The sequence below is a fragment of the Gymnoscopelus microlampas genome (genome assembly GCF_963454915.1).
Source record: "Gymnoscopelus microlampas genome assembly, chromosome: 3".
Taxonomy (NCBI): domain Eukaryota; kingdom Metazoa; phylum Chordata; class Actinopteri; order Myctophiformes; family Myctophidae; genus Gymnoscopelus; species Gymnoscopelus microlampas.
In genome coordinates, this window is record NC_139940.1 from 46,412,485 (window position 1) to 46,556,663 (window position 144,179).

The following is a 144,179-nucleotide window of genomic DNA, read 5'->3' on the forward strand; positions in this document are numbered from 1 at the left end:
CACATTGCCGCTGCAGAGTTTCTAATGATCTAATACTTTAATTAGGCTATTGTATCAGACAGAGTGCTGACAACGTCGTCAGATGGGGGAATGGTAGTTTCGGTAAACTGTATTGTTTGGGCCATTCATCAATCAAATAGATGCCTTATCAGACAACGTCACACTGATAAGAAGCAGTATGCGCACGCAGGCCGGCACCAAAAGAACCCGCGACCGCTCATAGATGTAATTGAAAAGTGGTCACAGCACTCACAGCCTGAGAGGACATTCGGTGAACGTGTTGAGATGACTGATTCAGTCACAACTAGAAAAAGTGCTCCTCGAAGCACAGGTCTCCGCCAGGTCAGATAGGTTATTGTGGCCACCTGGTGGCGTTACAATAGGCCAATGTGAATAGGGTGGCATTTCTTCTTAGGCCTTTCACGGCAATCGGTTACTGCATTCATCATTTGAGGCATTTTGTTCCAAAAATGTGTTTTGCTAAATTAGTCCTGCTGGTGGCGCTATAACAGGCCAATGTGAAAAGGGTGGAATTTCTTCCTCAGCCTAGTGGGAATATGCATGCAAAATGTCACTGAAATTGCATGCTGCGTTCATGATTTGAGGCATTTTGTCCAGAACAAACCAATCCTGCGAACTTTGGAAGCCAATCTTAGGCAATCAGGATGGAATATGGGAAATCGGACAGATCCGTGTTGATCACATGACTATAGAGATACTGTGTATTGTTGTGTGATGTTTGGACAAAATCTGTAGGAGTAGTATAAAAACATTTTTTGTTGCACAAATCGGCCTCCTTGTGGCGCTATAACAGGCCAATCTGAAAAATTCGGGTCAGAGGTTCTGAATTGGCATCCAGGGAGTGTGTGTGCACAGTTTCGCAGTGACCGGGCCAACGGTGCTGGAGATTAGCTGCTCACAGACAGAAGGACACACACACGGACACACGGACAGGGTGCAAAACATACTCTCTCGACATGCCTTTCGGCCTGGTGGAGACAATAACGCAATAACGCTGTTCAGAGTATGGGAAGACGACTCCCTATTGGCTTAAAGGACAGCCAATGAGGAAAGCCTTAGAAAGTAAGAAAGAGACGACTAGTTGTAGCGACTGAATATAGACCAGCTTTGCGAGCTGGTAAAAACATATGCAGCCAGCAGGCCAGTGGCGGTCATAGTAGCAGTTGTAATAATAATACAAACATAATTCTGGAGGATGTAAATAATAAAGGTGACCAGTTATAGTATTGTGGTTGCTTAATGGTAGCCACACTAATAATACTGACAACAAATGTGTACTTACTGTTTGTAGAAGGCCATCTCTTAACAGCTTTTACAACCCCCTCTTTGGAAGCTGAGCAAGTAATTGTGTCTCTTAAAAACTGCAGATTTGGGAGGAATAACTTGGAGATGAGTGTGTTTTTGTCATTAATTAAAATACTCTGCTAGCCATGCTGGCTGCTGTCAGTCCAGGTTAAAGTGAATTCTTCTTCACATTTTGTAAGAGCACAGGTAAGTGAACAGATCAAGGTGACGTTTTTGCCCCCTGGCCCGTACTCTGCAGCAACTGTGAAAACAGAAATGTAAAAAAGACAAATTCAAAGTGGTGACATACAGTAACTATAAATACACCTAGTCCCTGATCATTTTTTAAACTGTTGAAAGAGTCAACACTCACTGTCTAGTGTGTGCAGTCTCACTCGATTAGTCACCTTCCCATCTTCCAAACATTGATAGTCCCCAGAATGCAATGAAGCCACTTCTCTTATGACCAGTGAAGAGTCATCTTTTACCTGTGATTCATTACCAAGATTGACTGGCTTGTCACCTCGGTACCACTGCAGTTTGTCCCCCACGTTGAGAGAGGAAGTGTGGCCACAAGAAAGTGACACTGACTCACCCACTACAGCAAACACTTCCTCCACACCATCTAGTGAACAAGAAGCACCGGAAACAGTTACTTTTTAACATATTTTCATGCACTATGATTTGATTGATTGATTGATTGATTGATTGATTTATTGACAATTTGCACATAACAAAACAATGTACACATGGAATAGTCAAAAGGATAGACATAAGAAAGCCAGAAGCTTATTTCCATCGTGGTCCTGTTGATCTTGGTGTGGGTGCGGGCGTGCGTGTGAGTATCTGTATGTGTATGCGTGCATGCGTGTGTGCTTATACAATCCTGCATGACTGTGCTCAGTTTAGTACCTTTTACTGACGTGGTATAACTGACGGTAGCTTTCACACTTTCTCCCTGAGTCACCTGGCATCTCAATTTCATGTGGTGGTCTGTTAATTTTTGCATAATTGAAAGTTTAGAGAGACAGTTATTATCTGGAGGAATAATGTCAAATCTGCTTCCCTTCAATGGCATATTGTCCTCATTCAGCCATTTAATTAGTATTCCACTGTGGTACTGCATACAAGTTGTGAGTCCTCTAAACATGTCCAGGGAACAGTGAAGCTCTATCCTGTTCTTCAATGTAGCTTCGTTCTGAGTAACTGGTGAAATGGAAAGAAGGAACAAATTAGTTACTATAGACAGTGTTCAGAATCAACAATCTATTGAGTTTTTTTGATAGATTAAAAACTTTACTAGTCAAAAAATGCAAACAGCACGTGGTATAGTTAGACAATAAGGCTAAAAGGATAACACAAAAAAGTGCTGGGGACTTGTTTCCATTGTGGTCCTGTAAGTAAGACATGTCAGCTTACTTTGCGGAATTTCAAGGGAAACAGTTGAACTCAGAGCCCCATCATCACAAGTGTAATGTCGTGCATGATTCATTTCCACATGATTTATCAGTAGATTGCAGTGTTGATCCAGTGTGACACTCGGGTCATTGACTGTCACTTTGCCTGCTGTGACCACCTGCTCCGCCAATCTAAATAATCCAGTCATATTCCAGTTGATGCTGGAACAGGGTTTGATAGAATGTATACCACATGGTAAAGTTATACTATCTCCAGGGGATGCAAAGAAGGGCAAATGATCTGTTGGGAGAATTATTAAAACACATATTTAGAGATATATATTTAAAAATATGAATAACATTTGAACAAAAAAAAACTAAGTACATTTACTCAAGTACTGTACTTTTTTAAGTATTTTTGCTTTACTGGAGTATTTCCAAATTTCTGTACTTTTCCTTCTACTGCACTACATCTCACAGGCAAATGTACTTTTACTCCTACACACTACAATTATTATCAAACTTTAGTTAGTAGTTACTTTGTAGATTTTGATTATTATTACAAAACATACATTAACCACTTCAGCCCTGTATACATTTCGGCCATTTGAATATAGATGATCTACAAGCTCACCATTGTGAGCTTGTAGATCTGCTATTTTCAAAAGATTTTTATCTGATGATTATCTGTGATTTGCAGAAATGTACATTGTCAATGTTTTTTCTGGTGACCAGACTGGAAATGGTCAAAACAGGATGCAAAATGCTGAAGTTATACATTCAACTGAATTATTGAGGGAATCAAAGAGATGCTGATGAAATCTAATCAATGACTGAATGTTAATAACATACTGTAAACAGTCATTGTAGTCTATCAATGTTTTTCAATACATTGTCAGGCCATGATTGCTATTTTATTCACTTGTAAATCTGTCACAGCCTACATCTGGAGCTAATTTATTCCTAATGCAGATGTAGCTTTATTTGACATGTCCATTGCTGTCCGATACACAAACTGTCTGAAGTGTCTGTACATCTTATAAGCTCTTTGTAGAGAGATGTGGGAATGATCAAATCATTGACCATGAAAACCAAAACACCTGATCAGAATACTTAACTCTAAACTATAGTTTACACAGAATGAAAAATGTATTTTGTTCAGAGACTATGAGACATGAATATTATCTTGATAATGTTCATATGTCTCAATACAAGATATAATTGACATACACTTTTTTTTACACCTTTTGTAGAAAATCATACACTGTTCCCATAAATACATATGACCAACTATCACATGATATTCATCATTTCATTGTATTATTCATTGTTTTTCATAATTACCAGATGGCTGAAGTCCAAGTACCGCCTGTACAAGACAGAAGAAACAGAGTCTTAAGACGGTAAAATAATCCATCTTCATTTACTGAAGGTTGTCTTGTTTATTGCAACATGATGTGAGTTTTCAACACTTATAGTATTTTCAGGAAATGACATGCAGGCAACTCCCACACACTTCTACATCTTGTCATAAATATCTCCAGAGGCCTCTCAGCTCTTCATGACATATCTATTTTGATCCATCCCTCCTAGTATAGCTCTGTAAAACTGTACTCTTTCATTGCACTTCTGGTCTACAAACAAATTGTTTCTTTCTCATTCAAGTGTCACAGCAGCTGGTCAACTGGAATGGTAGGGGGAAATAGTAACACAAAGTGGTAAAATGTATACAACTAAATGACAGTTTGAGATAGTATTATAATGTCTCAATTTCAAACCCAAATCTATAGCCTTTGTAATCAGCTGTTGCTGCCCAGGCGCCCCCTGGTGGCTTCAGGAGCCCTATGCATCCACGTATAGCCAGTAATGGCCCCGTATCAGTGTTCTGAGAAAGTCTAAAACAGTGATTTGAGGAGGAGGATGTATGTGTCTCTATAAGGACCTGTCCATTGGGCCTGTATGTGTCTCCTTGGACTTGAGTCATCTCTGTGGACTCTCACCCACAACCAGCTCTGGTCCTAGCGTTAGTTCTCCAACTCTATACTTATACTTTTATTGCTTCTAGTATTGATGATTTATTGTATAGTATCGTATGTCTTTATATGTCTTGATTAATTTAATACATACCGTAGAACCACAATGGAAAAAATCCCTCAGGGCCCTTTGTGTCATCCTTTTAGCATTATTAACTGTACCTCTGTGCTTTTTTGTAAACTGTATTAATCAATCAATCAAAATGGACCAGAGCTAACCCACAACCATGTGATGTGGTGAAAATTATAATAAAGTTGTTATTCTGAGCTGAATCTGTTTTACCTGAGAGGTGAACGGTGTAACACTTGTACCCAGACACAAAAATATACTTGAAGTCTACTCAATGTTTGCAACACATTATGACAAAGATGATGATATTTTACTGAGATTAACTTGAGATGTTGCATCTCTTTCCATTAATGAATCCTAATGTCAAAACAAATATGTTATTTCATATAGAGCAGTTGGAAGGCTGAATGAAGGGACATTTACCCTAAAAAGAGGCATCTTCTCCTGTCTCTTTACTGCTCAAAAACACATACACATTATTTAATAGAAATCATTATCAAAGCCAGAATGGAGGGTTTAGGTTATATTCACTGAAGGATGAATACAGCACATTGGAAACAGCGGCAGTGAAATTCAGTTCATTGCCACAATTAAAAAGCTACAAAGCGCTTTTAAAACAGAGTAGATTTGTTGTATTGTGTTGGAATAAGTTTCTCCACAAAACATACACACACAATAACTAAAAAGCACTCAGTAGAGCACAGTCTGCAAGGTATAGCACACATAACTTCTTAAAACTGTGTATGATCTCCATACATTTACAAAGACAAACAGGCACAAATACAGATATATTTCTGGAGGAAATATTATTGGATTGACAAAAGTAAATAGTATAATTCATGTATTGCCTTTAATCATGTGATTCATGCAAATACTGTATATATTATGATATGATAATCAAAATTAAATGCAGATATTGTATCAGTAATTCAAATGATTGTGAAACAAAAATCTATTTACTATATAACACATATCACACTATATTACAGTAAGCACAGTTTGGTAGAGGTTTGGGTTGTGTAGTTATTTTGCAACATTGCAACCGGAAACAGCTGTCAAAGTCATTATTTTAGCACATAGACATATGGGAACAAAGCTGATTCTGACAATAGAACATCACACAACTTGTGTGATTTACTATTTTGAAGATCCACATCCGTGGATCCAGTCCAACTTTTCTTCCTGATAAAAATAGCTAAAACAACAGGGAGTTGACATTTTTATAATGAAAAAAATAAATGCTGGGTTTTGTGATATTATATATTGGCAGAATCAGTTGGACGTTTGTTTACGTGCTAAAAGAGTGACAGTGACACTGAAAGCTGTTTCATTGTTCAATGGAGGAGCATATTTTGAACTATAAGTTTCTAATCAACGGAGCAACTATTTTTTAAATCTCTCCCTCCTTTGGCGTTACATCATGACAAGGTAACTCGCACACAACTCAAACCTCTACCAAAGTGTCCTATTGTTTTGAAGCAATACTGAGTTAATAGTGCATTTAGCTCGCTGTACCATGGAGCTGTGTTATCTAAGCATGGAAAGGAAACTCTGACTTAGAAACAAGTTGTCCACACCTGAAGAAATGAGGTCAGGTCTGTTAAAGATAAAAACAAATAAGTGGCGTAGAAAGGCTATAAAAATACAAATGATGAAGATGAACTTCAGTGTTGTTTGACATCAATGGAGACTCTATGACAGCAACATAGTGTGGGCCTACTGTATACGTGTGTTGGTATGACTGTAGAGTACAGTGTGTTGTACATAGTGTACACTATGTGTGTTTTGGTGTGACTGTAGAGTACAGTGTGTTGTTCTCTATAGTGGCTTAATCGAGAGTTTGGTAGGAGTTTAACGCTGAGCTGGAGGCTGGAGGACTGTTCTCATTGGTGATGGTGGCCATCTGAGGAGGTAAACAATAGTATCATGTGTTTACAAACATAGACTTAAAAGGTAGGGTACTGTGATTATCTTGACTTATAATAAGTGTTAAATAGCTCTATTTTCTGATTAGTACTCATCGCTATAGAGTGTTTGTTCAGAAACAGGAGTCTCCGTGTTTCTCCAGATCTGCATTAAACATTTTCAGGTCAGGATACCAATTTTATCCAATCACGATTGATAAAAATTAATCTGATGAATTGGTACTCTCTCCTGATTGGCTGACAAAAAAAAAATTTCTGATGGTGAGACGGGGAGACTCCTGTGACTGAACAAACACTTAGTTGTATGAGAGTATACAGACAACAATCAAGACACAAATTGTTTTTAACCTGTAGATGATTTCTGGTGTCTCTCCTGGTGTTGGAACCTGTGGAACACACACATAAACAGAGTTAAACAGTGTAACGATATCGCATGAAGAGTTAGCAGACCGCTTCTTATCACCTGACGGGGAAGTTTCCCCGGTAGGACATATCGCGTGGAAGGATCACGTTATTCCAATCAGGCGGCCTGGCTGACCAGGGGGAGGCAGTATAGAAACCAGGATTACTGCATGTTGTTTTGTGAGGGTACCGACCCTAGGGGACATGGGAAGAACATGCAAACTCCACACAGAAATTAAGCGGAGGAGAGAACACGCCCCCAGCGCCCACAGCATCCCCGGCGGGAATGGAACCCAGGAACTTCTAGCTGTGAGGAGACAGCGCTACCGACTACGTGACCCTTGAGCAAAGTGAGCCACTGTGAGTGATCAGAGTGAGCCATCAGAGTGAGCCACTCTGATACATGAGGATGTCACCTTCACCAGTCCAACCACCAACACCAACCACTATGATGACAGTGGTACAGAACACATGGACTTAAACAACACAGACTGTACATGGGTATGAAGTTAACTCACCTCCAGACTGTCTCTTTGTCTTCCATCTGTACATGATGAGCAGTACAACCATGAACACAACTACACACACACTCACACACACAACCACAACCACAACGACAGAGCACTTCTGGACTTCTGTGAATGAGAGAGACGGGGGGGGGGGGGGTGTTCAGAGTACAGTTAGCCTCGGTGCCTAGGCTTTTGTTTTTAGGGTACAGTGAAACCTTTCCTAGCGGGGATGGTTCAAGAGACTGTTGTTTTCTTTCACTAGGCAAGAGGGACACAGTGGTTCATATTAAAGTATGTTTACCTTCATCACAGACAACACCAGCATCTTCACTGTGGCCACATTTGGGGGTTGCCAACCCTCTATGTGAGCACCGTGCAAGCTCTGATTCACTGCCTGTGCAGCCGACCTCATCCAACCAGATGTGCCCACTGCCTGGTCCAAAACGTGCACTGGCTGGAGCTGACCGGGCCCCACCGCATCCTAACTGTCTACACACCACCTGGGCATCATTCAGGTCCCAGGCATCATCACACACTGTCCCCCACTGTCCACGGAAGTAGATCTCCACTCTGCCAGAGCAGGTGGTGTTCCCTCCGTTTACCAGTCGAATGTCTCCCTCTGCTGTTAGCTTGTCAGAGACCAGTGGAACGATGGCAGAGGTATGTGCTCCTGGAAGAGATGTGGTCGGAGGTGTTGTAGATGTTGTGGAGTTTACTGTAGAAAGTGGAAAAACAACCAACAGCATTCAGACTTTCAACCAGAACAAACTTCATGATAATACAATGTTATAGGATGGAAGTGAACATGGCGAACAACTGACGCGTCTGAAGCGCATACGTACATACGACTGGGCCTTAACACTGAGAATTTTATTATGCAACCTACACTGGACTATGAGAGGCAAAATTCCTGTAACAGTCCACTGGACTAGTAGACAGACGACCCCCTCCCCTCTTTTGGTGTATATTTTTTTTCATGTTGCTTTTTTTGTACATAGTGGTATTTTTTCTCTGTATTTTATGTTGATTTTAACTGTTTGGTTGCTACTATATATGTCTATAAAATTAATTCAAGGACCCCAAAGGAAACAAGTCCGCTAGGACTTTTTTGGTCGGACCTTTTAGACAAAAGTATTATAAATGTAACTGTGCTGTTTTACATTCTTTTGCCTAATAAAAATTTCAATCAATCAATCAATGAATGGACTGTCCATCTGTGCACGACACATGTCTGTTCCCTGTTTTTAACACGACATAAACATCTGAATAAAAGTCAACTTTAACGTCGGTCCACCCCAACATAATTATTCTTACTGAACTGGTCACATATAACACTTGGTCAGGACCTTCTTTCCTCACCGGTCAAAGCACTGCATCCCTTTAGCATCGCCTTTCAGCGTTCAAGGTATAGACCGAATCACGTAATGCATAATGTGGGTCATGCAGACTTAAAGTAATATTATTTGGTTTAAAACATTTTTTTTTTGTTAAAGGTCAAATAACTATATTCTGATAGTAATCATTGCTATAGAGTGTTTGTTCAGTAACAGGAGTCTCCTTATCTCTCCAGCTCTAATAAACAGAATATGAATTTTCAGGTAGGTGACACAATTTCAGCCAATCAGTAGAGAGTACCCATTTGTCAGCTTTATTTTTATAGTGTTCGAATTTTGTCTGCTCATTTATTTGTGTCATCACTTCCAATTTCACTTGTTTAATCTGTATCCTGTCTGAGTTCTCTATACTGATTGGATAAAATTGATATCCTGACCTGATTGCATTTTCTGTTTAATAAAGAGCTGGAGAGACTCCATACTGAACACTCTATACAAATGAGTACTATCAGAATATAGAGCTATTTAACATACATTTTAACCAAAGAAGATCACTTACTGTACCCTACCTTTAACATCAGGAAAAAAAACATTAAATACATTAAAAACTCTTTGAATATCGTCTCTGTCGGGTGGAAACCTCATATGTACAAAACTGTTACTTTCTCGTAAATGAATGCCCGCCAGCGTCACACAAAAGTATCAAAACCAGCAGATCTACAATATGACACGATTCAATATACTTTTTGTATTCATGTTTACCTTCATCACAGAAAACACCAGCATCTTCACCGTGACCACAGTCGTGGATTCCCAACCCTCCGTGTGTGCACTGTGCAAAATCTGATTCACTGCCTGTGCAGTGGACATCATCCAACCAGATGGGCCCACTGCCTGGTCCAAAACGTGCTCTGGATGGAGCTGACAGCGCCCCACCACACCCTAACTGTCTGCACACCACCTGGGCATCTCGCAAGTCCCAGGCGTCATCACACACTGTCCCCCACTGTCCACGGAAGTAGATCTCCACTCTGCCAGAGCAGGTGTTGTTCCCTCCGTTGACAAGTCGAATAATGTCTCCCTCTGAAAGTGAACAAACAGAAAGTGGACAAACAGCATTCAGACCTTAAACATAAAACTATCTTTATCATAATATAATGTTATAGGATGGAAGTGAACACTGCGAACATCTCACACGTCTAAGGCGCATACGTGACTGGGCCTTAACACATTGCCTGTCAAGAACGTTTTAAAACGTCCTTTCAAAACATTTTTTTTTTAAACTTCCACAAGAGAGCGCTCTAACATAACTTAAAAATGATCCCCTGACTCTGAGAAAAGGAATGGACCGATGTGACATCATCCCAAAAAAATAAACTTCCTTTGTTATCAGTTGTAGGAAAACACTAGCTCGGATTTCTTTTTTTTTGAGTGAAAACAAGCCTTATTCAACGCCCCGTAGCAACAAAATGGCCGATCGCGGTTTCAAAATGTTTGTTACGGTGGATAGAGGAGACCCGCCCCCAGACACCCATTGTTTACATCTGTGTACACACCGCCGGTACTGTGGATCTCCATGGATCGTCAATATAAGGTAAAAAACGCTGGCATGGGGATGAAAAACAATGTTTTAATGCTGGCATTCAATGTGCTATCACTGAAGATTTTACTATGCAGCCTACACTGGACTATGAAAGGCAAAAGTCCTCTAACAGTGCGCTGGACTGTCCATCTGTGCACGACACGTGTCTGTCAAAAACCTGTGAAAGCTTGCCTAGGGCGCAAATTGGGCCTGGCCTTTAGCATCGGCTTTCAGCGTTCAAGGTTTAGACCGAATCCTGTGATGCATAATGTGGCCCATGGAGACTTACCACTGAAAAAAGGTCAAAATGCGTCATCGCTGCATTTCAAGCTGGCAGATATGCTATTTTAGCTTTTGTGACGCTGTAGTATGATCAAGTAGTTTAGTGAAAAAAATGAAAAAGATAATTTGGAGATGAGAACTTTATTCTACAGTACATGTCCATTGCTAGCATTCTCACGTATCTTATAAGCGCATTAGTAGAGAGATGTGGAAATGATCAAATTATTAAAACTAGAACATCTAATGAAATACAGAGACACTCGCACCCACAACAACTACAGTACAAGGACATAGGACTTCTAGACTTCTTCTGTGAGAGAGAGAGAGAGGGAGAAAGGAAGGTTCAAGATTGCATTCATGTTTACCTTCATCACAGACAACACCAGCATCTTCATCGTGACCACAGTTGTGGGATCCCAACCCTCCATGTGAGCACTGTGCAAGCTCTGATTCACTGCCTGTGCAGCCGACCTCATCCAACCAGATGTGCCCACTGCCTGGTCCAAAACGTGCTCTGGAGGGAGCTGACCGGGCCCCACCACACCCTAACTGTCTACACACCACCTGGGCATCATTCATGTCCCAGGCATCATCACACACTGTCCCCCACCGTCCACGGAAGTAGATCTCCACTCTGCCAGAGCAGATAGTGTTCCCTCCGTTTACCAGTCGAATGCCTCCCTCTGGTGTTGGCTTGTCAGAGACCAGTGGAACGATGGCAGTGGTCTGTGGTCCTGGAAGAGATGTAGATGCCATGGAGTTTACTGTAGAAAGTGGAAAAAACGCAAACAGCATTCAGAATTTCAACCAAAACAAACTTTATTATAATATTATAAGATGGAAGTGAACACGGTGAACAACTGACACGTCTGAAGCGCATACGTGACTGGGCCTTAGCAATGAGGATTTTACTGCAGCCTACACTGGACTTTGAAAGGCAAAGGTCCTGCTGGACGGTCAATCTGTGCACGACACGTGTCTGTTCCCTGTTTTTAACACAACATAAACATCTTAAAGGGACTACACCATGAATTTTAACTTTTTCTTCATTTTTTGTGTGTTTTTGGTCTCCCCTACCTCTCTTCTATCCCCCAAAATGCCCCAGTTTGACCACTCAGGCTTTCACAGCAAATCTGGGGTTTTCTGTACATTGGTCTCAAAACAGGCCAAACTGATTTGGTCCCTGACGTGACGTCGCGTCAGGGTACATAGTCCTGTAGCAAGCCCTCAAAAAAGGCCTTAGTTTTTGAGATACCCCTACCCGAGGTAGAACAAAACACAACCATGTTTTTTCTTATCTTTAGGGTCTCCCATTAATGAAATGGATTGTTGTGAAATTTTATTTTTGGGCAAAATTCGTTTTTTGGGCTATTCTTTAGAACTACCCCAATCTCTGAAAAAAGGCAAATCCGAATAGGGTAAAGGTGACCAAAAATGCTATAACTTGAGAATGCTCACTCCTATCTTCATTAAATTTGCTGAGGTATGAACCAGGTGTCTACCCTACATCACCAAAGTGTCAGAATGTAATTTACCTAAAGAAATACTGAAATATAGTCCTTTAAACATACTTTTAGTTTAGGCGGAAATGGTACTTTTGTAGTGTGGACTCCTCTACTTTCCCTCATTTAGAAAAAAAACATATATTTATGTCAAATAAGCTGTTACTGCATAGCCTAAGATGCTATTAAACAATTACCAGTGGTTGTGTGGAGAGATCTAGTACAGTGTTATTGCAAATTAGACTTCTTTAGATATATACGCCTTCTCTGGAAATAAAACATTATTAAAATGTTGGAATAACACTTTACTTTTTGTCCTTTATATATACCAAATAAAAGTCAAAATCAAATTAAAAGTCAAATTCCTTCTCAGTTGGCATTGTTTAACCCCCCCTGAATATCTATTGTTGTGATTTTGGGGCAACATTTGGGGCAATGTTGAGGCAATTATGTAAGTACAGCACCATATTCAATCACACACACACACACACACACACACACACACACACACACACACATGATTGCTGTGTGTGGCAGGGGCAACATGAAGCCATGTCATGTCATTAATGTCATGTCAGCTGTCATTAATTCATGGAAATATGAATTTATGATTTCAGTAGTAAGAACTTTTGTATATACACATCCAACCCAAAGGTGCATAGATTAATTCATTTTGTTGAGAATTGCAGGCCTCAATACAGAGAAGCATTACACAAATGCACAAATACTGTGACTGTTTCTTTAAGCAGTAAATTGAAGTCAATTAAGTTCAACCAATGAGAGCAGGGGAAGGACTGTGGCTTCACAATTCTATCCAAAAACTCTCACATGGCTTTCCAGGGGGAGAAATGTGCACTGTTCCATAAAGTAAAGAAACCACCAATCAAATGACCGATAACAGGTAACACAAATGTCTCCACACAAATGTAATACTATGGTATTGCTTAATTTGATACATTTAGATTGTAGAATTTGTTGTGTTGTATTACTTTTATATCACCAATCAGCTATCTGAAGCAATGATAGAAGTTAGCATTACATGCATAACAGTAACAGATCTTTTTGAAGAGCTTAAATTTGAGGCCTATTTCATGTTACCAAGAATAGTATCAAAATTAAATGTAAAAAAATAGCCAACTCTAATTAACTGTTCCATATTTACCAGAGTTCACTGTAAAAATGGAGCCAACAGAAACAGCAAGCAAGCCGCATTCACAGACACTGGATGAAACATTGTGCTTAATATGTGAAAAACCTCTACAAGGAGATAAAAATAATCCACATGTCAAGAACGCAACCTTGGAAGGACTCAAAACCATATTGAAGGTTGCCCAGGAACGGGGTGATGAAGTCCATAAGAGACTATCCCCCCACTCAGACGACATACTGTCCTTCATGTTTAAAGTTTCATATCACAGGTCATGTAGGGCCAATTATTCAAGTTCAAGCAACTATATGCCTACAGTCAGTGGCAGTGAGCAAGAACCAGCCAGGGATCAATGTCAAAGCAAAAGACTGACCAGAGAACCAGGATTTGACATCCGCAGCCAGTGTTTCATTTGCAGCCAGAAAGCCACAAAGAAAGAAGGCCTTACCCCTATAAGTACTGGTACAGGTGAAAGTACAAGGTCAAAGGTCCTCGATGCAGCCTCAGAGAGGTTTGATGACAAAATTCATCTTCGTATGCTGACGCATGAAGATTTATTTGCTTATGATGCAAAGTATCACAGAAGCTGCCTGGGACACTATATTTCTGAAAGAAATATCAGAGGAGCCAGAAACAAACATCTGTCAGAAAAGAAATTAAATGCACATGAAAAAGCTTTCATGTCATTGACTGAAGAATTAAGTATAACAGTGTTTTCTAAGAATATGACTGTCACAACACTAAGCGCTCTAACTCAGAGCTATGTAGGAAAAGTAAGTACTGCTGAAGAACCTGCAAATTATGCAGCTTGGAAACTCAAAACAAAGTTGATCCAACATTATGGGGAGAAGCTGGCTTTCATTGAACGTCCTGGAAAATCTGATTTGATCTGTTCTGGTGGCATTACTGTTGGTCAAGCAATGCAAGAAGCTGCTCTCCTCAGAGAACATATAACAGAAGATAGGGAGACAATGCCTCCACAGAGAAGAGAGTCTCTAACGGATACACAAATTCTACACCAGGCTGCAGGTATTTTAAGGAAAGCCATGGAAAAGGTTGAGCATGAGCCTCAATTCTACGTAAGCAGTGATAAGATGTCCCTTCTCCAGTGCAGTAAATATGTACCAGACATTTTATATGATTTTGTCAACTGGTGTGTTAGTTCACATGCATTTAAAAAAGTGCAGATGTGTAATAATGACCCAGCAACAAAGGATAACATAAGTGTAATAACCTTTTGCCATGATATAATTGCTAAGTGCTGCAGCAGCCGTACACCCATCACACTAGGACTGGGCATCATGATCCATCATGAGTTTGGCAGCAAGGCGCTTATCAACAGCCTACACACAATGGGTCATTGTGTCTCTTACACTGAAGTGCTCCAGTTTCTAACATCTGTAGCAGCAGATCAATTAGAGAGATACAAAGGTGTTTACATCCCAAATGGACTGACCAGAACCACAGAACATGGGATAATTGATGCTGCCATTGACAACTTTGACCAGAATGAGCAGACACTGGATGGAAAGAATACAACACATGCCATGGCAATTGTTGTGTACAGAAGAGGTGATGTTACTACAGTACACAACCCCATCCAGAGAGTTCCAGAACGATCTCTCACAGCTCTAAACACCTGTGATTTGGACATTGAAGAAGTTCATAGGTAAATATGTTGAAAATATTATCTATTTACTGACACATGAAAAAGATCATTATATTAAAGGAACATTTATTTTGATGAATGTAATTATTATTTTTAATTATCTTTGTTATTTCATTTCATATGAGTCATGGTGCGCTTTCCTTCTAATTTCAGGTACATCATGCCACGAAGGCGACCTGAACCTCCAGCAGTTCTACCACAAGTCCTCAAATCAGATCACACAAAAGCTCAAGCAGCAGAGGACCATGACTTACTTTGGAAGGTTAGCCGTATCATGAAAGAAAGAGAACAGAGAATCCCAGGATGGTCTGCTTTCAATGCCTACATATCCACGTCAGACATCCCATTAACCACAGTACAATATATGCCCTTCATAAGAGCTTCACCGTCAGACCTATCCACCATCTACACATCCCTCTTACAGCTCACAAAGCTTGCTGAAGAACTGGGACAGAGCCACATTCTTGTAACTGCTGATCTTGCTATCTATAGCAAAGCACAACAGATTATATGGAGTAAACCTGAGGCTTTAGATGGGAAGGTTACAATGAGAATGGGAGGCATGCACATCACCATGGCCTTTCTGGCAAGCATTGGAAAGGTTTTTGCTGACGGAGGTCTCTTTGACATTATAACCGAGTCTGGTGTGTATGCTGAGGCAACAGCTCGACAAATGCTTCAGGGGAAACAACTTGCAAGAGGTGTTAGGTGCATTAAGCTCGTATCTGAGGCTCTGTTTAGGCTCTACTGGATAGCGATGGCATCCTGGCTTGACAAGCAAGGCCAAAGTCTAATGACTGATGGACAAGAACACCTTCTGCGAGATGTACAGCATGCCTTTCATGGCAATGATCAGGCCTCTGCCATGCGGTTCTTAAAGGAATTGGAGACCGACCTTCCTGATCTGAGGAGAAAAATACAGCAGTTTTCAGAGAGTGGAGTTCAACAATCAGCAACTTTCAAGTACTGGCTACATTTCATTGAAGGGGCTGATCTCTTACTTAGAATGCTACGTTCAGAGCGTGAAGCTAACTTTGAACTTCATCTCAACTGCATGTCTGAAGCAATACCATGGTTCCGGGCTGCTGGCAGGACAAACTACTCCAAGTACATGCCAGTGTACATAGCTGAAATGAAAGGCCTTGAAAAAAGCCAACCAGATTCCTACAAATTCATGAAAGAAGGAGGGTTTGTTGTGCGACACACACAGGAGAGAAAGTTCAACTGCGTGGCCACAGATCAAGCACTTGAACAAACGATCAATAAAGAAGGAAAGAGTCAAGGAGGCATTATCGGCTTCACTCTAAGAAAGGGAGCTCTGACCAGATGGCTCATCACAAGGCATGTCACCAGTGAATACGTTGATGCCATGGATGGATTGTGCGATGCGGTGGCACATGTACCAAAATCCCACAAAGAGCACGGAGCAGCCCACATGGACAGGGATGAGAGGGAGATTATACAGATTATGGAGTATGTAAAAGACAGGCAGAACCCATTTGATTTGGATACAGTTCCTGATGAGCTAATCAACATTGCAAGTGGACAACTAGCATCACAAAAGGTGGCAAAAGATCTCTCAAGCTTTCTGGAAGATGGGGAAACACGAAATGCAGCTTTCATTGATGAGCGCCTAAAGAGTGAAACAGCAAAAAGTTTCTGGGACTCAGAGAAAAGACAGAAATCTGCAACATTCGCAGATATGAAAGCAAGCATTGGAAACAGTAAAACAAAAAAACTTCACATGGATTCAGATGTGCTCTTCAGGAGACTCCTGGCTGTTTCTAAACAAAGAGACGTGTCATTGGAGAATGTTATGTCTCATGAACTGGCTGCTGTCCCACCATCTCTCTTCTATGATGATGGAGGGATGAGAAAGACCACTAAAGCAGACCTTGCAAAGAAACTGGAGTCTGTGGTAGAAGTGGTGCAGGAGCTGCCTGACAGCACAGAGAAATCGGCATATATCATTGATGGCATGGCTATGCTTCAAAGTCTCCATGAATCTGCATTTCAGACATTCAGTGATCTAGCAGAATGCATCCTGAAGAAGATCTTGTACCTTTTGAATAGAGAAAAAGAAATGAAATGTGTGGTCATGGTATTTGACAGGTATGACAACCCACTGTCAATCAAAGATCTGGAGAGGAAAAGGAGAGGTGCAACTGATGGAAGACCTACACATGTCATCACTGGCAACACAAATGTTCCAAACTACAGGAAGTACCTGAGGAGTAGTGGAAACAAGACTGCACTGTGCTTATTTGTGAGCAACTACATCATCACTGCAGGTCCACATAGACTAAACTCTGATGACACCATCATCTTGGCAGGTGGATTTGACAAAGGCGAGGAGGTGAAGAGCATATGCAAAGCAAGAGTGAGCAGTTTGACATCTTTGTACAGTGATCAAGAGGAGGCAGACACAAGAATGGTGTTACATGCCATACATCTTGCGCAGTCTGAGTCATATCCTCGAATCATTGTGCGGTGTGATGATACAGATGTGGAAGTACTGCTCATTTATTATGCAAGCAAAGGAATGTTTGGCTCATCTACAGTTTTCATGCATGCAGGCCATGGGATGAAGGAGAGATATGTTCCCATCAATACCATATCCGAGAAAATTGGAAAAGACCTGTCCAGTTGTCTACCAGCCTGTCACGCACTCACTGGCTGTGACACCACCAGCAGTTTGTACAGGATAGGAAAAAGTACAGCCTACAACAAACTGAAGAGCCATCTCAGCGAGCTCAAAGATCTGGCCCATTTTGGATTTTCTGCATGCTTGGAAAAGTCCTTGCCAGTAGCAAGAGAGTATGCACTTCGACTTTACGGCAAAAAGAAAAATGAAAATGGTCGAATGTGCACCAACTTGGATGAACTGAGGTTCATAATTGCATCAACAACAGATGCAGCCTCTGCAAATCTTCCACCAACAGAGGATGCATTTGAACAACATGTACGGAGAGCAATGTACCAGACAGCGATATGGTGCCACAGTCACATCCCTAAACCCACGTTGTGGAGTCCTATCGACAAGGGATGGATTGTCAGAGATGGAGCCATTGAAGCAGTCCTGTTTAAGAAACCGTCCGCACCTAAAGAGGTGAGAGACATTACTCATTTGTACTGCAAAGATGAAAATTGTACAGTGAGTGGAAAGTGCCAGTGCCTCTCTGTTGGCCTTCCCTGTACGGAGTTCTGCACCTGCTGTGCAGAATGTCAAAATGTGTCACCAGATGTGTCTGAAGAGCCTGATATTTGACATTCTATTACACACACACACACACACACACACACACACACACACACACACACACACACACACACACACACACACACACACACACACACACACACACACACACACAGTTTTCCATTTCATATTTCATTCTCCTGTTTGTTGTTTTCTGAAATGACATAAGGAATGTTGAGATTTGTCTGATAAATGTTATTATTATTATTATTACATTATTTTGCCATGTCAAGACAACATCAAACTGTGATTTAGGTAGGAGATACTGATTTTCATGTTTCAATAAAACTCTTCAATTCTATTTATGCCTTGTATCTCTCTGTTTCATACACCTTGAATGTAGATACACTTTATTAGGACACCTTATTAGGTTACTCACATCCTGAGTGTACATCCACCTGGACTGTCTTTACCAAAATATGACGACCATCATCAACTTAGGCTTACAGTCACCTATGTTCCATTCAGAGTGACTTAATTTGACTGTTTCAGAGAAGGGGTATGTCTAAAGAAGTCTCATTTGCAATAAAACTGTACTAGATCTCTCCACACAACCACTGGTTATTGTTTAATAGCATCTTAGGCTATGCAGTAACAGCTTATTTGACATAAATATATGTTTTTTTCTAAATGAGGGAAAGTAGAGGAGTGCACACTACAAAAGTACCATTTCCGCCTAAACTAAAAGTATGTTTAAAGGACTATATTTCAGTATTTCTTTAGGTAAATTACATTCTGACACTTTGGTGATGTAGGGTAGACACCTGGTTCATACCTCAGCAAATTTAATGAAGATGAGAGTGAGCATTCTCAAGTTATAGCATTTTTGGTCACCTTTACCCTATTCGGATTAGCCTTTTTCAGAGATTGGGGTAGTTTTAAAGAATAGCCCAAAAAACTAATTTTGCCCAAAAATAAAATTTCACAACAATCCATTTCACTAATGGGAGACCCTAAAGATAAGAAAAAACATGGTTGTGTTTTGTTCTACCTCGGGTAGGGGTATCTCAAAATCTGAGGGCCTCTGCTACAGGACTAACAATCCCTCCCGTTTTTCAGTTCCAAAAAAATGAAACAAATAAAACAATATATTTTTTTCTTTTTCTTTTTTTCTTTTTTTTTTCTTATTTTTTTGTTTTACTTTTTCCGCACAGTACCAGCAGATAACATGCATACAAACTGGCTCAATAGCGCCCTGTGCCAAACAGGACAATGTGTTATTGCAGGTGAAAGTGCTTTATAAGCCAGAGAGAAGTTAGTTGGAATGACTATATCTGAGGCTTGATTTAGGCTCAAACCTTTTGAAAAACGTTTGAGGGACATAAACAATATGATATTAAATATTATTATTATTTTTTAAATTCATGGTGTAGTCCCTTTTAATGAAAAGTATGTATAAAAATGTACGTGGGGCCATCCTAACATAATTATTCTCACTGAACTGGTCACATGGTAATACTTGGTCAGGACCTCCTTTCCTCACCGGTCAAAGCACTGCATCCCTTTAGCATCGCCTTTCAACATTCTAGGTATAGACCGAATCACGTGATGCATAATGTGGGTCATGCAGACTTAAAGTGATATTTTTGGGTTAAAACAAACAGTTTTTTGTTAAAAGGTCAAAGCACTGTATTCTGATAGTAATCGGTCTTTGGACAGTGTGGCTCCCATGAAAACCATCAGGGTCAAAACCCGCTCGGTACCATGGATGAATTCGGACATCCTTACTGCCATGAAAGTCAGAGACAAAAAGTGTTCTGAGCTTCATAAAAGTAGGATCAAACTAGCCAAATGTTTTAACAAAGGTCTCGAATCCCACGTAGCTAAACTTGAAAAGGAAAAAAACAAGCTAAGAAACAAGGTAAATAGCATGCTCCTGTTAGCAGAAAAAAGCTACCTCGATGACAAGATTGAGGAAAATAAAAAAAAACCACGAGAGCTTTGGAGGCTACTCAAGAACCTCCTAGGCTGCAGCAAAAAATTGAAAACCAGGCTTTCAAACTTAAGCCTCAAGGTGAATGACACTCTCATTTCATCCAAACACGAAGTGAGTAAAATCCTCAACATATTCTTCACGACCGTAGCCTCAGATTTGGTTGAAAAACTTCCTCCACACTCTGGGAGATATGGTGAGGAGTATGTTGTCTCATTTTACGAAAAACAGGGTGTTTGCAAAGATGACTTTAAACTCTCCCCTGTGAAAACAGAAGAGGTGTTTAAAAAATTGAGTGCTCTTCATCAACACAGAGCCACAGGCCTCGACAATATCCCCCCCAAATTTCTAAAAGACTCAGCCGCCTCCATTGCTCCAATCATTACCCACATATTCAACCTCTCCACCACACAGGGACAGGTCCCCAACGACTTCAAAAAAGCAAGGGTGACCCCTCTGTTCAAAAAAGGAAACCAATTAGACCCTGGCAACTACCGCCCTATTTCTATTCTAAGCTCCATCTCGAAAGTCATGGAAAAAATAGTCTATGAACAGGTCGACAAGTATCTTGCCGAGAAAAATCTAATCTACAAATTCCAATCTGGCTTCAGAACAAACCACTCCACTGACACATGCCTTCTCTATTTGAACGACTCTATCAAACAAGAGATTGAAAAGGGCAAATATTGCGGCATGGTCATGCTGGACCTCCAGAAGGCTTTTGACACCGTTAATCACCCGATTATGATCAATAAGCTCAGAGCAATAGGTTTTGATGACACGTCAGTGTACTGGATGAGATCCTACCTGGAAGGGAGGGAGCAAGTGGTGGAAGTAAACGGCACCCAGTCCCCCCCCCTCCCAGTGACTTGTGGTGTTCCCCAAGGAAGTATACTAGGACCCTTACTGTTCCTGATATATGTGAATGACATGTCGTCAGCCTGCGACTGCAACCTGTTCCTGTTCGCAGATGACTCGGCCCTGCTAGTCTCGGACAGGGACAGGCTGCAGGTTGAGAAAACTCTCAGCTCTGAACTCAACAAGATCTGCATCTGGCTCTCCGACAACAAGCTCTCATTACACCTGGGCAAAACGGAATGCATCCTCTTTGGGTCCACTCCTAACCTCAGAAAGGCAGAGAGCTTCACGATCAAAGCGGGTGATGATATCATCAAAAGAAAAAACGAAATTACCTACCTGGGCTCTATCTTGGAGGCTGACCTCTCTGGTGACAAAAATGCTGAAAAAACGATCAAAACGGTCCACAAAAAAACACGCTATTTGCGGAGTATTGATCGTAAAGTCAGTAAGAAGACTCTGAAGACTCTTGCAGTGGCCCTCATACAAGGTCATTACGATTATGCATGTACTTCATGGTATCACAACACCACCAAGGCCTTAAAAACAAGGCTCCAAACATCCCAAAACAAACTTGTAAGGCTACTTCTTGGCCTCAACTACAAAATCCATCTAACCCCTGATCATTTTGATAGGATTGGATGGCTTAGGGTTGCGGACAGAGTACAGCAACTTGCTATGGGCCTGGTCTTCAAGATATATCACAACATTGGGATCCCCCTGTATTTGTCAAAATACTTCCAAAATGTTAATGATGTCCACGATCACAATACCAGAGGCAGCTCCACAAACCTTGTCCAACCCTTTTTTGGCTCAACAAAGGGAAGTAACTCGTTCTCATGCTATTCATCAAAAATGTGGAACGCCCTACCAAAAGGAGTAAAGGAGTGTAAAACCCTACTCTCTTTCAAAACAGCCCTAAAGATACACCTTCAGGAGGCCGCAATTGGAAAATGGCCCCTGTCTAAGTCCTAACCTAACCTACCCCCCTACCCCCCCCCCCCCTCTCTCCTTCTCCTTTTGTACATATTTCTCACTCTTCATACCAGTAACCTGTAAACTGATTGTATGACATTCTATAGTAGTTGTGTATATCTGTCTGTCTCTTATATGTCATCATGATTTGTGTGCATGGGGAACTCATTTGAAACAAGCTCTGTGCTTTTATGAGTCTTCCAGTTTAGTAGACCTTGTATTGTGAATTTGTACTTCCATGTACTGTTGTTCTCATGTCTTACTAAATAAAGTACATCAATCAATCAATCAATCGTTGCTACACAGTGTTTGTTCAGTAACAGGAGTCTCCATGTCTCTCCAGCTCTAATAAACAGAAAATAAATGTTCAGGTAGGTCACAAAATGTCAGCCAATCAGGAGAGAGTACCCATTTATCAGCTTTATTTGTATAGTGTTCGCCGTTCCAATTTTGTCTGCTCATTTATTTGTGTCATCACTTTCAATTTCACTTGTTTAATCTTTATCCTGCCTGACTTCTCTATTCTGATTGGATAAAATTGGTATCCTGACCTGAATGCATTTTCTGTTAAATAAAGAGCTGGAGAGACAAGGAGACTCCTGATACTGAACAAACACTCTATAGCAATGAGTACTATCAGAATATAAAGCTAATTAACATACATTTTAACCAAAGAAAATCACTTACCCTACCTTAAACATCGGGTAAAAAAAAAACATTAAATAGATTAAAAACAAATTGAATGTTGTCTCTGTCGGGTGGAAACATCATATGTCCAAAACCGTTACTTTCTCGTAAATTAATGCCCGCCTACTTGATCAAACTACAGCGTCACACAAAAGTATAAAAAAAAAACAGATCTACATTATGACGCGATTCAAGATACTTTTATGTATTCATGTTTACCTTCATCACAGAAAACACCAGCATCTTCATCGTGACCACAGTCGTGGGTTCCCAACCCTCCATGTCTGCACCGTGAAAGCTCTGATTCACTGCCTGTGCAGCGGACTTCATCCAACCAGATGGGCCCACTGCCTGGTCCAAAACGTGCTCTGGATGGAGCTGACAGCGCCCCACCACATCCTAACTGTCTACACACCACCTGGGCATCATTCCGGTCCCAGTTATCATCACACACTGTCCCCCACTGTCCACGGAAGTAGATCTCCACTCTGCCAGAGCAGGTGTTCCTTCCGTTGACAAGTCGAATAATGTCTCCTTCTGAAAGTGGACAAACAGAAAGTGGACAAACAGCATTCAGACTTTAAACATTAAACTAACTTTATCACAATATAATGTTATAGGATGGAAGTGAACACGGCGAACATCTCACACGTCTGAAGCGCATACGTGACTGGGCCTTAACACTGAGGATTTTACTATGCAGCCTACACTGGACTATGAAAGGCAAAAGTCCTCTAACAGTCCGCTGGACTGTCTATCTGTGCACAACATGTGTCTGTTCCGTGTTTTGCCAGAAGCTCCTTTCCTCACCGATCAAAGTATTGCACCCATTTACCCTTGTCCTTAGATCATGACTATCATACAGTAGATGTATTTTATCGAGTTTGACTTTTGCTTTTGTATCTGGCTCGATAAAATACATCTATGATAGTCTTGATCCTAGGCTAGCACCCTTTAGCAGGGCCGGCGTGCCCTATAGCGCCTAGGGCGCCATTCGGGGGCGCCACATTGGTAAGAATAAAAACCTGTGAAAGCTTGCCTAGGGCGCAAATTGGGCTACATCCGGGCCTGGCCTTTAGCATCGGCTTTCAGCGTTCAAGGTATAGACCGAATCCTGTGATGCATAATGTGGCCCATGGAGACTTAACATTGGGGAAAAAAGGTCAAAATGCGTCACTTCGAACTACGTTTCGAGCTTGCAGATATGCTAGTTTTGCTTTTGTGACGCTGTAGTATGATCAAGTAGTGCGTTCATTTACTGAAAAAACTGAAAAAGTTCAAATATGGAGATGAGAACGTTATTTTACAGTACCCATTACTGTCATTCTCACATATCATATAAGCATATTAGTAGAGAGATGTGGGAATGATCAAATTATTAAAAGTAGAACCCAGAACAACTACAGTACAAGGACAGAGGACTTCTTCTCTCTCTGTGTGTGTGTGTGTGTGTGTGTGTGTGTGTGTGTGTGTGTGTGTGTGTGTGTGTGTGTGTGTGTGTGTGTGTGTGTGTGTGTGTGTGTGTGTGTGTGAGTGAGTGAGTGAGTGAGTGAGTGAGGCAATGTAAATTAGACTTCACAGCTATCTGGGGCCCTTGATTAGCCGACGCCAGTGTGTCTGAGTCAACACACACTTTGAGTCTTACTTCAGCTTTTAGTATATTTGTTATAATAATAATAATCTGCTTTTACTTGCATACTGTTGTATAAAATATAAGCCATACAGGCTAATATACGACTTATTCCCCCCACAAAAGACTTTAACGTCTTTCGCAACAAGTATATTAAATAAAACAGTATGAAAGGAAAAACATCAAAAAATAACATCCTCACTTACGACCCCCCAAGACCATGGCTGAAACTCAAGCGGAACACAAAAAGACATTCAGTAAGATTCTACACAAGCAACACATCAAACAGAACAACTTAGATACAAGCATCAAAATTGTGAGTGAGTGAGTGAGTGAGAGAGGAAGAAAGAAAGGGAGAAAGAAAGAAAGGATGGTTCAAGATTATATTCATGTTTACCTTCATCACAGACAACACCGGCATCTTCACTGTGACCACAGTCGTTGAATCCCAATCCTATGAATCCCAATCCCAACACTCCATGTGAGCACCGTGCAAGCTCTGATTCACTGCCTGTGCAGCCGACATCATCCAACCAGATGGGCCCACTGCCTGGTCCAAAATGTGCACTGGGTGGAACTGACTGGGCCCCACCACACCCTAACTGTCTACACACCACCTGGGCATCATTCATGTCCCAGAGATCATCACACACTGTCCCCCACTGTCCACGGAAGTAGATCTCCACTCTGCCAGAGCAGGCGGTGTTTCCTCCGTTTACCAGTCGAATGTCTCCGTTCTGTGTTGGCTTGTCAGAGACCAGTGGAACGATGGCAGTGGTCTGTGGTCCTGGAAGAGATGTAGATGCCATGGAGTTTACTGTAGAAAGTGGAAAAAAACGCAAACAGCATTCAGAATTTCAACCAAAACACACTTTATTACAATATTATAAGATGGAAGTGAACACGGCGAACAACTGACAGGTCTGACGCGCATACGTGACTGGGCCTTAACACTGAGGATTTTACTGCAGCCTACACTGGACTATGAAAGGCAAAGGTCCTCTAACAGTCCGCTGTACATCTGTGCACGACATGTGTCTGTTCCCTGTTTTTAACACAACATAAATATCTTAATGAAAGGTATGTATAAAAATGTACGTGCATGGGGCCATCCCAACATAATTATTCTCACTGAACTAGTCACATGGTAACACTTAGTCAGGACCTCCTTTCCTCACCGGTCAAAGCACTGCATCCCTTTAGCATCGCCTTTCAGCATTCTAGGTATAGACCGAATCACGTGATGCATAATGTGGGTCATGCAGACTTAAAGTGATATTTTTTTGGGTTAAAACAAACAGTTTTTTGTTTAAAGGTCAAAGCACTGTATTCTGATAGTAATCGTTGCTACACAGTGTTTGTTCAGTAACAGAGGTCTCCATGTCTCTCCAGCTCTAATAAACAGAAAATAAATGTTCAGGTAGGTCACAAAATTTCAGCCAATCAGGAGAGAGTACCCATTAATCAGCTTTATTGTCTCCGCCAGGCCGAAAGGCATGGCGAGAGAGTATGTTTTACCCCCTGTCCATCCGTCCGTGTGTCCGTCCGTCCGTCCATCTGTCTGCGAGCAGCTAATCTCCGGCACCGTTGGCCCGGTCGCTGCGAAACTGTGCACACACACTCCCTGGATGCCAATTCAGAACCTCTGGCCCAAAGTTTTCACATGGGCCTGTTATAGCGCCACCAAGAGGCCAATTTGTGCAAAACCCATTTTTGGATATTATTCCGACAGATTTTCTCCAAACATCACGCAAATCGGTACACAGTATCTCTATAGTCATGTGATCAAGACGGATCGCTCCGATATTTCATATTCCATCCTGATTGGCTAAGGTTCGCTTCCAAAGTTTGCAGTATTGGTCCGTTTTGAATAAAATGTCTCAAATCATGAACGCAGTGTGCAATTTCCGTGAACATTTGCACGCACTTTCCCACTATGCCGAGGAAGAAATGCCACCCTTTTCACATTGCCCTGTTACAGCGCCACCAGCAGGTCTAATTTAGCAAAACATATTTTTGCAACAAAATGCCTCAAATCATGAATGCACACACATTCCCACCAGGCCGAGGAAGAAATGGCACCCACATTGGCCTATTATAGCGCCACCAGGAGGCCAAAATAACCTACCTGACCTGGCGGAGACCTGTGCTCCGAGGAGCACTTTTTCTAGTGTTTATAGTGTTCGCCGTTCCAATTTTGTCTGCTCATTTATTTGTGTCATCACTTCCAATTTCACTTGGGTAATCTTATCCTGCCTGACATTTTCTGTTAAATAAAGAGCTGGAGAGACAAGGAGACTCCTGATACTGAGCAAACACTCTATAGAAATGAGTACTATCAGAATATAAAGCTAATTAACATACATTTTAACCAAAGAAAATCACTTACCCTACCTTTAACATCGGGTAAAAAAACATTGAATACATTAAAAACAAATTGAAGGTCGTCTCTGTCGGGTGGAAACGTCATATGTCCAAAACTGTTACTTTCTCGTAAATGAATGCCCGCCTACTTGATCATACTACAGCGTCACACAAAAGTATAAAAAAAAAACAGATCTGCAATATGACGCGATTCAAGATACTTTTTGTATTCATGTTTACCCTCATCACAGAAAACACCAGCATCTTCATCGTGACTACAGTCGTGGATTCCCAACCCTCCATGTGAGCACCGTGCAAGCTCTGATTCACTGCCTGTGCAGCGGACTTCATCCAGCCAGATGCGCCCACTGCCTGGTCCAAAACGTGCACTGGATCGAGTTGACAGAGCCCCACCACATCCTAACTGTCTACACACCACCTGGGCATCATTCCGGTTCCAGTTATCATCACACACTGTCCCCCACTGTCCACGGATGTAGATCTCCACTCTGCCAGAGCAGGTGTTCCCTCCGTTGACAAGTCGAATAATAACTCCCTCTGAAAGTGGACAAACAGAGAGTGGACAAACAGCATTCAGACCTTAAACATAAAACTAACTTTATCATAATATAATGTTATAGGATGGAAGTGAACATGGCGAACATCTCACAAGTCTAAGGCGCATACGTGACTGGGCCTTAACACTAAGGATTTTAATATGCAGCCTACACTGAACTATGAAAGGCAAAAGTCCTCTAACAGCTGGACTGTCTATGTTCACGACATGTGTCTGTTCCCTGTTTTGCCAGGACCTCCTTTCCTCACCGGTCAAAGCATTGCACCTCTTTACCCTTGTCCTTGCATCATGACTATCATAGATGTATTTTATCGAGTTTGACTTTTGCTTTTGTATCTGGCTCGATAAAATACATCTACGATAGTCTTGATCCAAGGCTAGCACCCTTTAGCAGGGCCGGCGCGCCCTATAGCGCCTAGGGCGCCATTCGGGGGGCGCCAAATTGGTAAGAATAAAAACCTGAGGCCTGGGCCGCAGCGTGGGGTCCAGGCACCCTAGGCTGCAATGCCAGCCTGACAGCGTGTCGCGGGTTCGACTCCCGATCCCGACGACCTTTGCTGCGTGTCACCCCCCCATCGCTCTCCCCATTTCCTGTCAGTCTACTGTCATCTATCAATAAAAATAAAAAAAAGGCAAAAAGCCTAAAAAAATATATATTTAAAAAGAATAAAAACCTGTGAAAGCTTAAGTAGGGCGCAAATTGGGCTAGATCCAGGCCTGGCCTTTAGCATCGGCTTTCAGCGTTCAAAGTGTAGACCGAATCCTGTGATGCATAATGTGGTCCATGGAGACTTAACATTGAAAAAAAAGTCAAAATGCGTCACTTCACACTGCGTTTCGAGCTTGCAGATATGCTAGTATTGCTTTATGATATAGTATTGCGTTCATTTACTGGAAAAAAATGAAAAGTTAAAATATGGAGATGAGAACTTTATTCTACATGTCCATTACTGTCATTCTCACGTATCTTATAAGCACATTAGTATACAGAGATGTGCTAGAACATCTTATGAAATACAGAGACACTCGCACCCAAAACAACTAAGTACAAGGACAGAGGACTTCTTCTTCTTCGTGTGTGTGTGTGTGTGTGTGTGTGTGTGTGTGTGTGTGTGTGTGTGTGTGTGTGTGTGTGTGTGTGTGTGTGTGTGTGTGTGTGTGTGTGTGTGTGTGAGAGTGAGAGTGAGAGAGAGAGAGAGAAAAAGGATGGTTTATGATTTTATTCATGTTTACCTTCATCACAGACAACACCGGCATCTTCACCGTGACCACAGTTGTGGGATCCCAACCCTCCATGTGAGCACCGTGCAAGCTCTGATTCACTGCCTGTGCAGCCGACCTCATCCAACCAGATGTTCCCACTGCCTGGTCCAAAATGTGCACTGGCTGGAGCTGACCGGGCCCCACCACATCCTAACTGTCTACACACCACCTGGGCATCATTCATGTCCCATGCATCATCACACACTGTCCCCCACTGTCCACGGAAGTAGATCTCCACTCTGCCAGAGCAGATAGTGTTCCCTCCGTTTACCAGTCGAATGCCTCCCTCTGGTGTTGGCTTGTCAGAGACCAGTGGAACGATGGCAGTGGTCTCTGTTCCTCGAAGAGATGTGGTCGTAGGTGTTGTAGATGCCATGGAGTTTACTGTAGAAAGTGGAAAACAGCAAACAGCATTCAGAATTTCAACCAAAACAACAAACTTTATTATAATATAATGTTATAGGATGCAAGTAAACACGGCAAACAACTGACACGTCTGAAGCGCATACATGACTGGGACTGATTCATTTTCAGGTCGGAATACCAATTTGATCCAATCAGGAGAGAGAGACTTACAGTATAATAAAATGAATTTTTACCCTCTGTTGTTGGCTTGTCAGAGACCAGTGGATGGGTAGCAGTGGTCTGTGTTCCCAGAAGCTCTCGCGTAAAAACAGAAAGTGTTCCTGTGGTCGGACTCAGAGGTGTTGTAGAAGTCATAGAGTTTACTGTAGAAAGTAGAAAACTTTAATGCTACCTACCGAACAAGCTTTATAGTATTATTGATACATTTTTTATGAACACTTTTACAACACCACTTTACCTGCACAATAGCCTACTTGACAGACGGTCGGTGGTAGAAGCTTGTAGACATAGTAGTTCCAACAGTTCTTGACATGGATGGGAGGTGCGGTAAATGTACTAGAACAACAGTAGCTACTATAGTGACCACAGATGCTTCGCTGTACAATTCTATCTGACACTGCAGGATGAGGCTGTGACATCCATAGAGGAACATACGTTCCACACTGTCTATCTTCCACACATGTCTCTGGAATCTGTGCATTGCTTTGCCCCAGGAACAATCGATACCACCCTTGCCAGTTGACACTGGTGTCACAGCGCCAGTTACCATCTCTGTAATCTGTCGCTCTCCAGGTATCATTCAGTACTGTGTAGTGATCACAGGGATCTACACAGCGAGAGTTGATACAGTCCTCATCTAATGGACAAACCACGTTGCCACAGGAGAACTGCACAACAGATCTTTTGGCCCTGGAGGGAGGCACAAGGCACTCAAAGGAGCCAGGTGTGTTCACACAGACCTGAGACCCATGGGTGCAGGGTGCCTCAGGGAGGGAGCACTCATCAATATCCACACAGCCTTTCTCTGGTGACCATCTGTAACCTTGGTGACAACAGGAGGAATCACTGCAGAGCTTTACATCGTAACAGGTGAGGCCATCACCGACGAAGCCATCTTTACAGACGCAGGAGACTGATTGGCTGAAGAAGGCGTCGTCTCTCTCTGTTTTGACGGGTGACTCCAGGCATTTAGCCTGATCATGACATGATTCACAGCTGAGGACGGTTGTACCTGTGAAAGTAATTATTCATAAAGTCATTCTTTACATGTGGATATTCATTTTGGCAGTTGTGATTATGTTATTAGGATTAGTAACTTCATGAATACAGGTTATATAGAATATAATGACGTTCACTACACAAGGTTAATAATTTTGTTGAAACATTGTTTTTTCTTCAATGTTTTGACTATCTCAATATGATTGCTGATATGAAATTACGACCAAATAGTATGTAAATTCTTAACCTTTAAGCCTTCCTAAAATGTTTGAAATTATAATCTTGTTTTCTTTTACATTTTTATCAATTAGCAATTTGTTCTCCCCTAAATTGGATGAATCCTTTCTCTTTTTGACTTGCCTTTCCAGCATATGGGTGCAAACTATTGAAATCATATACTCAACCATGATATAGTCTAGGTAAAGTTATGAATATAAGCATTGTGATATTACAGTAAAACAAACAACAAGATATAGCACTAAGAAGAAGAACAACAGTATAGTGTCAACCCAAAATGTGGGGTATTTTTTTACAACAAATCCAAATTGCAACGTTCTAAATGTTTTAAGCCTGCAGTTTATTTTTTGGTATTTCATTGTTGTTAGTTTCTTGCCTAACTTTATCCAAATATTTCCTGTGAATTCTCCGGTGAAGTAGAGGAAGCTGACAGAGATGTTTGTCGCTCATGGTTGAGTGCCGGTCGAGTGAGTTATCAGTATGTAAAACACCTAATCAGAAACCTTAACTGTAGTTAAAAAAATGATTATAAAATCATTTAATGTCTCATTTATTCAAAGTTTGGCCTACTAAACAATAGATAATTATAAGCACATGATAAGGTATGACTGACATTGACATACAGTTCCTGCGATAGAAGGAAAGATACACTGTGACCACAAATAAATATCATATGACCAACTATCACATGTCATTTATCATTATTATTATTGTTATTATCATTATTATTATTCATTACATAATTACCAGATGGCTGAAGACCAAGTATTGTCTGTAAAAGACATAACAAACAGAGTCTTAAGATGAAAATGGAATCCATCTTAATTACTGAAGGTTTTCTTGCTTACTAAATCGTCATCTGCAAGTTTGTTAACACTTAAAATATATATATATAATCAGGAAATGGAAAGCTGTCAACTCAGCCCTTTCGGTTCCTTCTTTCCCAAGTTCAAGCTTACACCATAACTTTCAGTTAATAAAACATCAACTGATGCACAAACTTGGACACATCATCAGATTTGTTTCCTGGAGTCACTGGGTGTTTTGGGTCTTTCAACAGACACCCTCCTCCAGAAGACCCGACCGAGGCTGATCAGTCCCCGGCCTGTGTCCAAGTGGCATGCTACTGCCCCCACTGTCTCTTGGGGGTAGAGACAGTGCTAATTAGGGGGTTAGGGTTAGCCTGGCACTAGCCAGACCGATTATGCAGATCCATGCATGCAGTTACAGCCTGCTACAGCCTGTATCCATGCCATCAGTCCGGCCGATGCCAGGCCAGGTTAGCCTGGTACTAGCTAGACGGACAACGCGGATCCACCCAAACTTGCTATACTGTATGTGAGTGAATCCACGCCATCAGTCCGGCCCATGCCAGGCCAGGTTAGTTGAGATGTTGCAGCTGTTGGCGACACTAGGAGGCTCTGGCACTGTGGTTTGTCTCCAGGCCTGGCTCCTCCCTCGTCTGATCAGAAGTATGGTATTTTCTGTGCGTTGCGTCGTCGTTGCTGCTGGGCACAAACATCTCACTCTGCCTTGAGGGATTAAACCCTCCCTGCTGATTTCACCGCAGCCTGTAGCTTTTGGTTCTTCCTCACGGAAGAAGTGGTTTGGGCTGCCAACCCTCTCCACCACGGGTCGCCGTCTCTCTGGCCGTCCTCTATCTCTTCAGATGTCACCACACTCTTCGTGGTCATCACCCAGTCTGTTTCTGGTTGTCACTGGTACTCATAATCAGCTATAGCTGATGACAACAATCCAGATGAGTTTGATGTCTGATGATTTGAATATATGAAAACCTGCTGCTCTTTTGTTGGTAGGGCCTACTTGGGTAGGCGGCACTCATTGAAAATAGGAACTATTTTACTTTAGGATGATGAGAGGACATCACTCCAGTCTCCTTTAATTCATGGCTTTCATAGTAAAAGTCCAAAACACTCCAATAATCATGAATAAAGAAGGTTAATTTGTCACGATACAGGCAGTGGAATTTTTGTGTGACATTGTTCATCAGACTGTGCAATGCAGCACAAACCGTATACAACGATATAGTACAAATAATAAGTATGAGAATAATTAGAAAAGTTGGACAATTATGAAACATAAAATAAAATACAAATAGAAATGAATGTTAGAAAATACTTTATACAAATAACTTTAGACACTAGCTCTGACCCTATAGCCCAGTGTTTCCCAAACCCTTTAGCTCGAGACCCACAAGATGTCTCCCCGTTACCCAAATTTACAGAAATGCATTATGAATTAACCAATTAAGCCTTATTTAATAGTGAGGATAGACGATGCACAAACTCACCACATGTTGTGAGCTTGTAAATTATTTATTTATTTGTCTGCCATTGATACATTTTATCAATGGCTTTCGATTTTTTTCCAGACTTTTTTTTACACCATGTGTGTGTTGGTATGACTGTAGAGTACAGTGCATTGTACATAGTGTACACTATGTGTGTGTTGGTATGACTGTAGAGTACAGTGAGTTGTACATAGTCTACACTATGTGTGTGTTGGTGTGACTGTAGAGTACAGTGAGTTGTACATAGTCTACACTATGTGTGTGTTGGTGTGACTGTAGAGTGTACAGCTCCATGGTGGCTGGATTGAGGCTCTGGTAGGTGGAGTCTAACTCTGATGTGGAGACTGGAGGACAGTTCTTATAGGTGGCCATCTGAGGAGGCAATCAACAGTATTAATACTCTATACAGATATATATAATTAACATAACTTGTGTTAGATAAAGATCATTTAATGAACAATATTGAGATGTGGAAACGTTCTTATTTTCATGCTACCTTTCAACTGCGAAAGCTAATAATTCCCCAAAATCACCAGGTAAATATCTCATGTGAATTTCAGACTGCAAGATATCTGCCCGAACTATTAATAGAGTAGTTGCAGTGATCACTATTACTATCAGCACTACAGTAGTAACTGTAAAGAAGTGGAAGTGCTCCATATATCTATCAATACATATTAGTGCTGCATTAATCATAGTTGTACAGAGAGTAGTAGAGACAGGAATAAGTAAATACATATATACAATTTTGACCTGCAGAGAATGTCTGGTGTCTGCTCCTTGTCTGGCGTTGGACCCTGTGGAATGGATTGATTGATTGATGTTTTTATGGAAAATGTTGATGAAAATGCATGCAGTCATATGAACAAGCTTTCTTGTGCTGTATCCTTTTGACAAATGTCAAAAGTCAAAAGGATTTAGCACAAAAAAAAGCTTGAGAGCGTATTTCTATAGTTGTTCTTTGGATCACACACGTAAACCTAGTTACATTCATTGCCAAATTAAAGCTAAATTGTGGGAAATGTTTGTTGTATATACATAGTAAGTTTGTACTTGCCTTCCATCGTCTGTTGGGGTGTTTGAGAGAGCCGGCTTGTTTTGGTACAACTGCATAATTCAACTAAATTAATGCTGGCCTTTTACTTGAAGTTAAACTAAATAAAGCTGGTCTTACACTTGGTGAAGTTAAACTGAACTAGTGCTGGTCTAACACACAATGTCAGCCTTCCAAAGTTGGAGTACAATCACACTCAGTTGGTATCGCTCGATAAAAATAATAGAAGTTTGGACACATTTCATTTTAAAATATATTTTGATGACACTGTGGATGACACTTTGTTGCCAAAGAATAAACCAGGCATAGGTTTACACACATTAAGCGCAACAGGAGATTGCAAAATGTATTTAAAGGATTGTTGTCACTGAGGCACAATGGAAAAGACATTTAAGCCATTGGCGTACAGACACAGCCTTGCTGGAAGGTAGCCAGCTATCTCCTAGTTTCGATGAATTGAGTACAAAGGACCCCAACGGAAACAAGCCATAGTGCTTTCTTGGGTTTAAAATCCTCTTAACAACCTTGTATTGAACTGTACTTCCCTGTGCTTGATTTTGCAAACTGTTAATGAAGTATTAAATCAATCAATCAATCAATAGGTTTACATCAACCTGCAATGATATAGCCTTTTCTTGTGGCTTGAGCTTATTGTTAAGATCCCATGTCCCATCTGTACGGGCTATGGGATAACATTCTCAACGATACGAACCCTATGAATTCCATTCCCTAAAACTCGGTCACTCGCTCACTCTCCTCGCTTCCTCCACTCGCGCCTAAGCCCCGCCCCTGCGAGGAGCCGAGGATTATTTGCAAGGACGAGTGGTCGAGCGGTTGCCCTCAAAGGATCGGACTACACTCAGCGCGTCATTTTAAAGCGACGGCAAATTCCGCGATCACTTATGACGTCTCACACAGTTGGACCAGAGCAGCAGAGGCGTGGATGAAAATATACTATGCATAGAATAATATGCAGGTATAGAATAATACAGAATATAAGAATAGACAATTCATCAATGTGGATGGATGGCCACATCGTTCTCTTAGTTACATTATTGTGCAAAGCCATTTATTCCTGAAATAGTGAATGAAGCGCCAGGATGAGAAAACTATTTATTGATTTAATCCTGACCTGTCCCTCTTATTGCTCGTACAGTCCCCAGAACCCCAGTACAAAAATGTACTCCATGAAGTGTAGATGCGTGGCAAAAAGGAAACGTCGCAGCCAAGGGGCGCGCAGAACGGTGGATGCATATTTATAGCAGAAACTAGAAACCGGTTCACAATCACATTTAACTATAGTCGTACTCATTCAATTCTGAACCGATTCTTAAAATGTAAAATTCTCTATTTAGCTGTGAAGGGTCTTCTTTCATGTGTATCAGTCATGATTGTTTCACCAACAAACAATATTAAATATCGGCGGGTCCTTCTTCTCCATCGCGCTGTTCGCGCACCTCTCGTCCTCAAACACCTGGCCCCAGGTCTAATCCCGGTGGCCTCGGCCCGTGAAAAAAATGGGGTAGAGTGTTTTAGGACGAGCGTTCCGGTTTCCTCCCGTTTTCTTTTCTTTTTCTTCGTCCCAGAAGTTAAAAATGTTAACATAATCTTTGTCTCAGTCATTTATAGTAGTCCGTGTACTGCATTGAGGCATGCACGAATAGAAACAGCTTTTGAGACAGAAAGTGTGCACAATGTATTACAATGTATAATTGTATTATGCTTTATATCATTCAACAACGCAATAAATAAACGTCACGGGAGAAGGGGAAAAAAACAAAAAAAAGTGTACACGTGATGCGGAAGTCTGCCGCGGAGGAGCTGTTGAGAGTGGTCGAGGATACACTTGATGTACACTCGCTCAATGCGGAAGTGGAGAGCCTCCTCGCCGACTCCACTCGACTCCACTCGCCTCCTCCAAGAAGCACATGAACAATTGGACCGCGACTACTTCCGGTTCGAAGTCGGAGTGACCGAGTGGGAGTGAGCGAGTGGCCGAGATTTTCGGTATTGGAATTTGGCTTATATAGACTACAGAGTAGCTGTGGCGGCCATTTTGTGGTGCCACAGATATAAAACCCTTTCTCTTTTTCCCATAGATATTCTCAAGGTGAAGTAGAGGAAGCTGACAGAGAGATTATTATTCATTACATAATTACCAGATGGCTGAAGACCAAGTATTTTCTGTAAAAGACAGAACAGAACTTAAGATGAAAAAGGAATCCATCTTAATTACTGAAGGTTTTCTTGCTTACTAAATCGTCATCTGCAAGTTTGTTAACATTATGATATAATCAGGAAATGGAAAGCTGTCAACTCAGCCCTTTCAGTTCCTTCTTTCCCAAGTTCAAGCTTACACCATAACTTTCAGTTAATAAAACATCAACTGATGCACAAATTTGGACACATCATCAGTTTTGTTTCCTGGAGTCACTGGGTGTTTCGGGTCTTGCAACAGACACCCTGCTCCAGGCAACCCGACCGAGGCTGATCCGACCCCAAAGGACACCAATGGAAACAAGCCATAGTGCTTTCTTGGGTTTAAAATCCTCTTAACAATCAATGAATACGTTTACATCAACCTGCAATAGCCTTTTCTTGTGGCTTGAGCTTATTGTTAAGATCCCATGTCCCATCTGTACAGGCTATAGGATAACATTCTCAACGACACAAACCCTATAGACGCTATACGGAGTAGCATTGACGGCCATTTTGTGGGTGGTGCCACAGATATAAACCCCATTCTTTTTTTCCCATAGATATTTCCGAAAAGATATATATATAAATAAAAGAAGTATATAAATTATTTTAAGCCTGGAACCAGCGATCCAGGCTCCTGGTGAATCATGATCATAATTTGAGTATGTGTCCAAAGATATTATATACTATATTTAATAAAAGTCCTTTTGTTTTTGTTTTTTTGACACAGAATCAAGTGTTTTATAGTCATGATTCACCAGGTGATACCTACAGTGTGTTCAAGGCGTGACAATAAGATGGTGTGGTCCACCGTGTCGAACGCAGCCGTTAAGTCGAGTAAAACGGGTGCAGTACGTTAGTCCGACAGCGCATTCCTCCGACAGCGCAGCGCTCCGACGTTTCCAATACTAAACCCGAACCAAACCCGCACCCTAACCCTAACCGCACGCGGATGCCACATAGTCGGAGAAAAGGTCTGTCGGATTAACGCATGCCTCCCGAGTAAAACCAGGACCGCTGGGCTACAGTTAAAATGAGATCATTAAAAACTCTTAAAAGTGCCGTTTCGGTGCTGTGGCCTGATTTAAAACCGGATTGAAACTTTTTGTGGATGCCGTGGGTGGATAAAAACAATTGCAACTGTGCGTAGACTGACTTTTCCAGGACCTTAGACAGGAATGGGAGCTGGGAAATGGGCCTGAAATTCAATAAGACTGAGGGGTCGAGATTTTTCTTTTTAATCAGAGGCTGCACCACAGCGTGCTTGAAGGCAGATGGGACGCACCCTGTAATGAGACATTTATTGATGACTGCTAAAATAAATGCAAGGAGGGATACAGGATCAAACTTGTCCAGAGTTCCATGACGTAGGGAGGGAACAGGGGCTTGGACAGCGGGTGTATGGGCTGATCTCAGGGTTGTGATTTTATCAATAAAAAATGATAAAAAATTCTCACAGACGGTGGGTGAAGGCACAACGGGGGGTAAAGTGCGTGGGTTTATGAGGGAATTAAATACATTAAAAAGAACTTGTGGTTTATGGCAATTCTTGGAAACTAGGGTGGAGATGTAGTCCGTTTTGGCACGCTTAACAGCTCTCTGATAATCGGACAAGCGGCCTCTAAGGATCTCAAGAGAGACATGCAATTTATCATTTACCCATTTTGTCTCTGCTTGCCTACAAGCACGTCTGAGAGCGCGGGTTGAATCATTGAGCCATGGCTGAGAAAGAGCTATGGTGCGTGAGGTCCTGAGGGGAGCAACAAGGTTTAGGATATAGGTACATGTGAAATTAAACCTAGAAATGAGTGCCTCGGCACTGAGATCACCGCTATCAGCGAGGGCATGGAGTGGTGGGGCATTAAAAATGGCAGAAAATTTTGATGGAGTCGAGTGATTAATAGCACGTGAACGGCGTGTGGGGGTGGAAGAAATGAGCTCTGTGCAGGGAATAGAGACTGAGAATAAGATGGGAATATGGTCGGAGATGGATGTAGATAAAGGGCATAACACAATAGGGGAAACAGATAGTCCATAGGACAGAACAAGGTCCAGTGTGTGGCCTTTTTCGTGTGTCGGGACAGAGACGGACTGAGTGAAGTTAAAACAATCCAGGAGATTTAGAAAATCTTTCACTAAGGGTTTAGCCTTACAGCATACGTGCACATTAAAGTCACCTGACAAAAGTATATGGTCATATTTTACCATAATACTAGATAGGAAGTCACTAAAATCATTTATGAAGTCCTTATTATATTTGGGAGGACGGTGCAATCAATGCACAAAAAACAGGGGATGACAGAGCCAGTTCGAAGGACTGTAATTCAAAACTGGAGTAGCTGGCTTCAGGTTGAGTCAACTGACATTTGTGAGTGGTTTTAAAGACTGAGGCTAAGCCGCCACCTATGCCAGTAGTACGCGGGGAGCTAAAGAAAGAGCAGTCGGGGGGGAGCAATTCAGAGAAGGATACACAATCGCCAGGCTGACACCAGGTTTCTGTTAAAAACATAAAATCCAAGTGGTGTGAAGTGAAAAAGTTATTCAAAATAAAGGATTTATGAGTAATTGATCTAGTGTTGAACAAGGCCATATTAAATTTAACCTCAGGGTTAGGACGGGACAAGGCACGTCTCAAGGGGCGGAGGAAAGTATGTCCAATGCCACGGCTATGGCGTGGACCAGGCCTCATGAGATGTCTAGTACGAATTAAAGTTAGAATGGGGGAAATATGACAGGAGGTAGGTTTCATGAAACCACCAGGCTGCAAGGGGGCGCTAGCGTGGGCAGGCACTGGTAGTTGTTGTGAACCGGAAGTAAATCGCGGGTCACCGGATGTAGTTGTATCGGCGATGTAAACAAACTGATCATGTGGGATAGATACTGGTGGTAGTCAATAGAGGGATCGTGGCTGTGCGGCCACAGCGCGCTGCAGATTAAGTGCGAACATTTGAGTTCCATGTCTGCTTGGGTGTAAACCGTCTGGCATGAAATAAGAGGAACGGGCCCAAAAAAGAAAAAAGTGTGAAATGTATCTGATGTTATGGGAATAACTATGGCAAGCAGACTGTAGCCAATAATGCAGGGCTAATAGCCGACTGAAGCGCACATTTCCGTGCATAGTGGGGAGAGGACCAGAGATATAAATGGTCTTCCCACAATTACTGAGGAGATCAAAGAGACGATTAAAACACGCCCTTGATATCTCAGAGTGCTGATCATTTGCACCTGAGTGAAAAATAATTGTTGTGATGGATGACGGGAGGGAGGCCAGGATTTCGGGGACTTTATCGAGGAGTTTGGCCGTGGTGATACCAGGAAAGCAGTGGACTAATGCATTAATGAATCGGACATGTTTTATAATGGAATCGCCAATAATAGCCGTGGATGGAGGAAAGAGGGGCAATGGAGTGGTTGTGCCAGAAGGCGCTGGGGGGGCGATTTAGATGTAGTAATGCTGGACTGTGTGTATGTGGAGTGTAACTTCGGGGGCGATTTCGATAGAATAGTGCTGAGCTGCGTGGGAGGGGGGGTAGCTTTGCGGGTGGCCGATGAAGGAATAGGACCCTCCGATCGGCGTTGGACTGCCGCTATCAATAAATTATGGCGGTTATTTTTCTGGCCAGAGGAACTGGATTTACCAGGGAGTGGAACCGGGCCACTACACGCTGAGCCCGAGTCGGCTCGGGGGGTGCCGTGGACAGTGACTGGGGGGCAATCGTCTACCCGAGGGGGTGGGGGTGACGATGCACAGCCGGACAGCGGGCCATGGATCACTGGGGGGATACTAAGGGCATTAAGCGGGGGGTAATTAGAAATGTCCAGGACGGAGAATGTGTTGCTTGTAGTGACCGGGGGGGCTTGGGGTGAAGGGGAACCAGGACGGGTTCTGCAACGGGATCTTCTTCTGTGATTTGTCCGAGCAACTTTGGTCCAGGGGAACGGAGTGGACCTAGACGAGGGTTCGAGTCTAGGCCTAGCACCCTCGAGGTTCCACCGGGCAGAGGCATCCAACCGCTGGACGTGGGGTGCCGGTCCGTCTGCGGGCCGCTCTACCACGGCGGGGACAGTCAGGTCCAGCCCGCGGTTGACGACAGGGACATACGGGGACAGCCTCCCAGGCACTGCGGGGACCGTCGCGTCCAGCTCGCCCGTCGCAGCAGGGGTAGCTACGTGGGGAGCACCGGGGGTCGCGGCGTCGGGGGAATCGGGTCCGAGGATCGAGGCGGTGGCGTCGTGGCAGATGGTGGTGAACATGGAGTTTATGATCATCTCATCCTCCTTGATGTTATATAGCAGGGATATTCTTCCTTCCAGCTCGGATACTTTCTGAGAGAGACGATGACAACTGTCGCAGCCGGGTGGAGAGGTGAGTGTTGACGGTGTTCACTCTCCATTCCGACATCTCACCACTCCGACTAGTGGCTTCCGCGTGCGGTTAGGGTTAGGGTTAGGGTTAGGTATAGGGTTCGTCAACGTCGGAAAGGCGACATGTCGGAAAGGAGAAATGCACCCAGTGTTGACATGGTGGTGGTAGCTGAGGAAGTAAAAGAAAGACTATGGCCAGTAAAAGTGGTTTGTAACAGGGAGAGATGTAGCAGAGGTTGGTGCAGCAGTGTTGAGGCAGCTCTATGCCGGTAGCGACTCAGGTCAATACATACAGGCGAGGGCACCAACGGGTGCCCACAGCGTAGAGTAGGCCTAAAACGTCGGGACCAGAATAGGCCTTGGCCTCGAGACAGGATCACAGCATACACTGGGGGTCAGGCTAGAAACAAAACTTACCAACAAGGCCCAGAGACTGGGCCTGTTGCGTTGGAACAGCGTTCAGTATGGGCATTAAAGATGAGTCTTCCTGATGAGACGTTCCATAGCCTGCAGGCTAGGGCTGTTAAGTTGGCTCCATAAGGCTCTGATCATGGACTCCAAACAGTTTAAATGTATCCAAGTAGTCGCAGAATAAAATGTAGATAAAAAGTGATTAAAAAAGCAGGCTAATGGAGACCAGAGCAAGCATTTAAGGCTTTAGTATGGGCATCTATGTAGCTCTGCTACTGCTCTCATAACACCAGAGGCAGCTCCACTAATCATGTTCAACCCAGATTTGGCACCAACAAGGGAATGAACTTTTTCTCATGCTACACAACAAAAATGTGGTATGCCCTACCTTAAGCAGTAAAGGAGTGTAAAACCCCACTCACTTTCAAAACTGCCCTAAAGAAACACCTTCAGGAGCCTGCAATTCCAAACTGGCCCCTGTCAAAGTCTTAACCTACCCCCCCCCCCCCCCCCTCCTCCTCCTCCTCTTAAAACTGTCTATTGTACATATTTTTTGCTTTTCATACCAGAAACCTGTAAGCTGATTGTACACGACTTCCTGCATAGTAGTATATATTTGTCTGTCTTCTTGAACGTCATCATGATTTGAGTGCATGGGGATCTCATTTTAAAGCCACTGTGCTTTTATGAGCGATCCAGTTTAGAGGACCTTGTATTTTGAATTGTACTTCCATGTACTGTTTCCATGTCTTTCTAAATAAAGTATTCAATCTATCAATCAATGGTAGGGGGGGAAATAGTAACAAAAAGTGGTAAAATCTATACAACTAAATGACAGTTTGAGATAGTATTCAAATTTCTCAGTTCCATACCCAAATCTAGAGCTTTCGTAATCAGCTGTTGGTGCTCAGGCGCCCCCTGGTGGCTTCAGGAGCCCTATGCATCCACGTATAGCCAGTAATGGCCCCGTATCAGTGTTCTGAGAAAGTCTAAAACAGTGATTTGAGGATGAGGATGTAGGCCTATGTGTCTCTATAAGGACCTGTCCATTGGGCCTGTCTGGGTCTCCTTGGACTTGAGTCATCTCTGTGGACTCACACCCACAACCAGCTCTGGTCCATAGCGGTAGTTCTCCGACGCTATACTTATACTTTTATTGCTTCTAGTATTGATGATTTATTGTATAGTACTGTATGTCTTTATATGTCTTGATGAATTGAATACATACCGTAGAACCACAATGGAAAAAATCCCTCAGGGCCTTTTGTGTCATCCTTTTAGCATTATTAACTGTACCTCTGTACTGTTTGGTAAACTGTATTAATCAATCAATCAAAATGGACCAGAGCTAACCCACAACCATCTGATGTGGTGAAAATTATAATACAGTTGTTATTCTGAGCTGAACCTGTTTTACCTGAGAGGAGAACGATGTAACACTATTTACCCAGACACAAAAAAATACTCATTTACTTTTACTTTCTACTCAATGTTTGCAACACATTATGACAAAGATGATGATCTTTTACTGAGATTAACTTGAACGGTTGCATCTCTTACTATGAAATGAATCCTAATGTCAAAACAAATATGTTATTTCATATAGAGCAGTTGGAAGGCTGAATGAAGGGACATTTACCCTAAAAAGAGGCATCTTCTCCTGTCACTCTACTGCTCAAAAACCCATACACATTATTTAATAGAAATGATTATCAAAGCCAGAATGGAGGGTTTAGGTTATATTCACTGAAGGATGAATACAGCACATTGGAAACAGCGGCAGTGAAATTCAGTTTATTGCCACAATTAAAAAGCTACAAAGCGCTTTTAAAACAGAGTAGATTTGTTTTATTGTGTTGGAATAAGTTTCTCCACACAACATACACACACAATAACTAAAAAGCACTCAGTAGAGCACAGACGTCTGCAAGGTATAGCACACATAACTTCTTAAAACTGTGTATGATCTCCATACATTTACAAAGACAAACAGGCACAAATGCAGATATATTTCTGGAGGAAATATTATTGGATTGACCAAAATTAAATAGTATAATACATGTATTGCCTTTAATCATGTGATTCATGCAAATACTGTATATATTATGATAATCAAGATAATCAAAATGAAATGCAGATATTGTATCAGTAATTCAAATGATTGTGAAACAAAAATCTATTTACTATATAACACATATCACACTATATTACAGTAAGCACAGTTTGTTTTTTGCAACCGGAAACAGCTGTCAAAGTAATTATTTTAGCACATAGACAAATGGGAACAAAGCTGATTCTGACAAAATAACATCAGACAACTTAGTTCTGAAAAAAATCTACACCCTGTTGATTTGACTATTTTGAAGATCTACATCCGTGGATCCAGTCCAACTTTTCTTCATGATAAAAATAGCTAAAACAACAGGGAGTTGACATTTTTATAATAAAAAAAAGAAATGCTAGGTTTTGTGATATTATATATTGGCAGAATCAGTTTGACGTTTGTTTACGTGCTAAAAGAGTGACAGTGACACTGAGAGCATATTTTGAACTATCAGTTTCGAATCAATGGAGCAACTATCTTTTAAATCTCGCCCTCCTTTGGCGTTACATCATGACAAGGTATCTAGCACACAACTCAAACCTCTACCAAAGTGTCCTATTGTTTTGAAGCAATACTATATGCAATAGTGCATATAGCTCGCTGTACCATGGAGCTGTGTTATCTAAACATGAAAAGGAAACTCTGACTTAGAAACAAGTTGTCCACACCTGAAGAAATGAGGTCAGGTCTGTTAAAGACAAAAACAAATAAGTTGCGTAGAAAGGCTATAAAAATACAAATAATGAAGATGAACTTCTTCAATGTTGTTTGACATCAATGGAGACTCTATGACAGCAACATAGTGTGGGCCTACTGTACACGTGTGTTGGTATGACTGTAGAGTACAGTGTGTTGTACATGATAGTGTACACTATGTGTGTTTTGGTGTGACTGTAGAGTACAGTGTGTTGTACATAGTGTACACTATGTGTGTTTTGGTGTGACTGTAGAGTACAGTGTGTTGTTCTCTATAGTGGCTTAATCGAGAGTTTTGTAGGAGTATAACACTGATCTGGAGGCTGGCGGACTGTTCTCATTGGTGATGGTGGCCATCTGAGGAGGTAAACAAACATAGATAGACTTAAAGGTAGGGTACTGTGATTATCTTTACTTGAAATAAGTGTTAAATAGCTCTATTTTCTGATTCGTACTCATTGCTATAGTGTTTGTTCAGAAACAGGAGTCTCCGTGTTTCTCCAGCTCTTCATTAAATATTCAGGTCATAGTCAGGATACCAATTTTGTCCAATCACGATAGAGAAAAATTAACCTGATAAATGGGTACTCTCTCCTGATTGGCTGACAGAAATGTATTTTCTGTTGCTGCGACAGGGAGACTCCTAAACACTTAGTTGTATGAGAGTATACAGACAACAATAAAGACACAAATGTGTTTTTAACCTGTAGATGATTTCTGTTGTCTCTCCTGGCGTTGGAACCTGTGGAACACACACATAAACAGAGTTAGACAGTGTAACGATATCCTTCAACGCATGAGGAGTTAGCAGACCGCTTCTTATCACCTGACTGGGGGGAGTTTCCCCGGTAGGACATAACGCGTGGAAGGATCACATTATTCCAATCAGGGGCCCTGGCTGACCAGGGGGAGGCAGTATAGAGACCAGGATTAATGCATGTGTTTTGTGAGGGTACCGACTATAGGGGACACAAGAAGAACATGCAAACTCCACACAGAAAGGCCCTTTCGCCAACCCCACCTAGGGTATGGGCACTAATGAAGAGGAGGAGAGAACACACCCCCAGCGCCCACAGCATCCCCGACGGGAATGGAACCCGGGACCTTCTAGCTGTGAGGAGACAGCGCTACCAACTACGCCACCGTGACCCTTGATCAAAGTGAGCCACTGTGAGTGATCAGAGTGAGCCATCAGAGTGAGCCACTCTGATACATGAGGATGTCACCTTCACCAGTCCAAACACCAACCACTATGATGACAGTGGTACAGAACACATGGACTTAAACAACGCAGACTGTACATGTGTATGAAGTTAACTCACCTCCAGACTGTCTCTTTGTCTTCCATCTGTAAATGATGAGCAGTGCAAGCATGAACACAACTACACACACACTCACACACACAACCACAACCACAACGACAGAGCACTTCTGGACTTCTGTGAATGAGAGAGAGAGGGGGTGGGGGGGGGGGGGGGGGTGTTCACAGTACAGTTAGCCTCGGTACCCAGGCTTTTGTGTTTAGGGTACAGTGAAACCTTTCCTAGCAAGGATGGTTCAAGAGACTGTTGTTTTCTTTCACTATAGGCCAGAGGAACACAGTGGTTCATAATAAGGTATGCATTCATGTTTACCTTCATCACAGACAACACCAGCATCTTCACTGTGGCCACATTTGGGGGTTGCCAACCCCCTATGTGAGCACCACATAAGCTCTGATTCACTGCCTGTGCAGCCGACCTCATCCAACCAGATGTTCCCACTGCCTGGTCCAAAACGTGCTCTGGATGGAGCTGACCGGGCCCCACCGCATCCTAACTGTCTACACACCACCAGGGCATCATTCATGTCCCAGTTATCATCACACACTGTCCCCCACTGTCCACGGAAGTAGATCTCCACTCTGCCAGAGCAGGTGGTGTTCCCTCCGTTTACCAGTCGAATGTCTCCCTCTGCTGTTGGCTTGTCAGAGACCAGTGGAACGATGGCAGTGGTCTGTGGTCCTGGAAGAGATGTGGTCGGAGGTGTTGTAGATGTTGTGGAGTTTACTGTAGAAAGTGGAAAAACAACAAACAGCATTCAGAACTTCAACCAGAACAAACTTCATGATAATACAATGTTATAGGATGGAAGAGAAGAGGGCGAACAACTGACGCGTCTGAAGGGCATGCATACTGTACGTGACTGGGCCTTAACACTGAGGATTCTACTATGCAACCTACACTGGACTATGAAAGGCTAAATTCCTCTAACAGTCCACTGGACTGTCCATCTGTGTACGAAACGTGTCTGTTCCCTGTTTTTAACACGACATGAACATCTTAATAAAAGTAAACTTTAACGTCGGTCCACCCCAACACAATTATTCTTACTGAACTGGTCACATGGTAACACTTGGTCAGGACCTCCTTTCCTCACCGGTCAAAGCACTGCATCCCTTTAGCATCGCCTTTCAGCCTTCAAGGTATAGACCGAATCACGTAACGCATAATGTGGGTCATGCAGACTTAAAGTAATATTCTTTAGTTAAAACTTTTTTATTTTGTTAATAGGTCAAATAACTATATTCTGATAGTAATCATTGCTATAGAGTGTTTGTTCAGTAACAGGAGTCTCCTTGTCTCTCCAGCTCTAATAAACAGAAAATGAATTTTCAGGTAGGTGACACAATTTCAGCCAATCAGTAGAGAGTACCCATTTATCAGCTTTATTTTTATAGTGTTTGCCGTTCCAGTTTTGACTGCTCGTTTATTTGTCATCACTTCCAATTTCAATTGTTTAATCTGTAGCCTGTCTGAGTTCTCTATACTGATTGGATAAAATTGATATCCTGACCTGATTGCATTTTCTGTTTAATAAAGAGCTGGAGAGACATGGAGACTCCTGATACTGAACAAACACACTATACAAAGGAGTACTATCAGAATATAAACTATTTAACATACATTTTAACCAAAGAAGATCACTTAAGGCCTTTGCAGACAGGGTGCGATTTTCCGCACGGAAAAAACTGACAATATCATTTTTTAAATAAACACATGGTTCTCAATGACCTCATGCACACCCCGTGCAACGATGTGGCGATGCGATGCGCCAATGCGTTTTTTTTTTTCAATCGAACCCAGTTGGATTCATGCGTCTTTTCGCATGCGGTAAAAACTGATTGACTAATTGCACCCTGTGTGCAAAGGCCTTTACCCTACCTTTAACATCGGGAAAAAAACATTAAATACATTAAAAACTAATTGAATCACCTCTGTCGGGTGGAAACCTCATATGTCCAAAACTGTTTCTTTCTCGTAAATTCATGCCCGCCTACTTGATAATACTACAGCATCACACAAAAGTACCAAAAACAGCAGGTCTACAATATGACGCGATTCAAGATACTTTTTGTATTCATGTTTACCTTCATCACAGAAAACACCAGCATCTTCACCGTGACCACAGTCGTGGGTTCCAAACCCTCCATGTGTGCACCGTGAAAGCTCTGATTCACTGCCTGTGCAGTGGACATCATCCAACCAGATGGGCCCACTGCCTGGTCCAAAACGTGCTCTGGATGGAGCTGACAGCGCCCCACCACACCCTATCTGTCTACACACCACCTGGGCATCATTTAGGTCCCAGGCATCATCACACACTGTCCCCCACTGTCCACGGAAGTAGATCTCCACTCTGCCAGAGCAGGTGTTGTTCCCTCCGTTGACCAGCCGAATAATGTCTCCTTCTGAAAGTGAACAAACAGAGAGTGGACAAACAGCATTCAGACCTTAAACATAAAACTAACTTTATCATAATATAATGTTATAGGATGGAAGTGAACAAGGCAAACACTCCACTTTCCACTTCCACTAATCCACTTTAAATTCTCAAAATCGTCCATATTGACCAGCTAGTCATGCAAGTGTTAACACGTCTAAGGCGCAAACGTGACTGGGCCTTAACACTGAGGATTTTACTAGGCAGTCTAAACTGGACTATGAAAGGCAAAAGTCCTCTAACAGTCCGCTGGACTGTCTATCTGTGCACGACACGTGTCTGTTCCCTGTTTTGCCAGAACCTCCTTTCCTCAACGGTCAAAGCATTGCACCCCTTTACCTTATCTTATAAGCACATTAGTATACAGAGATGTGGGAATGATCAATTTAGTAAAACTAGAACGTCTAATGAACTACAGACACACTCGCACCCAAAACAACTACAGTACAAGGACAGAGGACTTCTAGACTTCTTCTGTGAGAGAGAGAGAGAGAGAGAGAGAGAGAGAGAGAGAGAGAGAGAGAGAGAGAGAGAGAGAGAGAGAGAGGATGGTTCAAGAATGTATTCATGTTTACCTTCAGAACAAACAACACTGGCATCTTCACCGTGACCACAGTCGTGGGATCCCAACCCTCCATGTGAGCACCGTGCAAGCTCTGATTCACTGCCTGTGCAGCTGACGTCGTCCAACCAGATGTTCCCACTGCCTGGTCCAAAATGTGCACTGGCTGGAGCTGACCGGGCCCCACCGCATCCTAACTGTCTACACACCACCTGGGCATCAGTCATGTCCCAGGCATCATCACACACTGTCCCCCACTGTCCACGGAAGTAGATCTCCACTCTGCCAGAGCAGATAGTGTTCCCTCCGTTTACCAGTCGAATGCCTCCCTCTGGTGTTGGCTTTTCAGAGACCAGTGGAACGATGGCAGTGGTCTGTGGTCCTGGAAGAGATGTAGATGCCATGCGATTTACTGTAGAAAGTGGAAAAACAGCAAACAGCATTCAGAATTTCAACCAATACAAACTTTATTATAATATAATGTTATAGGATGGAAGTGAACACGTCGAACAACTGACACTTCTGAAGCGCATACGTGACTGGGCCTTAACACTGAGGATTTTACTGCAGCCTACACTGGACTATGAAAGGCAAAAGTCCACTAACAGTCCGCTGGACTTTACATCTGTGCATGACACGTGTCTTTTCCCTGTTTTTAACACAACATAAACATCTTAATGAAAGGTATGTATACAATTTAACGTGGGGCCATCCAAACATAATTATTCTCACTGAACTGGTCACATGGTAACACTTAGTCAGGACCTCCTTTCCTCACCGGTCAAAGCACTGCATTCCTTTAGCATCGCCTTTCAGCATTCTAGGTATAGAGCGAATCACGTGATGCATAATGTGGGTGATGCTGACTTAAAGTGATATTTTTTGGTTAAAACAAACAGTTTTTTGTTAAAAGGTCAAAGCACTGTATTCTGATAGTAATCGTTGCTACACAGTGTTTGTTCAGTAACAGGAGTCTCCATGTCTCTCCAGCTCTAATAAACAGAAAATAAATGTTCAGGTAGGTCACACAATTTCAGCCAATCAGGAGAGAGTACCCATTTATCAGCTTTATTTTTATAGTGTTCGCCGTTCCAATTTTGTCTGCTCATTTATTTGTGTCATCACTTCCAATTTCACGTGTTTAATCTTTATCCTGCCTGACTTCTCTATTCTGATTGGATAAAGTTGGTATCCTGACCTGAATGCATTTTCTGTTAAATAAAGAGCTGGAGAGACAAGGAGACTCCTGATACTGAGCAAACACTCTATAGCAATGAGTACTATCAGAATATAAAGCTAATTAACATAAATTTTAACCAAAGAAAATCACTTACCCTACCTTTAACATCGGGGGAAAAAAATTAAATAGATGAAAAACTAATTGAATGTCGTCTCTGTCGGGTGGAAACATCATATGTCCAAAATTGTTACTTTCTCGTAAATGAATGCCCGCCTACTTGATCATACTACAGCGTCACACAAAAGTATTAAAAAAAAAATCACACCCTGTGTGAAGGAAGCGGTGCCTTTGGGGCGGGCCTTAACTCATTGGTGGTCTGAGTCCACTTACCAAATTTGTACTTGGTAGCATGCTGCAAACTGGAATGATGGCTGTTTAAAGCCCAGCCAATGGGCAGACAGAGGGGGCGGGGCTTAAGTAATGACAGTTAGTCCCTATTGCTGGCTTTAGTCCATGTACAAAATTTGTACTCCATAGCATGCTGCGAACTTGAGTTATGGCTGTTTGAAGGGCAGCCAATGGGAAGACAGAGGGGGCGGGGCTTCAGCAATTCATGCTGGTCCCTATTGGTGGTCTAAGTCCACATACCAAATGTGGACTTGGTGGAATGCTGCAAACTGGAGTTATAGCTGTTTAAAATCCCGTGCTCATCCCGTGCTCATACGGGCGCTGGGGGTCCCTGGACCCCTCTTTGATAACTTCATCAATTCATGCTCGTGCCTATTGGTGGTCTAAGTCCACATACCAAATGTGGACTTGGTGGCATGCTGCAAACTGGAGTTATAGCTGTTTAAAATCCCGTGCTCATCCCGTGCTTAAACGGACGGACGGCCATAACATACGCTGGGGGTCCCTGGACTCCTCTTTGATAACTTCAGCAATTCATGCTGGTCCCTATTGGTGGTCTAAGTCCACATAGCATATTTGAACTTGGTGGCATGCTGCAAATTTGAGTTATAGCTGTTTGAATTCCCGTGCTCATCCCGTGCTTAAACGGACGGACAAACATAACATACGCTGGGGGTCCCTGGAGCCCTCTTTGCTAACTTCAGCAATTCATGCTCGTTCCTATTGGTGGTCTAAGTCCACATACCAAATGTGGACTTGGTGGCATGCTGCAAACTGGATTTATAGCTGTTTAAAATCCTGTGCTCATCCCGTGCTCATACGGGCGCTGGGGGTCCCTGGACCCCTCTTTGATAACTTCATCAATTCATGCTCGTGCCTATTGGTGGTCTAAGTCCACATACCAAATGTGGACTTGGTGGCATGCTGCAAACTGGAGTTATAGCGCCGTGCTCATCCCGTGCTTACACGGACGGACGGACATAACATACGCTGGGGGTCCCTGGACTCCTCTTTGATAATTTCATCAATTCATGCTCGTCCCTATTGGTGGTCTAAGTCCACATAGGATATTTGAACTTGGTGGCATGCTGCAAACTGGAGTTATAGCTGGTTGAAGTCCCGTGCTCATCCCGTGCTTACACGGACAGTACATACGCTGGGGGTCCCTAACTTCCGGGGGGGGGGGTCCCTGGACCCCGCTTTGATAACGTCAGCAATTCATGCGCGTCCCTATTGGTGGTCTAAGTCCACATATCAAATTAGGTCTTGCTGGCATGCTGTAAACTGGAGTTATAGCTGTTTGGAATCCCATACTCTAAACGGGCGGACGGACATAACATACGCTGGGGGTCCCTGGAGCCCTCTTTGATAAGCAGTGGCACGTGTGGCCAATGAGAGGAGAGATGGCATAGGCAATGGCCAGGTCCTTGTGTGTGTGTGTGTGTGTGCGTGTGTTTGTATGTGTTTCTTGTTTGCCGTCAGGCTCATACGGACGGACATACGGACAAAGTCAAGTGTAGAGCGGTTGGCACCGCTAAAAACAGATCTACGATATGACGCGATTCAAGATACTCTTTGTATTCATGTTTACCTTCATCACAGAAAACACCAGCATCTTCATCGTGACCACAGTCGTGGTTTCCCAACCCTCCATGTCTGCACCGTGAAAGCTCTGATTCACTGCCTGTGCAACGGACTTCATCCAACCAGATGGGCCCACTGCCTGGTCCAAAACGTGCACTGGATGGAGTTGACAGCGCCCCACCACATCCTAACTGTCTACACACCACCTGGGCATCATTCCGGTCCCAGTTATCATCACACACTGTCCCCCACTGTCCACGGAAGTAGATCTCCACTCTGCCAGAGCAGGTGTTCCTTCCGTTGACAAGTCGAATAATGTCTCCCTCTGAAAGTGGAAAAACAGAAAGTGGACAAACAACATTCAGACCTTAAACATTAAACTAACTTTATCATAATATAATGTTATAGGATGGAAGTGAACACGGCGAACATCTCACACATCTAAGGTGCATACGTGACTGGGCCTTAACACTAAGGATTTTACTATGCACCCTACACTGGACTATGAAAGGCAAAAGTCCTCTAACAGTCCGCTGGACTGTCTATCTGTGCACGACACGTATCGGTTCCCTGTTTTGCCAGAACCTCCTTTCCTCACCGGTCAAAGCATTGCACCCCTTTACCCTTGTCCTTGGATCATGACTATCATTGATGTATTTATCGAGTTTGACTTTTGCTTTTGTATCTGGCTCAATAAAATACATCTACGATAGTCTTGATCCAAGGCTAGCACCCTTTAGCAGGGCCGGCGCGCCCTATAGTGCCTAGGGCGCCATTCGGTGGGCGCCGAATTGGTAAGAATAAAAACCTGTGAAAGCTTGACTAGGGCGCAAATTGGGCTACATCCAGTCCTGGCCTTTAGCATCGGCTTTCAGCGTTCAAGGTGTAGGCCGAATCCTGTGATGCATAATGTGGTCCATGGAGACTTAACATTGAAAAAAAGGTCAAAATGCATCACTTCGCACTGCGTTTCGAGCTTGCAGATAAGCTAGTTTTGCTTTTGTGACGCTGTAGTATGATCAAGTAGTGCGTTCATTTACTGAAACAACTGAAAAAGTTAAAATATGGAGATGAGAACTTTATTCTACAGTACATGTCCATTACTGTCATTCTCACGTATTTTATAAGCACATTAGTATACAGAGATGTGGGAATGATCAAATTATTAAAACTAGATCCTAATGAACTACAGAGACACTCGACCCCACAACAACTACAATAGAAGGACAGAGGACTTCTAGACTTCTTCTGTGAGAGAGAGAGAGAGAGAGAGAGAGAGAGAGAGAGAGAGAGAGAGAGAGAGAGAGAGAGGGAGGATGGTTCAAGATTTTACCTTCATGTTTATCTTCAGAACAGACAACACCGGCATCTTCATCGTGACCACAGTTGTGGGATCCCAACCCTCCATGTGAGCACCGTGCAAGCTCTGATTCACTGCCTGTGCAGCCGACATCGTCCAACCAGATGTTCCCACTGCCTGGTCCAAATTGTGCACTGGGTGGAACTGACCGGGCCCCACCACACCCTAACTGTCTACACACCACCTGGGCATCATTCATGTCCCAGGCATCATCACACACTGTCCCCCACCGTCCACGGAAGTAGATCTCCACTCTGCCAGAGCAGATAGTGTCTCCGTTTACCAGTCGAATGCCTCCCTCTGGTGTTGGCTTGTCAGAGACCAGTGGAACGATGGCAGTGGTCTGTGGTCCTGGAAGAGATGTAGATGCCATGGAGTTTACTGTAGAAAGTGGAAAGACAGCAAACAGCATTCAGAATTTCAACCAAAACAAACTTTATTATAATTTAATGTTATAGGATGGAAGTGAACACGGCGACCAACTGACGCGTCTGAAGTGCATATGTGACCGGGCCTTAACACTGAGGATTTTACTATGCAACCTACACTGGACTATGAAAGGCTAAAGTCCTCTAACAGTCCACTGGACTGTCCATATGTGCACGGCACGTGTCCGTTTCCTGTTTTAAACACAACATAAACATCTTAATAAAAGTAAACTTTAACGTCGGTCCATCCCAACATAATTATTCTCACTGAACTGGTCACATGGTAACACTTAGTCAGGACCTCCTTTCCTCACCGGTCAAACCACTGCATCCCTTTAGCATCGCCTTTCAGCGTTCAAGGTATAGACCGAATCACGTGATGCATAATGTGGGTCATGCAGACTTAAAGTAATATTCTTTAGTTAAAACTTTTTTTTTGTTATAAGGTCAAAGAACTATATTCTGATAGTAATTATTGCTATAGTGTTTGTTCAGTAACAGGAGTCTCCGTGTCTCTCCAGCTCTATTAAACAGAAAATGAATTTTCAGGTAGGTCACACAATTTCAGCCAATCAGTAGAGAGTACCCATTTATCAGCTTTATTTTTATTTTTTTGAGCACCGTGACCGACCCAAAACAAAGAAAAATCTTAACTAGGTACAGACTCAGTGAGCACAGTCTTGCGATCGAGAAAGGTCGTCACAGGCAGACCTGTATCCCGAGAGAAGACAGACTATGCACCCACTGCACACAAAAGGAAGTGGAAACCGAGCTACACTTCCTAACCGTCTGTCCATTGTACCATGACATCAGAGACACATACTTCCCACAGATTACAACCACACACAGAGATTTTGAAAACATGACCAATGACAAAAAACTCCCATATCTGCTGGGCGAAGTACAACAATGTGCAAACACAGCAGCAAGATTCGTGAGCTGCTGTGATAGGAGAAGGATATCGAACGGAACACAACCACCCTAAAGACGAATCATTGTGTATATTCCTGCACTATATTTGCACCCAGTGATCTTGGTACATAGAAATTGATCTATTGAAGATTCTGACTTTCAAATGTACATTTTTTGTCTTGATTGTATTGCTGTATTGTTGTATTGTGCTTTTTGCTTTGGCAATGTAAACGTATGTTTTCTCATGCCAATAAAGCCCTTTGAATTGAATTGAATTGAATTGAATTTTATAGTGTCTGATTGGATAAAATTGAAATCCTGACCTGATTGCATTTTCTGTTAAATAAAGAGCTGGAGAGACATGGAGACTCCTGATACTGAACACTCTATACAAATGAGTACTATAAAAATGAGTACTATCAGAATATAGAACTATTTAACATACATTTTAACCAAAGAAGATCACTTACTCTACCTTTAACATCGGGGAAAAAACATTAAATACATTAAAACGGAATTGAATATCGCATCTGTCAGTTGGAAACCTCATTATGTCGAAAACTGTTACTATCTCGTAAATGAATGCCCGCCTACTTGATCATACTACAGCGTCACACAAAAGTACAAAAAATAGCAAATCTACAATATGACACAATTCAAGATTCAAGTTTTTGTATTCATGTTTACCTTCATCACAGACAACACCAGCATCTTCCACCCAGTGCACATTTTTTATAGTGTTCGCCGTTCCAATTTTGTCTGCTCATTTCTTGTGTCATCACTTCCAATTTCACGTGTTTAATCTTTATCCTGCCTGACTTCTCTATTCTGATTGGATAAAATTGGTATCCTGACCTGAATGCATTTTCTGTTAAATAAAGAGCTGGAGAGCCAAGCAGACTCCTGATACTGAGCAAACACTCTATAGCAATGAGTACTATCAGAATATAAAGCTAATTAACATACATTTTAACCAAAGAAAATCACTTACCCTACCTTTAACATCGGGGGAAAAAAATTAAATAGATGACAAACTAATTGAATGTCGTCTCTGTCGGGTGGAAACATCATATGTCCAAAATTGTTACTTTCTCTTAAATTAATGCCCGCCTACTTGATCATACTACAGCGTCACACAAAAGTATAAAAAAAAAAACAGATCTACAATATGACGCGATTCAAGATACTTTTTGTATTCATGTTTACCTTCATCACAGAAAACACCAGCATCTTCATCGTGACCACAGTCGTGGGTTCCCAACCCTCCATGTGTGCACCGTGAAAGCTCTGATTCACTGCCTGTGCAACGGACTTCATCCAACCAGATGGGCCCAGTGCCTGGTCCAAAACGTGCACTGGATGGAGTTGACAGCGCCCCACCACATCCTAACTGTCTACACACCACCTGGGCATCATTCCGGTCCCAGTTATCATCACACACTGTCCCCCACTGTCCACGGAAGTAGATCTCCACTCTGCCAGAGCAGGTGTTCCTTCCGTTGACAAGTCGAATAATGTCTCCCTCTGAAAGTGGAAAAACAGAAAGTGGACAAACAACATTCAGACCTTAAACATTAAACTAACTTTATCATAATATAATGTTATAGGATGGAAGTGAACACGGCGAACATCTCACACATCTAAGGTGCATACGTGACTGGGCCTTAACACTGAGGATTTTACTATGCACCCTACACTGGACTATGAAAGGCAAAAGTCCTCTAACAGTCCGCTGGACTGTCTATCTGTGCGCGACATGTGTCTGTTCCCTGTTTTGCCAGAACCTTCTTTCCTCACCGGTCAAAGCATTGCACCCCTTTACCCTTGTCCTTGGATCATGACTATCATTGATGTATTTTATCGAGTTTGACTTTTGCTTTTGTATCTGGCTCGATAAAATACATCTACGATAGTCGATGTACTTTAGCAGGGCCGGCGTGCCCTATAGCGCCTAGGGCGCCATTCGGTGGGCGCCGAATTGGAAAGAATAAAATCCTGTGAAAGCTTAACTAGGGCGCAAATTGGGCTACATCCAGGCCTGGCCTTTAGCATCGGCTTTCAGCGTTCAAGGTGTAGGCCGAATCCTGTGATGCATAATGTCGTCCATGGAGACTTAACATTGAAAAAAAGGTCAAAATGCGTCACTTCGCACTGCGTTTCGAGCTTGCAGATATGCTAGTATTGCTTTTGTGACGCTGTAGTATGATCAAGTAGTGCGTTCATTTACTGAAACAACTGAAAAAGTTAAAATATGGAGATGAGAACTTTATTCTACAGTACATGTCCATTACTGTCATTCTCACATATTTTATAAGCACATTAGTATACAGAGATGTGGGAATGATCAAATTATTAAAACTAGATCCTAATGAACCACAGAAACACTCGCACCCACAACAACTACAATAGAAGGACAGAGGACTTCTAGACTTCTTCTTCTGTGAGAGAGAGAGAGAGAGAGAGAGAGAGAGAGAGAGAGAGAGAGAGAGAGAGAGAGAGAGAGAGAGAGAGAGAGAGAGAGAGAGAGAGAGAGAGAGAGAGAGAGAGAGAGAGAGGATGGTTTGATTCATGTTTACCTTCATCACAGACAACACCGGCATCTTCATCGTGACCACAGTTGTGGATTCTCAACCCTCTATGTGCGCAGCGTGCAAGCTCTGATTCACTGCCTGTGCAGCCGACATCGTCCAACCAGATGTTCCCACTGCCTGGTCCAAAACGTGCTCTGGATGTTGACAGCGCCCCACCACACCCTAACTGTCTACACACCACCTGGGCATCATTCCGGTCCCAGTTATCATCACACACTGTACCCCACTGTCCACGGAAGTAGATCTCCACTCTGCCAGAGCATATAGTGTTCCTTCCGTTTACCAGTCGAATGCCTCCCTCTGGTGTTGGCTTGTCAGAGACCAGTGGAACAATGGCAGTGGTCTGTGGTCCTGGAAGAGATGTAGATAACATTGAGTTTACTGTAGAAAGTGGAAAGACAGCAAACAGCATTCAGAATTTCAACCAAAACAAACTTTATTATAATATAATGTTATAGGATGGAAGTGAACACGGCGAACAACTGACACGTCTGAAGTGCATACTTGACTGGGCCTTACAGTAACACTGATGATTTTACTATGCAACCTACACTGGACTATGAAAGGCAAAAGTCCTCTAACAGTCCGCTGGACTGTCTATCTGTGCACGACATGTGTCTGTTCCCTGTTTTGCCAGGACTTCCTTTCCTCACCGGTCAAAGCATTGCACCCCTTTACCCTTGTCCTTGGATCATGACTATCATTGATGTATCTTATCGAGTTTGACTTTTGCTTTTGTATCTGGCTCGATAAAATACCTCTATGATAGTCTTGAACCAAGGCTAGCACCCTTTAGCAGGGCCGGCGTGCCCTATAGCGCCTAGGGCGCCATTCGGGGACGCCGAATTGGTAAGAATAAAAACCTGTGAAAGCTTGCCTAGGGCGCAAATTGGGCTAGATCTAGGCCTAGCCTTTAGCATCGGCTTTCAGCGTTCAAGGTGTAGACCGAATCTCGTGATGCATAATGTGGCCCATGGAGACTTAACATTGGAAAAAAAGGTCAAAATGCGTCATTTCGAACTGTGTTTCGAGCTTGCAGATATGCTAGTATTGCTTTTGTGACGCTGTAGTATGATCAAGTAGTGCGTTAATTTACTGAAAAAAACGGAAAAAGTTAAAATATGGAGATGAGAACTTTATTGTACAGTGCTTTACATGTCCATTACTGTCATTCTCACGTATCTTATGAGCACATTAGTATACAGAGATGTGGAAATGATCAAATTATTAAAACTAGAACATCGAATGAAATACAGAGACACTCGCACCCACAACAACTACAGTACAAGGACAGAGGATTTCTAGACTTCCTCCGTGTGAGAGAGAGAGAGAGAGAGAGAGAGAGAGAGAGAGAGAGAGAGAGAGAGAGAGAGAGAGAGAGAGAGAGAGAGAGAGAGTGAGTGAGTGAGTTAAAGGATGGTTGATGATTATATTCATGTTTACCTTCATCACAGACAACACCGGCATCTTCATCGTGAACACAGTTGTAGGATCCCATTCCCAACCCTCCATGTGAGCACCGTGCAAGCTCTGATTCACTGCCTGTGCAGCGGACTTCATGCAACCAGATGGGCCCACTGCCTGGTCCAAAACGTGCTCTGGATGGAGCTGACCGGGCCCCACCACACCCTAACTGTCTACACACCACCTGGGCATCATTTAGGTCCCAGCCATCATCACACACTGTCCCCCACTGTCCACGGAAGTAGATCTCCACTCTGCCAGAGCAGGTGTTGTTCCCTCCGTTTACCAGTCGAATGCCTCTCTCTGGTGTTGGCTTGTCAGAGACCAGTGGAATGATAACAGTGGTCTGTGTTCCTGGAGATGTGGTCGTAGGTGTTGTAGATGTTGTGGAGTTTACTGTAGAAAGTGTAAAGACAGCAAACAGCATTCAGAATTTAAACCAAAACAAGCTTTATTATAATATAATGTTATAGGATGGAAGTGAACACAGCGAACAACTGACACCTCTGAAGCGCATACGTGACTGGGCCTTAACACTGAGGATTTTACTATGCAGCCTACACTGGACTAAGAAAGGCAAAAGTCCTCTAACAGTTCGCTGGACTGTCTATCTGTGCACGACATGTGTCTGTTCCCTGTTTTGCCAGAACCTCCTTTCCTCACCGGTCAAAGCATTGCACCCCTTTACCCTTGCCCTTGGATCATGACTATCATAGATGTATTTTATCGAGTTTGACTTTTGCTTTTGTATCTGGCTCGATAAAATACCTCTATGATAGTCTTGAACCAAGGCTAGCACCCTTTAGCAGGGCCGGCGTGCCCTATAGCGCCTAGGGCGCCATTCGGGGACGCCGAATTGGTAAGAATAAAAACCTGTGAAAGCTTGCCTAGGGCGCAAATTGGGCTAGATCTAGGCCTAGCCTTTAGCATCGGCTTTCAGCGTTCAAGGTGTAGACCGAATCTCGTGATGCATAATGTGGCCCATGGAGACTTAACATTGGAAAAAAAGGTCAAAATGCGTCATTTCGAACTGTGTTTCGAGCTTGCAGATATGCTAGTATTGCTTTTGTGACGCTGTAGTATGATCAAGTAGTGCGTTAATTTACTGAAAAAAACGGAAAAAGTTAAAATATGGAGATGAGAACTTTATTGTACAGTGCTTTACATGTCCATTACTGTCATTCTCACGTATCTTATGAGCACATTAGTATACAGAGATGTGGAAATGATCAAATTATTAAAACTAGAACATCGAATGAAATACAGAGACACTCGCACCCACAACAACTACAGTACAAGGACAGAGGATTTCTAGACTTCCTCCGTGTGAGAGAGAGAGAGAGAGAGAGAGAGAGAGAGAGAGAGAGAGAGAGAGAGAGAGTGAGTGAGTTAAAGGATGGTTGATGATTATATTCATGTTTACCTTCATCACAGACAACACCGGCATCTTCATCGTGAACACAGTTGTAGGATCCCATTCCCAACCCTCCATGTGAGCACCGTGCAAGCTCTGATTCACTGCCTGTGCAGCGGACTTCATGCAACCAGATGGGCCCACTGCCTGGTCCAAAACGTGCTCTGGATGGAGCTGACCGGGCCCCACCACACCCTAACTGTCTACACACCACCTGGGCATCATTTAGGTCCCAGCCATCATCACACACTGTCCCCCACTGTCCACGGAAGTAGATCTCCACTCTGCCAGAGCAGGTGTTGTTCCCTCCGTTTACCAGTCGAATGCCTCTCTCTGGTGTTGGCTTGTCAGAGACCAGTGGAATGATAACAGTGGTCTGTGTTCCTGGAGATGTGGTCGTAGGTGTTGTAGATGTTGTGGAGTTTACTGTAGAAAGTGTAAAGACAGCAAACAGCATTCAGAATTTAAACCAAAACAAGCTTTATTATAATATAATGTTATAGGATGGAAGTGAACACAGCGAACAACTGACACCTCTGAAGCGCATACGTGACTGGGCCTTAACACTGAGGATTTTACTATGCAGCCTACACTGGACTAAGAAAGGCAAAAGTCCTCTAACAGTTCGCTGGACTGTCTATCTGTGCACGACATGTGTCTGTTCCCTGTTTTGCCAGAACCTCCTTTCCTCACCGGTCAAAGCATTGCACCCCTTTACCCTTGCCCTTGGATCATGACTATCATAGATGTATTTTATCGAGTCTGACTTTTGCTTTTGTATCTGGCTCGATAAAATACATCTATGATAGGCTTGATCCAAGTCCAGCACCCCTTTAGCAGGGTCGGCACCCTATAGGAGACCTAGGGCATCATTCGGGGTGCCGAATTGGTAAGAATAAAAACCCGTGAAAGCTTACCTAGGGCGCAAATTAAAAAAAATGTCTCTGCACGACGAACAGTGATCCCCGTTGTGTTTACCAACCGTCTGACAAGCGATCATAATATATACAAATGTTCTGTGGCCAATTGGGGAGGTGGGAAAGATGTGAATTTTTGACAAAAGATGCTTTTTTCAGTGTGCCTGCGACAAGGAAAGTTACCTCACAGGTGATTTTTTTCCCCTCCGGTGATCGGCCATGGACACTCTTTGTGTCTACACACATAAACATTTTCTGTGACCAGTTGAAAAGGTTATAAAACACGAAAATCGCTGGCAGTGGGTGAGTTTATTAATGTATATGCTCTGGCATTGAAATAGTTTATCTGGTTATGTTTATCCATGACTCGGTTTCATGACAGCAATGCCACATTTGTTACCATGGAAATGTTGCTGTGAAGTTAGCCTGGTCCACACCAGGCTAACAGCCAGGTTTAACTAATCCTATTGCCTTAACTATTCATTAAGCAGTCAATCTGATCACAAACCAATGAGTCTTTCCACACTTAATACATTCTTATGTGTTTATGTTGCCTTATTTTTATTAGTCTGCATTAAAACATCATATAGGTTGCCATTAAAGGACTACTTAAGCCCTATATACTTAATTATACATCAAAGTATATAGGCTCATCATTATTCCTCATCATGACAGCTTGTGAGCTTGTAGATTGGCTATTTTTGCTATAAAAATAATTTTGAAGAATTAAATTAAATGAAAACATGCTAGATATTATGACCATTACCATTTATTATACTAATTGAAATCTGATTATGATGGACCATATTTTATATCTATCTTGCTAGGCCTAGGCCTATTTGTGGAATATATAACTGCATGCCACAATCACTTGTGGATATGCACAGTAATATCTATCAATGAGTCATTGTACCAGTGAGATTTTTATTTTTGCTGCTGAGTTGTGGATTAACTCCTGTCAAATTATTTCTAGGACTATGGATTCTTTATTGATCTATCCTGAGGAGTTATTGGAATACTTTTGTTCGTTTGGATTGATTTATGAACATGTGGAGATGCAAATGGATGCGTGCACAGCAAGTAGAATACTGAGCGTCGCAGAGATGTCACTTGAATTTAATTACTGTGCACGAGTACAGTAATCTATTCAAAAAGATTTATACAAAACTAGGCTTGATCTTCAAAGCTTTATCGTTTGTCCTTTTATTTTTTTAATCTTGCAATTCAATATAATTTAGAAAACATAATAGTTTAATCTCAACCACTTATACCCTCAATTAGTCAAACACACCACTGTACTACCCTCTTTTTTCACTTTTAGGCCTATACACCTACAGCCAATCTAGCCGATCTACAAGCTCACAACGTGCCGCAACGAGACACATGTAAGCTTGTAGATCGGCTATTTTCACTCTGCAATGGCGGCTATAGTGTTAGAAATATTATTGTTCCAGTCGTTACACGGGACCCTCGACCATCACGCACGCACCCTTTGTTTACATCGGGGTCCTCGTGGAGGCGTCTACAACTCTAAAAACATCGGCATAAACGGTAAGAAACGCTGGCACTGGATGTTCCCTGTTTTAAAAAACCTCTGGCACTTGATGTGTTAAGAGCAGTGGTTAAATTTAGCCTATATTTTGGGGATTCTTAAACATCCACTGTTGCGAGTATTCTCTCTCTTTTATTACAGCAGAAGTATTTCTTTGCTTCTTCTCCATTTCAGGATCAGTAAATCTGACACAGGTCTTAAGGCCATTTACATTTAGGACACACGCACGCACGCACGCACGCACGCACGCGCACACACACACACACACACACACGCACGCACACACACACACACACACACACACACACACACACACACACACACACACACAGATATTTATGAATAGCAATACATTAGCTACCTTTAGAGCGTTTTGAACTTCTGATCAGTGAAATATTAAATAAAAGGTGCTTAATAATAACTAGTTGAAAACTCGACGTGTGTATTGCAGAGGACCAGAGGGAGTAATGCGCCAAGTGTCCGTTGAAACAGACTTCAAACTCGACACATGTGTCGCCAACGACCCGAGGGAGTGCTACTGTATGCCTGGGGTCAATATGCCCTTATATATAGGCATATATGGAGATCCGGTTGTCCAGAACCGATGATCCGACCACTATGCTCATATATGGTCATACCTATATATGGTAAAGACGACTTCAAACTCGACACATGTCTCTTAGAGGACTAGAGCACATGCGGTGCCCGGTGTCGAGTCGTACGGATATCTGACTGATATGCTCATACTGTGTATATGGGCATGTATGGAGATCCAGTTGTCCAGAACCACCGATCCCACCGATTTTCCAATATATGGGCCCACCCATATTTCGGCATACTGATGACATCAGACTGATACAGAGATCTCCATCAGGGTAGCCAGATCTGCTTATTATAATTTCCCCGAAAGGTTTTATTTGAAAATAGCCGATCTACAAGCTCACAATGCGTCGCATCGCGACGCATTGTGAGCTTGTAGATCTGCTATTTTTAAATAGCTGATGTATATGTTAAAGTGCTCATGTGGCCCATAGTCACTACTTTTGGGCTGTTTTTCCTAGACCTGATTGCTTGTTTCTCTCACAGAATCTGGCAACACTGATCTCCATATGGGCATAAAAAGGACACAGAACGACAGATGGGACTTACATTGTTTCTGAGTAGGAGGATGCCCACCAGTCTAGTATCATGAATTTGTGTTTGGGTATTCTATTTAAATTTAAACGCAGAAATAGCCAATTTGATATTTTTGTCGAATGTTCGCCTACTGTATGTGACATGGCCAGAATCTGGACGCTAGGGTTCATATGGTTAAAGTTGCTTTAAGTGATCTTGTTGTGTTTGTTCACTAACATGTGTCTCCGTGTCTCTTTAGTAAAAAGAAAATTCATTTTCAGGTCGGGATACCAATTTGATCCAATCAGGAGAGAGAACTTATACATGATACAGGATATATAAAATTATTTTTTTACCCTCTGGTGTTGGCTTGTCAGAGACCTGTGGATGGGTAGCAGTGATCTGTGTTCCTGTGGTCGGACTCAGAGGTGTTGTAGATATCATGGAGTTTACTGTAGAAAGTGGAAAACTTTAATGCTAACGAACAAGCTTTATAGTATCATAGATTCATATTTTATGAACAATTTTACAACACTACTTTACCTGCACAATAGGCTACATGACAGCCGGTTGGTGGTAGAAGCTTGTAGACATAGTAGTTCCAACAGTTCTTGACATGGATGGGAGGTGCGGTCCAACTTTTTTGGCAACAGTCACCATCCCACTTACCACAGGTGCTGCGCTGTACAATTCCATCTGACACTGCAGGATGAGGCTGTTTCATCCATAGAGGAACAGATGTTCCACACCGATTTTCTTCCACACATGTCTCTGGTATCTGGGCACTGCTTTTCCCCATGAACAGTCGATACCACCCTTGCCAGTTGACATTGTTGTCACAGCGCAGGTTACCAATACCATCATTGTAATCTGTCGCTCTCCAGGTGTCATTCAGTACTGTGTAGTGATCACAGGGATCTGCACAGCGAGAGTTGATACAGTCCTCACCTAATGGACAAACCACGTTGCCACAGGAGAACTGAACCACAGATCTTTTGGCCCTGGAGGGAGGCACGAGGCACTCAAAGGAGCCAGGTGTGTTCACACAGACCTGAGACCCATGGGTGCAGGGTGCCTCAGGGAGGGAGCACTCATCAATATCCACACAACCTTTCTCTGGTGACCATCTGTAACCTTGGTGACAACAGGAGGAATCACTGCAGAGCTTTACATCGTAACAGGTGAGGCCATCACCGACAAAGCCATCTTTACAGACACAGGAGACTGATTGGCTGAAGAAGGTGTCGTCTCTCTCTGTTTTGACGGGTAACTCCAGGCATTTAGCCTGATCATGACATGATTCACAGCTGAGGATGGTTGTACCTGTGAAAGCAATTATTCATAAAGTCATTCTTTACATGTGGATATTCATTTTGGCAGTTGTGATTATGATTAGTAACTTCATGAATACAGGTTATATAGAATATAATGACGTTCACTAGTACTACACAAGGTTAATCATTTTGTTGAAAAAAAAACTATTTCAATGTTACTATTTCATATCTCAATATGATTGCTGACATGAAATTACGACCAAATAGTATGTAAATTCTTACCAACCTTTAAGCCTTTCCTAAAAATGAAATCATATACTCAACCATGATATAGTCTAGGGAAAGTTATGAATATAAGCACTGTGATATTACAGTAAAACAAAAAAGAAATAGCAAATCCAAATTGCAACGTTCTAAATGTTTTAAGCCTGCAGTTTATTTTTTGGTATTTCATTGTTGTTAGTTTCTCAATTTGCCTAACTTTGTCCACACAAATATTTCCTGTGAATTCTCCGGTGAAGTAGAGGGAGCTGACAGATGTTTGTCGCTCATGGTTGAGTGCCGGTTGACTGAGTAATCAGTATGTAAAACACCTAATCATAAACCTTAACTGTACTTAAAAAAATTATTATAAAAATCATTTAATGCCTCATTTATTTAAAATGTGGCCTACTAAACAATAGATAATTATAAGCACATGATTAAGGTATGACTGACATTGACACACAGTTCCTACAGCTATAGAACGAAAGATACACTGTGACCACAAATAAATATCATATGACCAACTATCACATGTCATTTATCATTATTATTATTATTATTATTGTTATTATCATAATTATTATTATTCATTACATAATTACCAGATGGCTGAAGACCAAGTATTGTCTGTAAAAGACATAACAAACAGAGTCTTAAGATGAAAAAGGAATCCATCTTAATTACTGAAGGTTTTCTTGCTTACTAAATCATCATCTGCAAGTTTGTTAACGCTTATGATATATTCAGGAAATGGAAAGCTGTCAACTCAGCCCTTTCAGTTCCTTCTTTCCCAAGTTCAGTCTTAAGACGGTGAAGGAATCCATCTTAATTTACTGAAGGTTGTCTTGTTTATTACAACATAATGTGAGTTTTCAACACTTACAGTATGTTCAGGAAATGACAAGCAGGCAACTCCCACAGACCCACACACATATACGTCTTAGTGGCATACATATCTCCAGAGGCCTGTCAGCTCTTCATGACAGCTCCATTTTGATACACCCCATCCTAATATAGCTCTGTAAAACTGTACTCTTTCATTACATTCTGGTCTACATTGATTGATTGATTGATTGATTGAATATTCGATTAGACAGAAATGTAAAAACAGCACGAGTACAGTCAAACACTTTGTCTAAAAGGATAACACCAAAAAGGTCCTTGTGGTCTTGTTTCCTTTGGGGTCCTAGGTATTCAATTCATTCATAACACATTGTTTCTCACTGGAATGGTAGGGGGGGAAATAGTCACAAAAAGTGGTACATGTATAAAACAAAATGACAGTTTGAGCTCTATATTATTATAATTTATCAGTTCCAAATCCAAATCTTAGCTCCTCTCATAATCAGCTGTTGCTGCCCAGGCGCTCCCTGGTGGCTTCAGGAGCCCTATCCACGTAGCCAGAAATGGCCCTGACCTGTATCAGTGTTTTGAGAAAGTCTAAAACAGTGATTTGAGGATATGTGTGTATGTGTCTCTATTAAGGACTTGTCCAATGGGCCTGTCTGTGTCTCCTTAGACTTGAGTCATCTCTGTGGACTCTCACCCACAACTAGCTCTGGTCCATAGCGGTAGGAGTTAGTTAACACCCTGATGTGGTGAAAATGATCATTCAACCAGTGGTTTTACCTGAGAGGTGAACACTATACTGAGACGCAAAAAAAAAACAGACTTGAAGACTACTGAGTATTTGCAACACAATGACAAAGATGATGTACAGACTATAGTACCGTACTGAGATTAACTTGAAAGGTTGCATCTCTTAATGAATCCGAATGCCAAAACGAATATGTTATTTCAGAACTTTTTTACGACACCAAAGGTGTTCGATGTTGTTTATTTATGAAAAACCCTCAGGACCTGTCATTGGCTCATAAAGCGAGATTTACCCTAAAAAGTGGCATCTCCTGTCACACTATAAGGCTACTGCTCATTATTTAAGAGAAATCCTTATCAAAGCCAGCATTTTTTATTTTATTTTATTTTTATTTAACCTTTATTTAACCAGTAAAACACATTGAGTCTCTTTTACAAGTGGGAACTGGCCAAGGGGCAGATTAAAAAATTCACATCTCTGCAAAAACACACAATACAAATCAGCACAACAGTAATATTAATACATCCATGACTCCCAGGAACCTTAAAAACAAATCTCCTAGTGAAACTAATTATCTACTCAGCTCAAACAAACCAATTAACCTACCAGGAAGTTAATCCAAATTATTACATGTAGCAATTCATAGAATTTTACCCACATGTACAATGACGTAGTTTCTCTCTTTTTTTTTTTTGCATGGGGGGTTTAGGTTATATATTCAAACTGTGTTATGTCAAGGACCACCCAGAATTATATGTATTTGGCCACGGACCCCCATCTCAACATATGTTGTTCCAGGGACCCCCCAGAAGCAAAGATTTGAGTAAAAAATATTTGCTTAAAAAATATATATATATATATATATATATATATATATATATATATATATATACGCAGTAGAGCATAGACCCCTGCAAGGTAGAAACATAACTTCTTCAAACTGTGTATGATCTCCATACATTTACAGAGACAAACATGCACAAATACAGATATATTTCTGGAGAAAACATTACTGGATTGACAAAAGTAAATAGTATAATACATGTATTGGCTTTAATCATGTGATTCATGCAAATACTACATATGTTATGATATGATAATCAAATTACTATATACAGTAAGACATATCACACAAGCAAGCACAGGTTTGGGTTGTGTTGTGTAGTTATTTTGCCATGATGATTTACAGTAGGCCTAATACATTGCAACCGGAAACAGCTATCAAAGTGGGGTGTGTGTGCACAGTTTTGTATATGTGTGTGTGCCACACCCTTTTTCAACTATAGGCATCGATCAGGAACAACCCATTAATCCCTCGATGCCTATAATCACCTTAGTTACTATTGGCTATCCTACTAATCGCGTGCAAGTTATTGTGATTACTGGTTTGATTATTCTGAATGTATTAACAATGTCTAAATCCAGGGTGTTGTTTCTTGAATAATGATTAAACCCTTTTAATCAATACCCACGGTGGGGTAGAGGTAACCCATAAAATCATCAATCAATCTATTTTTGAGTGGTGCCAACCACTCCTATATCTGACTTTGTCCGTGTGTCCGTATGTATGTATGTCCAATAAACAAACATTGATGACAACATCAATACGGGGCTCGTCAAAGGCACCACTCTCTTCACACATTTTTACTCTTTGAAGGAGATAAACCAAATAAGGGGAATTATCCCCAAAGTGTGTAAAATAACTCTATGAAACTTCTCTTTTAAATGCAGGGAATGTAAAATTTATTATAGTATTGCTTAAAGCTTTAAGCAGAAAATTCAGGTAAAAGTAAGTAGAATTGAATACAATGTTCAATTAAGCTCACATACATGAGAATATTAAAGTTCTATCCAAATAGATCTCAAATACATAGGTACCCTTACCCTCCCATGCTATGATAAAACAAGACATAACTAAACTATCACCTTCTGGTAGTTCCTTCCAATAATCCAGATTCCTTCCTTCTACCTGTTGTCTATTTTAAAGCAGAGCGAGGTATAAGGCGTACAATCTTTGCCTCGCCTGACTACAACCTAATAATAGGCTATAAAGGGTGAGGCCCCTTATAAGACCCATCATAAAATTGGGAGATATTTTAGTTTAATACACGTTACACATGTTTTTGGCTGATTTTTATACCCCATCTATTGTTAAGCATCTAAATTCCATATTTGCACAAGTCAGAGGCTAATTCCCCAACTCGGGTGATATGGTGAGATTACTCTAACATACCCCAGGTCTCTAACGACAGCGCGCATAGTCTCTCAACAACTTGCTCTCTGAACACTGTTTATAAAGGGCATTTTGGCCCATCCTATTTTTCCTACCACCCACGCTCTCTTGACCATATCCCGTTTATTACCCCATGGTCAGCGTGACTGTGCTTGATGCGTCATGACCCTTTTAATCTACAGTCGTACACTAGTCGTGACCATTATTTTCCTATCTATACTATTTATCTCAGTTTACATATCGTCAGCTAACTAACCCAAATAAACTCTTACTGTATATAAGTATAAAGCATTTACTCTTCACCCCACTATAGCCTAATCAGTGTATTAAACTTATTACATCTCTTTAACCTCGATGTTTACCTTTATTAATTATTATTACTAGTCAGCGTATTCCTGTGCTACACCCAGTCTGTCTAGTAAGGCCTTTTCTCCCCCCTTGTAATACTACGTTACCTTCTATCTTTATACTTTCCTCCCTAACACTCCTTTCAGTGATTACTTCATCCTTACCACTTCTTCTAGTGATTAACACAATCTTTAAGCATATAGTAAGCATTACCACACTTTATTATTATTTTGTTACTCCATCTCTTCTTATTTCATTTACCTTTTACTGTCTTTAAGTATTTCTATTCTTATAGAGAGTAGACTAAAAATAGTAGAGTATTTCTACTCTTTCTTCTCAAAGTCACACTCTCTCTGCTTTTTGGCTCCTCGCCCAGCTTTCATGGTTTCCTGTCCTCCACTAGAAGTTCCTCTTTTCTAGCTGTTTCTTTTACTGCTAACCTATTTCGTCATTCTCACACACACTGTAGTGGCCCTGTCTTTTCTCACATCTCGATTTTAACCCCTTGCATTCAAGCTTGAAACAGAAAAAGATTTTAAGTACCCTCCTCAGTACTCAGTTCATCAAATTAACACAGTTTAGGCATAAGGCATCCATACAATGAATATATGAAACAATATGGTGGAGGATCGCTCTGATCTCCCTCATTGCCAACTGATTCTCTTATGGACTGTCCGGTGATGATGGAGGATGATGGAGGGGTAGGTGAATTCCCCCTTCCTGGAGTGGAAGGCTCGTAGACCAGGGAATGATGCAACCTGGTGATGATGCGGCCTGGTGATTGTGGTCGTTGCAACATCAACCTTATCAGCTGCTGCTGTTGGGGTGTCGCCTCTGGACCCTGTTCTATCTCCACCTCCCTGTGCTCCTCACTCCCCTGCTGCAACTCCTCTATGTCACTCTCCTCATCACTGATTAACACTATCACAGCATCTCTGTTTCTAGCGGTTGATTCCATCCTGTCTTCATCATCGCTGATTTCTATCACTACCCTATGACGCTCTCTCTCTCTCATTGTTTCTCCTAATTCCTCGATATTCCTCTCCACATTTTCTCTTTCTGCATTAAGAGTGGCGATTATTTCTCCTAGTTCCTCGATATTTCTCTCTACATTTGCTCTTTCCGCGTTAAGAGAGGTGATTGCTAGTCCACCATTTATGGTGGCCAACACATTCTCTAATATCTCCTCATCTCTTAGAGTCATTTCTGAACTGCAGAGCTGGGCCCTGCTCTGTTACGGGGCATAGCGTCATCTGAAGGCCCCTGAGCCGCTGAGCTGGGCCCTCCTTGACTGTTATGGGGCATAATGCCATCTGAAGGCCCCTGAGGTGTCGGTACCACATAAGCTACTTGTTTGGCTTTTGCCAGCCGCGGATCTCGATTCATGCAAACAACTGCCCTCTGGGCGATAAGGAGCATATTTGTCTCCGCCAGGTCGAAAGGCATGGCGAGAGAATTCATCTCCGACACCGTTGGCTTGATCGCAGCGAAACTGCGCACAAACACTCCATGGATGCCAATTCAGAACCTTTGGCCCAATTTTTTCACATGGGCCTGTTATAGCGCCACCAGGAGGCCGCTTTTTCTATAACACTTTTTTACAGTACTCCTACAGATTTTGTCCAAACATCACGCAAATCTCTATACTATTAGTCATTAAACAAAACCAGTATTTCAGATTTTTTATATTCCATCCTGATTGGCTAAAAATGGCTTCCAAAGTTTGCAGGAGTAGTCCGTTTTGAACAAAATGCCTCAAATCATGATCACAGCATGCAATTTCCCTGCAATTCTGCACACACATTCCCACCATGCCGAGGAAGAAATGCCACTTCGAATTTTTCAAATCAGCCTCATGGTGGCGCTATAACAGGTCGATTTGTGTTTTTACCTATTACCGCAACGATCTGTATAAAACTTTGTATGCGCACTGCCTAGAGGCCAAGGAAAAACCTTTGCCACTGCATTTTTCACATCTGCCTTTTATAGCGCCACCAAGAGGCCGACTTATGTAAAACATTTTTTTTAATATTACTCCTTCCCATTTTATCCAAATTTCACGCAAATCGGTACACTTGATCTCTATAGTCATGTGATCAAGACGGATCTGTTTGATTTTTCATATTACATTCTGATTGGCTAAGATTATCGTCTAAAGTTTGCAGTAGTGCCTTGTTTGGAACAAAATTCCGCAAATCATGAATGCAGCGTCTGATTGCGGTGAAACTTTCCATGCACATTCACACTATGTTGAGGAACAAATACCACCCTTTTAACATTGGCCTGTTGTAGCGCCACCAACAGGTCAAATTTAGCAAAACACATTTTTAGAACAAAATGCCTCAAATCATGAATGCAGTGTCCGATTGCCGTGCACGGCCTAGGAAGAAATGGCACCCTTTTCACAGTGGCCTATTATAGTGCCACCAGGAGGCCACAATAACCTACAGTACCTGACCTGGTGGAGACCTGTGCTCCAAGGAGCACCTTTTCTAGTTTGAACTATCAGTTTCTAATCAATGGAGTAACTATTTTTGATACCTCACCCTCCTTTGGCGTGGCTACATCATGGCAAGATAACTAGCACACAACTCAAACCTCTACCAAAGTGTCCTATTGTTTTACGCAATACTGAGTTAATAGTGCATATAGCTCGCTGTACCATGGAGCTGTGTTATCTAAGCATGGACAGGAAACTCTGACTTAGAAACAAGTTGTCCTTCCTAGAAGAAATGAAAGCAAGGATGGCGTAGAAAGGCTATAAAAATACAAATGATGAAAATGAACTTCTTCAGTGTTGTTGGAGATCAATGACTCTATGACAGCAACATAGTGTAGGCCTACTGTACACGTGTTTTGGTGTGACTGTAGAATACAGTTCGTTGTTCTCCATGTTGGCTGGATCGAGAGTTTCGTAGGAATCTAACGCTAATCTGGAGGCTGGAGGACTGTTCTCATTGGTGATGGTGACCATCTGAGGAGGTAAAAGCAATAGTATTATGTTTTTAAAAACATAGATAGACTTAATATAATGTTTTATCAGATACAGTGTAGATAATTGAATGGAAATATTGACATGGGTGAAGAAAATAATTCCCCCAAATCATCTCCTCGATCCCTCTTCTGTCACTCCTGTAATGTGAGGTTCAGCCTACAACTATATGTTTGAATTAGCAGTAATAGAGTAGTTGTAGTAATCACTACTAATATCAGCACTATACAGTTGTAACTGTTTGTTTGTTTGTTTATTTGGATCCCCATAGACCCCCTAACAGACGACGTCACACTGGTTACAAGCGTCATACTGCGCAAGCGTCAAACCCATTCTGTCAGGTCTCGCTAGACGCTAGGGCGAGCAGCACTAGCCAACACACAAGAGGGGGTTGGGGTGTACTGAAACTAGCACACCCCGAAACAACAGGCTGAGAATTGATTGCATGAAACAATCACCTGTGCATCGAGTCTCAATGTTGGTAAACAAATAATTGGTCTATTAGCTACAACCTTAGCAGCAGCTACTCTTCCTGGGGTCCACACATAAATAAATAATTACATTACATAACATGAAAATATTTTACATGACAGTATCAAGAACAAATGTTAAACACTTAAAATACAACCAAAATGGAAAATATTAATCAATCTTGTTCTTGATTATATGGTGTAGTAGCCTTAATATATTTATAAATGTAACATCTTAATGATACCTCAACAACCAAATTCAAACAAATTCAGGTTACAAATACAGTTATACTATGTAAACACATTAATGTTTAATGTCTTCTACTGTGGTAGAAGTGCATGCATCCATCTATCTATCGATATTAGCGCTACATTAATTCAAGTTGTAGTGTGAGAGTAGAGGAATAATTATGGAGATAAATACGTGTTTGACCTGCAGAGAATTGATGGTGTCTGCGTCTCTTCTGGTGTTGGATCCTGTACATGGAACACACACATACACATAGTTAAACTACTTTATGTCACTCTTAAGTTAAATCTGCATTTTTTTTTTTTTTTTTCACAGTGGCATGGCTTATATAGCTAAAGTTTGTCTTCGTCTTGCGTTGTTTCTTGGGTGTATTTGAGAGAGCAGGTGCAACAGCCCAAAATATACCCCCGCCGGCCAAAGTTGAAGTGGGCTAGCCTGTTTTATACCCCTTGTTATAAACTGGACTAGCCCAGTTTTGAGACGTTACATCGGCTTGTTTTGGCACTACTGCATTCATTTATTGCTAAAGGCCTTCACATAATGAGGCTTTAAGTTACACTCAATTAATGCTGGAATTACACCGGGTGAAGTTACACTAAACTAATGCTGGCCCTACTTGTGCACTGGGGCCATTGATGGCTCCCAACACTTTTTGACCCCTGAATTACATTGTTACTTTATAGCACCTTACATTTATGTCATATCTTATACGTAAATATGTAAAACGTTCCCCATAAGATACACTAAGTCACAAGGACAACTTGAGAGAATATCCATTACCGCGGGAAGTAGGGGTGCTGGGGGGGCTGCAGCACCCCCTGAAAATAATGTATGAAAAAAAGAAAAATAATAAATAAATAAATACAATTATTAAAAACATTTTTGCCTAATGTGCCTGTTGTTTTTGGTCGTTATCTGGGGGGGATTTAGTGCAATATGTGTTCTGGAACCGAATTAAAGTAACAAAACCCCCCCAAAAAGTTAAAAACCCAGAAAAAAACTACAAATTGCAAAGAAACTTTGCGTGCATGGGTGCGCATACAGCACCCTTAACCTAAAACTACTTCCCGCGGCTATGAGAATATCTGTTTCCATTAGGGCAGATTGAAAATAACTTTATGTAAACCCAGCATCCCTATTCTGGGGGGAACATTCACCAAAAATAGCCGATCTACAAGCTCACAAACGTGAGTGCACCTCCAAAAAAACTTTTACTTCTGCCCATAGGGAACACCACAAAGGTGAATAGTTGCACCATCTCTCGTACAAACTCTATTTCTCCCCACAGCTTCCTCGTGTCCTGGCGCCTCCACCCCGTTCTTTTAGGGGTGGCAGTGGCTTAGGAGGTAGAGCGGCATTTTATCCCGGGCACCCCCTGAGTTAAAGTGTCGAAGTGTCCTTGAGCAAGACGCTGAACCCGTAATTGCTCCCGATGAGCAGGTTGGTGCCTTGCATGGTTTCCTCCGTCATCGGTGTATGAATGAGTGTGTGAATGCGTGAATGTAATGCACAATCATTGTAAAGCGCCTTGGATAAAGGCGGTATATACATGCACCATTTACCATTTTAATTTTGGGCTATAGGCAACATCTTGAACTGTAGTCCAAAAACGTATTACGCAACTCCTCAGCCAATTTCCCCCCTGACAAGATTTTCCAATTTCCAATTCGTCGTCCTCAGAACACATTTCCTACAGATTTCGTCCAAACTTGCACAAATATGTACACATTATCTTTATAGTAACGTGATTAAGGTATATCAGTGAGATATTTCTCATTCCATTCCAAGTGGTTGCGATTGGCTTCCAAAGTTTGCGGGCCCTGTGTAGCCAATTAACCCGACCTGGGTGGAGATCTGCGCTCCAAGGAGCGCATCTTTCTAATTTCCAAATAAAACAAAATGGAAACAGTTTTGCCAAAAGTCTGTTTTAACAGAGATAACTAACAGTGGCTATCTGTTTGTCCAACCACCAACACCAACCTCTATGATGACAGTGGCAGAACACATAGACTTAAACAACACATAGCCTACTGTGTATGAAACTCACCTCCAGACTGTCTCCCTGTCTTCCATCTGTACATGAGCAGTACACACACCAAGAACACAACTCCACACGCACTCCCACCTAAAACCACAACCACAGCAACCACAGGAACAGAGAACTTCTGGCCTTCTGTGAGACAGAGATAGATAGATAGATAGATTGCCGTGGTTTGTAACATAAAAGTTACAAATTGCAGCATTAAATGAACACTGAGGATATTGCAGTGTCCGACAATAACATTAAAATACTGACCTTGAGTAGTCTCTGGCACCAAAACAGTTGTTATGATAACGGCATCTGTTGTATAAAAAGGACATATAGGTTAATGATATAATAAATGAATGAATGTTATGAATTACTGATAGAAACAGCAACAAGTCACAGTTTTTGAGTCTCACCTTGAACCTTCAGGAGGCGATCAGAGCAGCGCTGTGTTTGTCCAACCAGGTACCTACATCTGTACCAGCCTCTGTCACTGTCCTTCACAGGAGAAATCACTAATGACGCTCCGGCAGCTTCCAGACGTTGGTTCGCATGGCTGATGTTCAGGTATGGAAATATGCTCTCCTCTTTGCCCCCTTTCAAAAATGCCCAGGAGACATTTTGGTGGTGTCCAGGTGTTGTGCCACAATGCAGGGTGGCCACTGAATTGCGTGCTGCCTTCACTGGGTCGAATCCGGATCCGCACTCTGAAAGAGAACGTTCAGCAAAAATAGGTGACAATAGGTGAACATTCTGTGAAAATAGTCATACATTAGCAGTGAGTGAAATTAGTCTAATTCTTAAGATCGCCTACTGTACTAATGCTGGTTTTCGATATTTCTATTTCTAGTCGAATGAATCCCCGGTTATCTAGCCAGAATGGACTTTAGGGATTCCCCCAGGGTGTGGCACAGCCCATTATTCCGACGTCCAGTTGCTCCGACTACACCCCACTATAACTAACCCTACCCCTAATCCTAACCCTAAGCCTAATCCTAACCCTAACCTTAATTCTAACCCTAACCTCACACTAACCTAATGGTCGGAATAATAACTCTGTGCAATAATTTAGACCTTATCAATCCCACAGGGGAAATTCAGCTTCAGGCAGCTGAGCATTTGGACGTCGGGGTTAAGTTTCTTGCTCATGGACAACTCAACACATAGACAGGGCTCAAACATATTGGACCATATGTTTCTCAGGCAGCCTCTCTACCCATTCAGCTGTATGGCCGCCAATAACAATATCAGTGTTGGAGAGCAACTCTACAAATCTACAATAGCAGATCTACAAACTCACAAGTCATGTTACGATGAGTTGTGAGCTTGTATATCAGCTATTTTTGCTATTTGATGTACAACAAAGTATAGTGTTTAAGAGTTGAAAATACACAAAGGAGGATTGTATAATGTTACCTTTCAATATTAGACGGATACTTTGGTCCAAGATAGGGTCCCATCCTTTCCATATCTGACAGCGGTACAGACCCTCATCAGATTTGTTTACCGCTGTCAGAAATGTAGACATGCCTCCCTGATCATCGGCTCTCCATTTCACATTCTCTCCATCAGGGAAAATGGATGACTCGGGTCTGAACATGATGACCTTGGGCTGAGCACAATTACCTCCAGTGTGTTTTGTGAGTAGTAATGTGATCTCTGGGCCTGTTTTGGTTGTGATAGAACAAGGTAGACATACGTCTTCTCCTGGAGATGCTTCAACTACTTCTTCAGAAGGAGCCACAGATCCTGAACAGAAAGTTGAGAATCAGAGTCTTTAAGAAGGAAATCTAGTTAAATTCACCTTATCTTGTATTTTGTCTTACGTTCTGTGGTATGTTGTTTTTAGCGGCGCTAGCCGCTCTATACCTTTAGGTATAGAGCGGATCCTGCTCTATACCTGACTTTGTCCGTGTTCACCGTCAACGCTCTGATTGGTCAGACCCGTCAACGCTCTGATTGGTCAGACCCGTCAACGCTCTGATTGGTCAGACCCGTCAACAAAGTGATTGGTCAAGCTTTACGTGACACGTGGCTATAAACACATTATAAACACATATCGATGACAAAATGTATCAAAGGCGCCGCTACCTTCACACAGGGTGGGATTTTTATTGTTACATGATGTCAGGGACTGAGGATGAAAATGTGCATTCTTGCTAACTCTTTTATATTTACACTGCATTCCTAACAGTACTGTACAAATATGTACTGTATGTGAATGCCTTGGTCATTAACCCATTCAATGGAAAGCATCGGTGTCATTTTAGATTTTAGCGTTGGTTATTAAAAAATAGCAGATATACAAGCTCACAGCGCATTACTTTGTGCAAAAAAGTAGAAATTGTATTACTCGTTTTATTTAGTTGAACAACTTCATTTTTTGTTTGATTAAATGCAGTCATTATATACTGGCCTTTAACCCCTTCACGATAAAACAGTAATTTGAACATCTGAACGATTAGTACAGTTGGTTTTAGGGCAATTAATTTCCCCGATTTTTTTTTTTTTTCAAACTGTGTTTCATAATTGTGTCGATTAAGTGACACAATTTGTATTCCAAACGCATTTCGATGTTTCACCCTCTATGAATAAAGACATCAACCTGTATGAATGAGGCATCAACAATATGAATAGTTTTGGTGCAAAATACTCGCCGCAGATGTTCCTATCGTTTGCGTAGTTTACATTGTATTCCTCACGCTCCTAGTGTGTAAAGAGCGTAATATTAAATTATCAAATTTGGTGAAGAAAACACACTCAATATACTCACCTCTGCATTCAGATATGATAATAAGCGGAATTAATACAGAGAGATCCCAAACATTAAAATTAGCCATTATCTGTTCATATGTTGGAAACCTGTGTGTTCCACTGTTCCCACACTACTGTTATACCTGCTCATCACATGTTTTCAGTTCTCTTTTAGTTCTCACATTAGTTTCTATATGAATACCTGAGCATGGGAATGTGGATATAGTAGTAGCCCTATAGTATTGGTACAAGAGTACTCACATCCTGTATCCCTGAACACACTCTCACTACACACTAGCTTCTGCCCTGTACATGAAGAGCCTTTAATGAACTTATTTGGTACTTTGAGACTGGTCAGAAGGTAGAATTCATCTGGTCTTAGTGAATCTTCCACCACAGAATCCATCTTAATTACTGAAGGCTTTCTTCCTTAGCTGCATCATCGTGTGCAACACTTTATATTCAGAAAATTACAAGCAGATAAACAGCTCTTAGTTAGTTATCTGCCCAATTACAAGCCCACACAGTTCTATGTCTTGGTCTTGTCACGATCATGGCCCTCTGCCCTCTGTGCCCTTCCCTGTCCAGTGTGCCCTGTTGTGACTTTGCCCGGTGTGTTTGCCGCTCATTCTGCTCACTCCCTCCCCTCTCTGTGCGGCCCTGATTGAGAGACTGAGGAGTTTTCAGTTTTTGCCTAATTGTGTGCTTTTTCTGCGTTTTGTGTCCTACTCCTATCTTACCTCCCTGAGTGTGAGCATGACATGTCTAGCCTCTGCCACCTAGCTCTATTCTTTTTTACATATCACATCGTAGGTCTTTAAAACCTTACTCTTTCATTACATTGGGGTCTACTACATCCAAATTGTTTCTCACAACATCTTGTGAAATGGAGGGACGGAGACAAATACAAAAATACTTTTTTGTCAAAAAAAGTAATAAAATATGTATCTCCTCTGTAGGCTACATAGTCTTGTCGGTTTCCCTTTAAATATTTATGCAAAAAGGATTGTTCCCATAGGAATAGAAAGCTGCCAAACACAAATACAACTGATTATCAGCACATTCAGGAACTTTTATGAATATGATAAATTGTTTTCAATCTCTTTTTTATGTATATCGAGATGAAAGATATGGGACATTAAAAAGGATAAATTAAACAAATGGGACAGTTTATTAGAACACAAAAAAAATCGCTACAGACTCAGTAGTTAACCAGTGAAATTACAGTATTTTACAATGCCTCTCATAGAGATTGTATTGAGAGCTTCATCGTTCTAACGGACCTCAAGTAGCGGCGCTGTCTCAAAAGTGGGCGTGAATTTGTAGGCACCAGTGTCAGCCCGTGTGTGTCTATTTAAAGGACTCTGTTTGCTTCTCAACATTTGACCTATCCGTTTGTAGCCCGTATTCTGCCTTGGGGCAGGAAAGACAGAGGCCTCTACAGTACATAGGCATCACCTAGGCAGAAACCTTTTAAACACACTATGTAAGGGGTGGTTGTCACTGTATTATTTATGAACATTGGTTTGGTTTAAGTGTTCGGTAGGCAGGCTTTTGTTTTCACTACTAGTTAGTTAGTTAGTCAGTCTGTATTTGTTTTCCCTAGCTCTTTATTGTGTTATTTTGGCAACATCCGCATCCCCTGGGTGTGGCTCATATTTGACTTGTAAATACTGTGCATAGATCCATAGATCACTAAAACAATACCTTTTTGCGCCTTAAATTTTGGCAACATCCGCATCCCCTGGGTGTGGCTCATATTTGACTTGTAAATACTGTGCATAGATCCATAGATCACTAAAACAATACCTTTTTGCCCCTTTATTTTCTATCAATTACACGCCCCATGAAGCCTTGAATTCATGTTTTTTTTTTTTTTTTGTCACATTCCTGAGCCAATAATTTGATGATAATAATAAAGACCCTAATGTATCCGGTAGGAGACACAAAGGAGTCTCCTTGAAATAAAGGCTTCATGGGGTGTGTAATTGATAGAAAATAAGTCATTTTTTGGGTGAACTACTCCTTTAAACTCTGCGTGGTCTCCCCATTATTTGTACCTCACGCTCAACACCACAGTAACTAAATTGAATTAATTTATCTTACAAACTCCCTGTTACGGCCCTATGTGGCCTCATATTGTGTTTTTAACCCTCTGAGTGATTGCAGTGCCCTATTTGGTAATGGAGGGTGGAGTGGAGATTGGAGGAGTGGCTTGGTGTCTGGAGACACACCTGGGCCTCGTTCTTCAATCAGCCCAGCCAGCATAAAATCCTGGGAGAGGCTTTACACCCCTTTTGCCATCCGTCACCATGTGCTGCTGAACCCTTTTCTGTTTGTTAGCTGTGTTTACTACTGTAGGTCTGTTGGCTGTGTGCCTTACCTTCTCATGCTTAGTGCGTAAAGGTTACTTTATTTACTGAGTGTTTAAAGTATAGACCATTGTAATATCAGCCGATCTTAGACAGGAAACTTTACTTAATTATATTCCAAACCTTTTCCCTACGTGCATTTGTAACCTAACCCTAACCCTAACAGGGAAGCTGGTAGGGGTGTGCCGCCATTTATTTTGCTCCCCCTTTTGTCCCTGTTTTTCTTAGTTAGGGAGTTTACAGTAGATTGTACTTTTTATTTTGGTGTAGGTTAGGTTGTTTTCTTTTCAGGTAGGGTGTATTTTGGCTTTCCACCCTGAAGCTGTATGCTTTCCCTGTTTATTCATCCCTTGTACAATTAAGTTTAATCCTAATAATAAATTGTACACTTTTTAGTTGACCTTGGTTTGGTTTGAAATATGTTACTCCTTTATAACCTCTAGACCCTTATAAGGTCGTAACACTCCCCTAGACTTTAAAATGGGTTTCGTAACACAAGCATGTGAGATACTTTTCAATCAATCGATCAATTATAATCAATCAATCAGAAAGTTATTCTTCTGACCTGAATTATGATGAATATGAGGATCTTTTATTTAATAACATGCGATATTAAAACGAATATGTAATATTTCATAGAGCAGGTTGAGGGCTATTTTGATAGGATTCAGAAAGGCATAAGAACTAAATATGTATTTCTTGCTTTTAAGTGTTGATAAAATAACGACATTTAAGTATATCGGTAATTCACATTACTATGTAAAAAGAAAGCAAATAGGCCTATACTATATTAAACTGTATTGAGCTAATAATGCACAATGCACAGAGCCTGTCTTAGTGCATACAGCTCACTGTATAGAGGTGTGTTCTCTAAGCATGGAAAGGAAGCTCTGACTTAGAAACAAGATGTCCACACCTTGAAAGAAAGGAGATGTGTTGGAGATGAATGGAGACTCTACTATGACATTGACATACTGTACACTAGTGTCTTGGTGTGACTGTAGAGTACAGTGTGTTGTGCTCCATGGTGGCTGAATTGAGGCTCTGGTAGGTGGAGTCTAACTCTGATGTATTATTAATGTATATAGATACATGGATAGAGTAAATATAACTTTTGTTAGATCATTGAATGAACAATATGTGGAAATGTTCTTATTTCATTCTACATTTCAAGAGTGAAAGAAAATAATTCACCCAAATCACCTAAATCTCTATTCTACCTGTACTCTAATGTGAGGTTCAGACTACAAGATATTTGCCTGAATTAGTAATAGAGTAGTTGTAGTAATCACTACTGCTATCAGCACTACAGTTGTAACTGTGGTAGAAGTGCTCCATCTATCTATCAATAGTAGTACTGCATTAATCATAGTTGTATGAGAGTATAGCCTACAGACAGCAATAAAGATACAAATATGTTCTTTGCCTGCAGAACATTTCTGGTGTCTGAATCTCTTCTGGTGTTGGACCCTGTGGGACACACACATAAACATATAAACCAATAAGTCACTCTTAGTGAAGTTAAAGCTGCATCAATCTGATAGTTGCATAGCTTGTAGCTTAGTTTGTCTTTGTCTGCCATGGTCTCTTGGCCGTGTTTGGAGAGCTGGTTTGTTTTGGCAAAACAGTATGATTCCCCTTGTAGATCTGCAGAGGCCATATTATATCGCACAATGAGGTGTCGCATGAAACTAGTCCAACCACCAACACCAACATGATGACAGTGGTACAGAACACATGGATTTAAACAACACATACTGTATTGTACATGTGCATGAAGTTAGCTCACCTCCAGACTGTCTCTTTGTCTTCCATCTGTACATGAACAGTACACACACCAAGAACACAACTGCACACACACTCTCACACACAACCACAACGACGGAGGACTTCTGGACTTCTGTAAATGAGAGAAGGGGGGGGGGGGGTTACAGTTAGCCTTGGTACACATGCAGGCTTTTGTTTTTAGGATACAGTGAACACTAAGAGACTGTGTTCTTTTTTTTCTTTCACTAGACCATAGGAACATAGTGGTTGATAATGGGGCATTTTGCCATTTTACCTTCATCACAGACAGCAGTTTCACTGTGGCCACATTTGGGGGATGCCAAACCTTTATGTGAGCACCGTGCAAGCTCTGATTCACTGCCTGTGCAGCCGACCTCATCCAACCAGATGTGCCCACTGCCTGGTCCAAAACGTGCTCTGGATGGAGCTGACAGCGCCCTGCCACATCCTAACTGTCTACACACCACCTGGGCATCATTTAGGTCCCAGAGATCATCACACACTGTCCCCCACTGTCCACGGAAGTAGATCTCCACTCTGCCAAAGCAGGTGTTGTTCCCTCCATTTACCAGTCGAATGTCTCCCTCTGGTGTTGGCTTGTCAGTGGTCATGGCAGTGGCAGTGGTCATCCATCTTGGAAGGGATTTGGTCGGAAGAGGGTTAGATGTCATGGAGAAAGTGAACAGCACTCAGGCTTTCAACGCTACCGAACAAGCTTTATTTTAATATAATAATATAAATTAATAATATATGAACAATTTGACAAGACCTCTTTACAGTACCTGCACAATAGGCTTGGAGAGAGTAGCGTGTCTTTACAAGCTTGTAGACATAGTAGTTCCTATTACAGTTCTTCACATGGATGGGAGATCGGGTACTGTCGGAACATCTGCTTGGATAGGAGCTACAGACTCTGCGCTGTACAATTCCATCTGACACTGCAGGATGACGAGACTGATTCATCCATACAGGATTCTCAGTTCCACACATGTATTGTTTCACACATGTCTCTAGTATCTGGGAACTGCTTTCCCCCGGGAACAGTCGATACCACCCTTCCCAGTTGACTTTGCAGTCACAGCGGTAGTCACCATCATTGTAGATTTTGATTATTATTACAAAACATGCATCAACCACTTTAGCCTTATACAGTATATTCTTCTGCTATCTTGGGATGATATTGAGGCCAGTGGGCAACGCTGACCATGTTCGAAGCGAAGCGGCGTGAAAGCGTGAGATTGGTACTCAAAACATTTTCCCATGGTTGGCAGGCCTGCATGCAGCATGTCATGTCTTTACTAAACGTGATCTATCTACAGCCAATGCTGTGACCACATCCTTTCCTCTAGTGCTGTTCTCTACATCACCGCAGAAAGAGCTGCTATAGGTCCAGTTTTATATGCCCAACTTGCACAGCAGCAAAACTGTCAGCTTTTACGAAGTCAGCCTACTATCACCGTAAGACTATATAAAGTATTAAAGGACCGGTCTCAGCAAGATTTGGAAACACTTGCCCATGCATTCATCACCAGTAGATCTTAATCTACTGTAATGGTGTCTATGCCTCCCGCTACAAGAAAGTGGATCATACCACTCCAGTTCTTAAATCTCTAAGTGTTCTGGTTGGAACATAAAATGTAATGGAATCTTTAATATATGAAGGTGACAAGATATTAAGTGCTTTGTAAACAAGTGCTTTAAAATAAATTCTAAAAGATACAGGTAGTCAGTGCAGTGTCGCCAGGACTGGACTAATGTGATCTTGTAAGTAAGCGTGGATAAGCACTTCTGCATCTTTCTGATTTAAAAAGGGTCTCTCTTTAGCCACGTTTTTTAAATGAAGAAAGGCTGTTCTGGTGACCTTGTTAAAATGAGAATTACAATTTAAATCGAAGATATGTGACCTCTGTTTTGACCTGTCTAGCCAGAGATCCAAGCATTGAATGTAATTTGTCTCTCTCTCTCATATTTGGGGCCAGTATGGAGAATCTCTGTTTTTCCTTCAATGAGTATTAAAAAGTTACATCTTTTCTTTGCAACATCCAAAGATGAATGTCATTAGACAAGAAGTGAGAACAGTGCAGGGCATTGGGGTCGTCTGGTGAGACGGATATGTGCAGCTCTGTATCATCAGCATAGCAGTGGTTGTTGAAATGGGCGCATGTTCAAAGTGAAGCGGCATGAAAGAAGCGTGACTACGGTACTTGCACATGTCAATTCTTGGTACTTAGCGTGATGTCACCACATCCTCTCCTCTAGTGCTGTTCTCTACACCACCGCAGAAAGAAGGTCCTATAGGTCCACTTTCATGTCTACCACAAACATGCACATGCAACCTTTACGATGATTGGAGGAGCAGAGATGATTGCTACAACAGTAGCATGCAACACATTTTGACCAACACTGCATGAGAGAGACCTTGCGATCAGATTGCATTGTACATAGCCGTAGTCGTAAAGCTATAGACAGTGCAGCCAGTGTGTTCGCACTATAGGGCCCACCTTCGTATGCTGGGTGGAGAACAGTCACTTTGCGAGGGTCACAGTCATGATTTTCAGTTGTTTTGGTAATATAGTCTGACAATAAAATGTCATGCTTATTCTGCATAACCTATAAAAGTAAACTGAGCAAACTAGATTATTCAATTAAATGAATAATTTTGTATTTGCTTTGATATGCAAGTGCAAGTGAAAGTAGTATAATACCAATGCAACAAAAAACACATTCATCAGAGTTTAACTCACAGGAACACTAAATTGTTCGATATGGAGTATGTGCGCTTCCTCTGTTTGCCTCCTTGGCCGTGCAAGGTGCTTTTCACAGACTCCAATGTATTTATGTAATTATACACGGGAATCAATGGGGTCAAAGGGTTAAGAAAATCTCTCAAAACTTAGGTTATGTAATAATATAAGAATAAACTTTATTTGTATAGCACTTTTTTTTTAAGTTTACAAATGCTTCACAAACCAGCAGAAAAACAACAATATAGGTGATTCAAACAAACAGGAACAAAATATAATTAAGAATATACACAAAAACTAGCTGTCAGTTTCTCTATTTTCACTAGTTTGGGTCCCTGGTACACATCAAAATTCTCTTTTGGGCCTCGAGTTAAAACGTTTGGGAACCACTGCTATAGACTCTGTCTGTACAACATATTACAGTGATCAACGTTTTTATTGACAAAAATGCATATATATGATATAAAAATATTTTTTTGTACATATCTGTCAAAAGGATAAAACATAACACATTATGAAGATGAGAAGAATTGTATGCTACTTAATTACTTCTAATGGTGAAACTATAAGCATTACTCAGTGAATCAAATGAACAATGAACAAAGCATGTCCAGATTTAGCGTGCTGTACCACAGAAGTGCAGCTAGGCTTGGAACGTAAGCACTGACAATAATTGTCTTTGTCTTTGAGACACACACTGTACAGGTATTTGGTGGCATGACCAAGTTTTGGAGGTGCAAACAATGCAGGTATTAATTAGCATTAAGTTTGTGAGACAGATTGTATAAAGTGATATACTGTTATGTTTCTGTCCTAGCGCAAAACTATGCTTAAGTGCAGGGACCTGGCAACATGAAAAATTAAGACAATGCTATTAACACATTGCTTAATAATAAACCATCCATGTCATTTACACACACACACACACACACACACACACACACACACACACACACACACACACACACACACACACACACACACACACACACACACACACACACACACACACACACACACACACACACACACACACACACACACACACACACACACACACACACACAGCAAGTCAACATCAGTTTCATGAATAAAATGTAATTTTGTCCAATCTGTAAAGTAGAGTACAGTATGTTAATACAATATAACTTATATGGGGTGGTTGTATTTTGTCTCCCTGCTCTTCTATTGAAACATTTAGATCATGTCAAAGGTCATGTCACACCTAGACACAGGAACTGACACGGATTTTGACCTGATGGTCAAGATTCAATTTGTCCCCTGAGCAAGCGAGCAGGCTCTATTAGCTCAAGAATGTCAGGACTTGCGCAGGAAACTAGGTTCAAATCCGGGGTAGAAGAGGAAAGTTACATAGTGCTGCTTTAGAGGAGATTGGGGTCAAAAGTAACACTTTTTACATTCTCCTTCATAATTCACAGAATACTTGAATTATACTAGTCATCTTTTGTCTTAAGAAATATATGTGCCCTAATTACTAATACCATTTATAAGCTTTCACTAGTAAGGACAAGACTAAAATATGACTTTTAATGCAATAAGTCAGAGTGTTACAACTGCCCCCGTGATGGGGGCAATTGTAACAGTGGTTGGGGCAATTGTAACACTGTAAAATATAAGTCATATTAACACATTATATCTCAAATAAAAGCATATCACTAAGTAATATGTATTTTTTTATAATTTAAAATGTTTACTTAAGAATGTTTTATATATATAATTACAATTATTTTGTATTTTTATTCAAATTATTTTAATTTCAATTTTGTTTTTTCAAATGTATGTCTATTTTTTTATTTTAAAGTATTTTTACTTTGAACTCTATAGTGACATTTTGTGAAATATGTTCATTTACTAACAACAAGTATGTAATCCCCGACAAAAAATCTGCTTGCATTGAAACACATTGTTACAATTGACCCCGGTCACTGCGTTACAATTGACCCCGATGGGCCAACCATGATGAAATTCCATATTCTAGCTACTGTAGAAAGACCTGTACTAGCATAGGCTGCTGACTTTAATTTGTGACCAATAACATAGAGATACAATTCATCTACAGTAAGTTTAAATTAGCTGTCATCTTAACTTTAGACAGCAGAGGGAAACTACTGTACATAAAAAAATGTACGTTTACACCTCAAAATCTGTTTTTGTTGAAAACAGCTGCTGAGATGAAATGATCATTCTATCGTTCCATAGGCAGAGAGAGGACCCTACTGAGCATGTGCACAAGAAGTCTCACCCCTCTAGCTTATTTCTGATTAGAATGATTGAGTGTGTTACGTTTGCCCCCTGTTACTTTTGACCCCTAATATTCATTAATTTGGTGGGATCACGGGGGGTATGGTACCTGGGGTCAGGGGTGCAGCCGCACCCTCAGCACCCTTACTAACCACGTCTATGCTTTCATACAGTGTGTTCTCCTCCATGGTCTCTGGATTCAGACTCTGGTAGGAGCTGTTTAACTCTGATCTCGATACTGGAGGACAGTTCGGTGGGATCACAGGGGGTATGGTACCTGGGGTCAGGGGTGCAGCCGCACCCTTAGCACTTTTAGCAACCTTAGCACCCTTAGCATCCTTAGCACCCTTAGCACCCTTACTAACCACGTCTATGCTTTCATACAGTGTGTTGTCCTCCATGGTCTCTGGATTCAGACTCTGGTAGGAGCAGTTTAACTCTGATCTCGATACTGGAGCACAGTTCTCATAGTTAACCACCTGAGGAGGTAAACAACAGTAGGCCTATTAATATTGTATAGACTTGTACGTTTTATTGGATAGATATAATTCAATGAACAATATTGAGATGTAGAAACATTATTTTTTTCTTTCTATCTTTCAACAGCAAAAGAAAATTATGAACCGAAGTAACCTCCTCTCCTGTATTGTGCACTTCAGACGAATAGAAGAACGGTCGGCACCAATACCTAGTTAGCACCAAGCGAATTCCGGTAATCTCGGAACGGTCGGCACCAGGAATTTCTGGGCACCAAAACCTACTCAGCCCAGACAAATCCACGACCTCAGAATGGTTGGCACCAACGTATTCTCACTCACAAGACAGTAAACGTTTGACGTCTTGGGGGTCCCGAGCCAGGGGAGGGGGCAATGATTTACGATTCAGTCCCTATCCTATCGGCTGAAGCGGCACCAAGCGAGCGGACAGCTCGCTTATTGGTTCAAGTCCGCTTCAGATTGCGAGCCTCCATCGTTTAGCTGTTTTTTGTGCCTAACTAGTTCCTAACTTAATATTAAGCGCTGTAGTCTGTTCTCACCAAGCAGGCCGAGTGTTCCGCCTCGCCGGTGCCGAGGGTTCTCGGAACGCTCTGCACCAGCGGGCCGAGTGTTCCAAAAAACAAATGGTGCCAAGTAGGTATTGGTGCTGACCGTTCTGGTTACCATTCAGACTACAACACATTAGCCTGAATTAGTAGAGTAGTTGTAGTAATCATTATCTGCTATCAGCACTACAGTAGTAACTCCATCGACTGTATCTATCGATATTAGTTCTGCATTAATAATAGCTGTATGAGAATATGAGAGTAGTGACAGAAATAAAGACATGAATAAGGTTTTGACCTGCACAGAATGTGTGGTGTCTGCTCCTCTTCTGTTGCTGGACCCTGTGGAACACACGCATGAACACAGTTTAAGTCATTCAGACCTGAGGCCGATTTTAAAAACGCCTTCTAAATCCTGACCTAAGTTTTCTGATAAACTTCAAATATTTATTACAAAATTACAACAAATGTATGTTGCTACAGTATATACTGTACATAGCAACAGGAACCCCAAAAGGGGTTCCCGTCCTGAAAGGTATAGTTACAAATAGGGGTTCCCGCCCTGCATGTGTTAAGTTACAAGCAACATTTTACAATATCTTTGCTAGTTGAAAGGCTAGCTAACAATTGTCTTTGTCTGGCATAATTTGGTTGTTTTGGCACATCACAATTGGTAGAGAGGCCACATAATGAGTCTTTAAATTACACTAAACTTATACACTAAAACTCATTTTTCATCAACGCAACGTCCTGCTGCCTCCTGCATTATGTGACATTTAGAAACAGGTGGTACGCACTACGCAGGACCGTTGAGTGATTTCCAACGAGCGCTTCCAAACTCTAACACTTAGAAACATTATCACCTGCACAGAATTTCTTGAAAGTAGCTCATAACTATGGTCTATGGTGGATTTTTATGAAACAAAACCTTTGCAGATAGAAAATAATTCAAGTTTTCCGTACAGCTGCAAAGTTGGTGAGTTTAATGTTGTTTACTACAATCAGATCGGACTTTTCTGTTTGGATGGTATAGGCTGTCAAGGGTTGGTATTGCAACTCTAGATTCCAGATATTAAAAATAGTATCTAAGAGTTGCTTGCGGCTAGGGTTAGTGTACTGTACACAGCCTTGGTACTGTAGCGTGGGTGGCCTCCAAAATAGTGGTCCCTAACTCAGCGACTGCTGGTTTTCTATATCTCTCTTAATTGTATGAATGTACTTTATTTCAGTTTTTTTGTACTGTATGTCTCTGCTGATGTGGAATGGTTGATGTGAAAAATATATCAGTATATCTAAAACAACTTTTGTTTAATTGAAAACGTTACACAGTACTTTAATGCACTTGAACCACTGCAATGTAACTGAATAAGACTGGTCTAGATGTGTCATCATACCTGGCTGTTGCAACTGTCTCTGGGTTTTGTGTTTGTGGTAAATTGCCACTCCCACTATCAGCGCAAACATCACAGTAACCACGGTGACGACTGAAGCCACTGCGATCCTGGTGCTGGGGGACACTGCACTGGTAACTTCCCCTTCCTGTTCCTGTTCATTCTGTGTTGTAGCTTCAACTGTTGTGATATAAGTTCAAAGCCCACAAAAAGAAAGACAGTCATCATTTCTGAACAACAGAAGTCCAATATATTTGTCATTAATGAGATCATTGAGTTATTTAAGTACACAATAAAAATCCATACTGTTAATTTAGCCATTTTGTTAAAGCAGCAATCCAGAACGTATTGACCAAAACGTTATTCTAACCAATCTGTATGGTAGAGCTTGTTAACACAATATAACTAGTGCATCTGCAGTGGTTTGTAGGTGGTTTCCCTTCGCTTCCATAGAGATATGTAGACCTGGTGTCGGGTAGGACACCTATTGACAAGTAGTACTGCCTGAACATTATAAGCGCAATATCTAGCCTGGTCTATTCTATTTTTGTTTTTTTTGGGGGGAGGGGGTGGTGTCTCAGACAGGAGACCGGGGTTCAAATCCCGGGTAAGACATAATAATACAAATTGCAGCTTTAAATGAACACTGAGGATATACAGAATGAGATTACATTACAATACTGACCTTGAAGAGTCTCAAAAACAGTTGTTGTGATAACGGCATCTGTTGTATGTAAAAAAAAAAAAAAAAAGGACATAGGTTAATGACATGAAGGTTACAAATTGAAGCTTTATAAATGAACACTGAGGATATTGCAGTGTGAGATCATAACATTAAAATACTGACTTTGAGTCATCTCTGGCACCAAAGCAGTTGTTGTGATAACGGCATCTGTTGTATAAAAAGGCCATATAGGTTAATGACATAATTAATTAATGAATGATGTTATGAATTACTGATAGAAACAGCAACAAGTCACAGTTTTTGAGTCTCACCTTGAACCTTCAGGAGGCGTTCAGAGCAGCGCCGTGTTTGTCCAGCCAGGTACTTACATCTGTACCAGCCACTGTCACTGTCCTTCACAGGAGAAATCACTAATGACGCTCCAGTAACGTTGAGACGTTTGTTGTCCTCCAGAATGTTGACCTCTTTGCCTCCTTTCAAAAATGCCCAGGAGAAAGTTTGGTGGTGTCCAGGTGTGTCATTCAGACAATTCTGGGTGGCCACTGAATTGCGTGCTGCCTTTACTGGGTTGAGAGTGTTGCACTCTGAAAGAGAACATTCAGCAAAAATAGGCAAGAATATGTGAACATTCTGCGAAAATACTGTAGGCAAACATTAGCAGTGGTGGAAAAAAGACTCCATTTTTTTACTTAAGTAAAAGTATCAATACTGCATTGTAGAAATACTCTGCTCAAGTAAAAGTCCGGTATTCAAAATTTACTTGAGTAAAAGTACAAAAGTATTGGTATGAAAATGTACTTAAGCCATTACGACCGGGAACGCATGTATGTGTCATTTTAAGATATCTTTGGCTATTAAAAAATAGCAGATATACAAGCTCATAGTGTGGCACTCTGTGCTGCGCTATGAGCTTGTAGATCTGCTATTTTTGAAAAATCGTCAGAATTTGTGCAAATCATTGAATATAGCCTATATCATTTTTAAAGAGAACATATGTAACTCAAATCTTCGCTTCTGGGGGGTCCCTGGAAGAACATATTTTGAGATGGGGGTCCGTGGCCAAATACATATAGTTTTGGGGGTCCTTGACATGAAAAAAAAAGAACCACTGATTATAGCAACGTAAGTTTTTTCAAAAAACTGTTAGGATTTAGAAGACATTTGTAGGACCACCCTGAAGCAAAGATTTGAGTTAAAAATGTTTGCTTTAAAAATATATATATATATTAAAAGAATTGCTAAACATTTCATGATTTATCAAAAATAGCAGATGTACAAGCTCATAGCGTGGCACTCGGTGCCGCGCTATGAGCTTGTAGATCTGCTGTTTTTTTTATAGCCCAATAAATATAAAATGACACGGATGCATTCCCGGTCTTAATGGGTCAAAGTACCAAAAGTAGAAAGTACTCATTATGCAGAATGTGCCATTTCACACAGGTTTTCAAATGTATAAAATATATAAAAATCTTTTGAAAATATCCGATCTACAAGCTCACAACGCGTTGCATCGCAATGCATTGTGATTGTTTTCAAATAGCCAAAATGTATATAGGGCTGAAGTTGTTAATGTATGTTTTATAATAATAATCAAAATCTACAAAGTACGATAAACGTTTTTAAATAAATGTAGTTGGGTAAAAGTACAATATTTGCCTCTGAGATGTAGTGGAATAGAAAAAGTATAGACGAGAACACTCCAGTAAAGTAAGAGTACCTGAAAATTGTACTTAAGTACAGTGCTTGAGTAAATGTACTTAGTTACTTTCCACCACTGGTTGTAACTAACTTGACTCACGTACTCTACTACTTCTGGTTTTCTGTATTTCTATCTCTAGTCTAAATTAAGCCCTGATGGCAGTATGGGATTCCCCAACTTTGTACACTAGCAGAGCTGGGGAACAACTATATATAGGGTTCAAGAATTGAAAATACACAAAGGGGGGATTGCATAATGTTACCTTTCACTTTTAGAGTGATATTTTGGTCCAATACAAGGTCCCATCCTTTCCATATCTGACAGCGGTACAGACCCTCATCAGATTTGTCTACCGCTGTCAGAAATGCAGACATGCCTCCCTGATCATCGGCTCTCCATTTCACATTCTCTCCATCAGGGAATTCAGGGCTCTTGGGACTGGACAGGATGACCTTGGGCTGAGCATAATGACCTCCAGTGTGTTTTGTCAGTTGTAATCTGTAGTTCTGCAGGCCTGTTTTCGTTGTCATGGAACACGGTAGACGTACATCTTCTCCTTGAGTTGCCACAACTTATTGAGAAGGAGCTACAGACCCTGGACATAAAGTTGAGAATCAGAGTTTATAAGAATGAAGTCTAGTTTTTGAAACCTGATTTATGCTTTGTCGTGTGATGCTGTCGCTCCCCCAAAAATGTTGCCATGAGCGACACCGTCATACGACAAAGTATACATCAATTAGCCACACCACCAATTAAATTAGGTGTTGTTTCATGAATGGTGTGTACAGTAAGATACAATACTGAAAGAGATATCAAGCAGCACATAGACGGACGTTAGAAATGGTATTACTCTAATATTTAATTTTATTTTAATTGTATAGCTTAATTTTTCAGCTTGATTAAATGCTGTTGTGAAAATGTAACATTGATCTGAACGATTAACATTAATTAATCACATTTTGTGAAGAAAGCTCTCAATAGTAGCCTACTCACCTCTGCATTCAGATACGATAATCAGCAGAATTAAAGTTGAGAAATCACAAACATTAAAATTAGCCATTATCTGTTCATATGATGGAAGTCTGAGTGTCCACAGGAGTTCATTTCAGAAACAAATCTACTGTTAGCTGCTCATCACATACTTTCAGTCAGGGCTGGCACTATATAGGGGACACTGGCGGCAGAGCCCACCCAAATGTGCATCCTGCCCACGCAATCAAAAGTTAACCCTTAGATGCATAAGTGGGTCAAAGAGGACACGATGGGCTTGTTTTCTTGCTATATCTTTCTAATGAAACGTTTTTATCCTGGTATTCCTCACAACAAAAACATGTTTTTTATGTAAGAACAAGTCTTTAGTTTTTGTATTACAGTCCAAAGCTTCCATAAGAGGATCAAAAATGACCTGCATGCATTTCCAAAGGAATCTCATAGGAACCTTTTATTCTCATCAAATGTAACTGTGGGTATACATTTATTGTTGACCCCCACACATCTAATAATGTTGGTACTGTCACCACTCAGGTACTTTCTTTAACACATTTTCTTTTTTTACCTCATAAAATATTTGATCAATCAAATCAAAAGTTAACTGTTATTGTAGGTACTTGGGTAGGCACTCATTTAAGGAACAATTTTACTTTAGAATGATGAGAGGACATCACTCCAGGGAGGAAGACCTTGAATTCATGGCTTTAGTAAAAGTCCAAAACACTTGCATGAATAAAGAAGGTTTATTTGTCACTATACAGGCAGTGGCATTGTGGTGTGACATTGTATGCCAGACTGTGCAACATGCAGCACAAACAGTATAACAATATAATTAAAAAGAATAAGAATAATAAGAATATTTGGACAGTGATGAAACATAAAATAAAATCAAATAAAAATATAAATAAATGCTGGAAAACACTTTATACCAATTACTTAAGACCCTCAAAATAGGAGTATAGGTTTATGCAAATTTGGATATTCAAGCCTTTTTCGGATTGTTCCCAAAGGAATAGCAAGCTGCCAAACACAAGAGTGCTTTTATGTCCTCTTCAGGCTATTAGACTAGGTAGGTAATAATAACAATAATAATAATTTAGTCCCTATTTGGTATTTTGGGGTATTTGTCACTGTATATTTGCACATACATGAAATGTGTCCTTTAAACCACCATAACTATTCGAAGCAGTGGCCCATATAATACAGCACCAGGGGAGCAGTTAGGGGCTGAGTGAGTTATCCATGTAAGTGAGGATAAAATCATCCAAATCAAATAGATATACATATATTTATAGATATATATATTCTATCAATAATTCACAGTACTATGAAGAAAAACATATTTTTTTTATACAAGATCATTTTATTATACAAGATATTGTATAAAGCAGTATTGAGTTAATAATGTACAGTCTTAGTGCATATAGTTCACTGTACCGAGGTGCGTTATCTATGCTTGGAAAGGAAGCTCTGACTTAGCAACAAGTTGTCCACACCTGAAGAAATCAAAGCGAGGATAACTTTCTTCAAGTCTGTGAAAGTTTAAAAAAGTAGAGTAGAAAGTCTATAAAAATACAAATGATCTACAGTAGGGGACCTGCTTCTTCAAACACACTATGGGTGTCTTGGTGTGACTGTAGAGTACAGTGAGTTTTCATCCATGGTGGCTAGATCGAGGCTCTGGTAGGTGGAGTCTAACTCTGATGGGGAGACTCGAGGACAGTTCGCATAAATGGGCATCTGAGGAGGTAAACAACAGTATTAATACTGTATATCAATACATAGATAGACTTAATAACTTTTGTTAGATAATTGAATGGACAATATGTGGAAATGTTCTTATTTTCAACATTGACAGAAAATAATTCACCCAAATCACCTCCTACATCTCTCTTCTACCTGTACTGTAATGTGAGGTTCAGACAACAATATATTTGCCTGAATTACTTAGTAATAGAGAAGTTGTAGTTATCACTACTGCTATCAGCACTACAGTTGTAACTGTAGTAGAAGTGCTCCATCTATCTATCAATAGTAGAACTGCATTAATCATAGTTGACTTCTTTTTTTATTTGCTCATGTTCAGCACTTTGGTTCGACCTTGGTCTTTGAAAATCTGCTGTATAAATAAAGTTTTATTTTATTTTATTTGATAGTTGTATGAGAGTATATACCGCCAGGTTAGGTAAGCTATTGTGGCCTCCTGGTGGCGCTATAATAGGCCAATGTGATAAAGGGTGCCATTTCTTCCTCTGCCTTGCAATCGGACGCTGCGTTCATGATTTCAGGCATTTTGTTTAAAAAAAAATGTTTTGCAAAAATCTGCCTGCTGGTGCCACTGCCGCTATAACAGGCCAATGTGAAAATGTGTTTCACTATAATTGGGCCAACGGTGCCGGAGGTCACAGACGGACACACACACACACGGACGGACGGACAGGATGCCTTCGGCCTGGCGGAGACAATAAAGATACAAATATGTTTTTAACCTGCAGAGAATTTCTGGTGTCTGCGTCTCTTCTGGTGTTGGAACCTGTGGAACACACACATAAACAGTAGATTTACCTCTACTTTTACTTTTACTACTTGTACTTGCACTTAAGTATTTTTTTTTTTTAATCATGTAATTTTGAATACTTAAGTATATTTAAAAGCAATTACTTGTGTACTTTTACTCGAGTAACATTGTGACTGAGCTACTTTAACTTGAGTAGATTTTAAAATTTTACTCAAGTACTGGGGTCGAGTACTTCGTCCACTACTGGTCACCTCCACCAGTCCAACCATCAAAACCAACCTCTATGATGTCAGTGGTACAGAACACATGGTCTTAAACAACACATACTGTACATGTGTATGAAGTTAACTCACCTCCAGACTGTCTCCTTGTCTTCCATCTGTACACGAGCAGTACACACACCAAGAATGCAACTAGACACACACTCACACACACACCTACAACCACACGTGAGTACTTCTCCTGGACTTCTGAGACAGAGAGAGAGAGAGAGAGAGAGAGAGAGAGAGAGAGAGAGAGAGAGAGAGAGAGAGAGAGAGAGAGAGAGAGAGAGAGAGAGAGAGAGAGAGAGAGAGAGAGACAGACAGACAGACAGACAGACAGACAGACAGACAGACAGACAGACAGACAGACAGACAGACAGACAGACAGACAGACAGACAGACAGACAGACAGACAGACAGACAGACAGACAGACAGACAGGATCAGGGTACAGGAAACACTTTAACAACAACACATGGAGGAGTCTATAAAGAAGACAAAAGTTACGTGTAGTAACTACAGTATAATGAATTATATATAAATGTGCTGCTTTTCATTTTATTGCATTATTTAAAAAATATTGTGTTATATACATACATCATGTTTATTTCTTTCCTTTAATGTCTATGCGAACCCGGGGGTCTGGTGAAGGGGTTAATAAGCGGCGTGTGTTGTTTTGCAACCACAGGACCGCCAGATCAAAGGAAGAGACTGTCACTACTGCTAGCAGGCAAACTATACAGTACGAGTACATTAATGACCACTGACGGACAATTTATGTACTGAAAAGATACACTTCTGTATGCTACTGTGGGATTTTGTGTGAACTGTTTGCCCATACAGAGTGATGTGATGTAATGTCTCTCCCCTCTGAAAAGCTTGTTAAAAAAATAAAATTAAAAGTTGGTCACAAAAAAAATTGCTGCATGGAAGTGGTGACACAAAGAAAGAAAGCGACTTTGGGTACCTTCAAAATTGCTACTGTATATAAATGTCAGGTATTATTTTTTACCTTTTTTTTATTATTATTATTATTTTATTATTATTATTATTATAAAGAAATGAGCAGACACATTTCAAACTGGAACCTTAAATTGAAGCTGATAAATGGGTACTCTCTCCTAATTGCATGAAACTGGCAACCCACGTGAAAATGTAATATTTTCTGTTCTGTAGTAAACAGCTGGAGAGATGAGACAAATACTCTACAACAATGATTACTATCAGAGCTTTAACTTTTTAACAAAATACTTTTTTCAACCAAAACATTTCACAATAAAGCCCAGCCCACACCAATGCAACTAGTCACAACTTGCAACCAGTTGCAATATATTGCAGCGGTCTGGACTGACCAGTTGCAGACCGGTGTCATTTGGGGATAATGGTTGCAAGGAGTTCCAAGGAGTTGCAATACTTGCAGCTGCAAGGAGCATTGGTGTGGTGTAAAACTATGCACATTTTTATTTCAATTTGTTATGCTTAATTGCACAAAAATATAGGCGTACAATGTGTTACTATATGCCCATATATAGGCATAAATAGGACACAGAAAGACAAATGGGACTTGCTTTGTTCCTGAGTAGGAGGATGCCCAGCTGTCTAGTATCATACATTTGTGCTTAGGTATTCTATTTCAATTTAAATGCGGAAATAGCCAATCTGATATTTTTGCTGAATGTTCACCTATTGTGACATGGCCAGAATCTGGACGTTAGGGTTCATATTATGGTTAAATTTGCCTTAAGTGATCTTGTTGTGTTTGTTCACTAACATGTGTCTCCCTGTCTCTCCAGCTCTTTAGTAAAAAAAGGAAATTCATTTTCAGGTCAGGATACAAATTTGATCCAATCATGAGAGAGAACATGATACGGGATATATACAAATATATAAAATTACCCTCTGGTGTTGGCTTGTCAGAGACCAGTGGATGGGTAGCAGTGGTTCCTGTGGACGGACTCAGAGGTGTTGTAGATGTCATGGAGTTTACTGTAGAAAGTGGACAACTTTAATGCTACCGAACAACCTTTATAGTATTATAGATTCATATTTTATCAACAATTTTACAACACCACTTTACCTGCACAATAGGCTAAGGAACAAACCTTCGGCTTTACCATCTTGTAGACATAGTAGTTCATATGACAGTTCTTCACATGGATGGGAGGTGAGGTAAAGTGGCAACAGCTATTATCCCAGGTACCACAGACACTGCGCTGTACAATTTCCTCTGACACTGCAGGATGAGCCTGTGTCATCCATAGAGGAGCATGTGTTCCACATTTATTTTTTTCCACACATGTCTCTGGTATCTGGGCACTGCTTTCCCCCAGGAACATTCGATACCACCCTTGCCAGTTGACTTTTTTGTCACAGTGCAGGTCAGTATAATTGTAATCTGTCGCTCTCCAGGTATTATTCAGTACTGTGTAATGATCACAGGGATCTACACAGCGAGAGTTCCCTGTTACGTTGATACAGTCCTCACCTAATGGACAAACCGCATTGCCACAGGAGAACCGAACAACAGATCTTTTGGCCCTGGAGGGAGGCACTCGGCACTCAAAGGAGCCAGGTGTGTTCACACAGACCTGAGACCCATGAGTGCAGGGTGCCTCAGGGAGGGAGCACTCATCAATATCCACACAGCCTTTCTCTGGTGACCATCTGTAACCTTGGTGACAACAGGAGGAATCACTGCAGAGCTTTACATCGTAACAGGTGAGGCCATCACCGACGAAGCCATCTTTACAGACACAGGAGACTGATTGGCTGAAGAAGGTGTCGTCTCTCTCTGTTTTGACTGGTGACTCCAGGCATTTAGCCTGATCATGACATGATTCACAGCTGAGGACGGTTATACCTGTGAAAGGAATTAGTCATTCAGTACATGTGGATTTTTATTTTGGCAGTTGTGAATTGGTAACCACATGAGTTATAAATCATTTAATGTTTCGCTATACATGTACATGAGGTAAATAATTTTGTTGGAAACCTGAATATTCACATACATTTTATTGGACTATGCACTATGATTGCTGATGTGAAATTTACAACCAAATGGTATGACAATTATTAACAATCTTTAAACCGTTCTTAATATTTTTGAAATAACCATGTATTCTTTTACATTTCCAGCATACTGTATGTGTGCAAGCTAGAAATCAAAACACTCAACGATTATGTAGTCTAGGTAAAATTATACATATAGCCTAAGCATAGTGATATTACAGTAACAAAGAAAAAACCTCTTGTATTATGTAATGGGAAAATAGCACTAATAACAACAGTAAAGTGTTAACCCAAAATGTGTCGTATCGGAACCAATCCAAATAGCCATGGCCTAAATCTTTTAAGAATACTGCAGTTTATTTTTTTTGTATTTCATCGTTTCTCAGTATAGGCCTAATTTTGTCGAGACAAATATGTCCTGTTAATTATCTCTCAGTAAAGAATAGAGGAAGCCGAGAGAGATGTTTGTCGCTCATAGTTTAGTGCAGCCAGGCAGGCCTACAGTATGTTTGAATAGGTTTTAGCCTGCTGAAAGAGTGCTCAGTCTGCACATTGCCTGCTAGGGTTTAAGGAATATAAAGAGAAAAGTAAATAATCATTTAATTTCTCTGGGCAGCTTCATTTGAGTTACTAAACTTTTTGTAAGCACATTACTATTGTATAAGATAACTATACAAGATAAGGTAAAACTGGAGACGATATAGAATTGACATATTGCACACTTCCTGCTGTAGAAAACCATACAATGTATGCCCACAAATGAATATCATATGACCAACTATCACATGATATTAATCATATCATATTATTTTTCCATAATTACCAGATGGCTGAAGTCCAAGTATCGCCTCTACAAAACAGAACAAACAGAGTCTTAAGATGAAAGAGAAATCCATCTTAATCATTGAAGGTTTTCTTGCTTATACTGCATCATGATGTGCAAGTGTGTCAACACTTATAATATATTCAGGAAATGAAAACTGTCAACTCAACCCTTAGTTCCTTCAACCTATAGTTCCTTCTCCGCCCAAGTTCCAAACCACACAATGTATTTGTCTTATAAATATGAGTCTCTGTCACCTCTTCATATAGACATTGAATGTCTGCTGCTCTTGTGAATCAGACTTGATTCATGAGCTTCATAGTCAATGTCCAAAACACTCAATAATTATGAATAAAGAAGGTTTATTTGTCACTGTACAGACAGTGGAATGTTGGTGAGACATTGTATGCCAGACTGTGCAACATGCAGCACAACAATGTAATGAAAATAATAAGAATAGCAGGACTGGGATGAAACATAAAATAAAATAAAAATATAAATAAATGTTATATAACACTTTATACAAATAACGTAATCCAAATTTTGATATTTAAGTTTGATTGGCTCATTCCCAAAGGAATAGAAAGCTGCCAAACACAAGAGTTACTGTATGTCCTTTTCAGGCTATTAGTCTTGGCAGGTAATAATATCAATAACAATGTAGTCCCTGTTTGGTATTTTGGGGTATTTGTCACTGTGTATTTGTAAAAACATGAAATGTGTCCTTTAAACCACCATAACTATTCGAAGCAGTGGGCCATATACAGCACCAGGGAGCAGTTTGGGGCTGATTGAGTGATCCATGTAAGTGAGGACAAAATCATCAAAATCAAATGCAGATAACATTCTATCAATAATTCACATTACTATGCAACGCAACGCAATAAAGATATAAATACGTTTTTGACCAGATAATATGCTGGTGTCTGCTTCTCTTCTGATGTTGGACCTGTGGTCACTCTTAAAGAAGTTAAAGATGCACTCATATTTTTCATAGTTGCAAAGCGTATAGCTAATGTTGTCTTTGTCTGCCATGTTTGACGTGTTTGATGGCTCACTAGTGCCTCTCGTGGCTCAAGGTCGCTTCGCTTCAGACGACCTGCCTCCGTCGTTTAAACAGTTTTTGCCTAGCTAGTTCCTAACTTAATATAAGGGGCTGTAGTCACTATATCTATAGTCATGTAGTTTATTCTCACCAAGCGAGCCGCTTCCGTGAAAAAAAAGGGTCCGAATAGGTTGTTGTACCGAGTGTTCCGGGGGTTACCGTACAAGACAGGACAAGTCTTAAGATGAAAATGGAACTTAAAGGTAGGGTAAAGATATTTTTGGGTTAAAAGTAAAACTAAACGTTTTTTATAAAAGGTTAAAGCACTATATTCTGATGGTAATCATTGCTATATAGAGTGTTTGTTCAGTAACAGGAGTCTCCATGTCTCTCCAGCTCTTTAATCAGAAGTTTTTTTCACTGAAGGTTTTCTTTGTGTCATCATCTGCAAGTTTGTTAACACTCATTAATATATTCAGGAAATGAAAAGTTGATGGTTCCTTCCTCACCCAAGTTCAAGCCTATAGGCTACACAGTAACTTTCATGATCAGCTGTTGCTGATGTGATGACAACAATCCAGATGAGTTTAATGTCTGATGAGCTGGAGGAATACAACGATAACATATATTTTTTTTTAAATAGAATAGTTGGACAGTGATGAAACATAAAATAAAATAGAAATAGAAATAAATGTTGGAGAAAACACTTTATATTCATAAGACCCTCAAAATAAGAGTATAGGTTTATGCAAATGTGGATATTTAAGCCTTTTTTTATGTTCCCAAAGGAATAAAAAGCTGCAAAACACAAAAGTTCTTGTATGTCCTCTTCAGGCTATTAGATAGGTAGGTAATAATAACAACTAGAATATTCGCAATTCTGGGAAATTGCAAAGTGTGGTTGCGCCAACGCTCGATTACCGGCGGCCGCCGGTAATCAAGGAATACGGCCGGAGGAATACCGGCGGAGGCCGCACGACGTGCAATTCAAATTCTGTAGGAGAAGGTGCAAAAAGTGTGTTTTGAAGAAAATTCAAAATGGCGGAAAATCTATCCAGACGCAAATGGGCGTGGCCTATATAAGGAGTTGTGTCATGACCCAAGAAATCCAAGGGAAAAGGACATTTTGATTCTACATAGAGTATATAGAGTTATAGACCGAAACGTAAAGTGGGCTTTTATAGCGCCACCATGGACAGGTGTAAAATATGTTTTAATAATTTGGCACTGGACTATGAACCTCCCCTCCAAGTCTTGTAACTGTAGCCCTTATGGTTTCCGAGAGACAAATACTTGAATGGGAGTCTTTGCATGTCCCCATTATACGTCAATGGGGAAAATTAATTTGCTAATAAATGTATATCTTATTAAACTATACAAAGTATCTCTTAGCAAAGTACAAGCCCACGATTCCCATTGGTACGAGTGTGGGGGAAAAACAACTGTGGGAGGAGTAGCGCCAAAATAAAGTTTATCTAGAAAGAATAAAGATCATCTATTACTATAGTCTGGTTGCCCCACTAATAATAATAATTTAGTCCCTATTTGGCATTTTGGGGTATTTGTCACAGTGTATTTGGCACAAAAAATAAATTAAATTTGTCCTTTAAAACCATCATAACTATTCGAAGCAGTGGGCCATTCAGCAGGGGAGCAGTAAGGGGCCGAGTGAGTGATCCATGTAAGTGAGGATAAAACCATCAAAATCAAATAGATATAAAGATATAGATATACATTCTATCAATAATTCACATTACTATGAAGAAAAAAAAGTTTTAATACAAGATTATTTTATTATACAAGATATTGTATAAAGCAGTAGCCTATTGAGCTAATAATGTACAGTCTTAGTGCATATAGTTCACTGTGCCGAGGTGCGTTATCTATGCTTGGAAAGGAAGCTCTGACTTAGAAACAATTTGTCCACACCTGAAGAAATCAAAGCAAGGATAACTTTCTTCAAGTCTGTGAAAGTAAAAAAAAAAAGTAAAAATGATCTACAGTAGGGGAACTGCTTCTTCAAACACACTATGGGTGTCTTGGTGTGACTGTAGAGTACAGTGAGTTGTCATCCATGGTGGCTAGATCGAGGCTCTGGTAGGTGGAGTCTAACTCTGATGGGGAGACTCGAGGACAGTTCGCATAAATGGGCTCCTGAGGAGGTAAACAACAATATTATTAATACTGTATATAGATACATAGATAGACTTCATATAACTTGTGTCAGATAATTGAATGGACAATATGTGGAAATGTTCTTATTTTCATTCTTTAATTCAACAGTGAAAGAAAACAATTCCCCCAAATCACCTCCTACATCTCTCTTCTACCTGTACTGTAATGTGAGGTTCAGACTACAATATATTTGCCTGAATTACTTAGTAATAGAGTAGTTGTAGTAATCACTACTGCTATAAGCACTACAGTTGTAACTGTGGTAGAAGTGCTCCATCTATCTATCAATAGTAGTACTGCATTAATCATAGTTGACTCATTCAGCCATACATCCCAGCCAGACCCTTGAGGTCGGCTGACCAGCTGCTCCTGACTGTGCCCGACTGTTACCTCATGTAAGACTAGAGGGGGCCGAGCCTTTGCCGTGGCCGGCCCCACGTTGTGGAATACCCTGCCTCTTCATATTCGCTCTGCTCATTCCTTGGAGGTTTTTAAATCTCTATTAATGACCCATTTTGTCTCCCTGGCCTTTAATGCTGCTTGGCCATATACCCTTGCTGTGTATACCTTGTTGCTGGATACTTTGATATGCTGTTTTGTTTCATTCTTGTTGTGATCTGTTTAACTTGTTTGCCTTCCTTTGATTATTTTCTTTTGCTTTAATTAGTTTTCTTCTGCTCTGTTTGCCTGTTTTTCTTATTTGTTGTTCAGTACTTTAAGTTCGACCTTGGACGTTGAAAATCTGCTGTATAAATAAAGTTAGATTTGATAGTTGTATGAGAGTATACAGATAGCAACTAGAAGAAGTGCTCCTCGGAGCACAGGTCTCCGCCAGGTCAAGTAGGTTATTATGGCCTCCTGGTGGCGCTATAATAAGCCATTGTGAAACGGGTGCCATTTCTTCCTCTGCCTTTCACTGCAATCGGACGCTGCGTTCATGATTTCAGGCATTTTGTTAAATAAAATGTTTTGCAAAAATTGGCCTGCTGGTGGCGCAATAACAGGCCATGTTCTTCCTTGGCCTAATGGGAATGTGCGTGCAAAAGTTCACGGAAATTGGACAAAATCTGTAGGAGTAATTTCAAAATCACGTGTTTTCCAAAAGTCAGCCTCCTGGTGGCGCTATAACAGGCCGATCTATAAAAAAGTGTCTCGCTGCACTTGGGCTAATGGTGCCAGAGATTAGCTGGTCACAGACGGAGGGACACACACGGACAGACAGACAGACAGGATGCCTTAGTCCTGGCGGAGACAATAACGATACAAATATGTTTTTGACCTGCAGAGAATGTCTGGTGTCTGCGTCTCTTCTGGTGTTGAAACCTGTGGAACACACACATAAACATAGTTAAACTAAGTCACTGTTAGTGAAGTTAAAGCTGCATTCATATATTTGATAGTTGCAAAGCTTGTTTGTCTGCCACGGTCTGTAGGCCGTGTTTGGAGGAGGGCCATGTATCGCACAATGAGGTGTCGCATTAAATTAGGGGAGATATTAGGATTTTAGTCTTCAGGCAGAATCTCTGAGCCACTCTGCTACATGTGGATGTCATCTCCTGTGGTGGACAGTAGGGGAGTACATTTACTTGAGTACTGTACTTACAGATTTAGATTTTGAGTATTGGACTTTACTTGAGTAGCCTATTAGATTTTTCAATACTTTTTACTTTCACTCGGTACATTTCCAAGAAAAATATTTTACTTTTACTCAAGTACATTTCGAGTAAGGTTGTGATGTACAAGTTACTTTTAGGTTAGCTGTTCTTTTTTTCCCTCTTTTTTTCATTCTGCCCTAAAATGCAATTGGCCAATCGTTGTGTTCTTCAAAGAAGAAAACCTATCACAGTACACACTCTCCACTGGATCTACATTAATTTATGGGTATTCAACAGGGGGTCCGTGACCCATAGACGGTCCTCTGAGTAACTGCAGGGGGGGCACCCATTTTTTTTTCTGATACTTTTTTTGTTTTGTTTTAAATGTCTGACACTTTTGAGTGTTACTTGCATAATGTCCTGTAATGTAAACCACACTTCACACCCACATATGTCTGAGAATGTTTTACATTTCCTTCTTCTGCTGCGCATTTTTAAAAGTGTTGCATAGCAAGTGCTGACAACTTAATTTGCTATTTTTGTGCCTTTCATACTCTAGTTTTAACAAGAAACATGGAGACTGCTGTGCTCAACTAAAACGTTTTCAGACTTATCAGGATGAGAAAACAAAGCGACCAAACCTACATTGTATTGGAACAGGGTGGAGAGCAACAGTGGTTCAGCAAGACCGATATTTAAATAAGAGAAGGGCAATTTCTCCTATGAAAGCAAACAGGCAGGTACTCAAGCACTGGTTGGCTCCTATGTGTGCACCTGATGGAGGCACTGCATGCTACACATGTTACAGGTTAAACTGCATGCTACTGCTACACATGTTACAGGTTAAACTGCATGCTACACATGTACAGGTTAAACTGCATGCTACACAGGGACTAGGGACTAGGGACTAGGGAGTCACTCATAACGTTGCCAGAGACGTTTGTGCTGAATTGTCAGATGTCATGAAAACTGTGAAGGAGCTGTGAAGTACACACTGCTCTCTACTTCACCATTCTGAGGTTTGATGGATTTCACACAGAGACGTGTTCTCACTCAGGCATGTTGAAGTCACGTGTCTCGTCAGGGGTTTTTACCTCTCCAAAACTGCACAGAAATGGCTGACAATGACGATGTCTGGGTTGTGAGCTGAACAGAATTTTAAAGTTCTATGCAAGGAAGGCCACAATGCACGCGCCATTCACATTTCTGTATGACAGAATGGAAAGCATTCTAAAAAATAAGAATATACAGATGGGGTCCCTGCTTCATCTCTCTATCAGCTAAGGGGTAAAACGTTGAAGACCCCTGATCCACATAAAAGCAGAAATACGTCATCCAGGTGCAAAAACCTATCCATATATCCACTTTTCTGTTCTTGTTTCATCTCAACACAGAACACGGTAATGGCGGCAGCAGGAGACGAACGAGCTGAGTCTGATCAGCAGCTGATTCAGCCTGACAAACCTCCATGAACACCCATGGCTTTATCTGAAGTCCATGTTATGAAAAACGCAGACACAGACATAAAAAAACATACATTTTCAAATGACAAACTACATCTCTAAATAAGTTCTATAAATTAATTGTGAAAACATTACAGCAATGCATATATATATATATATATATATATATATATATATATATATATATATATATATATATATATATTATAATTTACCTTTTACTTGTACTTGTACTTGCACTTAAGTATATTTAAAAGCAATTACTTTTGTACTTTTACTCAAGTAGCATTTTGACTGAGCTACTTTTACTTGATTAAATTTAACTTACAGTAGTATCTATACTTTTACTCAAGTACTGGGGTTACTTCGTCCACCACTGGTCACCTCCACCACCAGTCCAACCACCAACCTCTATGATCAAAGTGGTACAGAACACATGGACTTAAATGTGTATGAAGTTAACTCACCTCCAGCCTGTCTCATTGTCTTCCATCTGTACATGAGCAGTACACACACCAAGAACGCAAGTACAAACACACTCACACTCCAACCTGCGGCCCGACGCGAGGACTTCTCCTGGACTTCTGAGACAGACAGACAGACAGACAGACAGACAGGATCAGGGTACAGGAGTCACTTTAACAACAGCACATGGAGGAGTCTATAAAGAAGACAAAAGTTATGTGTAACTATAAGGAATTATATGCAAATGTGTTATGCAAAAATGTGCTGCTTGGAAGTGGTGACACAAAGCGACTCTGGGTACCTTGAAAATTGCTGTAAAAATGTCATGTATTATTATTTATATTTGTATTATTATTAGTATTATTAGTAGTAGTAGTAGTAGTAGTAGTATTATTAGTATTATTAGTATTATTATAAAGAAATGAACAGACACATTTCAAACTGGAAAGCTACAATTGAAGCTGATAAATGGGTACTCTTTCCTAATTGGATGAAACTGGCAACGTGAAAATATAATGTTTTCTGTTTAGTACACAGCTGGGGAGATGTGGAGACAAATACTCTGTAACAATGATTACTCTCAGAGCTTTAACTTTTTAAACAAAATACTTTTTTTCAACCAAAACATTTCACACTACCTATAAAGCCCAGCCCACACCAATGCAACTAGTCGCAACTTGCAACCAGTTGCAATAAATTGCAGCGGTCTGGACTGACCAGTTGCAGACCGGTGCCATTTGGGGATAATGGTTGCAAGGAGTTCCAAGGAGTTGCAATAGTTGCAGCTGCAAGGAGTTGCATTGGTGTGGACTGGCCTTAGGTAAATCTATGCACATTTTTATTTCAATTTGTTATGCTTAATTACACAAACATATAGGCCTACAATGTGTTACTATATTTTAAAATACTACAATATATATATTTGTAAGTATATTCACAACATACTTGATGATTTTAATATTGTAAATACAATTATTATTATTTATGTTTTTTCACTTGCCCAGCGGAACACAGTGGTTCATAATGAATTCATGTTTACCTTCTGGTGTTGGCTTGTCAGAGACCAGTGGAACGATGGCAGTGGTCTGTGTTCTTGGAAGAGATGTGGTCGGAGGTGTTGCAGATGTTGTGGAGTTTACTGTAGAAAGTGGAAAAACAGCAAACAGCATTCAGACCTTCAACCAAAACAAACGTTATTATAATACAATATTATAGAATGGAAGTGAACACGGCGAACGTCTGAGGTGTCTGAAGCCCATACGTGACTGGGACCGATTTATTTTTAGGCTCGGAATACCAATTTGATCCAATCAGGAGAGAGAACTTATACATGATAAATAAAATGCATTTTTACCCTCCGGTGTTGGCTTGTCAGAGACCAGTGGATGGGCAGCGAGTTCTGTTCTCTGAGTTCCCAAAAGCTCTCGCGTAAACATGGGAAGTGTTCCTGCAGTCTGACTCAAAGGCTTTGTAGATGTCAGGGAGTTTACTGTAGAAAGTGGACAAACAGCATTCAGACCTTCAACACTACCAAACAAACTTTATTATCATATAATATAATATTATACGGAAGTGAACACGGCAAACGTCTGACGCATCTGAAGCGCATACGTGACTGGGCCTTAACACTGAGGATTTTACTGCAGCCTACACTGGACTATAAAAGGCTGGACTGTCCATCTGTGCACGACACGACACGTGTCTGTTCCTTGTTTTTAACACGGCATAAACATCTTTGAAAAAAGGTTCAATGATGTATACAATTTCACATCGGGCAACCCCAACACATTCTCACTGAACTGGTCACATGGTAACACTTAGTCAGGACTTCCTTTCCTCATGCACCGGTCAAAGCACTGCATCCCTTTAGCATCGCCTTTCAGTGTTCAAGGTATAGACCAAATCACGTGATGCATAATGTGGGTCATGCGGACTTAACATTGAAAAAAATAAAATAAATAAATACTTTGAAAACTAATTGAATATTGTCTCTGTCGTTCGGAAATCTCATACTCAATGTCCAAAACTGTTACTTTTCAGAATTCAAATTCAAAAGTATAAAACATTTCAGATCTACAAGCTTGCGGATCTGATCAAGTAGGGCGTTATTTTATGAAAAACACAAAAAGTTAGAAAATGGGGATGAGGGGTTTCTGCCCGACAGCGACGCTACTTAAAATGAGGCAGACGCGCCATTAGAAGCGGCCAAGCGAGACGGTAACCCAAGCAGTGAGATGACTGCTTCTGCCGACTCAGTGCCATTCCAGTTACACACTGATAGGCAGAGAATAGTAAATAATGATCCCTCCACGTCAACATAGATGTTACTTTATTCTACATGTCCATTCTCACGTATCTTATAAGCACATTAGTAGAGAGATGTGGGAATGATCAAATCATTAACCATATCAAATAGAAAATCTAATCAACTACAGAGACACTCGCACACACAACAACTACAAGGACAGAGGACTTCTAGACTTCTTTTGTGAGAAAGTGAGAGAGAGAGAGAGAGAGGGTGGTTCAAGATACTTTTTGTATTCATGCTTACCTTCATCACAGACGACACCAGCATCTTCATCGTGACTACAGTTGTGGGTTCCCACACCTCCATGTGAGCACCGTGCAAGCTCTGATTCATTGCCTGTGCAGCTGACATCACCCAACCAGATGGGCCCACTGCCTGGTCCAAAACGTGCTCTGGATGGAGCTGATAGCGCCTCACCACATCCTAACTGTCTACACACCACCTGGGTATCATTCATGTCCCAGGCATCATCACACACTGTCCCCCACTGTCCATGGAAGTAGATCTTCACTCTGCCAGAGCAGGTGGTGTTCCCCCCGTTTACCAGTCGAATGTCTCCCTCTGCTGTTGGCTTGTCAGAGACCAGTGGAACGATGGCAGTGGTCTGTGGTCCTGGAAGAGATGTGGTCGGATGTGTTGTAGATGTTGTGGAGTTTACTGTAGAAAGACAATTTAAATGTTTTGATTGTTGATGTTCAATATGATTGCTGATTTGAAATTACAACCAAATAGTATTTCAATTCTTAACAATCTTTAAGCCTTTCCTAAAATGTTTGAAATTATAATCATGTATTTTTATCAATTAACAAATTGTTCTCCCCTAAATTGGATGAATCCTTTCTCTTTTAGTCTTGCCTTCTAGCATATGAGTGCAAACTACTGAAATCATATACTCAACCATGATATTGTCTAGGTAAAATTATGAAAATAAGCATTGTGATCAGTGGTGGACAGTAACGGAGTAAATGTACTTGAGTACTGTACTTAAGTACAGATTCTGAGGATCTGTACTTTACCTGAGTATTACATTTTTTAAATACTTATTACTCTTACTTGAGTACATTTTGACTGAGCTACTTTTACTTGTTGTGGAGTAAATTTGACCAGGAGTATCTGTACTCTTACTAAGACAAATATTTTACTTTTACTCAAGTACATTTCTAGGATGGCTGTAAAGTACTGAGTACTTTTAAGCCCACTCCACACCAATGTTTCGCCATGCAACTCCTTGCAACATGCAACTACTTGCAACATGCAACTGTTTGCAACTACTTGCAACCATTATCCCCAATGGCAGTTGCAAGGAGTTGCATTGTTTGGTTGACCTTAAAACGGTTTTGTTGCAAGGAGTTGCGACTAGTTGCATGGTGCGGTTTGGCTTTAAGGTTGGCTGTTTTTTGTTTTCTTCCCTAAAATGCAATTGGCAACACTTCTGCTCTCACGCCGTGTTTCTGGCTTCCCCCTCCGCTCTCCCCATTGTTACATCTTGTATGGGTGTATAGGAGTAACATTATTTAGTTCTGGTTCCTCAGTATTTACTATGTTTTTATAGGTGTTTCTATTGCATTCATTGCATGCATGGCAGGTGGTTACAGAGAGTTACTGTACTTCTCTGAAACAAGAGTTACAAGGTCCTATAAATTCATTGTGAAAATATTACAGTTTTACGTAAAAATTAAGAAATGCACTTCTACTTTTACTTTTACTTGTACTTTAAGTATTTATCAAAGCATTTACTTTTGAATACTTAAGTATATTTAAAAGCAATGACTTTTTTACTCATACTTGAGTAACATTTTGACTGAGCTACTTTTACTTGTTGTGGAGTAAATTTGACCAGGAGTATCTGTACTCTTACTAAAGTTTACAGCAGTAAAACAAACAACAAGAACTAGCATTAAGAAAAAGAACAACAACAGTATAGTGTTAACCCGAAATGTGAGGTATTTGTACCGTTGCCGTTATTTTTTTTGCATTTCATTGTTGTTAGTTTCTCAATTTGCATAACTTTGTCCACACATAATATTTCCTGTGAATTCTCCGGTGAAAAAGAGGAAGCTGACCAAGATTCTTTTACATTTTTATCAATTAACAATTTGTTCTCCTCTAAATTGGATGAATCCTTTCTCTTTTAGGCTTGCCTTTCTAGCATATGGGTCCAAACTACTGAAATCATATACTCAACCATATAGTCTAGGTAAAGTTATGCATATGATATAAGCATTGTGTTATTACAGTAAAAGAAATAAGAAGAACTATCACTGAGAAGAAGAACGACAACAGTATAGTGTTAACCCGAAATGTGTTTTCTTTTTGTATTTCATTGTTGGTTTCTCAATTTGCTTAACTTTGTCCACACATAATATTTCTGGTGAATTCTCCGATGAAGTAGAGGAAGCTGACCGAGAGTTAGGCCTACAGTATGTAAAATACTTCATCAGTATGTAAAACACCTAATCAGAAACCTTAGCTGTAGTTAACTGAATAAGAAAATAATTATGTAATGTCAGTTATACCTATAACTGACATTGACATATAGAAAGAAAAGTACACTGTGCCCACACATAAATATCATAAGACCAACTATCACATGTCATTTATCATTATTATTATTATCATTATTAGCCTATTATTCATTTCATAATTACCAGATGGCTGAAGACCAAATATTGTCTGCACAAGACAGAACAAACAGAGTCTTAAGATGAAAAAGGAATCCATCTTGATTACTGAAGGTCTTCTTGTTCACTGCATCGTCAAGTTTGTTAACACTTATAATATATACAGGAAATGGAAAGCTGGCAACTCAGCCCTTTAAGTTCCTTCTCACCCAAGCTCAAGCCTACACCATAACTTTCAGCTAATGACAACAATCCAGATTAGTTTAATGTCTGATGAGCTGAATGTATGACACCTGCTGCTCATCAGTAAAAAAGTAAACCATTTTTGTAGCTAGGTCTACTTGGGTAGGCACTCATTGAAAATAGGAACTATTTTACTTTAGAATGATGAGAGGACATCACTCGAGTCTCCAGGGAGAAAAACCTTTAATTCATGACTTTCATAGTAAAAGTCCAAAACGCTCCAATAATCATGAATACAGAAGGTTTATTTGTCACGATACAGGCAGTGGAATTTTAGTGTGACATTGTTCTTCAGACTGTGTAACAGCAGCACAAACCGTATGCAACAACATAATAAAAATAATAAGTATGAGAATAATTAGAAAAGTTGGACAGTGATGGAACATAAAATAAAATACAAAAAGAAATGAATGTTAGAAAATACTTTATACAAATAACTTTAGACAATAGCTCTGACCCTATAGCCCAGTGTTTCCCAAACCCTTTAGCTCGAGACCCACAAGATACATTTAGTGCATGTCTACCCGGGACCCAAATTTATAGAAATACATTTTGAATTAACCACTTAAGCCTTATTTAATATGGAAAATAGACGATGTACAAACTCACAACGCATCGCAACACGTTGTGAGCTTGTAAATTATTTATTTATTTATCAAAGGCTTCCGATTTTTTCCAGACTTTTTAAAAATAATAATTTAAACTGCTTTGTAGGAAACAAGGCTAAAACAGTTTTTACTTACGACCCATAAAAATGGGTCCGTGACCCAGTGTTTGGGAAACACTGCTATAGGCTATAAAGCAGTCCAGTCTTAGTGCATACAGTATAGTAGCTCACTGCACCATAGAGGTGTGTTACAGTATGTATGCTTGGAAAGGAAGGTCTTTCCTCAACCCTGTGAAAGATTAAAACAAAAAGACTATAAAATACAAATGATGAAGATTAACTTCTTCAGTGTTGTTGGAGATCAATGAAGACGTATACTATGAGCAACACATAGTGTACACTATGCATGTGTTGGTGTGACTGTAGAGTACAATGTGTTGTACATAGTATACACTATGTGTGTGTTGGTATTACTGTAGAGTACAGTGAGTTGTACAGTGGCGGAGCGTCCGGGGAGGCAAGGGAGGCGGCCGCCTCCCGGCCCGCGACCCTGGAGGGCCCGGTCGCGGCCCCGACCCGGTCGCCGCGACCGGGCCGGGGCCGCGACCTCTCCGCGGCGCCTCTCCGCCTCTCATTTAATTAAAGCATTATTATCATCATTAAAATAATATTGAAATGTTATGTTGCGTGTTGTTGGTTTATTTTCACTCACAGTGATGCAAATATACAAAATTATCTTATCTTATATCTCCAAATGTATTTTGGTTAAAATCGTCATCAACATCTGCCAAAAAAGACGCATTGACACCCGTGTATTTTTTTATAATTCATTTTTTGATAATAAATCGGTAAAATCAGGCAAAAATAAGAAATAAGAATTAAACAACATAACCCTAACCTAACCCTATCCTAACCCTAAAACCGAAATAAAGTGACAAAAAGCCCCCCAAAAGGTGACCCGACCCGACCCAAACCCGCAAAATTTTCCGCGCGCTTCGCGCGCGGGATGTGCACCCACGCACGCGCGCTGCGCGCGCGTGCGTGGTGGCACGGGGGGGGCCTGATCACTGTGCTCTGCCTCCCGGCCCGGCTTTCAGTTGTTCCGCCACTGGAGTTGTACATACAGTAGTGTACACTATGTGTGTGTTGGTGTGACTGTAGAGTACAGTGAGTTTTGCTCCATGGTGGCTGGATCGAGACTAGGTGGAGTCTGGGCGACAGTTCTCATAGTCTGCCATCTGAGGAGGTAAACAACAGTATTAACACTGTATATAGATACGGTGCATAAATAGACTTTTTTCATATTCGCTACTCCTCCCACAGTTTATTTTTCCTAATTTCGTGCCATATGTCCAGAGTATGTAATGTTTTTTTTTAAACCATACTCTGGGCATGACTAATTCCTGGAACTAGAAAAAAGTTCTCTGGGCATGACTATTTCCTTGAATGTTTTTCCAGTTCCAGGAGAAAAAAGTTCCAGGAAATAGTCATGTCCAGAGTATGTAATGTTTTTTTAAACCATTACATACTCTGGGCATGACTAATTCCTGGAACTGGAAAAAAAAATCCAGGGAATAGTCATGTCCAGAATATGTAATGTTTTTTTTTAAACCTACATACTCTGGGCATGACTAATTCCTGGAAATGGAAAAAAAAGTTCCAGGAATTAGTCATACTCAGAGTATGTAATGGTTTAAAAAAAAAACATTACATACTCTGGACATGACTAATTTCTGGAACTGGAAAAAAGTTCCAGGAAATAGTCATGTCCAGAATATGTAATGGTTTCAAAAAAACATTAATACTCTGGGCATGACTAATTCCTGGAACTGGAAAACAGTTCCAGGAAATAGTCATATCCAGAGTATGTAATGGCTTTTTGAAACCGCATTAATGTTGTTGTTTTTTTCAAAACTATAATACTCTGGTACTGGCTAATTACTGGAACATAAAAAGCTATATTACTTTGTAAAGTGCATGAGCCAAATGCCTTTAATTCATTTGGTGGAATGACCCATCACGTTCATGTAATGTCAATGTACAAAGGTCAGTGTGCTTGGTTAGCAAACCACTTAAGGGTAAATACAACACTATGAAAATATAATACTCTGGTACTGACTAAGTAGTGGTTTAGTACTTTGTAGTGACTTTTTTTGGTCCCTAACATTCATCGAGCTCTGGACTTAGTACATTTATTTTTTCACCATTGGGTCACTACCGAAACGAAAGTTTGTCACTACCGAAACGAAAGTTAAATCCGAAAAAATCACTAAGTGTGGAGGCCAAAATCGTCCCCCCAAAAACCTGTTAGGAGTACGTTTCAGGCAATTTAGAGTTGATTGGTAGTACTTTGTAGTGACTTTTTTTGGTCCCTAACATTCGTCGAGCTCTGGACTTGTAAATGTATTTGTTCACCATTGGGTCACTACCGAAACGAAAGTTTGTCACTACCGAAACGAAAGTTAAATCCGAAAAAATCACTAAGTGTGGAGGCCAAAACCGTCCCCCCAAAAACCTGTTAGGAGTACGTTTCAGGCAATTTAGAGTTGATTGGTAGTACTTTGTAGTGACTTTTTTTGGTCCCTAACATTCATCGAGCTCTGGACTTAGTAAATTTATTTTTTCACCATTGGGTCACTACCGAAACGAAAGTTTGTCACTACCGAAACGAAAGTTAAATCCGAAAAAATCACTAAGTGTGGAGGCCAAAAACCTGTTAGGAGTACGTTTCAGGCAATTTAGAGTTGATTGGTAGTACTTTGTAGTGACTTTTTTTGGTCCCTAACATTCATCGAGCTCTGGACTTAGTAAATGTATTTTTTCACCGTTGGGTCACTACCGAAACGAAAGTTAAATCCGAAAAAATCACTAAGTGTGGAGGCCAAAATCCCCCCCCCAAAAACCTGTTAGGAGTACGTTTCAGGCAATTTAGAGTTGATTGGTAGTACTTTGTCGTGACTTTTTTTGGTCCCTAACATTCATCGAGCTCTGGACTTAGTAAATTTATTTTTTCACCATTGGGTCACTACCGAAACGAAAGTTTGTCACTACCGAAACGAAAGTTAAATCCGAAAAAATCACTAAGTGTGGAGGCCAAAATCGTCCCCCCAAAAACCTGTTAGGAGTACGTTTCAGGCAATTTAGAGTTGATCGGTAGTACTTTGTAGTGACTTTTTTTGGTCCCTAACATTCATCGAGCTCTGGACTTAGTAAATGTATTTTTTCACCATTGGGTCACTACCGAAACGAAAGTTTGTCACTACCGAAACGAAAGTTAAATCCGAAAAAATCACTAAGTGTGGAGGCCAAAATCGTCCCCCCAAAAACCTGTTAGGAGTACGTTTCAGGCAATTTAGAGTTGATTGGTAGTACTTTGTAGTGACTTTTTTTGGTCCCTAACATTCATCGAGCTCTGGACTTAGTAAATGTATTTTTTCACCATTGGGTCACTACCGAAACGAAAGTTTGTCACTACCGAAACGAAAGTTAAATCCGAAAAAATCACTAAGTGTGGGGGCCAAAATCGTCCCCCCAAAAACCTGTTAGGAGTACGTTTCAGGCAATTTAGAGTTGATCGGTAGTACTTTGTAGTGACTTTTTTTGGTCCCTAACATTCATCAAGCTCTGGACTTAGTAAATGTATTTTTTCACCATTGGGTCACTACCGAAACGAAAGTTTGTCACTACCGAAACGAAAGTTAAATCCGAAAAAATCACTAAGTGTGGAGGCCAAAATCGTCCCCCCAAAAACCTGTTAGGAGTACGTTTCAGGCAATTTAGAGTTGATTGGTAGTACTTTGTAGTGACTTTTTTTAGTCCCTAACATTCGTCGAGCTCTGGACTTAGTAAATGTATTTTTTCACCATTGGGTCACTACCGAAACGAAAGTTTGTCACTACCGAAACGAAAGTTAAATCCGAAAAAATCATTAAGTGTGGAGGCCAAAATCGTCCCCCCAAAAACCTGTTAGGAGTACGTTTCAGGCAATTTAGAGTTGATTGGTAGTACTTTGTAGTGACTTTTTTTGGTCCCTAACATTCATCGAGCTCTGGACTTAGTACATTTTTTTTTAACCATTGGGTCACTACCGAAACGAACGTTTGTCACCACCGAAACGAAAGTTAAATCCGAAAAAATCACTAAGTGTGGAGGCCAAAATCGTCCCCCCAAAAACCTGTTAGGAGTACGTTTCAGGCAATTTAGAGTTGATTGGTAGTACTTTGTAGTGACTTTTTTTGGTCCCTAACATTCATCGAGCTCTGGACTTAGTACATTTTTTTTTTAACCATTGGGTCACTACCGAAACGAACGTTTGTCACTACCGAAACGAAAGTTAAAGCCGAAAAAATCACTAAGTGTGGAGGCCAAAATCGTCCCCCCAAAAACCTGTTAGGAGTACGTTTCAGGCAATTTAGAGTTGATTGATAGTACTTTGTAGTGACTTTTTTTGGTCCCTAACATTCATCGAGCTCTGGACTTAGTAAATTTATTTTTTCACCATTGGGTCACTACCGAAACGAAAGTTTGTCACTACCGAAACGAAAGTTAAATCCGAAAAAATCACTAAGTGTGGAGGCCAAAATCGTCCCCCCAAAAACCTGTTAGGAGTAAGGAGTACGTTTCAGGCAATTTAATGTTGATTGGTAGTGACTTTTTTTTTGGTCCCTAACATTCATCGAGCTCTGGACTTAGTCATTTTTTTTCCGTTTCGGTAGTGACACAATGGTGTCACTACCGAAACCAAAAAAAAAATGTTCCCCCAAGAACCTGTTAGGAGTACGTTTCAGGCAATTTAAAGTTGATTGGTAGTGACTTTTTTTTTTACCCCTAACATTCATCGAGCTCTGGACTTAGTCATTTTATTTCCGTTTCGGTAGTGACATAATGGTGTCACTACCGAAACGAAAAAAGAAATGTTCCCCCAAGAACCTGTAAGGAGTACGTTTCAGGCAATTTAAAGTTGATTGGTAGTGACTTTTTTTTTGGCCCCTAACATTCATCGAGCTCTGGACTTAGTAATTTTTTTTTTCATTTCGGTAGTGACACAATGGTGTCACTACCGAAACGAAAAAAGAAATGTTCCCCCAAAAACCTGTTAGGAGTACGTTTCAGGCAATTTAAAGTTGATTGGTAGTGACTTTTTTTTTGGTCCCTAACATTCATAGAGCTCTGGACTTAGTAATTTTTTTTCCGTTTCGGTAGTGACACAATGGTGTCACTACCGAAACGAAAAAAGAAATGTTCCCCCAAAAATCTGTTAGGAGTACGTTTCAGGCAATTTAAAGTTGATTGGTAGTGACTTTATTTTTGGCCCCTAACATTCATCGAGCTCTGGACTTAGTAATTTTTTTTCCGTTTCGGTAGTGACACAATGGTGTCACTACCGAAACGAAAAAAGAAATGTTCCCCCAAAAACCTGTTAGGAGTACGTTTCAGGCAATTTAAAGTTGACTGGTAGTGACTTTTTTTTTCGTCACTTTTCGTCACCAGCAGCAAAATGCTGGTGACGAAAAATGACGGAAAATAATGGTGACAAAAAATGACGAAAATGCTGGTGACGAAAAAATGCTGGTGACGAAAAAATGCTGGTGACGAAAAATGACGAAAAATGCTGGTGACGAAAAATGACGAAAAATGCTGGTGACGAAAAAATGCTGGTGAGCATTTTTCATCATTTTTCGTCACCAGCAGCAAAATGCTGGTGACGAAAAAATGCTGGTGACGAAAAATGACGAAAAATGCTGGTGACGAAAAATGACGAAAAATGCTGGTGACGAAAAATGACGAAAAATGCTGGTGACGAAGAATGACGAAAAATGCTGGTGACTAAAAATGACGAAAAATGCTGGTGACTAAAAATGACGAAAAATGCTGGTGACGAAAAATGACGAAAATGCTGGTGACGAAAAATGACGAAAAATGCTGGTGACAAAAAATGACGAAAAATGCTGGTGACAAAAAAGGCGAAAAATGCTGGTGACGAAAAAATGCTGGTGACGAAAAATGACGAAAAATGCTGGTGACGAAAAATGACGAAAAATGCTGGTGACGAAAAAATGAGCATTTTTCGTCATTTTTCGTCACCAGCAGCAAAATGCTGGTGACGAAAAAATGCTGGTGACGAAAAATAACGAAAAATGACGAAAAATGCTGGTGACGAAAAATGACGAAAAATGCTGGTGACTAAAAATGACGAAAAATGCTGGTGACGAAAAAATGCTGGTGACGAAAAATGACGAAAAATGCTGGTGACTAAAAATGACGAAAAATGCTGGTGACAAAAAAGGCGAAAAATGCTGGTGACGAAAAAATGCTGGTGACGAAAAATGACGAAAAATGCTGGTGACGAAAAAATGCTGGTGACAAAAAATGACGAAAAATGCTGGTGACGAAAAATTACGAAAAATGCTGGTGACTAAAAAATGCTGGTGAGCATTTTTCGTCATTTTTCGTCACCAGCAGCAAAATGCTGGTGACGAAAAAATGCTGGTGACGAAAAATGACGAAAAATGACGAAAAATGCTGGTGACGAAAAATGACGAAAAATGCTGGTGACGAAAAAATGCTGGTGACGAAAAATGACGAAAAATGCAGTGACGAAAAATTACGAAAAAATGCTCGTGACGAAAAATGACGAAAAATGCTGGTGACGAAAAATGCTGGTGACGAAAAATGAAGAAAAATGCTGGTGACAAAAAAATGCTGGTGACGAAAAATGCTGGTGACGAAAAAATGCTGGTGACGAAAAAATGCTGGTGACGAAAAATGACGAAAAATGCTGGGGACGAAAAAATGCTGGCGACGAAAAATGACGAAAAATGCTGGTGACGAAAAAATGCTGGTGACGAAAAATGACAAAAAATGCTGGTGACGGAAAAAAGCTGGTGACAAAAAATGACGAAAAATGCTGGTGACGAAGAAATGGTGGTGACGGAAAAATGCTGGTGACGAAAAATGACAAAAAATGCTGGTGACGAAAAATGACGATAAATGCTGGTGACGAAAAATGACGAAAAATGCTGGTGACTAAAAATGACGAAAAATGCTGGTGACGAAAAATGACGAAAATGCTGGTGACGAAAAATGACGAAAAATGCTGGTGACAAAAAATGACGAAAAATGCTGGTGACAAAAAAGGCGAAAAATGCTGGTGACGAAAAAATGCTGGTGACGAAAAATGACGAAAAATACTGGTGACGAAAAAATGCTGGTGACGAAAAATGACGAAAAATGCTGGTGACGAAAAAATACTGGTGACGAAAAAAATCTGGTGACGAAAAATGACGAAAGATGCTGGTGACTAAAAAACGAAAAATGACGAAAAATCCTGGTGACGAGAAAATGCTGGTGACGAAAAATGACGAAAAAATGCTGGTGACGAAAAATGACGAAAAATGCTGGTGACTAAAAAATGCTGGTGACGAAAAATGACGAAAAATGCTGGTGACGAAAAATGACGAAAATGCTGGTGACGAAAAATGACGAAAAATGCTGGTGACAAAAAATGACGAAAAATGCTGGTGACAAAAAAGGCGAAAAATGCTGGTGACGAAAAAATGCTGGTGACGAAAAATGACGAAAAATGCTGGTGACGAAAAAATGCTGGTGACAAAAAATGACGAAAAATGCTGGTGACGAAAAATGACGAAAATGCTGGTGACGAAAAATGACGAAAAATGCTGGTGACGAAAAAATGCTGGTGAGCATTTTTCGTCATTTTTCGTCACCAGCAGCAAAATGCTGGTGACGAAAAAATGCTGGTGACGAAAAATGACGAAAAATGACGAAAAATGCTGGTGACGAAAAATGACGAAAAATGCTGGTGACTAAAAATGACGAAAAATGCTGGTGACGAAAAAATGCTGGTGACGAAAAATGACGAAAAATGCTGGGGACGAAAAAATGCTGGTGACGAAAAATGACGAAAAATGCTGGTGACGAAAAAATGCTGGTGACGAAAAATGACAAAAAATGCTGGTGACGGAAAAAAGCTGGTGACGAAAAATGACGAAAAATGCTGGTGACGAAGAAATGGTGGTGACGGAAAAATGCTGGTGACGAAAAATGACGAAAAATGCTGGTGACGAAGAAATGGTGGTGACGGAAAAATGCTGGTGACGAAAAATGACAAAAAATGCTGGTGACGAAAAATGACGATAAATGCTGGTGACGAAAAATGACGAAAAATGCTGGTGACTAAAAATGACGAAAAATGCTGGTGACGAAAAATGACGAAAATGCTGGTGACGAAAAATGACGAAAAATGCTGGTGACAAAAAATGACGAAAAATGCTGGTGACAAAAAAGGCGAAAAATGCTGGTGACGAAAAAATGCTGGTGACGAAAAATGACGAAAAATACTGGTGACGAAAAAATGCTGGTGACGAAAAATGACGAAAAATGCTGGTGACGAAAAAATACTGGTGACGAAAAAAATCTGGTGACGAAAAATGACGAAAGATGCTGGTGACTAAAAAACGAAAAATGACGAAAAATCCTGGTGACGAAAAAATGCTGGTGACGAAAAATGACGAAAAAATGCTGGTGACGAAAAATGACGAAAAATGCTGGTGACTAAAAAATGCTGGTGACGAAAAATGACGAAAAATGCTGGTGACGAAAAATGACGAAAATGCTGGTGACGAAAAATGACGAAAAATGCTGGTGACAAAAAATGACGAAAAATGCTGGTGACAAAAAAGGCGAAAAATGCTGGTGACGAAAAAATGCTGGTGACGAAAAATGACGAAAAATGCTGGTGACGAAAAAATGCTGGTGACAAAAAATGACGAAAAATGCTGGTGACGAAAAATGACGAAAATGCTGGTGACGAAAAATGACGAAAAATGCTGGTGACGAAAAAATGCTGGTGAGCATTTTTCGTCATTTTTCGTCACCAGCAGCAAAATGCTGGTGACGAAAAAATGCTGGTGACGAAAAATGACGAAAAATGACGAAAAATGCTGGTGACGAAAAATGACGAAAAATGCTGGTGACTAAAAATGACGAAAAATGCTGGTGACGAAAAAATGCTGGTGACGAAAAATGACGAAAAATGCTGGGGACGAAAAAATGCTGGTGACGAAAAATGACGAAAAATGCTGGTGACGAAAAAATGCTGGTGACGAAAAATGACAAAAAATGCTGGTGACGGAAAAAAGCTGGTGACGAAAAATGACGAAAAATGCTGGTGACGAAGAAATGGTGGTGACGGAAAAATGCTGGTGACGAAAAATGACAAAAAATGCTGGTGACGAAAAATGACGAAAAATGCTGGTGACGAAAAATGACGAAAATGCTGGTGACGAAAAATGACGAAAAATGCTGGTGACAAAAAATGACGAAAAATGCTGGTGACAAAAAAGGCGAAAAATGCTGGTGACGAAAAAATGCTGGTGACGAAAAATGACGAAAAATGCTGGTGACGAAAAAATGCTGGTGACAAAAAATGACGAAAAATGCTGGTGACGAAAAATGACGAAAAATGCTGGTGACGAAAAAATGAGCATTTTTCGTCATTTTTCGTCACCAGCAGCAAAATGCTGGTGACGAAAAAATGCTGGTGACGAAAAAATGAGCATTTTTCGTCATTTTTCGTCACCAGCAGCAAAATGCTGGTGACGAAAAAATGCTGGTGACGAAAAATAACGAAAAATGACGAAAAATGCTGGTGACGAAAAATGACGAAAAATGCTGGTGACTAAAAATGACGAAAAATGCTGGTGACGAAAAAATGCTGGTGACGAAAAATGACGAAAAATGCAGTGACGAAAAATGACGAAAAAATGCTCGTGACGAAAAATGACGAAAAATGCTGGTGACAAAAAATGCTGGTGACGAAAAATGAAGAAAAATGCTGGTGACAAAAAAATGCTGGTGACGAAAAATGCTGGTGACGAAAAAATGCTGGTGACGAAAAAATGCTGGTGACGAAAAATGACGAAAAATGCTGGGGACGAAAAAATGCTGGTGACGAAAAATGACGAAAAATGCTGGTGACGAAAAAATGCTGGTGACGAAAAATGACAAAAAATGCTGGTGACGGAAAAAAGCTGGTGACGAAAAATGACGAAAAATGCTGGTGACGGAAAAATGCTGGTGACAAAAAAATGCTGGTGACGAAAAATGCTGGTGACGAAAAATGCTGGTGACGAAAAATGCTGGTGACGAAAAAATGCTGGTGACGAAAAATGACGAAAAATACTTGTGACGAAAAAATGCTGGTGACGAAAAATGACGAAAAATGCTGGTGACGAAAAAATGCTGGTGACGAAAAATGACGAAAAAATTCTGGTGATGAAAAATGACAAAAAATGCTGGTTACTAAAAAACGAAAAATGACGAAAAATGCTGGTGACGAAAAATGACGAAAAATGCTGGTGACGAAAAATGCTGGTGACGAAAAATGCTGGTGACGAAGAAATGGTGGTGACGGAAAAATGCTGGTGACGAAAAATGACGAAAAATGCTGGTGACGAAAAATGACGATAAATGCTGGTGACGAAAAATGCCGAAAAAATGCTCGTGATGTCACCAGCATTTTTCGTCATTTTTCGTCACCAGCATTTTTCGTCATTTTTCGTCACCAGCATTTTTCGTCACCAGCATTTTTCGTCATTTTTCGTCACCAGCATTTTTCGTCATTTTTCGTCACCAGCATTTTTCGTCATTTTTCGTCACCAGCTTTTTTTCGTCACCAGCATTTTTCGTCACCAGCATTTTTTCGTCACCAGCATTTTTCGTCATTTTTCGTCACCAGCATTTTTCGTCATTTTTCGTCACCAGCATTTTTCGTCATTTTTCGTCACCAGTTTTTTTCGTCACCAGCATTTTTCGTCACCAGCATTTTTTCGTCACCAGCATTTTTCGTCATTTTTCGTCACCAGCATTTTTTCGTCACCAGCATTTTTCGTCATTTTTCGTCACCAGCATTTTTCGTCATTTCTCGTCACCAGCATTTTTCGTCATTTTTCGTCACCAGCATTTTTCGTCATTTTTCGTCACCAGCATTTTTCGTCATTTTTCGTCACCAGCATTTTTCGTCATTTTTCGTCACCAGCATTTTTCGTCATTTTTCGTCACCAGCATTTTTCGTCATTTTTCGTCACCAGCATTTTTCGTCATTTTTCGTCACCAGCATTTTTCGTCATTTTTCGTCACCAGCATTTTTCGTCATTTTTCGTCACCAGCATTTTTTCGTCACCAGCATTTTTCGTCATTTTTCGTCACCAGCATTTTTCGTCATTTTTCGTCACCAGCATTTTTTCGTCACCAGCATTTTTTTATGACGAAAAAATGCTCGTGACGTCACCACCATTTTTCGTCATTTTTCGTCACCTGCATTTTTCGTCATTTCTCGTGCATTTTTCGCCATTTTTCGTCACCAGCATTTTTCGTCATTTTTCGTCACCAGCATTTTTCGTCATTTTTCGTCACCAGCATTTTTCGTCATTTTTCGTCACCAGCATTTTTTCGTCACCAGCATTTTTTCGTCACCAGCATTTTTCGTCACCAGCATTTTTTTGTCACCAGCATTTTTCTTCATTTTTCGTCAACAGCATTTTTCGTCACCAGCATTTTTCGTCACCAGCATTTTTCGTCATTTTTCGTCACCAGCATTTATCGTCATTTTTCGTCACCAGCATTTTTCCGTCACCACCATTTCTTCGTCACCAGCATTTTTCGTCACCAACATTTTTCGTCATTTTTCGTCACCAGCATTTTTCGTCATTTCTCGTCACCAGCATTTTTCGTCATTTTTCGTCACCAGCATTTTTCGTCATTTTTCGTCACCAGCATTTTTCGTCACTTTTCGTCACCAGCATTTTTCGTCATTTTTCGTCACCAGCATTTTTCGTCATTTTTCGTCACCAGCATTTTTTCGTCACCAGCATTTTTCGTCATTTTTCGTCACCAGCATTTTTCGTTTTTTTTCGTCACCAGCATTTTTTCGTCACCAGCATTTTTCGTCATTTTTCGTCACCAGCATTTTTCGTCATTTTTCGTCACCAGCATTTTTTCGTCACCAGCATTTTTCGTCATTTTTCGTCACCAGCTTTTTTTCGTCACCAGCATTTTTCGTCATTTTTCGTCACCAGCATTTTTTCGTCACCAGCATTTTTCGTCATTTTTCGTCACCAGCATTTTTCGTCATTTCTCTTCACCAGCATTTTTCGTCATTTTTCGTCACCAGCATTTTTCGTCATTTTTCGTCATAAGCATTTTTCGTCATTTTTCGTCACCAGCATTTTTCGTCATTTTTCGTCACCAGCATTTTTCGTCATTTTTCGTCACCAGCATTTTTCGTCATTTTTCGTCACCAGCATTTTTCGTCATTTTTCGTCACCAGCATTTTTCGTCATTTTTCGTCACCAGCATTTTTCGTCATTTTTCGTCACCAGCATTTTTTCGTCACCAGCATTTTTCGTCACCAGCATTTTTTCGTCACCAGCATTTTTTTATGACGAAAAAATGCTCGTGACGTCACCAGCATTTTTCGTCATTTTTCGTCACCAGCATTTTTCGTCATTTCTCGTGCATTTTTCGCCATTTTTCGTCACCAGCATTTTTCGTCATTTTTCGTCACCAGCATTTTTCGTCATTTTTCGTCACCAGCATTTTTCGTCATTTTTCGTCACCAGCATTTTTTCGTCACCAGCATTTTTTCGTCACCAGCATTTTTCGTCACCAGCATTTTTTTGTCACCAGCATTTTTCTTCATTTTTCGTCAACAGCATTTTTCGTCACCAGCATTTTTCGTCACCAGCATTTTTCGTCATTTTTCGTCACCAGCATTTATCGTCATTTTTCGTCACCAGCATTTTCCGTCAGTTTCGTCACCAGCATTTTTCCGTCACCACCATTTCTTCGTCACCAGCATTTTTCGTCACCAGCATTTTTCGTCATTTTTCGTCACCAGCATTTTTCGTCATTTCTCGTCACCAGCATTTTTCGTCATTTTTCGTCACCAGCATTTTTCGTCATTTTTCGTCACCAGCATTTTTCGTCATTTTTCGTCACCAGCATTTTTCGTCATTTTTCGTCACCAGCATTTTTCGTCATTTTTCGTCACCAGCATTTTTTCGTCACCAGCATTTTTCGTCATTTTTCGTCACCAGCATTTTTCGTCATTTTTCGTCACCAGCATTTTTCGTCACCAGCATTTTTCGTCATTTTTCGTCACCAGCATTTTTCGTCATTTTTCGTCACCAGCATTTTTCGTCATTTTTCGTCACCAGCTTTTTTTCGTCACCAGCATTTTTCGTCACCAGCATTTTTTCGTCACCAGCATTTTTTGTCATTTTTCGTCACCAGCATTTTTCGTCATTTTTCGTCACCAGCATTTTTCGTCATTTTTCGTCACCAGTTTTTTTCGTCACCAGCATTTTTCGTCACCAGCATTTTTTCGTCACCAGCATTTTTCGTCATTTTTCGTCACCAGCATTTTTTCGTCACCAGCATTTTTCGTCATTTTTCGTCACCAGCATTTTTCGTCATTTCTCGTCACCAGCATTTTTCGTCATTTTTCGTCACCAGCATTTTTCGTCATTTTTCGTCACCAGCATTTTTCGTCATTTTTCGTCACCAGCATTTTTCGTCATTTTTCGTCACCAGCATTTTTCGTCATTTTTCGTCACCAGCATTTTTCGTCATTTTTCGTCACCAGCATTTTTCGTCATTTTTCGTCACCAGCATTTTTCGTCATTTTTCGTCACCAGCATTTTTCGTCATTTTTCGTCACCAGCATTTTTTCGTCACCAGCATTTTTCGTCATTTTTCGTCACCAGCATTTTTCGTCATTTTTCGTCACCAGCATTTTTTCGTCACCAGCATTTTTTTATGACGAAAAAATGCTCGTGACGTCACCACCATTTTTCGTCATTTTTCGTCACCTGCATTTTTCGTCATTTCTCGTGCATTTTTCGCCATTTTTCGTCACCAGCATTTTTCGTCATTTTTCGTCACCAGCATTTTTCGTCATTTTTCGTCACCAGCATTTTTCGTCATTTTTCGTCACCAGCATTTTTTCGTCACCAGCATTTTTTCGTCACCAGCATTTTTCGTCACCAGCATTTTTTTGTCACCAGCATTTTTCTTCATTTTTCGTCAACAGCATTTTTCGTCACCAGCATTTTTCGTCACCAGCATTTTTCGTCATTTTTCGTCACCAGCATTTATCGTCATTTTTCGTCACCAGCATTTTTCCGTCACCACCATTTCTTCGTCACCAGCATTTTTCGTCACCAACATTTTTCGTCATTTTTCGTCACCAGCATTTTTCGTCATTTCTCGTCACCAGCATTTTTCGTCATTTTTCGTCACCAGCATTTTTCGTCATTTTTCGTCACCAGCATTTTTCGTCACTTTTCGTCACCAGCATTTTTCGTCATTTTTCGTCACCAGCATTTTTCGTCATTTTTCGTCACCAGCATTTTTTCGTCACCAGCATTTTTCGTCATTTTTCGTCACCAGCATTTTTCGTTTTTTTTCGTCACCAGCATTTTTTCGTCACCAGCATTTTTCGTCATTTTTCGTCACCAGCATTTTTCGTCATTTTTCGTCACCAGCATTTTTTCGTCACCAGCATTTTTCGTCATTTTTCGTCACCAGCTTTTTTTCGTCACCAGCATTTTTCGTCATTTTTCGTCACCAGCATTTTTTCGTCACCAGCATTTTTCGTCATTTTTCGTCACCAGCATTTTTCGTCATTTCTCTTCACCAGCATTTTTCGTCATTTTTCGTCACCAGCATTTTTCGTCATTTTTCGTCACCAGCATTTTTCGTCATTTTTCGTCACCAGCATTTTTCGTCATTTTTCGTCACCAGCATTTTTCGTCATTTTTCGTCACCAGCATTTTTCGTCATTTTTCGTCACCAGCATTTTTCGTCATTTTTCGTCACCAGCATTTTTCGTCATTTTTCGTCACCAGCATTTTTCGTCATTTTTCGTCACCAGCATTTTTTCGTCACCAGCATTTTTCGTCACCAGCATTTTTTCGTCACCAGCATTTTTTTATGACGAAAAAATGCTCGTGACGTCACCAGCATTTTTCGTCATTTTTCGTCACCAGCATTTTTCGTCATTTCTCGTGCATTTTTCGCCATTTTTCGTCACCAGCATTTTTCGTCATTTTTCGTCACCAGCATTTTTCGTCATTTTTCGTCACCAGCATTTTTCGTCACCAGCATTTTTTCGTCACCAGCATTTTTTCGTCACCAGCATTTTTCGTCACCAGCATTTTTTTGTCACCAGCATTTTTCTTCATTTTTCGTCAACAGCATTTTTCGTCACCAGCATTTTTCGTCACCAGCATTTTTCGTCATTTTTCGTCACCAGCATTTATCGTCATTTTTCGTCACCAGCATTTTCCGTCAGTTTCGTCACCAGCATTTTTCCGTCACCACCATTTCTTCGTCACCAGCATTTTTCGTCACCAGCATTTTTCGTCATTTTTCGTCACCAGCATTTTTCGTCATTTCTCGTCACCAGCATTTTTCGTCATTTTTCGTCACCAGCATTTTTCGTCATTTTTCGTCACCAGCATTTTTCGTCATTTTTCGTCACCAGCATTTTTCGTCATTTTTCGTCACCAGCATTTTTCGTCATTTTTCGTCACCAGCATTTTTTCGTCACCAGCATTTTTCGTCATTTTTCGTCACCAGCATTTTTCGTCATTTTTCGTCACCAGCATTTTTTCGTCACCAGCATTTTTTTATGACGAAAAAATGCTTGTGACGTCACCACCATTTTTCGTCATTTTTCGTCACCTGCATTTTTCGTCATTTCTCGTGCATTTTTCGCCATTTTTCGTCACCAGCATTTTTCGTCATTTTTCGTCACCAGCATTTTTCGTCATTTTTCGTCACCAGCATTTTTCGTCATTTTTCGTCACCAGCATTTTTTCGTCACCAGCATTTTTTCGTCACCAGCATTTTTCGTCACCAGCATTTTTTTGTCACCAGCATTTTTCTTCATTTTTCGTCAACAGCATTTTTCGTCACCAGCATTTTTCGTCACCAGCATTTTTCGTCATTTTTCGTCACCAGCATTTATCGTCATTTTTCGTCACCAGCATTTTCCGTCAGTTTCGTCACCAGCATTTTTCCGTCACCACCATTTCTTCGTCACCAGCATTTTTCGTCACCAGCATTTTTCGTCATTTTTCGTCACCAGCATTTTTCGTCATTTCTCGTCACCAGCATTTTTCGTCATTTTTCGTCACCAGCATTTTTCCGTCACCACCATTTCTTCGTCACCAGCATTTTTCGTCACCAACATTTTTCGTCATTTTTCGTCACCAGCATTTTTCGTCATTTCTCGTCACCAGCATTTTTCGTCATTTTTCGTCACCAGCATTTTTCGTCATTTTTCGTCACCAGCATTTTTCGTCACTTTTCGTCACCAGCATTTTTCGTCATTTTTCGTCACCAGCATTTTTCGTCATTTTTCGTCACCAGCATTTTTCGTCACCAGCATTTTTTCGTCACCAGCATTTTTCGTCATTTTTCGTCACCAGCATTTTTCGTCATTTTTCGTCACCAGCATTTTTCGTCATTTATCGTCACCAGCATCTTTCGTCATTTTTCGTCACCAGCATTTTTTCGTCACCAGCATTTTTCGTCATTTTTCGTCACCAGCATTTTTCGTCATTTTTCGTCACCAGCATTTTTTCGTCACCAGCATTTTTTCGTCACCAGCATTTTTCGTCACCAGCATTTTTTTGTCACCAGCATTTTTCTTCATTTTTCGTCACCAGCATTTTTTTATGACGAAAAAATGCTCGTGACGTCACCAGCATTTTTCGTCATTTTTCGTCACCAGCATTTTTCGTCACCAGCATTTTTTCGTCACCAGCATTTTTTTATGACGAAAAAATGCTCGTGACGTCACCAGCATTTTTCGTCATTTTTCGTCACCAGCATTTTTCGTCACCAGCATTTTTCGTCACCAGCATTTTTCGTCATTTTTCGTCACCAGCATTTTTCGTCACTTTTCGTCACCAGCATTTTTCGTCATTTTTCGTCACCAGCATTTTTCGTCATTTTTCGTCACCAGCATTTTTTCGTCACCAGCATTTTTCGTCATTTTTCGTCACCAGCATTTTTCGTCATTTTTCGTCACCAGCATTTTTTCGTCACCAGCATTTTTCGTCATTTTCGTCACCAGCATTTTTCGTCATTTTTCGTCACCAGCATTTTTTCGTCACCAGCATTTTTCGTCACCAGCATTTTTTCGTCACCAGCATTTTTTTATGACGAAAAAATGCTCGTGACGTCACCAGCATTTTTCGTCATTTTTCGTCACCAGCATTTTTAGTCATTTTTCGTCACCAGCATTTTTCGTCACCAGCATTTTTTCGTCACCAGCATTTTTTTATGACGAAAAAATGCTCGTGACGTCACCAGCATTTTTCGTCATTTTTCGTCACCAGCATTTTTCGTCACCAGCATTTTTCGTCATTTTTCGTCACCAGCATTTTTTCGTCACCAGCATTTTTCGTCATTTTTCGTCACCAGCATTTTTCGTCATTTCTCGTGCATTTTTCGTCATTTTTCGTCACCAGCATTTTTCGTCATTTTTCGTCACCAGCATTTTTCGTCACCAGCATTTTTCGTCATTTTTCGTCACCAGCATTTTTCGTCATTTTTCGTCACCAGCATTTTTTCGTCACCAGCATTTTTCGTCATTTTTCGTCACCAGCATTTATCGCCATTTTTCGTCACCAGCATTTTTCGTCAGTTTCGCCACCAGCATTTTTCCGACACCACCATTTCTTCGTCACCAGCATTTTTCGTCACCAGCATTTTTCGTCATTTTTCGTCACCAGCATTTTTCGTCATTTTTCGTCACCAGAATTATTTCGTCATTTTTCGTCACCAGCATTTTTTCGTCATTTTCGTCATTTTTCGAAAAAATGCTCGTGACGTCACCAGCATTTTTCGTCATTTTTCGTCACCAGCATTTTTCGTCACCAGCATTTTTCGTCATTTTTCGTCACCAGCATTTTTTCGTCACCAGCATTTTTCGTCATTTTTCGTCACCAGCATTTTTCGTCATTTCTCGTGCATTTTTCGTCATTTTTCGTCACCAGCATTTTTCGTCATTTTTCGTCACCAGCATTTTTCGTCACCAGCATTTTTCGTCATTTTTCGTCACCAGCATTTTTCGTCATTTTTCGTCACCAGCATTTTTTCGTCACCAGCATTTTTCGTCATTTTTCGTCACCAGCATTTATCGCCATTTTTCGTCACCAGCATTTTTCGTCAGTTTCGCCACCAGCATTTTTCCGACACCACCATTTCTTCGTCACCAGCATTTTTCGTCACCAGCATTTTTCGTCATTTTTCGTCACCAGCATTTTTCGTCATTTTTCGTCACCAGAATTATTTCGTCATTTTTCGTCACCAGCATTTTTTCGTCACCAGCATTTTTCGACATTTTTCGTCACCAGCATTTATCGCCATTTTTCGTCACCAGCATTTTTCGTCAGTTTCGCCACCAGCATTTTTCCGACACCACCATTTCTTCGTCACCAGCATTTTTCGTCACCAGCATTTTTCGTCATTTTTCGTCACCAGCATTTTTCGTCATTTTTCGTCACCAGAATTATTTCGTCATTTTTCGTCACCAGCATTTTTTCGTCATTTTTCGTCACCAGCATTTTTTCGTCACCAGCATTTTTCGTTATTTTTCGTCACCAGCATTTTTCGTCATTTTTCGTCACCAGCATTTTTCGTCACCAGCATTTTTTCGTCACCAGCATTTTTCGTCATTTTTCGTCACCAGCATTTATCGTCATTTTTCGTCACCAGCATTTTTCGTCAGTTTCGCCACCAGCATTTTTCCGTCACCACCATTTCTTCGTCACCAGCATTTTTCGTCACCAGCATTTTTCGTCATTTTTCGTCACCAGCATTTTTCGTCATTTTTCGTCACCAGCATTTTTTCGTCACCAGCATTTTTCGTCATTTTTCGTCACCAGCATTTTTCGTCATTTTTCGTCACCAGCATTTTTTCGTCACCAGCATTTTTCGTCATTTTCGTCACCAGCATTTTTCGTCATTTTTCGTCACCAGCATTTTTTTGTCACCAGCATTTTTCTTCATTTTTTGTCACCAGCATTTTTTCGTCACCAGCATTTTTCGTCATTTTTCGTCACCAGCTTTTTTCCGTCACCAGCATTTTTTGTCATTTTTCGTCACCAGCATTTTTTCGTCACCAGCATTTTTCGTCATTTTTCGTCACCAGCATTTTTTCGTCCCCAGCATTTTTCGTCATTTTTCGTCACCAGCATTTTTTCGTCACCAGCATTTTTTCGTCACCAGCATTTTTCGTCACCAGCATTTTTTTGTCACCAGCATTTTTCTTCATTTTTCGTCACCAGCATTTTTTGTCACCAGCATTTTTCGTCACGAGCATTTTTTCGTAATTTTTCGTCACTGCATTTTTCGTCATTTTTCGTCACCAGCATTTTTTCGTCACCAGCATTTTTCGTCATTTTTAGTCACCAGCATTTTTCGTCATTTTTCGTCACCAGCATTTTTCGTCATTTTTCGTTATTTTTCGTCACCAGCATTTTTTCGTCACCAGCATTTTTCGTCATTTTTCGTCACCAGCATTTTTTCGTCATTTTTCGTCACCAGCATTTTTTCGTCACCAGCATTTTTCGTCATTTTTCGTCACCAGCATTTTTTCGTCCCCAGCATTTTTCGTCATTTTTCGTCACCAGCATTTTTTCGTCACCAGCATTTTTTCGTCACCAGCATTTTTCGTCATTTTTCGTCACCAGCATTTTTTCGTCACCAGCATTTTGCTGCTGGTGACGAAAAATGACGAAAAATGCTCACCAGCATTTTTTCGTCACCAGCATTTTTCGTCACCAGCATTTTTCGTCACCAGCATTTTTTCGTCACCAGCATTTTTCGTCCCCAGCATTTTTCGTCATTTTTCGTCACCAGCATTTTTTCGTCACCAGCATTTTTTCGTCACCAGCATTTTTCGTCACCAGCATTTTTTCGTCATTTTTCGTCACCAGCATTTTTTTGTCACCAGCATTTTTCGTCATTTTTCGTCACCAGCATTTTTCGTCATTTTTCGTCACCAGCATTTTTTCGTCACCAGCATTTTTTCGTCACCAGCATTTTTCGTCACCAGCATTTTTTCGTCATTTTTCGTCACCAGCATTTTTTTGTCACCAGCATTTTTCGTCATTTTTCGTCACCAGCATTTTTTCGTCATTTTTCGTCACCAGCATTTTTCGTCACCAGCATTTTTTTGTCACCAGCATTTTTCTTCATTTTTCGTCAACAGCATTTTTCGTCACCAGCATTTTTCGTCACCAGCATTTTTCGTCATTTTTCGTCACCAGCATTTATCGTCATTTTTCGTCACCACCATTTCTTCGTCACCAGCATTTTTCGTCACCAACATTTATCGTCATTTTTCCGTCACCACCATTTCTTCGTCACCAGCATTTTTCGTCACCAACATTTTTCGTCATTTTTCGTCACCAGCATTTTTCGTCATTTCTCGTCACCAGCATTTTTCGTCATTTTTCGTCACCAGCATTTTTCGTCATTTTTCGTCACCAGCATTTTTCGTCACTTTTCGTCACCAGCATTTTTCGTCATTTTTCGTCACCAGCATTTTTCGTCATTTTTCGTCACCAGCATTTTTTCGTCACCAGCATTTTTCGTCATTTTTCGTCACCAGCATTTTTCGTTTTTTTTCGTCACCAGCATTTTTTCGTCACCAGCATTTTTCGTCATTTTTCGTCACCAGCATTTTTCGTCATTTTTCGTCACCAGCATTTTTTCGTCACCAGCATTTTTCGTCATTTTTCGTCACCAGCTTTTTTTCGTCACCAGCATTTTTCGTCATTTTTCGTCACCAGCATTTTTTCGTCACCAGCATTTTTCGTCATTTTTCGTCACCAGCATTTTTCGTCATTTCTCTTCACCAGCATTTTTCGTCATTTTTCGTCACCAGCATTTTTCGTCATTTTTCGTCACCAGCATTTTTCGTCATTTTTCGTCACCAGCATTTTTCGTCATTTTTCGTCACCAGCATTTTTCGTCATTTTTCGTCACCAGCATTTTTCGTCATTTTTCGTCACCAGCATTTTTCGTCATTTTTCGTCACCAGCATTTTTCGTCATTTTTCGTCACCAGCATTTTTTCGTCACCAGCATTTTTCGTCATTTTTCGTCACCAGCATTTATCGTCATTTTTCGTCACCAGCATTTTTCGTCAGTTTCGCCACCAGCATTTTTCCGTCACCACCATTTCTTCGTCACCAGCATTTTTCGTCACCAGCATTTTTCGTCATTTTTCGTCACCAGCATTTTTCGTCATTTTTCGTCACCAGCATTTTTTCGTCACCAGCATTTTTCGTCATTTTTTCGTCACCAGCATTTTTCGTCATTTTTCGTCACCAGCATTTTTCGTCATTTTTCGTCACCAGCATTTTTCGTCACCAGCATTTTTTCGTCACCAGCATTTTTCGTCATTTTTCGTCACCAGCATTTATCGTCATTTTTCGTCACCAGCATTTTTTCGTCACCAGCATTTTTCGTCATTTTCGTCACCAGCATTTTTCGTCATTTTTCGTCACCAGCATTTTTTTGTCACCAGCATTTTTCTTCATTTTTTGTCACCAGCATTTTTTCGTCACCAGCATTTTTCGTCATTTTTCGTCACCAGCTTTTTTCCGTCACCAGCATTTTTTGTCATTTTTCGTCACCAGCATTTTTTCGTCACCAGCATTTTTCGTCATTTTTCGTCACCAGCATTTTTTCGTCACCAGCATTTTTCGTCATTTTTCGTCACCAGCATTTTTTCGTCCCCAGCATTTTTCGTCATTTTTCGTCACCAGCATTTTTTCGTCACCAGCATTTTTTCGTCACCAGCATTTTTCGTCACCAGCATTTTTTTGTCACCAGCATTTTTCTTCATTTTTCGTCACCAGCATTTTTTGTCACCAGCATTTTTCGTCATTTTTCGTCACGAGCATTTTTTCGTAATTTTTCGTCACTGCATTTTTCGTCATTTTTCGTCACCAGCATTTTTTCGTCACCAGCATTTTTCGTCATTTTTAGTCACCAGCATTTTTCGTCATTTTTCGTCACCAGCATTTTTCGTCATTTTTCGTTATTTTTCGTCACCAGCATTTTTTCGTCACCAGCATTTTGCTGCTGGTGACGAAAAATGACGAAAAATGCTCACCAGCATTTTTTCGTCACCAGCATTTTTCGTCACCAGCATTTTTTCGTCATTTTTCGTCACCAGCATTTTTTCGTCACCAGCATTTTTCCGTCACCAGCATTTTTCGTCATTTTTCGTCACCAGCATTTTTTCGTCCCCAGCATTTTTCGTCATTTTTCGTCACCAGCATTTTTTCGTCACCAGCATTTTTCGTCATTTTTCGTCACCAGCATTCTTTCGTCCCCAGCATTTTTCGTCATTTTTCGTCACCAGCATTTTTTCGTCACCAGCATTTTTTCGTCACCAGCATTTTTCGTCACCAGCATTTTTTCGTCATTTTTCGTCACCAGCATTTTTTTGTCACCAGCATTTTTCGTCATTTTTCGTCACCAGCATTTTTTCGTCATTTTTCGTCACCAGCATTTTTCGTCACCAGCATTTTTTTGTCACCAGCATTTTTCTTCATTTTTCGTCAACAGCATTTTTCGTCACCAGCATTTTTCGTCACCAGCATTTTTCGTCATTTTTCGTCACCAGCATTTATCGTCATTTTTCGTCACCACCATTTCTTCGTCACCAGCATTTTTCGTCACCAACATTTATCGTCATTTTTCCGTCACCACCATTTCTTCGTCACCAGCATTTTTCGTCACCAACATTTTTCGTCATTTTTCGTCACCAGCATTTTTCGTCATTTCTCGTCACCAGCATTTTTCGTCATTTTTCGTCACCAGCATTTTTCGTCATTTTTCGTCACCAGCATTTTTCGTCACTTTTCGTCACCAGCATTTTTCGTCATTTTTCGTCACCAGCATTTTTCGTCATTTTTCGTCACCAGCATTTTTTCGTCACCAGCATTTTTCGTCATTTTTCGTCACCAGCATTTTTCGTTTTTTTTCGTCACCAGCATTTTTTCGTCACCAGCATTTTTCGTCATTTTTCGTCACCAGCATTTTTCGTCATTTTTCGTCACCAGCATTTTTTCGTCACCAGCATTTTTCGTCATTTTTCGTCACCAGCTTTTTTTCGTCACCAGCATTTTTCGTCATTTTTCGTCACCAGCATTTTTTCGTCACCAGCATTTTTCGTCATTTTTCGTCACCAGCATTTTTCGTCATTTCTCTTCACCAGCATTTTTCGTCATTTTTCGTCACCAGCATTTTTCGTCATTTTTCGTCACCAGCATTTTTCGTCATTTTTCGTCACCAGCATTTTTCGTCATTTTTCGTCACCAGCATTTTTCGTCATTTTTCGTCACCAGCATTTTTCGTCATTTTTCGTCACCAGCATTTTTCGTCATTTTTCGTCACCAGCATTTTTCGTCATTTTTCGTCACCAGCATTTTTCGTCATTTTTCGTCACCAGAATTATTTCGTCATTTTTCGTCACCAGCATTTTTTCGGCATTTTTCGTCACCAGCATTTTTTCGTCACCAGCATTTTTCGTCATTTTTCGTCACCAGCATTTTTCGTCATTTTTCGTCACCAGCATTTTTCGTCACCAGCATTTTTTCGTCACCAGCATTTTTCGTCATTTTTCGTCACCAGCATTTATCGTCATTTTTCGTCACCAGCATTTTTCGTCAGTTTCGCCACCAGCATTTTTCCGTCACCACCATTTCTTCGTCACCAGCATTTTTCGTCACCAGCATTTTTCGTCATTTTTCGTCACCAGCATTTTTCGTCATTTTTCGTCACCAGCATTTTTTCGTCACCAGCATTTTTCGTCATTTTTTCGTCACCAGCATTTTTCGTCATTTTTCGTCACCAGCATTTTTCGTCATTTTTCGTCACCAGCATTTTTCGTCACCAGCATTTTTTCGTCACCAGCATTTTTCGTCATTTTTCGTCACCAGCATTTATCGTCATTTTTCGTCACCAGCATTTTTCGTCATTTTCGTCACCAGCATTTTTCGTCATTTTTCGTCACCAGCATTTTTTTGTCACCAGCATTTTTCTTCATTTTTTGTCACCAGCATTTTTTCGTCACCAGCATTTTTCGTCATTTTTCGTCACCAGCTTTTTTCCGTCACCAGCATTTTTTGTCATTTTTCGTCACCAGCATTTTTTCGTCACCAGCATTTTTCGTCATTTTTCGTCACCAGCATTTTTTCGTCACCAGCATTTTTCGTCATTTTTCGTCACCAGCATTTTTTCGTCCCCAGCATTTTTCGTCATTTTTCGTCACCAGCATTTTTTCGTCACCAGCATTTTTTCGTCACCAGCATTTTTCGTCACCAGCATTTTTTTGTCACCAGCATTTTTCTTCATTTTTCGTCACCAGCATTTTTTGTCACCAGCATTTTTCGTCATTTTTCGTCACGAGCATTTTTTCGTAATTTTTCGTCACTGCATTTTTCGTCATTTTTCGTCACCAGCATTTTTCCGTCACCAGCATTTTTCGTCATTTTTCGTCACCAGCATTTTTTCGTCACCAGCATTTTGCTGCTGGTGACGAAAAATGACGAAAAATGCTCACCAGCATTTTTTCGTCACCAGCATTTTTCGTCACCAGCATTTTTTCGTCACCAGCATTTTTCGTCACCAGCATTTTTCGTCACCAGCATTTTTCGTCACCAGCATTTTTTCGTCACCAGCATTTTTCGTCATTTTTCGTCACCAGCATTTTTTCGTCATTTTTCGTCACCAGCATTTTTCATCATTTTTCGTCACCAGCATTTTTCGTCATTTTTCGTCACCAGCATTTTTTCGTCACCAGCATTTTTTCGTCACCAGCATTTTTCGTCACCAGCATTTTTTCGTCATTTTTCGTCACCAGCATTTTTTTGTCACCAGCATTTTTCGTCACCAGCATTTTTTCGTCATTTTTCGTCACCAGCATTTTTTCGTCACCAGCATTTTTCGTCATTTTTCGTCACCAGCATTTTTCGTCACCAGCATTTATCGTCATTTTTCGTCACCAGCATTTTTTCGTCACCAGCTTTTTCGTCACCAGCATTTTTCGTCATTTTTCGTCACCAGCATTTTTTCGTCACCAGCATTTTTTCGTCACCAGCATTTTTCGTCACCAGCATTTATCGTCATTTGTCGTCACCAGCATTTTTTCGTCACCAGCTTTTTCGTCACCAGCATTTTTCGTCATTTTTCGTCACCAGCATTTTTCGTAATTTTTCGTCACCAGCATTTTTTCGTCACCAGCATTTTTCGTCATTTTTCGTCACCAGCATTTTTCGTCATTTTTCGTCACCAGCATTTTTTCGTCACCAGCATTTTTCGTCATTTTCGTCACCAGCATTTTTCGTCATTTTTCGTCACCAGCATTTTTTTGTCACCAGCATTTTTCTTCATTTTTTGTCACCAGCATTTTTTCGTCACCAGCATTTTTCGTCATTTTTCGTCACCAGCTTTTTTCCGTCACCAGCATTTTTTGTCATTTTTCGTCACCAGCATTTTTTCGTCACCAGCATTTTTCGTCATTTTTCGTCACCAGCATTTTTTCGTCCCCAGCATTTTTCGTCATTTTTCGTCACCAGCATTTTTTCGTCACCAGCATTTTTTTGTCACCAGCATTTTTCGTCACCAGCATTTTTTTGTCACCAGCATTTTTCTTCATTTTTCGTCACCAGCATTTTTTGTCACCAGCATTTTTCGTAATTTTTCGTCACGAGCATTTTTTCGTAATTTTTCGTCACTGCATTTTTCGTCATTTTTCGTCACCAGCATTTTTTCGTCACCAGCATTTTTCGTCATTTTTAGTCACCAGCATTTTTCGTCATTTTTCGTCACCAGCATTTTTCGTCATTTTTCGTTATTTTTCGTCACCAGCATTTTTTCGTCACCAGCATTTTGCTGCTGGTGACGAAAAATGACGAAAAATGCTCACCAGCATTTTTTCGTCACCAGCATTTTTCGTCATTTTTCGTCACCAGCATTTTTTCGTCATTTTTCGTCACCAGCATTTTTTCGTCACCAGCATTTTTCGTCATTTTTCGTCACCAGCATTTTTTCGTCCCCAGCATTTTTCGTCATTTTTCGTCACCAGCATTTTTTCGTCACCAGTATTTTTTCGTCACCAGCATTTTTCGTCATTTTTCGTCACCAGCATTTTTTCGTCACCAGCATTTTGCTGCTGGTGACGAAAAATGACGAAAAATGCTCACCAGCATTTTTTCGTCACCAGCATTTTTCGTCACCAACATTTTTCGTCACCAGCATTTTTTCGTCACCAGCATTTTTCGTCACCAGCATTTTTCGTCACCAGCATTTTTCGTCACCAGCATTTTTTCGTCACCAGCATTTTTCGTCATTTTTCGTCACCAGCATTTTTTCGTCATTTTTCGTCACCAGCATTTTTCATCATTTTTCGTCACCAGCATTTTTCGTCATTTTTCGTCACCAGCATTTTTTCGTCACCAGCATTTTTTCGTCACCAGCATTTTTCGTCACCAGCATTTTTTCGTCATTTTTCGTCACCAGCATTTTTTTGTCACCAGCATTTTTCGTCATTTTTCGTCACCAGCATTTTTTCGTCATTTTTCGTCACCAGCATTTTTTCGTCACCAGCATTTTTCGTCATTTTTCGTCACCAGCATTTTTTCGTCCCCAGCATTTTTCGTCATTTTTCGTCACCAGCATTTTTTCGTCACCAGCATTTTTCGTCATTTTTCGTCACCAGCATTTTTTCGTCACCAGCATTTTGCTGCTGGTGACGAAAAATGACGAAAAATGCTCACCAGCAATTTTTTCGTCACCAGCATTTTTCGTCACCAGCATTTTTCTTCATTTTTCGTCACCAGCATTTTTCGTCATTTTTCGTCACCAGCATTTTTCGTCATTTTTCGTCACCAGCATTTTTCGTCATTTTTCGTCACCAGCATTTTTCGTCATTTTTCGTCACCAGCATTTTTCGTCATTTTTCGTCACCAGCATTTTTCGTCATTTTTCGTCACCAGCATTTTTCGTCATTTTTCGTCACCAGAATTATTTCGTCATTTTTCGTCACCAGCATTTTTTCGTCATTTTTCGTCACCAGCATTTTTTCGTCACCAGCATTTTTCGTCATTTTTCGTCACCAGCATTTTTCGTCATTTTTCGTCACCAGCATTTTTCGTCACCAGCATTTTTTCGTCACCAGCATTTTTCGTCATTTTTCGTCACCAGCATTTATCGTCATTTTTCGTCACCAGCATTTTTCGTCAGTTTCGCCACCAGCATTTTTCCGTCACCACCATTTCTTCGTCACCAGCATTTTTCGTCACCAGCATTTTTCGTCATTTTTCGTCACCAGCATTTTTCGTCATTTTTTCGTCACCAGCATTTTTCGTCATTTTTCGTCACCAGCATTTTTCGTCATTTTTCGTCACCAGCATTTTTCGTCACCAGCATTTTTTCGTCACCAGCATTTTTCGTCATTTTTCGTCACCAGCATTTATCGTCATTTTTCGTCACCAGCATTTTTTCGTCACCAGCATTTTTCGTCATTTTCGTCACCAGCATTTTTCGTCATTTTTCGTCACCAGCATTTTTTTGTCACCAGCATTTTTCTTCATTTTTTGTCACCAGCATTTTTTCGTCACCAGCATTTTTCGTCATTTTTCGTCACCAGCTTTTTTCCGTCACCAGCATTTTTTGTCATTTTTCGTCACCAGCATTTTTTCGTCACCAGCATTTTTCGTCATTTTTCGTCACCAGCATTTTTTCTTCACCAGCATTTTTCGTCATTTTTCGTCACCAGCATTTTTTCGTCCCCAGCATTTTTCGTCATTTTTCGTCACCAGCATTTTTTCGTCACCAGCATTTTTTCGTCACCAGCATTTTTCGTCACCAGCATTTTTTTGTCACCAGCATTTTTCTTCATTTTTCGTCACCAGCATTTTTTGTCACCAGCATTTTTCGTCATTTTTCGTCACGAGCATTTTTTCGTAATTTTTCGTCACTGCATTTTTCGTCATTTTTCGTCACCAGCATTTTTCCGTCACCAGCATTTTTCGTCATTTTTCGTCACCAGCATTTTTTCGTCACCAGCATTTTGCTGCTGGTGACGAAAAATGACGAAAAATGCTCACCAGCATTTTTTCGTCACCAGCATTTTTCGTCACCAGCATTTTTTCGTCACCAGCATTTTTCGTCACCAGCATTTTTCGTCACCAGCATTTTTCGTCACCAGCATTTTTTCGTCACCAGCATTTTTCGTCATTTTTCGTCACCAGCATTTTTTCGTCATTTTTCGTCACCAGCATTTTTCATCATTTTTCGTCACCAGCATTTTTCGTCATTTTTCGTCACCAGCATTTTTTCGTCACCAGCATTTTTTCGTCACCAGCATTTTTCGTCACCAGCATTTTTTCGTCATTTTTCGTCACCAGCATTTTTTTGTCACCAGCATTTTTCGTCACCAGCATTTTTTCGTCATTTTTCGTCACCAGCATTTTTTCGTCACCAGCATTTTTCGTCATTTTTCGTCACCAGCATTTTTTCGTCACCAGCATTTTTCGTCACCAGCATTTATCGTCATTTTTCGTCACCAGCATTTTTTCGTCACCAGCTTTTTCGTCACCAGCATTTTTCGTCATTTTTCGTCACCAGCATTTTTTCGTCACCAGCATTTTTTCGTCACCAGCATTTTTCGTCACCAGCATTTATCGTCATTTGTCGTCACCAGCATTTTTTCGTCACCAGCTTTTTCGTCACCAGCATTTTTCGTCATTTTTCGTCACCAGCATTTTTCGTAATTTTTCGTCACCAGCATTTTTTCGTCACCAGCATTTTTCGTCATTTTTCGTCACCAGCATTTTTCGTCATTTTTCGTCACCAGCATTTTTTCGTCACCAGCATTTTTCGTCATTTTCGTCACCAGCATTTTTCGTCATTTTTCGTCACCAGCATTTTTTTGTCACCAGCATTTTTCTTCATTTTTTGTCACCAGCATTTTTTCGTCACCAGCATTTTTCGTCATTTTTCGTCACCAGCTTTTTTCCGTCACCAGCATTTTTTGTCATTTTTCGTCACCAGCATTTTTTCGTCACCAGCATTTTTCGTCATTTTTCGTCACCAGCATTTTTTCGTCCCCAGCATTTTTCGTCATTTTTCGTCACCAGCATTTTTTCGTCACCAGCATTTTTTTGTCACCAGCATTTTTCGTCACCAGCATTTTTTTGTCACCAGCATTTTTCTTCATTTTTCGTCACCAGCATTTTTTGTCACCAGCATTTTTCGTCATTTTTCGTCACGAGCATTTTTTCGTAATTTTTCGTCACTGCATTTTTCGTCATTTTTCGTCACCAGCATTTTTTCGTCACCAGCATTTTTCGTCATTTTTAGTCACCAGCATTTTTCGTCATTTTTCGTCACCAGCATTTTTCGTCATTTTTCGTTATTTTTCGTCACCAGCATTTTTTCGTCACCAGCATTTTGCTGCTGGTGACGAAAAATGACGAAAAATGCTCACCAGCATTTTTTCGTCACCAGCATTTTTCGTCATTTTTCGTCACCAGCATTTTTTCGTCATTTTTCGTCACCAGCATTTTTTCGTCACCAGCATTTTTCGTCATTTTTCGTCACCAGCATTTTTTCGTCCCCAGCATTTTTCGTCATTTTTCGTCACCAGCATTTTTTCGTCACCAGCATTTTTTCGTCACCAGCATTTTTCGTCATTTTTCGTCACCAGCATTTTTTCGTCACCAGCATTTTGCTGCTGGTGACGAAAAATGACGAAAAATGCTCACCAGCATTTTTTCGTCACCAGCATTTTTCGTCACCAACATTTTTCGTCACCAGCATTTTTTCGTCACCAGCATTTTTCGTCACCAGCATTTTTCGTCACCAGCATTTTTCGTCACCAGCATTTTTTCGTCACCAGCATTTTTCGTCATTTTTCGTCACCAGCATTTTTTCGTCATTTTTCGTCACCAGCATTTTTCATCATTTTTCGTCACCAGCATTTTTCGTCATTTTTCGTCACCAGCATTTTTTCGTCACCAGCATTTTTTCGTCACCAGCATTTTTCGTCACCAGCATTTTTTCGTCATTTTTCGTCACCAGCATTTTTTTGTCACCAGCATTTTTCGTCATTTTTCGTCACCAGCATTTTTTCGTCATTTTTCGTCACCAGCATTTTTTCGTCACCAGCATTTTTCGTCATTTTTCGTCACCAGCATTTTTTCGTCCCCAGCATTTTTCGTCATTTTTCGTCACCAGCATTTTTTCGTCACCAGCATTTTTCGTCATTTTTCGTCACCAGCATTTTTTCGTCACCAGCATTTTGCTGCTGGTGACGAAAAATGACGAAAAATGCTCACCAGCAATTTTTTCGTCACCAGCATTTTTCGTCACCAGCATTTTTCGTCACCAGCATTTTTTCGTCACCAGCATTTTTCGTCACCAGCATTTTTCGTCACCAGCATTTTTCGTCACCAGCATTTTTTCGTCACCAGCATTTTTCGTCATTTTTCGTCACCAGCATTTTTTCGTCATTTTTCGTCACCAGCATTTTTCGTCATTTTTCGTCACCAGCATTTTTCGTCATTTTTCGTCACCAGCATTTTTCGTCATTTTTCGTCACCAGCATCTTTCGTCATTTTTCGTCACCAGCATTTTTTCGTCACCAGCATTTTTCGTCATTTTTCGTCACCAGCATTTTTCGTCATTTTTCGTCACCAGCATTTTTTCGTCACCAGCATTTTTTCGTCACCAGCATTTTTCGTCACCAGCATTTTTTTGTCACCAGCATTTTTCTTCATTTTTCGTCACCAGCATTTTTCGTCACCAGCATTTTATCGTCACCAGCATTTTTCGTCATTTTTCGTCACCAGAATTTATCGTCATTTCTTCGTCACCAGCATTTTTCGTCAGCAGCATTTTTCGTCATTTTTCGTCACCAGCATTTTTCGTCATTTTTCGTCACCAGAATTCTTTCGTCACCAGCATTTTTCGTCATTTTTCGTCACCAGCATTTTTCGTCATTTTTCGTCACCAGCATTTTTTCGTCACCAGCATTTTTCGTCATTTTTCGTCACCAGCATTTTTCGTCATTTTTCGTCACCAGCATTTTTTCGTCACCAGCATTTTTTCGTCACCAGCATTTTTTCGTTTTTTAGTCACCAGCATTTTTCTTCATTTTTCGTCACCAGCATTTTTCGTCACCAGCATTTTTTCGTCACCAGCATTTTTCGTCATTTTTCGTCACCAGCATTTATCGTCATTTTTCGTCACCAGCATTTTTCGTCATTTTTCGTCACCAGCATTTTTCCGTCACCGCCATTTCTTCGTCACCAGCATTTTTCGTCAACAGCAGTTTTCGTCATTTCTCGTCACCAGCATTTTTCCTTCTTTTTTCGTCACCAGAATTCTTTCGTCATTTTTCGTCACCAGCATTTTTTCGTCACCAGCATTTTTCGTCATTTTTCGTCACCAGAATTTTTTAGTCATTTTTCGTCACCAGCATTTTTTCGTCACCAGCATTTTTCGTCATTTTCCGTCACCAGCATTTTTTCGTCACCAGCATTTTGCTGCTGGTGACGAAGAATGACGAAAAATGCTCACCAGCATTTTTTCGTCACCAGCATTTTTCGTCATTTTTCGTCACCAGCATTTTTCGTCATTTTTCGTCACCAGTATTTTTTCGTCACCAGCATTTTTCGTCATTTTTCGTCACCAGCATTTATCGTCATTTTTCGTCACCAGCATTTTTCGTCAGTTTCGCCACCAGCATTTTTCCGACACCACCATTTCTTCGTCACCAGCATTTTTCGTCACCAGCATTTTTCGTCATTTTTCGTCACCAGCATTTTTCGTCATTTTTCGTCACCAGAATTATTTCGTCATTTTTCGTCACCAGCATTTTTTCGTCATTTTTCGTCACCAGCATTTTTTCGTCACCAGCATTTTTCGTCATTTTTCGTCACCAGCATTTTTCGTCATTTTTCGTCACCAGCATTTTTCGTCACCAGCATTTTTTCGTCACCAGCATTTTTCGTCATTTTTCGTCACCAGCATTTATCGTCATTTTTCGTCACCAGCATTTTTCGTCAGTTTCGCCACCAGCATTTTTTCGTCACCAGCATTTTTCGTCATTTTTCGTCACCAGCATTTTTTCGTCACCAGCATTTTGCTGCTGGTGACGAAAAATGACGAAAAATGCTCACCAGCAATTTTTTCGTCACCAGCATTTTTCGTCACCAGCATTTTTCGTCACCAGCATTTTTTCGTCACCAGCATTTTTCGTCACCAGCATTTTTCGTCACCAGCATTTTTCGTCACCAGCATTTTTTCGTCACCAGCATTTTTCGTCATTTTTCGTCACCAGCATTTTTTCGTCATTTTTCGTCACCAGCATTTTTCGTCATTTTTCGTCACCAGCATTTTTCGTCATTTTTCGTCACCAGCATTTTTTCGTCACCAGCATTTTTTCGTCACCAGCATTTTTCGTCACCAGCATTTATCGTCATTTTTCGTCACCAGCATTTTTTCGTCACCAGCTTTTTCGTCACCAGCATTTTTCGTCATTTTTCGTCACCAGCATTTTTTCGTCACCAGCATTTTTTCGTCACCAGCATTTTTCGTCACCAGCATTTATCGTCATTTGTCGTCACCAGCATTTTTTCGTCACCAGCTTTTTCGTCACCAGCATTTTTCGTCATTTTTCGTCACCAGCATTTTTCGTCATTTTTCGTCACCAGCATTTTTTCGTCACCAGCATTTTTCGTCATTTTTCGTCACCAGCATTTTTCGTCATTTTTCGTCACCAGCATTTTTTCGTCACCAGCATTTTTCGTCATTTTCGTCACCAG

The 144,179-nt window shown here is 40.6% G+C and overlaps 2 protein-coding genes and 1 long non-coding RNA gene across 3 annotated transcripts; all 3 read right to left on the bottom strand.

Moving 5' to 3' along the window:
- Positions 1-5,517: 5,517 nt before the first annotated feature.
- Positions 5,518-98,794, bottom strand: LOC311042626 (scavenger receptor cysteine-rich domain-containing protein DMBT1-like). Its single transcript, XM_084053478.1, has 22 exons — positions 98,708-98,794; positions 96,953-97,735; positions 63,271-63,366; positions 59,339-59,755; positions 57,895-58,311; positions 56,437-56,802; positions 55,067-55,384; positions 52,494-52,901; positions 51,168-51,485; positions 48,002-48,400; positions 47,074-47,394; positions 45,299-45,712; positions 28,674-29,087; positions 27,104-27,421; positions 24,897-25,316; positions 23,089-23,406; positions 11,205-11,603; positions 9,738-10,058; positions 7,943-8,356; positions 7,651-7,767; positions 7,079-7,116; positions 5,518-6,708 (listed from the first exon to the last, which is right to left on the bottom strand). Exons 1-22 carry the CDS (start codon positions 98,778-98,780, stop codon positions 6,634-6,636), a joined length of 7,164 nt encoding a protein of 2,387 aa, XP_083909604.1. The 5' UTR covers positions 98,781-98,794; the 3' UTR covers positions 5,518-6,633.
- On the bottom strand, positions 85,947-91,635 carry LOC311038705 (uncharacterized protein; the record flags this gene model as incomplete). The annotated part of the gene is made up of 7 exons (XM_084048275.1): positions 85,947-86,767; positions 87,629-87,672; positions 88,725-88,901; positions 89,407-89,445; positions 89,569-89,613; positions 89,718-89,990; positions 91,368-91,635. The coding sequence occupies 7 exons, from the start codon at positions 91,633-91,635 to the stop codon at positions 86,366-86,368; spliced, it is 1,248 nt and encodes a 415-aa protein (XP_083904401.1). The 3' UTR covers positions 85,947-86,365.
- Positions 92,825-95,085, bottom strand: LOC311042627. Its single transcript, XR_014600527.1, has 3 exons — positions 94,967-95,085; positions 94,585-94,628; positions 92,825-93,835 (listed from the first exon to the last, which is right to left on the bottom strand). It is a non-coding gene; the product is annotated as an uncharacterized lncRNA (long non-coding RNA).
- Positions 98,795-144,179: the final 45,385 nt, after the last annotated feature.

Bases quoted from the DNA above. Each gene is read 5' to 3' on its own strand.
- LOC311042626 (XM_084053478.1), bottom strand. From the start codon at position 98,780: ATGGATTTCTCTTTCATCTTAAGACTCTGTTTGTTCTGTTTTGTAGAG. The intron at 56,803-57,894 runs GTAAACATGAAT...CATCTCTTCCAG, and splicing joins CGGTGTTGTCTGTGATGAAG to GACCACAGACCACTGCCATT. The intron at 29,088-45,298 runs GTAAACATGAAT...CACTTTCTACAG, and splicing joins TGGTGTTGTCTGTGATGAAG to TAAACTCCATGGCATCTACA.